The following is a 144,179-nucleotide window of genomic DNA, read 5'->3' as shown; positions in this document are numbered from 1 at the left end:
CCCCGCCCCTCCTCCCCCGCCAGGCCTCTACCCTGACCCACTCCCACCCACAGCGGGTAGGGGGATGCCTGCTGTAGGATGGCCGCTGGGGTGGGGGCCCAGACTCCCCCCTCCAGGTGTCCCCCTCCCTGCCCCCTGCCCCCAGTACCTACAGAGCCTGTGGATCCCACGTGGGGGGGGGAGGGGGGCGTCTCATCCTGAGAACCTGCTACCTGCCCCCCTCCACGCCCACCCGCTGCCTGGTCCTCCCTCTGCTGTCGCCACGGAGACCGCTGTCTCCAGGGCAACAGAGGCTGTGGCAGGCGGGTGCTGCAGAAGCAGCAGGGTGAACCTTCCAGAAGGCCACTGGGGAGGGGGAGGGGCTGCCAGGAGGAGGGAGGAGGCGGGAGGGGGCTGCCAGGAGCTCCAGGGAGCCCCAACCCACGGCAGCCACCCCCTGGCTGATGTTAGTTTCTGGAGCCGCCTAGGAGAGGCGGCCGCTCTCCGGCTCCTCCCATGGGCTGGGCCATTACCAAAGATGGGGACACAGAGGCCAGAGGCAGAGCCCTGCCCTGGGGGGGCACAGGCAGGAAGTGGGCACCCGCAGCCCCTGACTCTGACGCAGATGCAGGCAGCCGCCCAGGCCCACTCGGGATTCACTGTTCAGCCTGTTGTCTGACACAATGCATATCTGTTTCCAGCCTTAAGGGGGCGTAATGCACACAGCACAGAATTCCCTTTGACGGTTTTTAGGGAATTTATGGTTTTTAGGGAGTTTATGGAGTGCAGCCCCCGTCCCCGGGCTCTGGGTTGCACTGATTGGTTGTAACGGCCCCTCCCACCCAGGGCACCCTGGCTGGCGGTTGCATCTGTGGCCCTGCTGTGCCATGATGGTGGCGCCTGGGCCTGGCCCCTGCAGATGAATGAGGGCCCGACCCCCACACTCATCTGTGACCCAACCTGCACGGGGCCTGGGGGCGGGAAGAGCAGGTGTCATCAGCCCCATTTTACAGATGAGAAAACTAAGGCTCAGAGAGTGTGGATAACCTGTCCACGGTCAGTGATGGAGCTGTGGTCTGGTCCCGGCAACCATGTCTGACCCACTCGGCCATGCAGGGTCCCCTGCACCGGCCTCCTCTGGGGGCTGACCCTCTGTTGGAGTGACCCCCTTGCTCCAGCCTCTTCCGCAGGGACACTGCCAGATCCCCTGAATCCATCTGTCTGAGCAACTGGGGAGAGGCCGAGACCACGGGACTCCATCCCACTGCCCACAGGGAAGGACGGGATTGTGAGGAGGATAAATAGCAAACACCTGAACACATACACGAGTCTCAGGCGGTCATTATGTCCTGAGCAGTAATAACTGCTCTATTCGATTCTAACAGCCAACAGTTATCCAGCACTACCCAATGATGCCCACGTCATTCGTGCCCACGTCCCTCAGGCACTGAGAGGCTGGGGTGGTCCCTGCTGGAGGGTGCCTGGCACAAAGCAGGTGCTCACAGGCAACTGAGGGTTAACCTTATGAAGTGGGTGTTCTTATTACTCCCAGTTTACAGATGAGAACACGGAGGCACAGGGAGTTAGGACATCTATCCTCAGCCCAGGCTGTTGGCTTCCGGGTCTCCGACTGTGACCACTGTGCTGTGTGGGGGTAAGGGACGGGCTGGAGGGCTGATGAAATGCGTGCTCGGGGAACATCCCGGGGGACACGGAAGGAGCTGTCCAGATCCTCTCCAGCCTTCCCCCTTCCCATCCCCCCAGATCCTCTCCAGCCTTCCCCCTTCCCATCCCCGCCAGATCCTCTCCAGCCTTCCCCATTCTCGTCCCCCCCCCAGATCCTCTCCAGTCTTCCCCATTCCCGTCCCCCCAGATCCTCTCCAGCTTTCCCCTTCCCGTCCCCCCCAGATCCTCTCCAGCCTTCCCCCTTCCCGTCCCCCCCAGATCCTCTCCAGCCTTCCCCATTCTCGTCCCCCCAGATCCTCTCCAGCTTTCCCCTTCCCGTCCCCCCCAGATCCTCTCCAGCCTTCCCCTTCCCGTGCCCGCCAGATCCTCTCCAGCCTTTCCCCTTCCTGTCCCTGAACTATCGGAAGCACCTCCGCTGATAGCGCGGCAGCCTATCCTCACTGGCCCCATTGTGCAGACAGGGAGACTGAGGCCCGGCAGTTAGTGGGGTCGCAAAGCCCACGTCCAAGGGAAACAACATCCCCGGAGCCATGAAGACGGCTGTCAGAAGGGGACTGCGGAGCAAGAGACACTCAGACGTCTCTCACGGCAAAATCAGGCCATGGTCCAACCATCCTGCCCGTCTTGGTTTTGGCTGGGGGTGCTCGCCTGAAGCTCTGGGAGCGGCTGCAGGGTGAGAGGGGACACCCTGGCCCCAGCCAGGGCGATGACAAGGTCCTGAGGGCCAGGAACCCAGAGGCCACCGGCAGAAGCCAGGACATGGAGGGCGGCTGCCACCTGGCACCATCTGGCCCAGCATCCCACAACCTCAGCAATACCCCCACCCCGCTCCACCCCGCCCCACCCCGCTCCACCCCGCCCCACCCCACCCCACCCCACCCCACCTCGTGCAGAAGATCAAGGGAGCTGCCACTGTGCCGTGGGCGCGGCGATGACAGCCACAGGCTGTGCTGCCGAGAGGAGAAATGGAGCAGAAACTTTAGAGCAGTTTGTCAAAATCTGCCACCACACAACTGCCACCCAGGACCCAGATCCCTAGACACTCTCGCCGCGAGTCCAGGAAGTTCCGGCCAGAAGCAGGCTGCAGGCCGTGCCTGGCTAAACCAGGTGAATAGACGGGCGGCTCCGGCACAGACACTCCAGATAGCGTGCGAAGCTGCGATCGCACGGCCCACGGTGCCACCGTGCAAAAATAAGGCACCGGGAGCCGCGTCCCGTCCGTGCCCAGGAGCCAGGGGCGGGAGGGAGGCGTCCGCCTGTGGAGACCCTGGGCTGCTCGCTGTTTGTCGTACTCAAAACACAGGAAGACAAAAAACTCAGGCCCACAAGGACAAGCAGCCCCGCCGAGGACCCCCGGGGGGACAGTGCGCTGTTTTGTCTCCGCCGAGGGCTGAAAGCCCGGCTCCGCAGCCCAGCAGCCTGAATCCCGGCCTTGTTCACGTGCTAATGGGGGGCGCCCCGGGGCGGGCCCTCCCCTCCAGCCCCGGCTCCAGCCCTGCTGGGTGCAGCTCTGTCTGCAGCTCTGAGACAAAGGAGCCCTTCTCGTCTCTGGCTCCCAGACCTGAGTATCAGTGCGCTCCGGGAGCGCCTCTGGAGAGCGGGCGGTGGAGGAGTCCCCGCTCCCGCCCAGATCCCGGCCTCCTCGTCCCTCCCCGCGGGGAAGCCGCCCGCCCCTGGGCCTGAGCTCGGCCCGCGGTTCCCCCGAGGGCCAGCAGAGGACGCCCCGCACCGCCAGTGTGAGCAGGAAGCCGCGGCAGGACGGAGGCTCCACGCCAGGCCGGGCCGGACCGGACCCGGAGGGGGCTCCAGGCAGGGGACCGCCCGCAGCGTCCTCCCTCTCCGGCTGGACACCGGGGCCCCACTCACTGCCCCCGGCCAGGCTGGGGAGCCACATCCTCCGCTCGGTGCTGTCGCAGGGCGCGGGGCGGGTGACCCCCGGGGTGCCAGGAGAGACCGAGGCGCAGGTACCAGCTGAGAGGAGGGCGCCTGACCCACTCTCTCCAGGCAGGCGGGCGGCGAGAAACTTCCAAATCGCACTGGGTCTGATCAGCCAACATGGCTCGGCCGGGGGTCCATCCTCCTGAGTGTGGGGGCCCCACCTTGAGTCCTCCCCTGGCATTGCCCCGGCCCCTTCTGCGGCACCCTCGGACCTGGAAGGCGGGCCTGGGTTCACCTCCCTCCAGAGCTGGAGACACCAGGCCCCCAGGGCGTGATTCTCAGTGGGGGATCCGGGAGATCCTCAGCTACAAAGGGGTCTTGAGGACGTGGAGGGGGGGCACCCCAAGTTCACAGGCAGCCTGGCTGGAAGAAAGCCACTGTGGGGACCTGCAGGCACCTGGATGCGGGCAGCAGGGACAGTGGCCAGCACCCTCCCAGATGGCTTCGGGGCCTGGGGCAAACGGTGGCCACATCGGCTTCCCATCCAGACCCCCTGGCCAAGTCCTGCCAACCACAGGGGCTGCGGGTGCCACCCAAGTGGCCCCTCCATATGCCTCGACTGCCTGAAATCCACCTGCGCTGACTTGCTTGGACCCCAAGGTTTTGGAGCTCCTGAATGTCCACTGCGCTGGGCGAGGGGCCCTGACAGGACCCCACTGGGAGACTGTCCGCGGACGAGGGCCAGGCCGAGTACTTGTGAGGGGCGAGGAGGCCTCGGCCCCTGGCCGGACTCCCTGGGTAGGAGTCCATTGAAGGCAGCGGTGAGGCAGGAGCCTCAGAAGGAACCGCCGAACCCAGCCCGAGTCCACCCGGCCGCCCCAGCGGGGGGGCGCTGACCCCACGACGTGTGCTCTAAATCTTCCGGGTCCACAGGAGACGCGAGTCCCGGCTGCGGAACAGGGGAGGGGGCTGTGGGAAGAGGCCACGTCGCTGCCCCCAGGCAGGGTTTCTAAGCTGAGCTGGGTACAGCTACGGGGTGTGGGGTGAGGAAGGCTCTCCCCGCGCCCCCGGCTCAGCACTTTACCAGGGCAAGGCAGGGAGAGCCTGGCCGACCTGGGGTGGAGGGGAAGGAGGCTGGGGGCCAGGTCCCTGCCCAGTGGGGAGCTGGGGCCGGCATCCCTGTGCCCCCAACACCCTCAACCGAGCAAACTCGGGGGCTCAAGGCTTTCCGGTGCTCCCACTCCGTAGCCCCTGCCCTTCCTCGCTTCGTGGGTTCGTGCTCCTGCTCCCGCCACTCCCACCCGGAACGCACGCAGCGCGCAGGGCTCGGGGCGGCCGCGATACCTGCTCTCGCCCACCCCGGCTGCTCTGGGGCTGCTGCAAGCCGGCGACCCGGGCTCCGGGTGGGCGACCCCCTCACAACTCCACGGGCTCCTGCGTCTGCGGCGCGCTCCCAGCGCACGGAGCCGGGACGGCAGCCGGCGCCTCCCCAGGACTCGCGTGCGCTCGCCCGGCCGCTCAGCCCGCGTCCCTGCCTCAGTCTCCCCACCCAGGAAATGGGTCCAGGGCGCCAGGGCTCCCGCGCGACGCCGACGCGCACTGCTGGGGTCTTCCCGGTCCCCGCCACCCAGCCCGCGGAGACCCCCGGCTCCGGCCCAGGAGCTCCGCGCCCGTCCCGGCCCCGCTTCCTCGGCCGCGCGCTCACCACTCCCAGGCTGAGGTCCTCCGCGCGCGGCGCGGGTGCGGGCGCGGCGCAGCCCCCGCGGGTCCCTAGCGCCAGCAGCAGCAGCAGCAGCAGCGGCAGCGGCGGGAGTCCGGACCCTGGGGGCGGCGGGCCGGGTCCCCGGGCTGCGCGGCGCCGCATGGCGCTCACATGGGCCCGCGGGAGGCGTGCAGAGTCCCGCGCCCTCCGCTCCGCGCTCCGCAGCCCGGCGCCCTCCTCTCTCCTCTCTCCGCTGCGCCCCCGCCGGACTGAGCTCCGCGCGGCAGCCTCAAGCGGCGGGGCGGGGCCATGCAAATATATGCTAACGAGGCCGGCCGCCTTAAAGAGCCCGCGCCGCCCCGGACGCTGCGACCCCCGGCCCGCCCCGCGTGTCCGCGAGGAGACTGGGTCCGCGGCATCACCGGGAAGGCGTTTCCCCGAGTGTCTCGGGACGCTCCTGGGGCGGCGGGGACGCGCGGGGTGGGCGCCGGGGCGGGGGTCCGGGGCGCCTGCGGGGAGCTGACCCTGACTCCCCTCTCCGGTCGCGCTCCGGGGCCAACCCCCCACGGCGCCGAGGCCTAGGTTTAGACCCGGGTTCAGGCCCCGGAGTCGCGGTCGCAGCGCAGCAGGTGGGCGCTTGGTGGAGCCCGCGGACCGCGGGAGAGGGAGGGTGGGGCTTGGGGGGCGCTGGGGACTGGAAGGCGAGGGCGAGTGTTGGGGGGCGCTGGGGTCCTCGGCGGAGGCTCTGCAGTCCCTGCGGGCCTGGGAGGGAGAATGTTAACTTATAACCTTTGTTGGAGTGCAGCGTGTGCCTGGCACATACCCAGGAGTTACATGAATAATTTCATTTACTCACAACCTTTATGAGATGAAAACTATGATTTCCATTTCGCAGACAAAGAAACTGAGGCCCAAAGAAATGAAGTAACATATGGGAGGTCCTGGAGCGGGCAAGTGGCAGAGCCAGGGTCAGAGCCCGAGCAGGCGCTGGTGTGGACCGAACTCGTGCAAGCTACGTACAGGCTGCCCCGCGAGTGGGAGATCTTGGGAGAGGGCAGGGGGTGAGGTTCAAGGGTAACCCTTGCCTTTATTCAGCTTCTCCTGGTGCTGGACAGCATGGCTTCCCCTGCTTCCCAGGCCCTCCTGCTCCACCACCCCAAATCCCAGCTGGTACTGTCAGGACTGAGGTCTCATTCTATGGACAGGGAAACTGAGGCTCGGTCCCTTTTACCAGAACCGGTCTCAGGGAAGTGGTGCCCCTCCCCTCCTGTGAGGGCCGACCCCACCCCCCTCCCTGGCTCCTTCCCTGGGTACTCTGGCCCATCCTGTCCCTGCTGCCCTCAGAGCCTCCCTGGCGCAGTCTGAACAGGGAGATTCCACACCTGCTTCAGATGACCTTGGTTCAGACTGATGGGATCACCTGCAGGAGGAGCCCTGGAGTGCGAGGACTTTCACAGCACATTCCGGATTGTTTTTTCTTTTCTTTTTTGCTCTGTTGCCCCGGCTGGAGTGCAGTGGCACTTTCTCGGCTCACTGTAACCTCCGCCTCCTAAATTCAAATGATTCTCCTGTCTCAGCCTCCTGAGTAGATGGGATTTCAAGCGTGCACAACCGTGCCCAGCTAATTTTTGTATTTTTAGTAGAGATGGGCTTTCACCATGTTGGCCACGCTGGTCTTGAACTCCTGACTTCAGGTGATCCGCCCGCCTTGGCCTCCCAAAGTGCTGGGATTACAGGCGTGAGCCACTGCGCCTGGCCTCATGCGGGATTTTGACCAAGTGCACCAGGACAACTTGGTTTCCAGAGCAGAGACCCAGCCAAAGCGGCTGTAAGTCAAGGAAAGGAAGCGTATGGGTATGGGCTCAGGAAACGGTGGCGTCCCAGCGTGTGCCAAAGTCAGGCAGGGCTGGACCAAGTCTCACAGCAACAGCGTCAGAACGCGGTTTCTCTCACTCCATCTCTGTGTGGGGCAAAGACGGCCCAGGGCAGCTCCCGTGCATCCTTCCCGCTCAGCAGGCCCAGCCAGAGACAGACTACTTCTCAACCAGCGGTCCCAGCGCCACCTCTCTCTGGATTCTGGGTCAGGAACTGATCGTGGGGCCAGGGGCAGGGAAGTGAGCTGAAGCCCTGGGCTGGAAGGGATTCTCTACAGGAAATCAGAGGTGCTGAAGTCAGAGGAAGGGAGGGAGGATGGCAGGCAAAGCTGGGTCGAGGGCTCAGAAGAGGCAATGCGGCCAGTGTCCCCACTGCGTCACGGGGCTCATACACATCTGAGACCTGGAACAGGACACTGTCCAGGGGCTGTAGCTCGGTGCTGGCAAGAGGCTTCACCGCGGGGCTTGCCGGCAGTGAAGGGAGACACCTTGTTTATGGAGCCTGGGCAACAGTGGCTTGGGGTGTACAGACGTGAGAAGGGCCTTACAGGCAGGCCACGGTTCTCCCCAGAAAGGCCTGGTGGCAGCTGGTGAACTGGAGATGCTTGGTTAGACATTGGGAATTTGGCCTTCCTCAAAGCAGCTGCGTGGCACCATGGCTGCTGTGTTCTCTTCAAGCCTGCCACCCCATTCGGACGTCTGAAAGCGGCTGAGATCCAAGCCCCGCAAGAAATCACCCTTCTCCCATCAGCTTTGCAACGCTGAAAATCATGACGGCATGGTGGCTCACACCTGTAATCCCAGCACTTTGGGAGGCCGAGGCAGGCGGATCGCTTGAGCTCAGGAGTTTGAGACCAGCCTGACGAATATGGTGAAACCCATGTTTGTACTAAAAATATAAAAAATAGCTGTGCATGGTGGTGTGTGCCTGCGGTCCCAGCTACTTGGGAGGCTGAGGTGGAAGGATCACTGAAGCACAAGAATTCCAGCGAGACAGAGGGAGACCCTGCCAAGAAAAAAGAAAGAAAGAGAGAGAGAGGGAAAGAGAGAGAGAGAGGGAAAGAGAGAGAGAGAAAGAAAAAGAGAAAGAGAAAGAAAGATGAGGGAGGGAAGAAGGAAGGAAGGAAGGAAGGAAGGAAGGAAGAAAGGAAAAAGAAAAATCACGTATTATGTGTGGAGGAGGGTGTGGGGAGTGGGCACTCGGGTTCCTGGTACAGTCCCTCAGGAGGGCCACCAGGTAGCAGCTATTACGATTCAAGAAGCACTTGTTCTGCGGACAGAATTCTTGGTGTCTGCTCTAGAGGAACACTCCCCTCTGCACGGGAAGGCTAATGTAAGCATGGTGTTGCAGCGTGATTTGTAATAGGAAAGAATTCAGAAACTGCCCACGTGCCCACCCATGGCCGACTGGCTGATCCAGGGCCATGTGTCCTAGGACATGGGTAGGGGCTGGAGTCCCACCTGCACCCTGTTTATGGATCCATGGCCTCACAGTGGGGCCATAGCCCATGAGGAATCAGGCACCTTTCCAAGACGCACAAAGCTGCTGTGTAAGCTGGTGGCTGCCCTGGGCTGACCACACTGGGATATGTCCCAAAGACAGAACACTGCCTTGAAGCCAGGAAGAAGGGATTTGATCCAAGTGTATCAGCAGGGCCACTCAGACATATTGTTGGATTTTTTTCTTTTTTGAGATGGAGTTTTGCTCTGTCACCCAGGCTGGAGTGCAGTGGTGCGATCTCGGCTCACTGCAATCTCCGCCTCCCAGATTCAAGCGATTCTTCTGCCTTGGCCTTCCAAGTAGCTGGGATTACAGGCACCTGCCACCACGCCCAGCTACTTTTTGTATTTTTAGTAGAGATGGGGTTTCACCTTGTTGGCCAGGCTGGTCTCAAATGCCACACCTGACTTCAGGGGATCCACCCACCTTGGCCTCCCAAAGTGCTGAGATTACAGGTGTGAGCCACCGTGCCCGGCCTCAGACATATTGTTGAGCAAATTAATTTATGAGAAACAAGAAAAGCAGAAAGCAGAAAAGACCCACAATAACCATATGCTGTATTTATGTTTACCACGTGCACATACACACGTTGCATTACATCGTCTGAGCCCCTTGATCCAGCCTTGCCTGCTATCCATCTCCCTTACCCTGCAATTTCCTTTAGAAAAGCCACCTTTGTCCCTGTCAGCCCAGGGTTTAGTGACACTGCCCCATGCCTGGAGCATTAAACCCAGGCTGGGCCCATCAGCTCATTTCCAGCCCCTGGCTGGAGACTCAGGTAGTGTTGTCTGTGGACCATGAAGATGGGCAAATGACAGACGGGCACTATTGTTGGAGCTCTGTGGGGCACACACTTGGGGCTCCTAGCTGACATGAGGGTTCTAAGAAAGCCAGAGGTGCCCAGCCCTGGTTTGTAGCCATCCGGGTGCAGATACTGATGGGCAGCTTTCAGGTGGCCCTGCGCACGGTTGCTCCTGTGGGAACCCAGGACCCTTGCGTCAGGCCGTGAGGAGGGGGTGCTGTGCCCCTGGTTGTATCGCTCAGGGTGAATTGCATTCAAGGCTCTTTGCGTGTAAGTGACAGGAAGCCCAGTGCAGGCAGGCACAAAGCACAGTGTTTGGCTTATGTCACCCATGTCAGAGATGGGCCCTCCCTGGACCCTACACCAGCCCCAGCCTGGTTGTTCTCCTCAGCCCAGCGTCTTCGAAGTCCTGGTTCCACGTCCTCATGCACTGGTACCTGGCTTCCCTGCTGCCACGAACACCACCAGTGGAGGTCCTTAGCCCCTTGTTGTTGACTTTTAAATGTTAATTAATTAATTAATTAATTATTTTTGAGATGGAGTCTCGCTCTGTCGCCCAGGCTGGAGTGCAGTGGTGCGATCTCTGCTTACTGCAGCCTCCACCTCCTAGGTTCAAGCGATTCTCCTGCCTCAGCCTCCTGAGTAGCTGGGATTACAGGCACCTGCCACCACACCTGGCTAATTTTTGTATTTTTAGTAGAGACGGGGTTTCGCCATGTTGGCCAGGCTGGTCTCCAACTCCTTATCTCAAGTGATCTGCCCACCTCAGCCTCCCACAGTGCCGGGCTCACAGGTATGAGCCACTGTGCTTGGCCCACATTCTGTGCATTCCCCTGTGGCGGGCGCCTGGGCTGCCTTCGCGCTTCCATGGTGAACATGCCACACCCCCTTCCTGGCTGTGCCCCCTTCCTGGCTGCACCCCCTTCCTGGTAAACAATGCTCTTCCCTTTCTCAGCACCTCTTCGGCAGCATTTCAGCCCTGTATGAGTCCGTTCTCACACTGCTGCAAAGAACTACCTGAGACCGAGTAATTTATAAAGAGGTTTAACTGACTCACAGTTCCACAGGCTGTACTGGAAGCGTGGCTGGGGAGACCTCAGGAAACTCTCAAGGCGGAAGGTGAAGGGGACGCAGGTATGTCTCACGTGGCCAGAGCGGGAGAGAGTGAGCGAAGAGGGAAGTGCTACACACTTTTATACAACCAGATCTCGTGAGAACTCAACTACCACGAGAGCAGCAAGGGGGAAATCTGCCCCCATGAGCCAATCGCCTCCCACTAGGCTCTCCTCCAACACACCGGGCTTACATTTCAACATGAGATTTGGGCGGGGACACAGAACCAAACCACATCGACCCCACGCCCTGTAGCCCCGCATGGGTGGGTTCTGGGCCCCCTGCTCTCAGCGTCCCCGAAGCTGATCTCCAGCACTAGAGCTGTACTCACCAGCTCCTCGTTGCTGTCCGAGCGCTGCCTAGGTTTGTCCCCTCCAGCCCAGCGCAGGTGCCCAGGCAGCCCAGGCGCAGGCCGGGCACTCACACCAGAGTCCAAGCCCAGCCACCTCTCCGCGTGCTCTCCACCTAGAAGCCTGGGTGCCTTATGTATGTATTTATTTATTTCAGGACAGCTGAAAATGCCTTTATCCCAGAAGTGCTCATTCTGAACAATAACGAGAAAACAAAATTAATCTCTTCATCTTGACTTTATTAAAGTTAACAAATATTGCCTTTGTAATTCCTTTCAAATTCCTTAATTTCAGCTATTTGTTGCAGGGAAAATAATCTACTGTCACTTCGTACGGCATTTGGGGAAATTAGCTTTGAAGCCCCATCCTGGGAAACCCTGCGGCAGAGGGACCATGGGAGGCAGTGCCCACCCGGGGCTCTGCAGATGACGCTGCATGCCCTGTCACCCACCTGTGTGCAACTGAGGTCGGCTTCTGAGGCCTCACTGCACCTGAGGTGCTTTCCCACTGGACCCATGGGCTGTGGTGTGCGAGCAGGTTGGGCAGGTGGGTGGAGCCTTAGGCAGCTCGGCCACACCCCGGCAGGCTGGGGGCAGTTGTCCTTGCAGCAGATGCAGGCAGAACAGAACACAGGTGTTCCCAGTTGACAGCCATCTTTTTTTTTTTGAGACGGAGTCTCACTGTCACCCAGGCTGGAGTGCAGTGGTGCGATCTCGGCTCAATGCAATCTCTGCCTCCCAGGTTCAAGCGATTCTCTTGCCTCAGCCTCCTGAGTAGCACGTGCCATCACACCCGGCTAATTTTTGTATTTTTAGTAGAGATGGGGTTTCACTATGTTGTCCAGGCTGGTCTTGAACCCCTGACCTCAGGTGATCCACCCACCTCGGCCCCACAAAGTGTTGGGATTACAGGCGTGAGCCAACGCACCCAGCCCCTAGATGACATCTTTTGAGGCACGGTTTTTTTGTGTGTGTTATTGTTTATTTTTTATTTCTATTTATAATATGAAAATACAGAACACTTCACAAATTTTTGTGTCGTCCTTGAGCAGAGGCCGTGCTAATCTCTGTGTGGTTCCAATTTTAGTATAGGTGCTGCTGAAGTGAGCACTCTGTTGTTTTTTAAAAATAAAGTTCTAAATTTTTAGAAGTTAAACTTACAGAAAATCTATAAAGAAAGGACAGTTCTCACGTATCTTTTTATTTTTTATTTTATTTTTTATTTTTGAGACAGAGTTTTGCTCTTGTTGCCCAGGCTGGAGTGCAATGGCATGATCTCGGCTCACCACAACCTCCACCTCCTGGGTTCAAGCAATTCTCCTGCCTCAGCCTCCCGAGTAACTGGGATTACAGGCATGCGCCACCACGCCCAGCTAATTTTGTATTTTTAGTAGAGACGGGGTTTCTCCATGTTGGTCAGGCTGGTCTCAAACTCCCGACCTCAAGTGATCCACCAGCCTTGGCCTCCCAAAGTGTTGGGATTACAGGCGTGAGCCACTGCGCCCCGCCCCACGTATCTTTTTAAAAGATAAATGTTATTGTGTGCATTTAAGGTGTACATTGTGATGTTGTAGGGTACGTATATGCAGTAAATTGGTGACCACAGCGGAACGCGTGAGTTTCGCATCATCTCACAAGCACCCGTCTTCCGCCCGCAGCCAGAGCAGCCGTGATCCACATATTAGCAAACGCCTGGAGCATAATTATTCTCTGCAGCCCTCAGGTGCACACAAGCCCTTTTGAAGGGGCTCACCCTGTCACCCACTGTTTTAATCTCTGTCTTTATATATTTGATCCCCACCTTTTTATTTATTTAGTTTTTTGAAACAGGTTCTTGCTCTCTTGCCCAGGCTGGAGTGCAGTGGTACGATCACGGCTCACTGCAGCCTCAACCTCCTGGGCTCAAGCAATCCTCCCGCCTTAGCTTCTCAGATAGCTGGGACCACAGGTGCACACCACCACACTGAGCTAATTTAAAAAAATTTTTGTAGAGATGATGTTTTGCTATGTTACCCAGGCTGGTCTCAAACTCCTGAGCTCAAGTGATCCTCCCACCTTGACCTCCCAAAATGCTGAGATTACAGGTGTGAGCCACCGCACCCAATACCCCCGCCTGCCTTTATTTATTTATTTTTAAGATTCTGCATATTACTGAGATCCTGTGACGTTTCTTTCTGTGTCTGGCTTGTCTTCCCGGCATCGTGACCCCCAGTCCATCCATGTGGCAAATGCAGGATCTCCTCTGTTTTTAAGGCCAAACAATAGTCCATCATCTCGCTCCACGTGATCGTATACACCACAGCCTTCGTATCCGTCCGGCCACTGATGGATGCCCAGGTAGTTCCCCACTTTGGCCGCTGTGGGTAGTGCTGCGGTGGACGTGTGAGTGTGGATGCCTGGATGGGTGGTGAGCTTGATTCCTTTGGGTACAGGCCCAGGGGAAGGACTGCCAGGCCCTGTGGCAGTTCTATTTTTAATTTCCATAATGGCTGAAGTGCCCATACACCTTACACCCACTCTCCTCTGTAATTAACATTTTATCTTATCATGGTACATTGGTCACAGTGAATGAACCGTAATGATACATTGTCATTAAGCATAATCCGAACGTTATTCAGGTTCCCTGAGTTTTTCTCTAATGTCCTTTTTTCTGTGCCAGGGCCCCGTCTGGATCTCATGTAACATTTATTTATTTATAAAACGTATTGTTATTATTTTGATACAGAGTCTCACTCTTGTTGCCCAGGCTGGAGTGCAATGGCATGATCTCGGCTCATGCAACCTCTGCCTCCCGGGTTCAAGCGATTCTCCTGCCTCAGCCTCCCGAGTAGCTGGGATTACAGGGACCTGCCACCACGCCCAGCTAATTTTTTGTATTTTTAGTAGAGATGGGGTTTCACCATGTTGGCCAGGCTGGTCTTGAACTCCTGACCTCAGGTGATCCGCCCGCCTCAGCCTCCCACAGTGCTGGGATGACAGGCGTGAGCCCCCGCACCCGGCCCTCAACTGGGGTTTTGTGTTGAGCACGTTCTTACTTTCTGCAACTATAAAGTTGTGTGTTTCCTGCCCCAGTCCTTGTTTTGTGTTTTTTTGTTTGGTTGGTTGGTTTTTGAGGCATGGGCTCGTTTTGTTGCTCAGGCTAGAGTGCAGCGGCGTGATCATAGCTCACTGCAGCCTCGACCTCCTGGGTTCAAGCAGTCCTCCCACCTCGGCCTCCTGAGTAGCTGGGACCACAGGTGCACGCCACCACGCCTGGGTAATTTTTTATTTTTAGTAGGGACAAGGTTGCCCAGGCTGGTCTCAAACTCTTGGGCTCAAGTGGTCCTCCCGTCTTGGCCTCCCAAAGTGCTGGGATTACAGGCGTAAGCCACCATGCCTGGCCCTGGGTTCCTTGTATTGGAGAATGGAATTAGCACCACCCAATCTATGAAACGGAAAGAGGCTCTCTAGAGGATATGTATATTTATTTGGGAGGGAATGTGTGTGCCATATTAAACTATGCTTATATTAAGGGGGTAAAGGAAGAAAAAGGGTTTTAAAGGAAAATAAGGATGACATAATTGTTTTGAAATGACTACCCTTCGCTACGAGGATGAATGACAAGATGATGCCAGTCCGGGGTTGGACAGGCAGTTGCTGGGCAGATTTCCTGGCAGAAGTATTTTCTGGGCAAAGTTGTGTTTTTTGCAGTCTTTCGTGGTAGTTTTTATCAGGCATACAAGGCTGAGAATCCTCCCTTCATAATCTTCCCTGGCTGTATTTGTCAGGTGATTTTTTTTTACACTAATAACTCCATTTTGATTCTGAAAACTTTCCTATTTCCCCTTTTTAAAAATATTAAAAAAAATTTTTTTTGAGATGGTGTTTGGCTCTGTTGCCCAGGCTGGAGTGCAGTGGCATGATCTAGGCTCACTGCAACCTCCGCCTCCTGGGTTCAAGCAATCCTCCTGCCACAGCCTCCTGAGTAGCTGGGATTACAGGTGTGCCATCACACCCAGCTAATTTTTGTATTTTCAGTAGAAATGGGGTTTCACCATATTGTTCAGGCTGGTCTCAAACTCCTGACCTTGTGATCTGCCCACCTCAGCCTCCCAAAGTGCTGGGATTACAGGCGTGAGCCACCATGCCCAGCCTCTTAACTTTTTAAAAAATAAATAAAGATGGAGTCTCCCTATGTTCCCCAGGCTGGTCTTAAACTCCTGGGCTCAAGGGATCCTCCTGCCTTGGCCTCCCAAAATGTTGGGATTACAGGTGTGAGTCACTGCACCCAGGCACTTTTTTTTTTTTTTTTTTTTTTTGATACAGGGGACTCTGTTGTCCAGGCTGGAGTGCAGTGGCATAATCATAGCTCACTGCGGCCTCCACCTCCCAGGCTCAAGCAATCCTCCCACCTCCATCTCACAAGTAGCTAGGACCCCAGGTGTGCACCCCCAGACCCAGCTAATTTTTAAGGTTTTTTTGCAGAGGCAGGGGTCTCGCTATGTTGCTCAGCCTGGTCATCAACTCCTGGCCTCAAAAGATCGTCTTGCCTCAGCCTTCCGCTGCGCTGGGATTACACGTGTGAGAAACTGTTCTTGGCTATATTTCCCCCTTTGATCAACATCTTTCTCAGGCAGCCAGATGTGGTGGTTCACACCTGTCATCTCAGCACTTTGGGAAGCCAAGGTGAGTGGATCTCGAGTCAGGAGTTTGAGACCAGCCTGGCCAACATGGTGAAACCTCATCTCTACTAAAACTACAAAAATTGGCCAGGCATGGTGGTGGGCGCCTGTGGTCCGAGCTACTCGGGAGGCTGAGGCAGGAGAATCGCTTGAATCTGGGAGGTAGAGGCTGCAGTGAGTTGAGATTGCGCCACTGCACTCCAGCCTGGGTGACAGAGCGAGACTCTGTCTCAAAAAAAAGAAAAGCCAGGCGAGATGGCTCATGCCTGTAATCGCAGCACTTTGGGAGGCTGAGGCAAGCAGATCACCTGAGGTCAGGAGTTTGAGACCAGCCTGGCCAAAATGGTGAAACTCTGTCTCTACCGAAAATACAAAAATTAGCTGAGCTTGGTGGTACACACCTGCAGTCCCAGCTCCTTGGGAGTCTGAGGCAGGAGAATCGCTTGAACCCAGGAGGTGGAGCAGAGGTTGCAGTGAGCCAAGATCGCACCATTGCATTCCAGCCTGGGCAACAAAGTGAGACTTTATTAAAAAAAAAAAAAAAATCTTTCTCAGGCATCACTGATCAATCTTCCTGTACTTAGCTTTTTTGTTTTTGTTGTTTTTTTGAGACGGAGTCTCACTCTGTCACCTAGGCTGGAGTGCAGTGGCAGAATCTTGGCTCACTACAACCTCTGATCCGCCTCCTGGGTTCAAGCGATTCTCCTACCTCAGCCTTCTGAGTAGGTGGGATTACAGACACCTGCCATCATACCCGGCTAAGTTTTGTATTTTCAGTAGAGATGGGGTTTCACCATGTTGGTCAGGCTGGTCTCAAACTCCTGACCTCAGGTGATCTGCCCGCCTCAGCCTCCCACAGTGCTGGGATTACAGGCATGAGCCACCGTGCCCGGCCCCGTACTTAGGTTTTGATGTCCCAGGGATGTCCTGGTTGCTGGTCTTGCCCCACACCGGGTGGGGTCACAGTGGGTGGTGACTAGGAGTCAATGTCAAAACCCTTTTAGCCACAGTTGAGCAATAAGGGAGGTGTGGAGGGCGCGGCTCCTGGGCTAAGTCTCCCTGGGGCCCGTTACTGAGTTCAGTTTTGTCTGCCTTGGAGTCTCTTGCTGTCATCTCGACGTGCTGGGCCAGCATGATTCTGCTAGGAGCTGTACTTCGAAATTTAACAAGCAACAAACACAAAGCTTAAAAAGGGGAAATACAAGGTAAAATTAATAGTAATGTGGCAATGTCGGTTTGCATAATGGCTTTGTCACGAACCCAGGCGTAAAGGCAACCAAGGGAATAAATCAGATGACCTCATGGTGGGTGAGAGCGGCTGCGACCCTGTGGCCTGTTTTCTTATTTTGTGCATGTGGGTCTCAGCTTTCCCGGAGGAGTTTCTCCAGGTGCAGCACGTGGCGTTAGCAGCAGCACACACATTTCCCGACTTAACCCGCAGAGACTAAGGGATCTCCTGGGTCAGATTCTGTGGAGTTCCAGCAGAAGCCGTGGATCGTGGAAGTTCAGCGACACCACTGTCCTGCCCTGTGGGAGAGGTGGGCACTGAGATGGGTAAGAGCGTCGTTGTGACAGGAGTCCTGTTCTGTCATCTGGGGAAAGCCGTCTACGGCATGAAACGTCCTATTCGCGACCTGGTTTGCAGTTTGAATGTCTCTGACTATGGCACTGGGGACTACAGTGAACTTTCTGTGTGACCCACACATCGGATGCAAGGTTCCTTTTGGAGAATTCATCTAGTTTTAGCTGATAGGACTTCAGGAACAGAGAAGTTTCCATTTTTAGTAATTCTATGGAAGAAAGTTAGATTAGATGAATCTAGAAGAATGTAGGTGTTACGCGCGTCCGTATAAGAGGCCACCTGAGCAGGCTAAGTGTGAGCAACAAGCCTGTTTATTCACTTGGGTGCAAGGGGGCTGAGTCTGAGAAAGGAGTCAGCAGAGGGTGGTGGGCTTATCATTGGTTCTTATAGGTTTGGGATAGGATAGGCGGTGGAGTCAGCAGCAAGTTTTTTGGGCAGGGGATGGATGTTACAAAGTACCTTCATAAGGGCGGGGAGGGTGTATTGTCATAGGGGCGGGGAGGAATGTTACAAAGTACACTCACAAGGGCAGGGAGGGTGTATTGTCACAGGGGCGGGGAGGAATGTTACAAAGTACATTCACAAGGACGGGGAATATCACAAAGTACATTATCACAAGGGTGGGGGAATGTCACGATGGCTTGACCATGGTGTGCCCAGCTCAGAGGACCTTACAGTAGGGTTTAGTGTAGTCTACAGGTAGATAATAAGAACTTGAAAATGATGTATAGGACTGCAATCTCTAGCAGCAGGTATGTAATAGCAATTCTTCAGAAATAGAACTTTTTTTCCCTTCATTGGTCATATAGGAACCTCAGATTTAAAAACCTCCAGGGACTAGGAAGCCAAGACAGATTTTATTCACAGTATTAAGGCTTTGGGCCTGCCGGGATGTGACTGTTTTCACTTACTCACATAAGGCTGGAATCCTGGATGCCAGGCATGCTATGTACATTTTCTTTTCTTTTCTTTTCTTTTTTTTTTTTCTGAGACATAAACTCGCTCATCACCCAGGCTGGAGTGCAGTGGCGTGATCTCAGCTCACTGCAACCTCTGCCTCCCAGGCTCAAGGGATTCTCCTGCTTCAGCCTCCTGAGTAGCTGGGATTACAGGCATGCGCCACCACACCCGGCTAATTTTTGTATTTTTAGTAGAGATGGGGGTTTCACCACGTTGGCCAGGCTGGTCTCAAACTCCTGACCTCAGGAGATCTGCCTGCCTCAGCCTCCCATAGTGCTGGGATTATAGGCGTGAGCCACCGCTCCTGGCCCTGTGTACATTTTCAAATATCACATTTTAGTCAATGCCTTGACCATGTGGGGCCAGGTGCGGTGGCTCATGCCTGTAATCCCAGCACTTTGGGAGGACAAGGTGGGTGGATTACCTGAGGTCAGGAGTTCAAGACCAGTCTGGCCAAGATGGTGAAACCCCATCTCTACTAAAAACTAAAAAAATTAGCTGAGTGCGGTGGCAGGCGCCTGTAACCCCAGCTACTCAGGAGGCTGAGGCAGGAGAATCGCTTGAACCCGGGAGGCAGAGGTTGCAGTGAGCTGAGATCGTGCCACTGCACTCCAGCCTGGGTGACAGAGTGAGACTCCATCTAAAAAAAAAAAAGGCCAGGCACCATGGCTCACGCCTGTAATCCCAGCACTTTGGGAGACCAAGGCGGGCAGATCACGAGGTCAGGAGATCGAGACCATCCTGGCTAACATGGCAAAACCCCATCCCTACTAAAAATACAAAAATTAGCCGGGTGTGGTGGTAGGCGCCTGTAGTCCCAGCCACTCGGGAGGCTGAGGCAGGAGAACAGCGTGAACCTGGGAGGTGGAGCTTGCAGTGAGCCGAGATGGCACCATTGCACTCCAGCCTGGGCAATAAGAGCGAAACTCCACCTCAAAAAAAAAAAAAAAACCAAAAAACAACTGTCTTTTTTTTTTTTTTTTTTGACAGAGTCTTTCTCTGTTGCCTGGGCTGGAGGGCAGTGGCGCCATCTTGGCTCACTGCACAACCTCTGCCTCCCGGATTCACGGATTCACGCCATTCTCCTGCCTCAGCCTCCTGAGTAGCTGGGATTACAGGTGCCCACCACCACGCCCGGCTACTTTTTTTTCTGTATTTTTTTTTAGTAGAGACGGGGTTTCACCATATTGGCCAGGCTGGTTTCGAACTCCTGACCTCACGTGATCCACCTGCCTTGGCCTCCCAAAGTGCTGGGATTATAGGCATGAGCCACCACACCCGGCCAAAAAAAATCCTGTCTTATACGTTGTTAGATTCCTTTGGGGGTTCAGTGCTATTTTGACCTAATATAGGTCTGTAGCAATGCCAATGTTAAACCCCATCCTGGGTGGCATGGGATCACTCTTCATGGTTCATTCACATCTTTGTAAAAACCATCAGTCATCATCTTTTTGTAGGTTTGACAAACGCTCTTTCAAATCCAGAAAAGTCAAGCACAGAAGGAAAGTAAGGGGCCACTTACTGTGCCTCGAATCACAAGACTGCGGTGGACCGGCCTCATTAAGACCTGTGGATGTCTTCAGCAAGAAACTTGCAGAAGCCCCTAAAGATGTCGCCAGGGAGAAAACAAAGAAAGCTTCAGGCCCTCCTTCCTAAGCTGTCACGACTACTCTTTTAAATGGCCCCATGCTTGGATTTCTGTCACCACGACTGGGGGAGCCTGGGTGAGTGTGATTTACCTCACTGCACCTCCTGTCGGAGCCCAGGCTGCTGCGCCGTCCTTAGACTGCTGGGATGATGAGCGGAGGGTGAACTTCCACCACCTGTGCCTGTGAAGGGAGCTCTGGCTGGGGGGGCTCTGCTGGCTTCGGGCCGGGGGCTGCCGTAGTTCTGTGTTGAGGAGATCGTGTGGACTGCAGCAGAGCCCCACGCCAGGATGAGTGGAGTACCTGGAAAGCTTTCTGATTTCCGGCCTGGCGTGTCTTCCTTCCATTACACCGAAAGTTTTACCCAACAGCTCGTTTAAGTTTTTTTTTTTTCTTTTTGAGGTGAGGTCTTGCTCTGTCACCCAGGCGATCCTCCCACCTCAGCCTCCCAAGGAGCTGGGACTACAGGCGCACACCACCACTTCCTGCTCTTTTTTTTTTTTAATTTTATAGAGATGGAGTTTTGCCACGTTGCCCAGGCTGGTCTCAAACTCCTGGGTTCAAGCGATCCACCTACCTCAGCCTCACAAAATGCTAGGATGACTTGTGTGAGCCATCATGCCTGGCCAAGTTTTGTTTTGTTTTGTTTTTTTAAACTTTAAATTTACTTTTATTTTTAGAGTTGGGATCTTGCTCTGTGGCCCAGGCTGGTCTCGAATTCTTAGCTTTGAGCCATCCTCCCACCTGGACCTTCCTAAGCAGTGGAATTGCAGTTGTGAGCCACGGTGCCTGATCTCGCTGAGGTTTTTATCACAGAATGATAACAAAAGCGCCGTGCCTTTAGTTTTGTAGGTAGTGAGTGCTGTTGCTAGGACATGCCCCTGGTCAGATACTGTATTTTTCCATGTTTCTACATTGAGCCTGGCCTTGTGTGACTTCTGCGAAATATCCACTTCTCCACCCTCTTTGTTCTCTGCCAGTTGTAATTTCTTGAGTCATTTCATTTTTGTTGCAGGAAATCGGTTGTTTTTTTTTTTTTTTATGGAGTCTTGCTCTGTCGCCCAGGCTGGAGTTCAGTGGCGCGATCTCGGCTCACTGCAATCTCCCTCTCCCGGGTTCAAGCGATTCTCCTGCCTCAGCCTCCCGAGTAGCTGGGATTATAGGCATGTGCCACCACACCTGGCTAATTTTTGTATTTTTAGTAGAGACGGGGTTTCACTATGTTGGCCAGCTGGCCTCGAACTCCTGACCTCAGGTGATTCACCTGCCTTGGCCTCCCAAAATGCTGGGATTACAGGCGTGAGCCACGGGGCCCGGCCGCACAATTTTTCAAGAGCTGGCAGGACCTGCTGTACTCGAAAAGAAACCTGGGTTATTTCCAGGTTAGTAGGGGCATCAGCTGGCCTTGTTTCCATGGTCCTCTCGCAACCCACGGCAGAATCCGTCCAAGGGGAAGACAGAGGTGGCTCGGCTCTGCAGAGTTTGAGATCCGAATCAACGGAAAAGCGTCTGCAGTGCTTTCTCAAACTCTTTTTCAACATTTGACTTTCGTGTTTCCCTAAGCTGCCCCCGCTGAATAGCTAATGAACTTGTAATTAAAGCAACTTTTCACATGGTGAAAAGCCGCATTCCACCACCCGCTCGGGCTCTCAGCCCGGCGCAGCAGGTGTGCAATCCCTGACCCTCGTGTTTATGGAGGGGGAAGAACGGCTGCCCCTCCAGGACACCGCCCCTGTGCACCTTCTTGTGGGAACACCTTCTTGGGGGCTGACCTGGTCCCACGAGGGACACCAGGGTGCTGGCTGCTTTCAGCCAGGGGAAGGGTGGCCGTATTGTGCTCAGTGAAAGCCCAATTCCCTGCAATTTGGATTCTGAAAGGAGTTGAAAAAAGGCGGAGGCAGCCTGGGCCTCGTGCTGCACCGCTGCTGGGATGGTCGTCGATGCGTCCCTCCTGCTCTGGGACCCTCTGGGGCGGCCGGGGCCCCAGCCCTCCCCGCCCTCCAGGGAACCGCCCGCTGCCCGGCGGTGATTCCCGTGGTTAGGGCGGGAGAGCTGGCTTCTGCTGCTCACGGGAAAGGAGCCTGACGCAGCGTTTAGATCTGCAGTCAAAACGGAGCAGCGGCGAGGCTCTGCCCCAACAACGCAGGAGGCGACAGCGATTGGGGGGCGCATGGATCTCCAGGCAGCTCCCTGCAGCCGAGGAAACTGAGGCGGAAGCGGCCCCGGCGGGAGCGGCAGCTCGGGGAGGGTGGTCCCCTGCCTGCCTCACTCCACCCACACGGCCTTCTGTCCCTGGTTTGCAGGTCCCAGCGGGGTGCATGCTTTACCCGGAGAGGGCTCCGTCTGGGTTGAGTAACGTTTCTACGACGCCAGCTCTTTTTTTTTTTTCTTTTTTGATACAGGGTCTCACTCTCACCCAGGAGTACAGTGGTGCGATCTCGGCTCACTGCAACCTCCACACCTCCCGGGTTCAAGTGATTCTCCCACCTCAGCCTGGGATTACAGGCACCCGCCATCACGCCCAGCTAATTTTTTGTATTTTTAGTAGAGACGGGGTTTCACCATGTTGGCCGAGCTGGTCTTGAACTCCTGACCTCAGGCGATCCACCTGCCTCGGCTTTCCAAAGTTCTGGGATTACAGGCATGAGCCACCACTCCCAGCCACAAATGTATCTTTAAAAAGTTTATTTAGGGCCGGGCGCGGTGGCTCACGCCTGTAATCCCAGCACTCCGGGAGGCCGAGGTGAGCGGATTACTTCAGGTCAGGAGTTTGAGACCAGCTTGTTTAACATGGTGAAACCGCGTCTCTCCTAAAAATACAAAAAAAAAAAAAAAAAAAAAAAAAAAAAAAAATTAGCTGGGCATGGGGCACGTGCCTGTAATCCCATCTTCTCTGTCCTGAGGCTGAGGTGGGAGAATTGCTGGAACCCGGGAGCCAAGATCGCACCACTGCACTCCAGTCTGGGCGACAGAGTGAGACTCCATCTCAAAGAAAAAAAAAGTTCAGGTCGAGTTTGGTGGCTCACGCCTGTAATCCCATCGCTTTGAGAGTACGAGTTGAGTGGATCATTTGAGGCCAGGAGTTCGAGACCAGACTGGCCAACACAGTGAAACTCCCATCTCTACCAAAAAATACAAAAATTAGTGGGGCGTGGTGTTGCATGTCTGTAGTCCCAGCTACTCAGGAGGTTGAGGCAGAATTGCTTGGACCTGGGAGGTGGAGGTTGCAGTGACCCAAGATCGCACCACTGCACTCCAGCCTGGGCGACATAGAACTTGTCTCAAAAAAAAAAAAAAAAAAAAATTAACAACAGCTTTATTGATATAATCTACATACCATACAATTCAACCATTTAAAATGTACAACCAAATGTTTTTCAGGGGCCTGGCGTGGTGGCTCACATCTGTAATCCCAGCACTTTGGGAGGCTAAGGTGGGCAGATCACCTGAGGTCAGGAGTTTCAGACCAGCCTGGCCAACAAGGTGAAACCCCGTCTCTACTAAAAATACAAAAATTAGGCCGGGCGAGGTGGCTCCCGCCTGTAATCCCGGCACTTTGGAAGGCCGAGGCAGACGGATCATGCAGTCAGGAGTTCGAGACCAGCCTGACCAACATGACGAAACCCTGTCTCTACTAAAAATACAAAAATTAGCCAGGGGTGGCACGTGCCTGTAATCCCAGCTACTCAGGAGGCTGAGGCAGGAGAATCGCTTGAACCCAGGAGGTGGAGGTTGCAGTGAGTCGAGATTGTGCCACTGCACTCCAGCCTGGGCGACAGATGGAGACTCCATCTCAAAAAAACAAAAAAAGCAAAAAACAAAAATTAGCTGGGCGTGGTGGCGGGCACCTATAATCCCAGCTACTCAGGGGGCTGAGGCCAGAGAACTGCTCGAACCCGGGAGGTGGAGGTTGCAGTGAGCCAAGATCACGTCATTGCACTGAAGCCTGGGTGACAAGAGGGAAACTCTGTCTCAAAAAAAAAAGGTTTTCAGTGTATTCACAGAATTGTGCAACCATCACCAGCCTGTTTTAGAATATTTTTAGCACTTCAAAAAGAACCTTGCAGCCATCAGTAGTCACTCATTATTTCTCCCCAATCCCCCCAGCCCTAGGCAACCACTAGTGCTTATGAATGTACCTATTCTGGACATTTCACATAAACGGGATCTTAGGTAGATGCCGAGGAGTAGGATTGCCAGGTTGCATGTTCAGCCTTTTGAGGAAGAGCCGGACTGTTTTCCAAAGCGCTGTACCATTTTACATCCCACCTGCAGTGTATGAGCGTTCCAATTTCTCCAGCATCCCCGACTCTTGCCAACACCTGTACCATCTTCTTGATTACAGCCATCCTAATGGGTGTGTGGTGGCGCCTCCTTGCAGTCTGCTTGATTACAGCCGTCCTAACGGGTGGGCGGTGGCGCCTCACTGTGGTTTGTGTTGCCTTTCCCTGAGGGCTAATGGTGTTGAGCCTCTTTTTCTGTGCTGATTGGCATCTGTATATGTTATGTGGAGGAATGTCTATTCAGATCTTTTGACCATTTTTTAATTGGGTTATTTTCTTTTTATTATTGAATTGTAAGAGTTCCTTACATATGCTATATACAAATCCCTTACCAGATACGTGATTTGCAGTTTTCCTTCCATTCTGTGAGCTTTTCACTTTGATGGTGTCCTTTGACGCACGAAAGTTGTACGTTTTGATGAAGTCTAATCTGTCATTTTTTCTCTCGTTGCTCGTGCTTCTGTGGTCCTGTTGAAGACACCACGGCCACCATGGTCGCAAAGGTTTAGCTTCTAAAGGTGGTCCGCAGCTTCCACTCTTACATGTCGGCCTCTGAGCCAGTCTGAGTTCACTTTTGCACATGATATGAGGGAAGGGTCCAGCTTTGTTCTTTGCACGTGGCCACATGCCTTCCCCAGCACCGCTTGTCGGAATCGGCACTTTTTTCTCCCCTGAATTGCCTGGGCTTTCAGTTCTGCCCCATCGGTCAGTTCTGCTCGGTCCGGGTCCCTGCGCTGTCCAGTAAGTTTTCCAACTGTGAATTGTGAGTCTTCCAACTTTGTTCTTTTTCATGAGTGTTTTGGCTATTCTGGGTACAAATGCTTTTTTTTTTTTTGAGACGGAGTCTCGCTCTGTCACCCAGGCTGGAGTGCAATGGTGTGATCTCGGCTTACTGTAACCACTGCCTCCTGTGTTGAAACGATTCTCCTGCATCAGCCTCCCGAGTAGCTGGGATTACAGGCACATGCCACCACGCCCAGCTCATTTTTATATTTTTAGTAGAGATGGGGTTTCACCATGTTGGCCATGCTGGTCTCGAACTCCTGACCTCAGGTGATCCACCTGCCTTGGCCTCTCAAAGTGCTGGGATTACAGGAGTGAGCTACTGCACCTGGCCAAGTTATACACTTTTAATTTTGAAACAAATTTATTTAAAAAAGTTGTGAGAAAAGAATATTTTGTGATATGTAAAAATTCTATGAAATTCAGATCTCAGGGTTCACACATAAAATTGTATTGGAACACAGCCACACCCACTCATTTACATATAGTCTCTGGCTGCTTTTATGCAACAGCAGAGTTGAATAACAGAAACTGGATGCTCTGCAAATACTAAGATGTTTACCATCTGGCCTTTGCTGAATGTTTGCTTATGCTAAATATGTTTGTGCAGATATGAGAAATGGCTTAGGTACAAGGTTTTTAGAGTAGTGTTATTTTTAACAGTAGGATCAGAAACAACCCAAATGTGCCCCAGAAGAGGACTGGTGAATCAGCAATGCGTCATTTATAAAATGGAATATTACACAGCTATGAAAAGAATGAAGAACTTCCCCAGCCCAGAGGCGCCCAGGGAGATAGGACTCGATACAAGGTGGGAACCTGGATGGGATCCTGGGACAAAACAAGGACATTAGGGAAACAAAGGGAATCTGAAGTACAGACTTTCAATAATAATAATGTATCAATATTGATTAATTGATTATAACAAATGTACCATCCTAATGTAAGGTGCTGCTGGGCGTGGTGGCTCACGTCTGTAATCCCAGCACTTTGGGAGGCTGAGGCGAACGGATCACAAGGTCAGGAGTTCAAGACCAGCCAGGCTAACATAGTGAAACCCCGTCTCTACAAAAATATAAAAATTAGCCGAGCGTGGTGGCGCGTGCCTGTAGTCCCAGCTACTCAGGAGGCTAAGGCAAGAGAATTGCTTGAACCCAGGAGGCAGAGATTGCAGTGAGCCGAGATCACACCATTGCATTCCAGCCTGGGCGACAGAGTGAGACTCCATCTCAAAAAAAAAAAAAAAAAAAAGCTTATTATTAAAAAAATAGGGAAGCTCTTTATGTTCAGATAAGGAAATGACTCCAAGACATACAGTAACCGCAAAAGCAAGATGAAGCTGGCACAGAATGGAAATGATACACACTTTCTGTGTATAAAGATGTGTACTGGGGCTGGAGGGGGAGAATACATTTGCATATTTGCTTGTATTTATACAAAGGAACTTGGAAGGATTCACAAGAAATTCCTATGTAGCCACGTGAGTGAATCACTTATTCAAGACAAATAAAACCCCAAATGTTGGCCCTGAGGTGGAAGTTTTCAGCATTCTTAGCGACTCCTCCCACTCAATGGCCTGCCCAGCCTCCTCAGTGCCCTGTTCCCAAGCCCTTTCCCTGCCTAGTCCCCTTCTTATTCACAGCCCCCAGTGCCTGTCTGGCTCCGGGAATCTGGTGGAGCCACCCAGCCCTCTCAGCTTGCATTAGGGCTCAGATAGCTGAACGATCCAGACACGGGTCACACCCAGGGACACACGGGGCAGTGATCCAAGCCACGCACCAGCAAACATCAAAGCAAACGGCTTCTGACAAAAGCCAGCCCTACTGAACACAGGTGAAGGGAGACAATCTTTGGAGAACAATTTTATTAGCACAGTTTAAGAGCCTTAGAAATGATATAGTAAAACTACTGTAAATCTGTCCTAAAGAAGGAGAGAATATTTGTTGTTGTTGCTGCTGAGACAGTCTCACTCTATTGCCCAGGCTGGACTGCAATGGCGCCATCTCCGCTCACTGCAACCTCTCCCTCCTGATTCAAGCAATTCTCCTGCCTCCTGAATAGCTGGGATTACAGGTGTGCACCACCTTGCCCAGCTAATTTTTGTGTTTTTTGGTAGAGACGGGGTTTCACTATGTTACCCATGCTGGTCTGGAACTCCTGGCCTCAAGTGATCCACCCACCTTGGCCTTCCAAAGTGCTGGGATTACAGGCCAGAGCCACCATGCCCGACCCCAGAAGGAATCTTTTTAAAGGGGAAAAACTCTAGTTTCACAGCGGCATCCTTGCTGACAGTGAAAGGCAGGAAGCTGTCTAGATGTCCAATGGCAGGAGAGTTAGGCCCAGGGAGGGTGGGGTTGCATCTCACATGGGTGAGGGGTCCGGTCAAAGTCACCCCTGGAAATTTCTTCAATTACCCATAAAGTAAGACATTTGGGGTTTAACGTAATAGTCCTTAGCCGTGGTAAGACTTTTTTTTTTGAGACTGGAGTTTCATTCTGTCGCACAGGCTGGAGTGCAATGGCGTGATCTCGGCTCACTGCAACTTCTGCCTCCTGGGTTCAAGCAAGCCTCCTGCCTCAGCCTCCCGAGTAGCTGGGACTACAGGTGCCCACCATCATGCCCGGCTAATTTTTGTAATTTTAGTAGAGACAGAGTTTCACCATGCTGCCCAGGCTGGTCTTGAACTCCTGGCTTCAAGTGATCCTCCTGCCTTGGCCTCCCAAAGTGCCGGGATTATAGGTGTGAGCCACTGTGTACCTGGCTGCTGGTAAGGAATTACTACTGTGTCATACACACAGTAATGTGTCTTTTTTTTTTTTTTTTTTTTTTTTTTGAGACAGAGTCTCGCTCTGTCGCCCAGGCTGGAGTGCAGTGGTGCAATCTCGGCTCACTGCAAGCTCTGCCTCCCGGGGTCCACGCCATTCTCCTGCCTCAGCCTCTCCGAGTAGCTGGGACTACAGGCGCCCGCCACCACGCCTGGCTAATTTTTTGTATTTTTAGTAGAGACGGGGTTTCACCGTGGTCTCGATCTCCTGACCTCATGATCCGCCTGCCTCGGCCTCCCAAAGCGCTGGGATTACAAGCGTGAGCCACCGCGCCCGGCCAGTAATGTGTCTTGTATACACTATGCAAAGTCTAATTTTACAGTTTTTTTCTTTTTTTTGAGACAGGGTCTCACTTTGTTGTCCAGTCTGGAGTGCAGTGGCTCATTCATGGCTCACTGCAGCCTTGACCTCCCAGGCTGAAGCTGTCCTCCCACCTCAGCCTCCTGAGTAGGTGGGACTACAGGTGTCACCACGTCTGGCTAACTTTTGTATTTTTTGTAGAGATGGAGTCTTGCTCTGTTGCCCAGGCTGGTCTTGAACTCCTGGCCTCATGTGATCCTCCTGCCTTGGCCTCCCAAGGTGCTGGGATTGAATCACTGTGCTTGACCCAGTATTTTGTTTTTAAAGATAGGGTCAGCTGTAGTCTCAGCTACTCAGGAGGCCGAGGCAAGAGAATCTCTTGAACCCGGGAGGCAGAGGTTGTAGTGAGCTGAGATCATGCTACTGCACTCCAGCCTGGGTGACAGAGTGAGAATCCATCTCCAAAAAAAAAAAAAAAAAAAAAAAAAAAAAAAAAAGATGTCACCTCTGTCACCCAAGCGGCAGCACAATGGCGTCATCGCAGCTCACTGCAGTCTCGACCTGCTGGGCTGAAGTGATCCTCCTGCCTCTGTCTCTCAAGTGGCTGGGACCTCAAATGCGTGCACCACACCTGGCTCCAACATTTAGAGTGCACGTGTGCTGTTGAGTTTACCGGGGTGTCTATGCAGAGTGTGACACCACTGTACTTATTTCCGGGGGACACTGGCCATCATGAATGGCAACTCTGGAGGCGAGTGGTTGGAGGGCCGGGTGGGTAGTCTTCCTTGCTCCAGGCACTGACGCCTGCTCCCATCTACCAGGGAAGCGCCCCAGCCCTTCCAGCACCAACGCACCAAACAAAAACATCACTATATCAGAACGTGGGAGGTCCCTCAGGATTCCCTGAGGTTCCAGACGCTGGCCAAGTCCGTATTGCCCTCTCCGATGATCCTAGCTGCCGCCGGCATAAACATCCACTTGACGGTGCACGGGTAAAACCATGGTCCTGCTGACGTCTGGTCCCACGTAACGATCTCTCTGCATCAAGACGCCGATTTCTGGCTCATGATTCCTGACCCTTTACAGTGGAAAGTGACCCAGCAAAACAAGCAGGGTGTGTGTAAAACTTGGAGGCGCAAACCCGAGGCAAAGCAAGGTCACCTCTGCACACATAGAGCCCACCTCAGGAGCAGCGCCCAGAAGCCACGGCAAACACGAACAGCCACGACAAACACGAATAGCCACGCCTGAACGTGCCGGTTGCATCTGATTGCGGAGGCTAAGCAGGGTTGGGCCTGGTTAGTACTTGGATGGGAGACCAACTGGGAGTATCAGGTGCTGGAGGCTTTTGGCAAAAAAAAAAAAAAAAAAAAAGACTACATACAAAAATTTTTCCATGTAAAAAAACCTTAAAAAAAGTCAAAACAGCGATGACAAATTGGGGCAAACATTTACAAAATAAATAATACCAGAAGGCTAAGTCCCTTAATATGTAGAGAGTGGTTATGATTGAAAAAGAACTCCATAGCAACACACAGGAATGGACATGGTTGAGTTCACAAAGCAATGTAAACGCATTTTTAAACAGAAGAGAAACTGTGCCATTTGACTCATCACTGAAGAAATGCAATCAAAACCAAGAACTTTCCATCTGATTTAGCAAAGATAAAAATGTTTGCAGACGCTGCACCAGCAGGATGTGGGCAACATCTGCCTGAGGACGGTCACCACAGCACTGACCCGGCAGCAAAGGCCACCTGTGGCCCGGAGCAGCCACTGGGGAGCCCTGAACTGAACTCCAGCGTGCCGCAGTGGCAGGACGCCAGCGTCTTCCCGGAGACGGCTTCACGTCCAGGTGCAGAGGGGTCGATGAGCATTTGTGGGATGGATGGCTACTGCAAACCGTGGGCGGGGGGGCCCTGAGTGATGTCATCTCAGAAACCAACGCATCGGGAGATGCACAGAGTGCTACATAAAGTTGGCCACCGGTTGTGAGAGGAACCAGGTATACGGTACTGTGGGGGTGGGGGTGGCGGAGGAGCCTGGCTCTGCAGGGTGCAGGCCACATGACGTTGCCCTCTGCCTCGTTCAGGGCCTGTAGCATTTCTGAGTGGTTGTGGGCAGCTGTGGGGCCTGTGCCTGTGTGTGTGCCTGGCCCCACCCACCCACCTGCCCCAGCTTGCCTACCTGCCTCACCCACACTGGCCTTCGCGGGCAGGCAGTGTCTGGACCCCAAGCGCCGTAAGGAGGAAAAAGCGTCATTCAATTTCTGGGTTTTGGTAAACTGGCAGAACTGAAAATGGAACTTGACCTCGGCACAGCAGGGGTTTAAGTGAACGCCAGGGAGTTTCCTTCCCGTGGGGACAAAAGTGTCACTGTGACCTGCCTACAGCAGACAAGCAGCAAATCCTCATTTCTGGTGTAAGGACCTTATGAGCCCCAACTCCAGGTGGCCGGACCCTCAGCTACACAGAGATTGTGTTTCCACTGGGGGGCCGAAGCCTGCAGTGGAGTCCTGGGCATCTGCACGTCAGGAAAGGCGCCAGGAGCAAGCAGCCGGCGCTGAAGGCAACACGTGGTGCTCAGCATGGTGAGGCGGGGCTGGGCTGCTCTCCTGCTGTGTGCCACTGCCGCAGGGAGGGCCTGTCCAGCAGCTGCAGCATGGGTGCTGGCAGGGACACATGCCCACGGGGAGCTGACGGCCTGGGAAGGGGTGCGTGGTGACCACAGGAGGCGTGGAGAGGGGGAAGGTGAGTCCAGTGGCTGCTGTCGGAGGGCTGGGGGCCCAGGACAGGGAGGCCCAGTGCTGCCCACCTGTCCTAGCCACACCTCCATGACTACACATATAACAGACGACAAAACGGTCAAACAGACCCAGAAGCCAACCCAGGAGAGAAGGAAGAAACACGCCAGGGTCTAGCTAGAAAAGGTGTTTCCTCCCATTTTATTTCATAATACATTTTCACAGAAACATGATATATTTACAAATATACAGGTAAGAGACTGCTGGTCAGAAATCTTAAAACTTAAAATGTCATCAAAAATTAATTTACAAAAGCCACCAAGGGTCCACGGAGGCGGCCAGGTGGATGGTGTGGCCAGCGTCCGCGTGAGCCTGCCCAGAAGCCCACGCAGCCTCCCGGCTCTGCCTCCGCTGGCCCCGTCTCAGGAGGCGCTGGTTTGCAGGTTTTTGGAAGCTGCAAGCATCGCTCTGACTTTGGCCATGAGATCCTGTGCAGGGCGAGACACAGAGGAGAACCTGTGAAGACCTGGCCAGACAACCCACGCGGTGAAGAAATTCATCAACGAGTTGGTGGTCAAGACCAAAGACGGTGCTAGCACCATGGGGGCGGCGGAGGAGCCTGGCTGTGCAGGGTGCGGGCCACACGGCTTTGCCCTCGTCCTCACCCAGGGCCTGTGGCATTTTGCCCGAGATCCCTGTCCCATGCCGGTGTCGATGACAGGAGGGGCAGGGAATGAAAATTAGCAAAAGAGAAACCACGAGGCCCCTTGATGAAAGGCTGGGAGCGGGAGGGGGGCGTGCCCACTGACCTGAGTGATTTTGCTCTGCACGGAAGAAACGATTGCTGAAGAGATCTGCGCTTCTTTTTCCTGAGAGACTCCCCTAGTGCAGAGAGAGAGAGAGCAGAGCTGACAACCGTGTGAAGACGTTGAGCCAGGACCAGCGAACAGCATCCCCACCTCCGAACCCCAGCTCCAGAACTGAGAAGCGCCCACTGCATCTGCTTCCAGTATCCTTTTTTTTTTTTTTTTTTTCTTCCAGACAAGAGTTTCACTCTGTCACCCAGGCTGGAGTGCAATGGCACGTTCTCAGCTCACTGCAACTTCTGCCTCCCAGATTCAAACAATTCTCCTGCCTCAGCCTCCTGAGTAGCTGGGATTGCAGGCGTATGCCACCATGCCCGGCTAATTTTTGTATTTTTGGTAGAGACGGGGTTTCACCATATTGGTCAGGGTGGTCTCGAACTCCTGATCTCAGGTGATCCACCCGCCTCGGCCTCCCAAAGTGCTGGGATTATAGGTGTGAGCCGCTGCGCCCAGCCCTCCAGTATCCTTCAATAAAAATTGGCATCATAAACATGCTGTGTTATACTCATCTGAAACGTTTACAAATTGCAAATCTAACTCAAAAAGATTTTCATATAAAATTACCTTAAACACAAAGGAAAAAAGAAACAAAGAAAGGAAAGATGCAGAACAGTGCAGCCCTCCCAGAACCACGGCCTTGGCTGTGGGTGCCCTCGGCCCGTGCAGGAGGCGTCTGCGTGCTGGAGCCAACACCCCCTCCCTGCAGCGATGCTCAGCCTCCTGCACTGATGTACATTTTATCATTATTACATTTTCAGAGACAGGGTCTCTCTCTGTCACCCAGGCTGATGTGCAGTGGTGCCGTCATGGCTCACAGCAGCCTCTACCTCCTGGGCTCAAGCAATCCTCTCGCCTTAGCCTCCTGAGTAGCTGGGATTACAGACACGTGCCACCTATTTTTAGTAGAGACAAGGTCCTGCCATGTTGTCCAGACTGGTCTCAAATTCCTGCCCTGGCCTCCCAAAGTGCTGGGATTACAGGCATGAGCCACGGCACCCAGCCTGATTTACATTTTAACTCTAAAGGTGCCACCTCTTAGATTCTAATCCATTTCAAATGAGCCGAGGCCTCTGCCACTAGAATGGAACAGTTGCATGTCACTCCCATGATTGACATTTATGGAAGCAATCAGTTTAAAGGGAGCAGCTGTTCCCAGATGCCGCCCTCTCTGGTCCCTTCAGGGTGTGGGTGCCTGGGCAGTGGAGGGTGTCTGACTTGAAGTCATTATCAACTAGCCCGGGACTGGGATGCCCACGTCTGTGCTGCTGCCCAGGTGTGATGCCTGCTGACAGGTTGGCGTCATTTGGCCCCGGCCGTTGCAGCTTGGGGACCTGCTGACAGTTCCGGGTCTACTGGTCATTGCAGAGTCCAGTGTGCCTGGTGGGCATCAGGCACGTGTGTGACACCTGGGCTGCTTAAAGTGGACTGCTCCACTCCTGGGCTCTGCAGGAGGGTCTCCCCACTACAGGACCTGCTCCTCTGAGTGCTCATGGATTGTGAGAAGCCACATCTAGGGCCACTTCCTTGCTAGAGGGGGTGCGGTTTGGCTTCGTGGCTGGTGCCCCCGGACACAGACAAGGACTGACATAGGCAAGGACTCCGGGAGGAGGGAGAGTCCTGCTGGCCGCCCCTTGCCTTTCCCCGGAGAGCTGCTCGAGGGCAGGGGTTACCTGGAGCGCTCCTGGCTGGAGCCCCGACTCTCCACAGGGGAGACGCTGGCCGAGTGGGCCGAGGGGGCCGCGGGCCGGGGAGCTGCCTGCTTGCTGGGTGACACCGACTGAGACCTGGCCTTGGACTTGGTCCGCGACCGGGACCGCCTCTTCTTCTTCTTCTCGTGGGGACTTCTGAAAGGCAAGTGTTTCTGTGAGAGATGTGCCTTTGGTTTAAAGGCAGAGCACAAAGGGAGAAGCTCGGATCTGAGCCAGTTTTTGGCTAAGAGTTCATCAAGGCACAATTCAGGGACGGAACCACTCCAAACCCATTAATTTCTCTTAGAGCTACTTATTTCATTTAACCAGTAACTGACGACATGGGGAATCGATCCATGGGTTTAACAAAAACCGCCCAGGACACCGAAGACGGCATGGTCTCCCCTGGAAGCAGTTTCGTCCCGTTTAGGATCTCAAGTAAAATACTTGTGGTATTTAAGATGCAACCAGCATTTTATTTACATGTAAAATACCTAAGATAAGCAACCACAGGCAGGTCATAGTGCTTTGCCACTTATGTTTCATCAATAAAAATTTCCAAAAAGATACAGGAAATTTATTAAAGTATCAATACATCAAAGTTTAGCGTTTTTTTTTTTTTTTTTAAAAGACAGGGTCTTGCGCTGCTGTCCAGGCTGGAGTGCAGTGGTGCCATCACAGCTCACTGCAGCCTTCACCTCCTGACCTCAAGCAACCTCCTGCCTCAGCCTCCCAGACAGTTGAGACTAGAGGACGCAGCTTCTAGTGCTGCTTCTTCCTTTTTCTTAAGAGACGGGGTCTCACTCTGTTGTCCAGGCTGGAGTGGTGCTTCTTCCTGACCTGCCAGTTGTCCGCCGCTTGGTGATACCGCTTAGCCTCTGGGCAGTGGAGCCTGCTCTGTGGGCAGCAGCTCAGCTCTGACTGCTGTCCCCTGTCCCCTTGCTTCCCAGAGTCCACGTCACCAAACTGACAATCCCGCACCAGAAATGCTTTCCAGACATTCCGGCCTGCACCTGCCCTTAGACCATCCTTCTCTCCTGCCTGGAGAGGCTGACCCTTCGGCTTCCGCCTGGTCTAGCTCCATTCCACACCTGAGCCATGTGGCTGTCCTGGCCACTCCCCTACAAACACCTAAGAGAGTGAACATGTACTTGGTAAAAGCAGACAGGCCTGAGCCCTTCCCGTGAGGCCCTCCAGGCCTTGAGGTGCCCTACCTGGCATCTTCTTTCAGAATTCATCTGTAACAGACGCTGCAGCCTGTGCTTCTAGCCCTAAGTACAGTGTTTCTTGGAGAGTCTTTGCATGGGTCATTTGCATCACTAATTTCCTTCCTTCCTCCCTTCCTTCCTTCCTTCCTTCCTTCCTTCCTTCCTTCCTTCCCTCCCCTCCCCCTCTCCTCTCCCTCCCCTCCCTCCCCTCCCTTCCTTCCTTCCCTCCCGTCCAGCTTGCTGGTACCTGGACAGGACAGATCCTAGGAGTAGGGCTGCAGGCTCCTCTGCTGCAGAAGCTGCCCTCCCTGGCTCAGCCTCACCCCCGCTATCCAGGTGGACCCAAACTGCTCAATGTGCCAACCTGAAGGGGGAACTGTGGTTCCCTGCTGGTGTCTGACTCTCCTGGGGTTGCTATCTGCACAGCTTGCAAGCGTCTGGCCTCCCTTATGATTCTGCGTGCCACGAAGCCCCTTCCCGGCCTGGCCTCCTCTGCCTTCCAGGAAGACCCCCAGGGCCTGTGCACAGGCCCAGTTACCCCAAGCCTTGCCCCTCATCAGGGCCTCCCAACTTCATGCATTTCTTGTGCCACCCCCCGACATCTGGAACATTCTTGCTTAATGGCTGGGGCTGTGCCCTCTACCCATCTCTAGGACCCCACTAGTGTCTGGCCCTGCAGAACTTAGAGCTGCGGCAGCCAGGGATCACAGCATGCCCTGGTAGGGACAGCCCCAATATGCAGAGGGGCACTGAGCGTTTCTGTCCGGGCTCCCTTGTGTGGTTCTGGGCGTGAGCAGACTGTGTTGGTGCCAATGAAGTGACCTAAAGCAGCGGCGCCAGGCCTGGGGCCCTCCCACCCAGCTCCATTCAAACAAGGTGGGACCTGCCAGAGGCGGTGCTCGCTGGCAGCTTAAATCCAGCTGCCGGAGGGGCTGTCCCTGGTGAGCTGGGCCTGGACAGACGAGCTGGCATCTTCTGGAAGCCTGCCCGACATGCCCAGTGAGGAGAAAATGCTGTAAATGGAGATGCTGCTCTTAGTGTTCAATACACGCACGTGGGGCCTGCACGCAAGAGCCAGTTTTCTAAACTGCAAAATGTTTTGTGAAATTGTTGTCTGTAAACACGTGCCAGGATTTCAAAGGAAGCAGCAAATAAATAAAATATATACCAGCATGTGACATGTGTCCAAAGTGACTTACTCCCCAAATCCAGCTGAGTTTATGTGGCTGCACAATGAACAAAAGGCAGGTTACTAATCCTTAACTGCAAACTGGTTCAATTCTGCTACAATCTGATCTAAGCCCTTGCTGAAGGAACGGAGCAACTCATTCATTTTTTTTGAAGCACCGAGGTGCCACCATCCATTGGGTGAAACGCTGTCCTCGGTGCTGCCGCCGAGCTTGGCAAGTGCGCACACCCTGACACCTGGGCCCTATCCACACAGGGGCGTCCCTTCATTCCAGAAGGTTCCTCAATGCCACTTTGTCTATACCCCTTCTCCACCCTCAGTGTTCCCCACTGCTCTGGTTTCTAGGGCACAGCTTAAAGCTCTATGTAGACGAACCCCACACTATGTCTGTGTCTGTCTGTTGGTTTGGCTTCTTGGTTTTCTGTTGTTTGTTTCTGAGACAGTTTCCCTCTGTTGCCCAAACTGGAGTGCAGGGGCATAATCCCTGCCCACTGTAGCCTTGACCTCCCAGGCTCCAGTGATCCTCTTGCCTCAGCCTCCCAAGTAGCTGGGACGACAAAAGGCAGACACCACCACAAATGGCTTTTTTTTTTTTTTTTTTTAAGTAGAGATGGGGGTCTCTACTACTAAAAAAAAAAAAAAAAAAAGCCTGGAAATCCTGGGCTCAAGCAATCCTCCTGCCTTGGCCTCCCAAAGTGCTGGGATCACAGGTGTGAGCCGCTGTGCCTGGCCTGTGTCTGGCTGCTTTTGCTCAGCAAAGCATGTCTGAGACTCCTCCATGACACGGGGGGATCCTCAATTTGTTCTTTTTACCGATGAATAGTATTACATGACAGGATGCTACCATCATCTGTTGGTTCATTCTCCTGTTAATAGAGATTTGGTTGTTTCCAGTTTTCGGTAATTATGAATCAAAGTGTTTTTGGTTAAATGTTGACTTTATACAGGAGTTCACAGCTAGGAACAGGACAGCTGGTCAGGGAGTAGGTGTATACTTAACTTCACAAGAAACCACAAACGTTTCCAAACCCAGTGTCTGAAAGCGTAGCCGCTGGGCCCGTGCCCTCTCTCCCCAGAGCCCGTCCTGGTTTTCAGGGACGGGCGACCCCCGTCCAGTCCTGTCTCGGTGGTTTCATCAGCATGTCCCTGACTGGTGACTCATGCCATTCCACATCTTTCCATGTGCTTACCCGCTATTTAAGAGATCCTTCTGTGAAATCGGCTGGCGTCATCTGCCCCCTTCTAATTGGGTCCTTTGTCTTTTCGGTACTGACACAGGCTTTTGTCAGAGACACATGCAGCAAAGCCTGCGGCCTGCCTATTCATCTTCTTAACTGTGCCTTTTGAGAGAAGTTTTTAAACTTCAATGAAGTCTAATTGGTTTTTTCCTCTTATCAGAGGGTTTTCTACATCTTAAGGAATCTTTGCCACCCTCAAATTCATGAACATATTCTGTGTTTTCTTCAAAAAGCTTAATGGTTCTAGTTTTTGTTTAGATCTCTGATCCACCCTGAATTAAATTTTGCATATAGTGTGCAGTGCACTTTTTCCCCATTCCGATATTCAGCTGTTCATGCAAGTTTTGTTGGAAAGACTTTCCTGGCTGGGTGCTGTGGCTCACGCCTGCAGTCACAGCATTTTGGGAGGCCAAGGTAGGAGGGCTGCTTGAGCCTAGGAGTTAAACATCAGCCTGGGCAACATAGCGAGACCCCGTCTCTACAAATAATAAAAAAAAATTGGCCGGGCATGGTGGCATGTGCCTGCAGTCCCAGCTGAGGCGGGAGGATTCCTTGAGCCCAGGAGGCTGCAGTCAGCCGGGCTGAGCCGAGATCACACCACTGCTGCACTCCAGCGTGGGCCACGGAGTGAGACCCTGTCTCTTAAAAAAAAAAAAAAAAAAAAAAAGACTTTCCTTTCTCTTTTTCCTCACTGAATCGCTGTGGCGGTGGTGCTCGCCCCCTGCCCTTTGGGTATGGAATTTTTTTTCTGTACTTTCTATTCCATCCCACTGCTCTATTGTATCCTCATGCTAACACCACACTGCCTTGGTTACTGTAGCTTTCTGGTAAGTCTTGAAATCCTGCCCTCTGTCAAGGAGGTTGTTTTGGCTCTCCCAGGTCATCTGCATTTCCACACATGCTTCGGAGTTTGTGTGCCAATTTCTAGAAAAGCCGTGGGAGCTCTGAGTGGGACTGCACTGCATCTTTGCATCAACTTGTGGAGAACAGGAGTCTCAGTAATGCTTAGTTGGCTAATATTTTGTGAAGTATTTTTGCATCTATGTTCTTGAGAGTCCTGGTCTGTGAACATATACACGTGCACACACAGCACTGGTCTGTGAACACACATGCATGCGCACCAGTACTGATCTGTGAACACACATGCACAACAGTACTGATCTGTGAACACATGTGCACACACAGCACCGATCTGTGCACACGTGTGCACACACAGCACTGGTCTGTGAACACACACGTGCACACACAGTACTGATCTGTGAACACATATGTGCGCACACACAGTAATGATCTGTGAACACACACATATGCACACACAGTATCTGTGAACACACACAGGCGCACACACAGTACTGGTCTGTGAACACACAGGGGCGCACACACAGTACTGGTCTGTGAACACACACATGGGCGCACACAGTACTGGTCTGTAAACACACACGGGCGCACACAGTAATGATCTGTGAACACACACATATGCACACACAGTATCTGTGAACACACACGGGCGCACACACAGTACTGGTCTGTGAACACACATGGGTGCACACACAGTACCGGTCTGTGAACACACACATATGCACACACAGTACCGGTCTGTGAACACACACGGGTGCACACAGTACTGGTCTGTGAACACACACGGGCGCACACACAGTACCGGTCTGTAAACACACACGGGCGCACACAGTACTGGTCTGTGAACACACACATACGCACACACAGTACTGATCTGTGAACACACACGGGCGCACACACAGTACTGGTCTGTAAACACACACGGCGGGCGCACACACAGTACCGGTCTGTGAACACACGGGCGCACACAGTACTGGTCTGTGAACACACACGGGCGCACACACAGTACCGGTCTGTGAACACACGGGCGCACACAGTACTGGTCTGTGAACACACGGGCGCACACAGTACTGGTCTGTGAACACACACGGGTGCACACACAGTACCGGTCTGTGAACACACGGGCGCACACAGTACTGGTCTGTGAACACACACGGGCGCACACACAGTACCGGTCTGTGAACACACACGGGCGCATACACAGTACTGATCTGTGAACAGACAAGGGTGCATGTGCACACCCCTTCCCCCAAACACAGAATCCTTATCTGGCTTAGGTATGAGAGTTATGATAGACTCAAGAGATGAGATGGGAAGTGTTCCTTCATCTATTTTTTTTAAAAGAGTATCCCTTCTCTCTTTTTGTTTTTTGAGACGGAGTCTTGCACTGTCGCGGGCTGGGGCGCAATCTCGACTCACTGCAACCTCCGCCTCCCAAGTTCAAGTGATTCTCTTGCCTCAGCCTCCCAAGTAGCTGGGATTACAGACGCACACTACCACACCCGGTTAATTTTTTGTACTTTTAGTAGAGACAGAGTTTCACTATGTTGGCCAGACTGGTCTCGAACTCCTGACCTCGTGATCCACCCACCTCAGCCTCCCGAAGTGCTGGGATTATAGATGTGAACCATCGTGCCCGGCCCCTCCTTTCTTGAATGTTAGAATTCACTGGTGAAGCCATCTGGGCCTGGAGTTTGGTGGAAAAGTTTTGTTTATTTATTTATTTTTGAGATAGAGTCTCACTTTGTCACCCAGGCTGGAATGCAGTGGCGTGATCTTGGCTCACTGCAGCCTCTGCCTCCCAGGTTCAAGCAATTCTCCTGCCTCAGCCTCCCGAGTAGCTGGGATTACGTGACACCACACCTGACTAATTTTTATATTTTTAGTAGAGACGGGGTTTCACCTTGTTGGCCAGGCTGGTCTTGAACTCCTGACCCCAGGTAATCCGCTTGCCTCGGCCTCCCAAAGTGCTGGATTACAGGTATAAGCCACCGCGCCAGGCCAGGTCTTGCTCTTTAATCCACTCTGCAATCACTGCCTTTTAACTAGTCTTTAGTCTTCTTACATTTAATTATTTTACAGATGGTTTACAATCTTGCTTTTTATTTGTCCCATTTGTTCTTTCCCCCACCTGCCCTTTTGTGTTGTTTCATGAATTTAAGAAAGCGTCTAGAATCCTACTTTATATCTTCTGTTGGCTTTTTAGCTACATTTTTGTTTTTAGTGGTTGCTCTAGGGAATTAGGTTACGCATCCTTCAGTTAGCAAAGTCTACCTTGAATTAACATTTCATGTATAAAGAAAGATCTTTACTGCAGCAGTAAACTCCCATTCACTCGCTCAACAAATAGTTGTCCATGTGCCTCGTGCAGTGTTAAGTACTAGAAACTCAATGGGAAAAACTTGTAACTAATTATTCATTGTATTTGCTACACTAAGATAACCGGGACATCTTGTTGAAGTGTGCTACCAGAAGATTTGGTCAACCTTCTTGTGAAAAGCCCTGGATGTGAACTCCTAGGCTCAGGAGATCCACTCAGCCCTTCAAGTAGCTGCGGATGTAGGTGCCTGCCATTGTGCCTGGCTGAAAAACACTTTTATGACATACTCAAAATAACTTTGATGAATGTTGTTTTATATATTTCCACACTGTACCAAATTTTACTCCTAAAAATTCCTCATACATCCACATCTGGATTTTCAAATATTCACTAAAAGGAACCAGAGGTCCTTGAAGAAATGGCAGATTCCAGGGCTGGAGAAGGGAAAACACCCGGCAAACGTGGAACATCTTGTACCAAAAGCAACAACGCAAAGAACTATGGGAGGTGTCAAAAGAACAGAACTGACTTGAAAGGGTTGCCACTGGCCAAACTGGAGACAATGTCACCATCTAATAGAATAATAATAGCAATGGATTACCACACAACAAATCAAACATCAAAACCAAAAATGCTCCTGAGTCCACGGTGAGATTTAAACAAAGGGGCAGGGTCTTCAGCATAAACACAGAAGGAAGAAGACAGGGGGAAAGTCACTATTTTGCAGTCAGCAGTGTAAGAACTGATTCAGGCAGGGGTCACCCAGGGATGCTGAGACAAATGAGAAGACAGCTGCTGGGAGCAGGAGAGCTGCGCTGCTTCAGTGTCACCTCCTGGATTCCTCGCCGGTGGGGAGACGAAGGGGCAGATGCAGCCTTAATCAAGTGGTCAAACTCAGCATCATGAATGACGGGACAAATGGACACTTCTGTCTCCTGATCTGTGATGCAATGGGAAGCTACGCAATGTCGCCTATGCAGCCAAAACATCCGCCCTGAACCCAGCCACGGGGACATAGCAAGACGAAGCCCGACTGTGGGACCATTTATAGTGCAGCTGGCCGGGAATTCTCAACAATGCCAAGGTCATGAAATACACATACGAACGGAGGAGGGAGGGAGGGGAGTGGATGGGATGGGCGGGATGGGAAGGGGTGAGAGAGAGCAATGTGGCAAAATGTCAGCTCTTGTGGAACTGAGCTACAGATTTTATGCATATGGGTGTTTATTGTACACTTCTTTTTGAAAGAGAGGGTTTCACTCTGTTGCCCAGGTAGGGGGTGCAGTGGCTATTCACAGGCACGATCACAGCCCACACTACAGCCGCCGACTCCTGAGCTCAAGTGATCCTCCTATCTTGGCCTCCAAGTGCTGGGATTATAGGTGTGAGCTACTGAGCCTGGCCCCATTGCACTATTTTAAAAACTTTCCTGTAAGTTAAAAAAATTCCAAAGTAAGAAGTCAGTGAAAGAATCAGGCAATAATTAGTTTACAGAAATGACCCTTCAGGGCCAGACACGATGGTTTACGCCAGCACTTTGGGAGGCTGAGGTAGGCAGATTGCTTGAGCTCAGAATTTTGAGACCATCCTGGGCAACATGGCAAAACCCTGTCTCTATTAAAAATACAAAAAATTTAGCTGGGCATGGTTCCATGTGCCTGTGGTCTCAGCTACACCGGAGGCTGAGGTGGGAGATCAGTTGAACCCAGAAGGTTGAGGCTGCAGTGAGCTGAGATCGTGCCACTGCACTCCAGCCTGGGCAATGGGAGTCAGACCCTATCTCAAATAAAAATAAAAAAGAAAAAGAAAAAACAGTCAAATCTGGGTAGTGGGCATTTCCCTGGGTTTGGTCTGGTGCTGTCACAGCATTAAAGTGACAGCAATGTGGTAGCTGAATTACGTGCACTGCGCCGCAGCAAGGAAGTGGACGCCCACTCTGAGACAGGGACACAGCCTGGCTGTAGGATTAATATAATGATTGCTAATAAAACATATTCTGTACCAGGCACGGTACCTCATGCCTGCAATCCCAGTACTTTTGGAGGTTGAGGCAGGTCGATCACTTGAGGCCAGGAGCTTGAGAGCAGCCAGCCAGGCACGGTGGTGAGAGCCTGTGGCCCCAGCAACTCAGGAGGCTGAGGTGGGAGGATGGCTTGAGCCCAGGAGGTAGAAGCTGCAGTGAGCTGTGATTACGCCACTGCACTCCAGCCTGGGAAACAGGGTGAGACCCTGTCTCAAAAAAAACACCCCCCAAAGAAAACAAAACCAAACCCATATTCTGGATTTACAGACTAACTGGGGGCTTGTAATTAAGACTACAGAGTTGACCAGTAATTACACACGTATTCACCTCTATTGAGTTCCTAGTGAATCACAGTTTAACACTCTGCAGAGTTAGGTTTGCAGGTTTAATTCCGTCTGTCTGGGCAGGGCAGCTCAGGGCTCAGCACTGCACTGAGTCTAACCCTTTGCTTCTCTTGTGTGACCTGTTAGCGCTCGGTGAGAATGTCAGCAGGTCACGCGAGTGTGGCGTCTGAGTGTGCTGGCTGCCGTCGGGACGCTGCTACTTCCAGATACAATCACTACCTGCTCCCACGAGGTCTCTCTTAAAGCAAAGGTTAATGTGAAGGCAAAGGAAGGCCTTTTCTGTTGAGACAGAAGGAATTAATTTCCAACCATGCCCTTCACATATACCAAAGGTGATGGTGAATTTCTGATGCGAAATTACTTAAGGGATGGATTCTAACATTGTAATTTTCATCAGATTGTATGAGAGTAGACATGAATGCTCAGTGTAGGATTACTAAGCACAATGTAATTTACAAACAGAGCCAGTTGTACATGAAACATTTGCTGGTATCTATCTGCTTTACGGTTCCTTTGCTAATTTTTCTGTTTTAAGAAAAAATCACATCTTGTCAACGGAGGGAACTGTGGTACTAGGCCAACCGCAGCACGGTCTTCTTGCCCAGGACCTGCTGCGGCTCTCTGCCTAGTGTGTGCCTTGTGGCTAGGCAGTGTGGGTGATGGCTGGGGCCATCTGTTCCAGGAGAAGGAGGGTCCCAGTGTGTTGGTGACCCTGGCAATGTAAGGCTCGTCCTCTGGAAGGCTCTGGGACCCTGAGTGTCCTGACCCCCATGCACTTAGCAGCACCGTGTTAAGAAACTCAAGGCTACGATGTGCAGCGCTCCATCCTTCTCTATGTGACTCCAGACGCAGACACGGTCCACCCACACAGCCAGGAGGCTGCATGAACTCCACGTGGGACACAAAACAAGCTCCCTGTGCTTGGAAAGAGTGGAAATGCACGGCTGCCCCACGCAAGGCACTGGGTGGTGACATCAGTGGGTGAGAACCAGAGGAGGCGCTCGTGAGATGGCACTCCCACAGCCAAGAGGGTAGTGCTCACTGGCAGCACCAATGGAGGTGGCCGTCCACAGCTACTGGAGGCCGGGGCGAGAGGACAGATGGTGGACGTATTTCCTGAAGTGAAAGGTGGAACCTCTACTGAGTGCCAGGCACTGAGTGAGGGGTGAGCCTGTGGCACCCTGGGCGGTCAGAGGCCCTGCCAGGCACCACGGCTGGGGCTTCTACTTGATGAACATGAACGCCAACCTCCCTCCATCTCCTGCTCCAACCAAGACAGGGTCTCCTTAGTGGTCAAGAGGTAAGGGATGGATGCTCCATGCCCTCTAGGCCCCAGCAGGACTCCACGGCCTCTCCTGGGAGCTCCAGCCTGGGCTGTGGTCACAGTCACACAGCACCCAGGCAACCACAGTGACTGTCCTTGAGACCAGGAGGCTTTAGGACCGGAAGCTTGCATTTTCCTTCTGTTTGTGCCTTCCTGTCCTCTCCACCAGCAGGTAGAGGGGCAGCAGCTGCATGTGGACCCAGCCGAGGTACCAGCACAGTGGAAAGCTGGATGCGAAGCCAGGCCGTGCAGAGCCCCGGTGGGTGAGTGACACCTGCCCACCAGACACAGGAGCTCAGTGTGATCAAGTGTCAACAGTGATGGCCACGCCACGGTGGTGGGGACTCAGCACCTCCCTCTGGTCATCCACAGCTCTGCTCACAGATACTCGACCTTCAGATGCCCTTTCCACCCAGGGAAACCTGGCCCGCATCTGGCACCTGCGTGCACACCCAGTGGCCTACCTGGAGCGGGTCCGCTTCCTGCTGGCCCCGGGGCTGCTGCTCACGCGGTAGGCAGTGGGCACACTCCTCTCTTCCCTCCGTCTCTCAGGGGAGTGGGCTCTCCTCCGAGGGGACCGGGAGCGGGACCTGGACAGAGCAGGAGGCAGCGTTCAGCTCTGTGGCCTGGCTGGCGGGACGTGTCACGCTTCCTACTGCCCTGGCAGAGATCAGGCCCCATCTGCAGAGGCTGCTCCTCAGGGTGCCTGTGTAGACCCTGAGGCTTCAGAGAATCCCTGCCAAACTTCACTACTCTGCAGACAACGAACTGAAACCCGAATCCCATCTCAGAGGCAGAGATGGCCTCTCTCCCGTTCCACACACTTATCACACCAAGGATAAACTTTTAACCAATATACAACTGGCGTGGAGGCTGGAGCTGCTTCACATGGTCAATGGCAACCAATTCCCCATGAGCCACGGTCTGAGTATGCAATTCATGACCACCTAAGGCTGGCGCTGCCTCTTCCTTCCTCCTGCGTTTGCCCACTTTATCTCGCTACACATTTCAGCTCACTGATGTTTCCACCAACATGAGGGAAGAAAAGGCGATCAAACTCCAGCGAGTCATGGCTACCTGTCTGAACACCGGCAGTAAGAAACCCAATGGTAATGAAGTGAGAGGCCTACCTGCAAACTTCTCCTGTTCACACTAATCTTACAGCCTCTCAGCACAGATACTCAGAACAGGCTGTGGTGCGCTGGCGTGAAGCCTGAAGCCTTCAATCCAATTCGGAAACGCCAGTCTCAACGACAGCTTCGGCTAACTTAAGTTTATGAGATTACACAGATGCAAAGCCACCCATTAACACTGATTCCTCCTCCTCATGTGCCCGGAAAGGACTCGTTCCTCTCCTGTGGTGCCATAATTCATACGCGGCCACGAGGACCCTGAGACCCGCGCCCCTCTGGGGGTGATGCTCTTTAGTGGAGGCCCCTTAGCGATGAGTTTGGGACCTTCATTTTAGTTCTTTGTTCATTCAGTAAAGCTACTATTTTGGGAAGACCTGCAATGAGCACAAATCTGGAAAAAAAACACCATTTATTTCCATTTTGTTTCCATGACAACTCATTCAAAAACAATATAAAGAGCGGTTTGATTTTGCCATTTGAAAAAGTTCTACATTGAATCATTTTCATGACAATAAACCGCAAATGCCACAGGCTGTGCTTCTGCAGATCAGCTCGGGATCACTCAGCCCTTGGCATCCTGGAGAGCCAGGAGTGGCTGCCCTTTAACTGACAGAATAGTTTTGATTTTTTTTCCAGACCTTTCCTAAGATTTACAGAACAGATGATAAAGGCGAGGTCAGTTAGACACCTTGACGTTTTACCAGGTTTTCCCTCAAAAGAGCTCGCGGAGTCAAATCTGGTGGTGGTCGAGGCTGCCTGATAACTTCCTGGCTCGGCTGCCGCTGTCACTGACGTGCTGCTCTGACAGGGCTCCGCGCGCAGCGTCCCTGGGGAGGCTGTGGCTCTGTGACACGGAGGCACACACTTCACATTCAGAATAAAAGGTGCTGGGCTGGGCGCTACCAGAACTCTGAAAAAAGCTCTGCTTATTCAAAGCTATAGCGGCTAGGGAATGCTTACATGTAGAATTCTACAATAAACTCAATAATCAGGAAAAATAAGTTAGTTTTTAAGGCCTGCAAATTCGTAACTTTGAAATACAATACCATTTTGTCGTGGCTATTAGTAATAGACTTCTTTAAAGGGGAAGTGGCTGTTACCAGTAGATTTTCAAGTTATCTGGGGAAAACGCCCGTCTCAGAACGAGGGGCTACATACCATTAGACAATTCTCTAAGTTTGACTTTAGCTAAAGAAGCTTTAATGCTTTTTATTCTGTTAATTAGGCTTCTCATATTGATACCACAACATAGTGCAAGAAATAGGAATTCCATTTAATAAGCCAATCATCCGCATAATGTGACCAGAGGCCTTCTTAAAGATGAAATGGTCTGAATTAAATACTTTCAAGCATAACGTGACTCGTGGTTTTTTTTTTTTCCTGAAAAAAGCATAATGGTTTGCTTTCAAATAGAAACATAATGAGACTTTTTTCAATGATAAAACTCCAGAAATTTTATCTAAATGACAGTGGTCATATTCATAAATAGCCTCTTTTCTCCAACATTTAACCATTTCATCTACTCCACTTCCTCCATTCACGTCCCTACCCACGGCCTTTCAGTCACGGAATTATCTGTGCAGATGACTCAGCAGCAAGGTCTGGCTCTACCACAGCTGGAACTACCAGCAACTCCCGGGATAATCCCTGCAGATGACTCAGCAGCAAGGTCTGGGCTCTACCAGCAGCTCCTGGGGCTTAATTTTCCTCAAGTTGAAATTGGATCTGATTTCACCTGCAATTCCTCCTTGTGTCCCCAGCCCGGTGACAGCCGCTGCAGCTCCCCTCCTTCCTGGACTGCTCAGTGCAGACACCCTCCGGTCTTATCTGTGTTTGGCTATGATTCACTTTGATTCACTTTGCAAGGGATGGAATGACGGTCCTCACCTTGGCATGATCAAAGGCCGGGCGCGGTGGCTCACGCCTGTAATCCCAGCACTTTGGGAGGCCGAGGCGGGCGGATCACGAGGTCAGGAGATCGAGACCATCCTGGCTAACACAGTGAAACCCCATCTCTACTAGAAATACAAAAAATTAGCCGGGCGAGGTGGTGGGCGCCTGTAGTCCCAGCTACTCCGGAGGCTGAGGTAGGAGAATGGCGTGAACCCCAGGGGGCGGAGCCTGCAGTGAGCCGAGATCGCGCCATTGCACTCCAGCCTGGGCGACTCTGTCTCAAAACAAAAAACAAAAAACAAAAAAACACTACCACTCCGGGAACTGCAAGCATCTGGTTTCCCCCTTTAAGGAGCAGGATTAGGAGATGAGTCATTGCTTTGACTGATTTGCTATGCAGTTTATCGTGGGTAAAAAGGGCAGTGAGGAGCCACAACTTTCAACCTAAAATAGAAACCCAATGTGGCCTGAGTCCCTTCTGAATGCTAAACAAGTCTCCTAAGAAAAGTCTTCCAAATCCCCGGTCTTCACCAACCCCAAGTATTTAGGGAGCTAATTTCTACAAAGAATTATATACATATATACATAAATTTTTTTTTTTTTTGAGATGGAGTCTCGCTCTGTAGCCCAGGCTGGAGTGCAGTGGCGCGATCTCGGCTCACTGCAAGCTCCACCTCCCGGGTTCACGCCATTCTCCTGCCTCAGCCTCCCGAGTAGCTGGGACTACAGGCGCCCGCCACAATGCCTGGCTAATTTTTTGTATTTTTAGTAGAGATGGAGTTTCACCGTGTTAGCCAGATGGTCTCAATCTCCTGACCTCGTGATCTGCCCGCCACGGCCTCCCAAAGTGCTGGGATTACAGGCGTGAGCCACCGCGCCTGGCCAGAAATATATTTTTATCACATAGATCTCTACACTGGAAGATATCTTAAAATGATAACATTCAAAGATCTATCTAGAACTCCCAGAAGCCCAGGCTAACTCTGAAGATGCATTTAGATAACTAAATGAACACAAGAGACTATCTTAGCAAAAGTTTTAAAAATAAACTTAGTTTCAAGCTGATACTTATTAAAATTTAATTTCAGGTTGTAAATGAACTGCATGAGTACTTCTTCATTCCATTAAGATAGAGAACCAGATACGATATCAAAATACAAATGAAAACAGAAAACAAGACAATAAAAGTATTTTACTTTAATCTTTTTTTTTTTTAGACGGAGTCTTGCTCTGTTGCCCAGGCTGGAGTGCCGTGACACGATCTTGGCTCACTGCAACCTCCACCTCCCGGGTTCAAGCAATTCTCCTGCCTCAGCCTCCCGAGTAGCTGGGATTACAGGCACACACCAACACCCCTGGCTAATTTTTGTATTTTTAGTGGAGTTTAAGGCCAGGCTGGCCTTAAACTCCTGACCTCAGGTGATCTACCTGCATCAGCCTCCCAAAAAGCTGGGATTATAGGCGTGAGCCACCACGCCAGCCTCAATGTTGATATAAAAGATACTAAATACTACCTTGCCGTAACTAGTATACTTTTTGAGAAGCAACATAGTGATTTTCCAAAAGTAAAGATTTTTCCATGACTAATTTGCCTTTGGAGATCCAGAGTCACCTATAACTTAGACATACTAAATAAATGGGACTTCAACCACAGGAACAGTATAGCCATTAAATAAATATTCATTGTGCTGTACGAAGGCTTTCTAATCTTAACTTTCTGTATTTTACATAGAATTTTAGTAATATATAAAACAAAATCCATTCCATATAGCATCCTACCACAATTAGAAATATTAACAACTGCGGTATTCTGCTGTGGGCTGGCAGCAGTCATTAAAAATGACCAATTAGGTCTGTTCAGGCCCAGGTGACAAGTCTGATTCATTCTGAGTGGAGGCTGCATTTGTAACAGTTTATTCTATCTGATAACAACAGCATTAACACTTTCAATATTTTGGTTAAAATTTAGTTATCTTTTATACTCCAATAATTCATATTACTGAGGAGATCACCACCCCTCCCATTTCTAACTTGTGTTTTAAAGCCACTTGGATCCCTGGAAATGATTAGTGCTGGCAGAGCTTGGATGGAGGAGGCAGGTTTGCAGCCAGTTTAGAAAAATGCAAAATCCTACTCAATAAAACACGCACTCCCTGTTCCCAGAAGAGCTGAGGCAGAATTCCACGAGAAAAGGTTATGGTGAGAAACCACCAGCTTCTTCTTCTTTTGTTATAAGACTATGTTGATCAGGCTAGATTTGATCTCCTGGGCTGAAGGAATCCTCCTGCTTCTGCCTCCCAAGCATCTGGGGCTTGACTAGCTTGTTTAACTTATGTCCTCGGACTCCAGAGCCCGAGGCGCCACTGGTCTCTGCACCCAGCTATGCCCTTGCAGCACCCACAGTAGAACTTGCTAGACAATCCAACACCTGGAAGGTTTTGTTTTATAATATTCTTATTTTCATTTTATAATAAACTTGCACTTTGCCTTCACGTTTTGTCTTAGTTGCAAAATCAAATGCTTTTTAATCAGTTATTTAACTACAATTAACTAAAAGTATGTAGATACTAGCTCCTCAGCCATGGAGATTAATGAAAAATCGGAGTGTTCTGAAAACACTTTGCTCTGCTGACACTGTAGAGTATTTTAAATGTAGGCCGGACTAAAATTGGTAGCCTGCCATCACGGTAGAAACCATACTCAGATAATTCTCACCTTAATTTTTTCTTTTAACTGAAAGTTACAAACAAATGAGTAGGATTCTGCTTCTTGGACTTGTCAGCAGTGAATATACAAAAATAATATAAAGATATATTTATATATAAAGGAATATGTAACTAAAGCTATTCTAAAGTAAATTATTCAAAAATATGTAACTCTAAATCTATTCTAAAATAAATATTCAAATAATATGTAAAATGATCTTTTCTACTATAGACTAGTCAACAAAAAGGATGTACAACTTAGAAACCTGAAATTCCGAGTGTTAGGTGAAGCCTTTCAGCTCTGAATATACCAATGTGGGAAAAGCTGGGGGCCACGGCATCACCTGTCCTTAGAAGTGAATGGTGGGATACCCGGAAATATCAGACATCACATCCGCTGTGTTTGCAAAAACTCCCCAAATGAAAGCTGAGCTAATTTCTTACGCTAAAGAAACACCGTGAACAGCTCTTACAATGATCGGTCCCTAAGGCTTGGGATTTAGGAAGGAATTACGCTTTCTTTTGAGCCTGTAGAAAAGGAAAATTGGGAAGAATTTTACTGAATGTGGTTACTAGGAGGGCTTGTTTCTGTCTATCTTCAGCTATGGTAATGTCGTAAGAAACATTTTCAAGTGGGAAATTTTTTATTTTAATCTTCATTTAATTGCATTTAGAGGCAGGGTCTCGCTCTGTCACCCCGGCTGGAGTGCAGTGGCGTGATCATAGCTCACTGCAGCCTCAAACTCCTGAGCTCAGCGCAAGCAATCCTTCCACCTCAGACTCTACGCTTGAGCTCAGGAGTTCAAAGCATGCACTGCCACGCCTGGCTAATTTAAAAAAAAATTTTGTAGAGATAGGTTTTCACTATGTTGCCAAAGCTAGTCTTGAACTCCAGGCCTCAAAGTAATCCTCTCATCTTGGCTTCCCAAAGCACTGGAATTTCAGGTGTGAGCCATTGTGCCTGGCCTCAAATGAGAAATTTTTAAAAAGCTTCGATATACAATACAAGTTCCTGGGAGCCTTCAAAAATTGAAGATACGTTAGCAAAACTGTTCATTTGATTAGAAAATAGCAAGGTTTCTTTTTTGCATGTATAAGGGTATGAAGTGATGAAACATTTAAAACACTCGCAAAAATGTAGAGTGAAAGATCAAATTGATTTATCATGGAGTCAAATCCAATTTTACTGCAGAGGAGTGTAAATGCTTGTCAAACTTTAAGTGTTGGCCAGGGTAAAAATAAGGAAAGCAGGCTGGGCACGGTGGCTCACGCCTGTAACCTCAGTACTGTGGGAGGCTGAGGTGGGTGGATCACCTGAGGTCAGGAGTTCGAGGCCAGCCTGGCCAACATGGTGAAACCCCATCTCTACTAAAAAAACAAAATTAGCTGGGCGTGGTGGTGCATGCCTGTAATCTCACCTACTTGGGAGGCTGAGGCAGAAGAATCGCTTGAACCCAGGAGGCAGAGGTTGCAGTGAGCCAAGATTGCGCCATTGCACTCCCGCCTGGGAAACAAGAGCAAAAACTCCGTCTCTAAATAAATAAACGAATAAATAAGTAAAGAAAGCAAGCATATTGTTTTTAGGATATATTCGGAGAAGCAAATGTGTAAAATTATACTTAAAAAGCCCGTAAAGCTCCCAAGGCATCTGTATTTTTCCCACGGAAACATAAGAGCTAACACCAATTCCAGAAGAAAAACTAGATGAGCACAGTCAGTGAGGAGTCAGAGAAACCGAGGAGAGTCAGCCAGTGTTCAGCAGCGAGCCCGAGGTGTAACGGGGTCCTGAAAACAGGGCAAACTGTGCCAACTTCCTGTAGGCCAGCCACTGTTCTGTTTTTAAAAAATGGTTTTCACCAAGATGTAAATTCTGTGACTCTTAAATGTTTTTACATTTTTAATTTCTGTTGCCAGAAATGTTAACCTGCTTTCTGAAAAACTGGCTCCTCATCAAGAACAGCTTTGGTTTAATAGTGACTCCTGGAGGGAGGGTGGAGAGGAAACATGCTCTCCCGCCCTCTTCACACACGCCCACCCGCACCCTCTTCACACACACCCACCCGCGCCGCCCTCTTCACACACGCCCACCAGCACCCTCTTCACACACACCCATCCGCGCCGCCCTCTTCACACACGCCCACCCGCACCCTCTTCACACACACCCACCCGCGCCGCCCTCTTCACACACGCCCACCAGCACCCTCTTCGCACACACTCACCTGCACCACCCTCTTCACACACGCCCACCCGCACCCTCTTCACACACACTCACCTGCGCCACCCTTTTCACACACGCCCACCAGCACCCTCTTCGCACACTCACCTGCACCACCCTCTTCACACACGCCCACCCGCACCCTCTTCACACACACTCACCTGCGCCACCCTTTTCACACACGCCCACCAGCACCCTCTTCGCACACTCACCTGCACCACCCTCTTCACACACGCCCACCAGCACCCTCTTCACACACACTCACCTGCACCACCCTCTTCACACACGCCCACCAGCACCCTCTTCGCACACTTACCTGCACCACCCTCTTCACACACGCCCACCAGCACCCTCTTCGCACACTTACCTGCACCACCCTCTTCACACACGCCCACCAGCACCCTCTTCACACACACTCACCTGCGCCACCCTTTTCACACACGCCCACCAGCACCCTCTTCGCACACACTCACCTGCACCACCCTCTTCACACACGCCCACCCGCGCCCTCTTCACACACACTCACCTGCGCCACCCTCTTCACACACGCCCACCCGCGCCCTCTTCACACACACTCACCTGCACCACCCTCTTCACACACGCCCACCCGCGCCACCCTCTTCACACACGCCCACCCGCACCCTCTTCACACACACTCACCTGCGCTGCCCTCTTCACACACGCCCACCTGTGCCACCCTCTTCACACACGCCCACCCGCGCCACCCTCTTCACACATGCTCACCCGCACCCTCTTCACACACACTCACCTGCGCTGCCCTCTTCACACACGCCCACCTGTGCCACCCTCTTCACACACGCCCACCCGCGCCGCCCTCTTCACACACACCCACCAGCACCCTCTTCACACATGCTCACCTGTGCCACCCTCTTCACACACACCCACCCGCGCCACCCTCTTCACACATGCTCACCCGCACCCTCTTCACACACACTCACCTGCGCTGCCCTCTTCACACACGCCCACCTGTGCCACCCTCTTCACACACGCCCACCTGCGCCGCCCTCTTCACACACACCCACCAGCACCCTCTTCACACATGCTCACCTGTGCCACCCTCTTCACACACGCCCACCCGCACCCTCTTCACACACGCTCACCTGTGCTGTCCTCTTCACACACACTCATCTGCGCCACCCTCTTCACACACACTCACCGGTGCTGCATCTCTGCACACACGCTCACCGGTGCTGCATCTCTGCACACACGCTCACCGGTGCCACATGAAGTGTGTGCAGAATGCAGCACCGGTGAGTGTATGTGCAGAGTGTGGCGCCGGTGAGTGCCTGTGCAGTGTGGTGCAGAGTGCGGCACCAGTGAGTGCATGTGCAGAGCAGAGAATCCAAACCCAGGACCAGTGCTAAAGAGTTCTCCTGTCTTGCAACTTTACACATTTGAGAGAAATTAGCATGGGAAACTTTACTTATACAAATAAAACAGAAGACCCCCCAGCACACCACCCTGTGAATCTTTCACACAATCAGCAAATGTGGTAGGCTCGCTTCCAGGACCCATTAGAATTTAAACAAACCAATTCTTAAAAACCCGGCAGTAGTTTACGAGCTTTGAAAAGTTAAAGCAAAGGTATTTTGTCACATTTAGGAACACACAGCAATTGGAAGGAGGTAAAAGAAACCACGGTCTAGGGTAAGGTCTGTTTTGGTAAAGCTATAAAAATGTATATATACACAGAAAATATCAAACTAAGCAGAGTTATTAACTTCATTGATGATAAAATATACTTCAATATTCCACATAAACTGCTTGTTATTTTAAGAGGATCAAACTTGTACTCCAGAATTGGTACTAATTTTATTAACAAGCTATGTTTCTCTGCTAAAATCACCTTACATCTAGTTTCTGATAAAATTAGCACATATTTAAAGATAGTGCAACAATTTAAGTCCAATGGAGCAGAATTTAAGCTCTGCACAAAGTATAATAAAAGGAAAAAACATAATAAGAAGGCCAAAACAGACAGGAGTATGTAGTAACTTTTTAGGGGTTTGAATGACCTCACTATTCATCCAGCTGGAGATATTTTGGAACCTTGTTAATGGATTGGAATATTTCTGGCACATATTCTGACAACAATAAAAGTTGAATTGAATGCAAAAAAAAAAAAAAAAAAGAAAAGTTAGGTAGAGGCCTGCGCGGTGGCTCAGGCCCGTAATCCCAGCACTCTGGGAGGCCGAGGTGGGTGGATTGCCTGAGGTCAGGAGTTTAAGACCAGCCTGGCCAACACGGTGAAACCCCGTCTCTACTAAAAACACAAAAATTAGCCTGGCATGGTGGTGGGTGCCTGTAATTCCAGCTACTCAGGAGGCTGAGGCAAGAAAATCACTTGAACCTGGGAGGTGGAGGTTGCAGTGAGCCAAGATCACACCACTGCACTCTAGCCTGGGCAACAACAACAAAACTTTGTCTCAAAAAAAAAAAAAAAAAAAAAGTTAAGTATAAAACAAATATCTGAAAAAGATCTTACTTGGACTTGCAAGGCACACATTCACATGCATACACGCATCTGCTTAATGAAAGCGGCACTGATTTTAAACGTTCTACCTAGCTCTACTGGGTGTCCTGTGAAGGACACAGAAGTCATGAGGGCACCAGAGGTGCTGCCCCTTTCACACCCACCTCGACCGCCGCACTGTCCGATAGGCACTGGGAAGAGAATGCTTTGCTTTTGAGTGTGATCTAGACCTGGACTTGGATGACGAATGGTACTTGGGAGAACGCGATCTTGTTCGAGATCTCTTTTTGTGCTTTTTCTTTTTCTTTTCTTTCTCTTCTTCTCTTGGTGGATCTTTGCTTTTGCTCGAAGGCCTATCGGGTGGTTTAACTTCTAAAGTAGGCAGAGGTCTGCCTCCAGTCAGTAGAGGGCAGGGCGTAGTGCTGGATTCCTAAGAATAAAAGGAAAATCTGGGTGTTAACAGGGAAAACAGAACATTGAAGATGTATATTTATAAAATTTCAACTTTGGGCCCCTCATACCAACAAACACAGCAACCATCTCTTAGAAAGTCTCCTTCTGTGGCTATCCAGAGTGACCTCGTCACCTCCCAGATGCAAAAGGAGAAAGTGAACCCTCTGGTTCCCGAGCCTTTCCACAGGCAGCACTCCCTTCCCAGCCCCCAGGCTGTGGACAGCCGGAGCCAACAAGAGGAGCACAGTATTCGAGTATTAGAGATGCTATGCTGGAAAAAAATACATTCCTTTTTAGTTCAACCATTGTGGAAGTCAGTGTGGCGATTCCTCAGGGATCTAGAACTAGAAATACCATTTGACCCAGCCATCCCATTACTGGGTATATATACCCAAAGGATTATAAATCATGCTGCTATAAAGACACATGCACATGTATGTTTATTGTGGCACTATTCACAATAGCAAAGACTTGGAACCAACCCAAATGTCCAACAATGATAGACTGGATTAAGAAAATGTGGCACATATACACCATGGAATACTATACAGCCATAAAAAATGATGAGTTCATGTCCTTTGTAGGGACATGGATGAAGCTGGATACCATCATTCTCAGCAAACTATCTCAAGGACAAAAAACCAAACACCGCATCTTCTCACTCATAGGTGGGAATTGAACAATGAGAACACATGGACACAGGAAGGGGAACATCAGACACCGGGGACTGTTGTGGGTTGGGGGGAGGGATAGCATTAGGAGATATACCTAATGTTAAATGACGAGTTAATGGGTGCAGCACACCAACATGGCACATGGATACATATGTAACTAACTTGCACGTTGTGCACATGTACCCTAAAACTTAAAGTATAATTAAAAAAAAATAGTTCTTAAGGAAAAAAAATAGTTTTAACTACCAGAGGAGAGATTCCTCAAACCTCCAATATTAGGTTTTTAAATGAACATCTGCACTACTCTGACAATAATTTTTAAAGAAGGTCTAGGTTCCCCTTTGATGTTTTAAAACCTCTCTGTCTGAGTGTCACATACATACAGAAGAGCATATGAATCTTCAATGCATCCTGACACATTTCCACCACAGCTCATCGGAACCAGATCAGGAGACAGCACCCTTCAACAGCATAGGCCTGCAGGCTGCCCCCCTTTCCCCAGAAAGCTCACTCTCTCCTCACTTTAAGTGAATTTTAAACTACAGCCATTAAACATTTCACACCTTTAGACACAGTGAAAAATCTGCAATTTATCCTTTGTGCCTTGAAGAAATTCAGGTTAGGTGCTGGGGTGGGGGACCCAGTCTCCCAGGCTGCCCCCAGCTGCTCCCCGGGGAGAGAGCTCCAGCCCAGCCCGTGGCACAGCGTGTGCAGGACGGCATCTGTGAAGGGCAAAGTGCTAAGGGGGCTTCCCTCCCTCCTTTCCTCTCCTTAGGTCCGCTGTGGCAAGGCCAGCTGGCTGCGGGAAAACACTGCAGAAATGATTCCTCTACAGTTATGCTTCTTACTTTGGCTTTGAGATCAAAAGCAATTCAGCAGAGCCCTGGTGGGGCAGGCCCCAATTTAAGATGAGATTCCACTTGGGCTGGCTGCTTTATGATGGCACCGTGATTTCATAGCCCTCTGTTCAGCCTCCTTGCTGTTTCCGTTTACACCGTGCTCTCTAACGCCCCTCCCTGGTTGTGGGCGTGCTGCGGGCAGGAGGGCAGGGATGAATTCCTCCTCGGGATCTGATGGCCGCTACCAAGTTCATCTTTAAGGCTCTGCCTAAATTATCTCCAGGGATATTTTGGCAAAAAAATCCATTTTACTGTGGGACAGTTCTTATCAAAAAGGTCTTTCTCATTTAAAATTCTGTAAGTCTAACAATATTTTTCAGGTCAAACTTTTAAATATTTTTTTGTTCTTTTTGTTTGTTTGTTTGTTTTGAGGCAGTCTTGCTCTGTCGCGGGGTGGAGCGCAGTGGCGTGATCTCAGCTCACCACAACCTCTGCCTCCTGGCCTCAAGTGATTCTTGTGCCTCAGCCTCCAGAGTAGCTGGGATTACAGGCATGTGCCATCATGCCCAGCCAATTTTTTTTTTTTTTTTTTTTTGTATTTTTAGTAGAGAAAGGGTTTTGCTATTTTGGCCAGGCTGGTCTCAAACTCCTGGCCTCAAGTGATCTGCACGCCTCAGCCTCCCCAAGTGCTGAAATTACAGGCGTGAACTACCGCGCCCAGCTAAAATATTTTATTGCTTACATAATTCTAACACACAAACGTCCAATGACAAACCAAGCTCTATATCTAAGAATACCTCCACTCTGGCATTAGTCAGGATTTGCCCACAAGCAATGCTAAATGATCCTTTAAATTAAAAATACAATAAATAAAAAGGTAGTAAGCTTTACAACTTCAGAGGCTCAACATCCTAGCTATGGCCTCTCCCATATACACCGAAAGGGAGAGGGCTTCCATTCTGCAAAGAGCAAAGAACACAGGTTTGTGAGCTGAGGACATCCTCTGAGGCGAGCCCTGGGTGGACACCAGATAAATCAGCTGATGCACTAAAAAAATCCCAATATCCACGGCCTCTACATCAGGAGTACACGCTGCGCAGAAAGCAAGCTGGCCCCGGGGATGAAACAAAAAATCCCAATATCCATGGCCTCTAAATTAGGAGTACACGCTGTGCAGAAAGCAAGCCAGCCCCCCAATATCCATGGCCTCTACATCAGGAGCACACGCTACACAGAAAGCAAGCCGGCCCTGGGGATGAAAGACGCCACTGGGAACCTCAGCACAGGTGCCTGTGAGTGTTCGGGGAAGTCAGAGCTGCTGCAGGTCCTTTCAACAAGGCCCGGGATTTCCCCAGGAAAACAAAGAGAAAGCTGAAGAGAAGGAGAGCCGAGACACATACTCCACCCTCGAGTAAGGAGTTTGTTCTGTGACGAGAAGGAAGAGAAACATGTCTTTGCTGTCTTTTTCTGGTGAAGAACTCTCCTCATTTACTCTCTCCACGCTCACAAAATCACTGCACTAATTTGGTGTGTGATTGATAACGCGCTGCGTTAAAACAGAGGGGAGATGGAAAAACATGGTCCCTGGCAAACGTCTGTGAAAGACAAAACCAAACGGGCGCGAGACGCCATCTGAGGCACAGTCAAGACAAACAGGAGTGCGAGGAGTCAACTCTCCAGCTGGGTTTCTATTCATATTTCTAAAGCCAACTTAATGATTTGAGCCTCTTAACTTTTCTTTTTGCCTTTACCCTAACGCCTGTCATTAATAATACTTACCTCACCACTGCGGTTCAAGACCAGGGCTCCATCCTGAAGCGACGGGACAGTCTGAATCAACACTTTCAAATGTCACTTGTAATCAAGTCCAGTCTATTTATTCCAACAACATGATCATCCTTCACCATGAAGGTGAAAACTGGAGCTGCTGTGACCTCTGCCAGGCTGAATTAAGATGGTTCATTATGTTGACATTACTGCTTTCTTCAGCTTCAAGTGCTAAAAGTGCACAAGGACTGATGCCAAACACAGCTTCCCAGAAACCACAGCTGCCTTTGAGATGAATTTTAATATTCCAGCAAAAATGATCAAAACTGAAGTCACGTTTGGGTGTAGGGGGCAGACATACATTGGTTTAGGTAGAATCTGGGACAAAGCAAGTAACTTCTGAAAAACGGTCATTTATGAGCACTAAAAGCTTACTGCCTGCCACTTCTGTAACACTGGAAAATAACACTGATTAGTCCCCCTTTATCACAATGAAGTATTTGGCAACAAAATTAGCACACGAACTAGCAACTATTATTTCCTACTGTGCCAAAACAAATTGCTCAAAAGCAGACCGACTTTGTATCTGATTGTATTTGAAAATAAAAGAAATCTTATTTGTGAAGGGCACTACATTAACTATGAAATGGGCCAATCCCACGGATGGATGACCAACACTGCAGCGTCGCTCTCCACCCTTCACCCAGCCCCACTGCCCTACCACGTCCTGCCCAGGTGCGTCCTCCCACCCCTGCCCCCAGCCCCACAGCCCCCCAGCCACACTGTTTCAGTGGAAATGCGGCTCTCATCCTGTCGGTCTCTCGTGCTCACTTATTCTGGCATCCCAGGCTCTCCACAACTGGCCTCCCATTGTCATTCCCGTTCTGCCTGAGAACGCATCTTCCCGAGTGGGGCCACCTGTCCTTTATCACTTGTGGGTCTTTGGCCCTCATGGGCCCTCACTATTGTGGTAAGCTCCTCAAGGCCTCGCCTGAGCCCCAGGTCCCGGCGCCGCCACTCTCCTCCTGGCTGTGCTGTCCTGATGGAAATGCCCATGTGTGAACAGCAACAGCTTAAATGCAGTCACGGTCACTGGTTAACAAGCAAGCTTCTAATGCATATCCCAAAGCACCTCACCACCTAGCACGCAGCAGAGATTCAGCAAACACAGGCGGGTTTCGGTTCCTAGTTCCTTTTCAAACTCTTACTGGAATCGTAAACTTGGCAGGATCAGTAACTTGAAAACATTTGTGGGCTGGGTGCAGCGGCTCATGCCTGTCATCCTAGCATCTTGAGAGGCCAAGGCGGGAGAACTGCTTGAGGCCGGGAGTTCAAGACCAGTCTGGGCAATATAGCAAAATCCCGTCTCTACCAAAAATACAAAAAAATTTAGCTGGGCATGGTGGCAAGTGCATGTAAGTCCTAGCTACTCTGGAGGCTGAGGTAGGAGGACTGCTTCAGGCTGGGAGGTCAAGGCTGCAGTGAGCTGTGATGGTACCACTGCATTCCAGCTTGGGCGACAGAGTGAGACTCTCTCAAAAAAGAAAAAGAAAAAAATTTGTGGAATCTAAGAAATCACCCTGCAGTCTGTTGCTACTATGTAAATGACTGCATGAAAAAAGGGGTTCAATGAAGACTTCTGCCTTCTCTTCATCCTGGATTAAGAACACACACTAGGAATGAAGAGAGAATGTATGTGATACGGGCAGGAGGCAGGGAAATACTGGCGAGGGCTTCACACTCAAGCCTGGACCCGTTGCCCAAAGTGACAACTATCCCTGTTTTCCCACCTGAATGTTGCCTTTTGGCCTGCTCTGCCCCCTATCCTGTGCCCGTAAGAACCCCAGACTCCAGACTCAGGGGACACACACAGAAGAGCAAGCATCTGAGCGAAGAGAGGAGAGGACGCAGCTGGATGTTGGAGAGGAATTTGGCTGAGGGATGGCCACACTCCAGGGGAAAATTATCTTACTGCTGTACCCCCTTTTCAGCTTCCCTTTCTGCTGAGAGCCACTTCCACAGCTCAATAAAGTCCTCCACATTCACCACCCTTTAATTCGTTCGTGTGACCTGATTCTTGCTGGATGCTGGACAAGAACTCAGGTACCAAGAGGGCAGGGTGTAATGGCTGTCACCCTGACCCTCCACTGAGCTGATTAACACTCAACACTGATTGTAACAGGCTTTCTGGGGCTCCAGGGGTCACAGACACCCGCTCCCAGATGGCAGAGCTAAAAGAGCATTGTGATATGCTTGGAGGCTGCCGTGAGGCCAGCGCAGAGCCTGCTCCCACCAGAGAGGAGCGTTCCTTTGCTCCGGTTCCCGCACCTGTCCGTTCATGTGGTCCCTCCCGTAAGGGATTGAGTGGCGGCGAGTAAACAAGCCACCCCCTTTGCCAGTCCTGAGAAGGGGTCAAGGAACTCTCCAGTCTCATATGCAGGTTTATATGCACGATTTTTGCATATGCTTTTATATATTTTATACGCCACTTGAAAAATTTAGAGTACTGCCAATATCTTTCCATGCCAATAGGCACACTTTAGGACATCATTTACAACTGTACTTGAATATGTAAAATCACCTCTCCTAACCGTCAACGGGACTGAACAGGAACATGGACGCAGAAAGATCGAGTACAAATGGGAATTCAGCACGTTGTAAAGAAGGCTGTGGGTCACTGGGGAAAAGATGTATGACTTAGTTAATGTGTTGCATCTATAGCGACATGCTCCTCAAACTGAAATAAATTCCAAGTGTGCAGGTCAGAAGCGTACCAGGGGAAAAAACGTTTGTGACACTGATGACAAACAGCTAACATGATGCAGCATAAGACGAAAGGGCCCTTCCCGGGCCCAGAAGAAACACGGGCCCAGGCTAAGGGAAAGCCAGTTCAAAAGGCAGCAGACAATGCCAAGAAACATTAGCAAAGTGGCCGGGCACAGTGGCTCAGGCTTGTAATCCCAGCACTTTGAGATGCTGAGGCGGGCGGATCATGAGGTCAAGAGATCGAGACCATGCTGGCCAACATGGTGAAACCCTGTCTCTACTACAAATATAAAAATTAGCTGGGCGTGGTGGCGCCCACCTATAGTCCCAGCTACTTGGGAGGCTGAGGCAGGAGAATCACTTGAACCCGGGAGGCGGAGGTTGCAGTGAGCCGATTGAGCCGAGTAGCACCACTGCATTCCAGCCTGGAGACAGAGCGAGACTCCGTCTCAAAAAAAAGAAACATTAGCAAAGCGACTCAGTATTACTTATCATTAAATACGTAAGTTAAAGCAGATGCTGCTTTCCCACCGAAAGGCTGATGGTAACCAATGCCGAGAGGGGCATGAAGAAATAGTTCTCACACCCTACGGGGGCAAATAAAACTGCCACGATCCCTTCAGAGGTCAGCTGAGCAGTATCTCAAATTAAAAAAGGAATTCCATGGTGAGGATTTCCGCCATGGGTGCACTCACTGGAGTACACAAGATACAGGACACAGATTGGGTGAAAGCGGCATCATTCACAGACAGACCCGAGACACAGCTCACATTTCCTACAGCAGGGGAGGGGCACACACAGAGGGGGTGATTTACAGGTAAACTACTTACAGTCATTCAGTCAATAAATATCTATCGAGTGCCTGTAACACACCAAACACTACTGTAAGCACTGATAACAGAAGGATCTCTACTGTAAGTGAAAAAAGATGTCAGAAAAATATGTAGGGTATGATCCCCTGTGAGGTTTTACATCTCTACATACATGAATTGAATTGAGTTTTTCCCCTCAAGGATGCACAGGAAACAAACGGGGTAGATGCACACGACCGAGCATCATTCAACCGTAAAAAGGAAGGGGGTCCAATGCGGCTGCCGCATGGCTGGACCCGGAGGACACCACGCTAGGCGAAGTCAGCAGGGCACAGAAGCACAGATACCACAGAATCCCACTCACACGCGGTCCCCAGGAGTCCCGTTCACAGAGGCTGCAAGCAGGTGGGTGCCAGGGCTGGGGGAGGGGAGAGCGGGGAGTTACTATTTAATGGCTATAGAGTTTTGGTTTTAGAAGACGGACATTCTGGGAATGGTTGGGTGGTAATGGTTGCACAGTGTGAATATACTTAATGCCAGCATAAACTGCAGTTAAAAAAGGTAAAATGGTAACCTTTATGTTAAAAACTCAAACTCTACAGAAGGGAGAGAATTGAGAGGAATTTTAAAAAGTGCCATTTCCACAGGAATTAAAAAAAATACATAAGAAGGAAAGGACCTTTCCTCTGTTTTATACCTTTCTCTAGCATTTGAACTTTAAAAATCATATGTATACATCAGTTTTATAAAAAGTAAAGACAGAGAAGTGACCGTCCTTCAGGCACATAAGATGCACTGTGGCTGTTTTCAGTTAACTTTAAGGTGACAGTAAAATTCCTGCCATGTTACGCCAGGCCTTGTATAAGGGAGTGTCCTCATGCCACCCTGCAGAGCAGGCCGGAGCTAGCCATGGCCCCGACAGACCTGGGGGTGCCAAGAGCCTCCTGGTGCCGACGCGCCCTCAGCCACGCAGGCTTCCTCACCCAGGGCGTGTGGTGGTCAAACGTGGTCTTGTCTCAAGTCCTCCTGGATTCCGAGAATTTTACAACTACATAGCTGGGTCAAATGTCTCAACATCAGTGAGTAAAGTAGGTGCTAGAATACTTAGCAAAGTCAAGGGTAACCTGTCCCAGAAGTTGTTTTAGGCTAAAAATATTTTCGAGTTTGAATTTTATTTATGGCAATTGCCAATTTAATTACAAGTATTTTTGTTTCAGAAGCAATTAAAGACATTTATCATCATCTGCTACAACCATTACATTTTTGTTGAAATGGCTTGGTAGCTGTAATCTGCATATACACACAGACATATACGCAGGGAGAGCATCCTAGTGATTTAAACACTCATTTCTATGTTCTACAGATTCAAAAACCAATGCTTGCAAACAGGAGAGGTAAGAGAAGGTACATATAAAAATAAATAGGACAGATTGAGACCATCTTGGCTAACATGATGAAACCCCGTCTCTACTAAAAATACAAAAAAAATTAGCCGGGTGTGGTGGCGGGAGCCTGTAGTCCCAGCTACTCGGAAGGCTGAGGCAGGAGAATGGCGTGAACCCAGGAGGTGGAGGTTGCAGTGTGCCAAGACTGCGCCACTGCACTCCAGCCTGGGCGGCAGAGTGAGATTCCATCTCAAAAAACAAATAAATAAATAAATAAAATCAAAAAAATAAATAGGACAAAGGCCTAAGCTGTAACATATCTTGTGTTTATAAGGAAATAATTCTGGTTGCTGCGATGCAGAATTACAGCAGATTGGGAAAAACTGGGCTAGTGATAAATTATACTTGTGACTGAGTTTCACTGGAAATTTTATTACAACATACACATACAGTCATGTAATATAACTGGTTAAAGTATTCTTGTGAATGTCTTTCAATTAACCCCTTTACCCACTGCACAAATGATATCAAAACATGATAACCTGTACGCCACTGTAACAAGTCCCTTACTTTCTTAAATTCCCTTCCCTCCTTGCTACATGCATATTTTCATGGCTGTAACCACAGAAGTGGATATATTTTATACTGTGCTTCTCCTGCTTATTACATCAGAAGCATTTTCTGTGTGGCTACAAGCGTCCTCATGATCATTTTTGTTGTTGTGTATTTCATCCCCTTATTGCTGCAGAGTATCCTTTTTTTTTTGAGGAGTCTCGCTCTGTCGCCCAGGCTGGAGTACAGTGGCGCAGTCTTGGCTCACTGCAACCTCTGCCTGCCAGGTTCAAGAGATTCTCCTGCCTCAGCCTCCTGAGTAGCTGGGATTACAGGCATGCGCCACCACGCTCGGCTAATTTTTTGTATTTTTAGTAGAGACGAGGTTTCACCATGTTGGCCAGACTGATCTCGAACTCCTGGCCTCAACTGATCCACCCGCCTTGGCCTCCCAAAGTGTTCGGATTATAGGCATGAGCCACCACGCCCAGCCAAGAAATCCTATTAAAGCTAAGGAATGACCACAGATCCTTCTGCCATAACTGGCTGAAGTGAGGAGCCAGGAGGCAGTCCTGACTCTTGAGAGCTGTGGAAAGGCTGTGAAATGGTGTCCTGGGGGGCTGCTGGGGGTTCCCACCTTCCCTGAAAATGTTCATTTCTGGGACTGGCATGTCAAATGGCTCAGAGGACTGGGCACCACCGACCCGTGGAGCTGAGGCTACAGCGGGTGGCCGGGGCACTCAGGAATCAGGGCAGGAGCCCATCCTGTGGCACTGAGGGACTCGACAGGGTCTCACACAAACTCATCTCCTCTGCTCTTCTTATCTAATTCTCCCCTCCTTGCTCATCAGGTATTATTTCTGAGGCCTCCTGCCAGATGTGAGAGGATTTCAGACTGGATTTCAGACTGACTCCCAAAACAAGAAAGCTGATTCAGCCTTCAGCATCATTTGAAAAGTCTGAGCTTAGAATGTTGTTTTCCACAGAAAAATAAGCGAAGTGACTTCAAGCAGAAAATCGGTTTTGAATAATGGCCCTGGACTCTTAGAAATGTCAATATAATTAAAGTGAAGGGCTCATTCTATACTACGGGAAAAAAAGAACTACAAAAGACATGTGGGGCCACTTGGAGCAATGTGGCTGCAGCCTGCAGAGGAAGTGATGTACCATCAGTGGACAATCTGCATGCAGCGCTGTGTTTCCTAGGAGAAGGCCCTTCATGGGAAATGCAGCTGCAGTATTCATGGCAGAGCGGTCACCACATCTGCAACGACTCTGAGAGGGCGAGCACGCGTGGGTCAATGTGCGCACATACAGATGAGTGAGCACGCGCATGCAATCGCCTGGGGTGCTGGGGGCATCTTACCATTCTTTCCAATTTTTTGAAGGTTTGAAACTTTTCAAAAAGTAAAATTCCCGGAGTTACCACCTTTTTTACTCTTTCCAACTTTTATTTATTTCATCGCCCAGCAGTGAGCATAGTAGCTAATAGGGAGGTTTTTGATCTTCACCCTCCTCCCTCCCTCCCTCTACCCTCAATGAAGCCCTCGTGTCTGCTGTTCTCTTCTCTGTGTCCATGTGCACTCAATGTTTAGCTCCCACTTATAAGCGAGAACATGTGGTGTCTGATTTTCTGTTCCTGTGTTCATTCATTCTTTTAGAGAGAGATTAGGTTGAGAAAGATTTTATAAAATGATTTTTAAGTGCTCTTGAAATAACATAAAACCACAACTTTTTAGCTATTGTCTAATTGTAGATGTAAACCCATTCTAATATTATAGTTCAAATGTTAAGTCAGCTTTTAATTCACCTACAATTATAGGACTAGCTACTAAAATGCCCAGTTTTGCCATAGTTTATTGCTACAAATACAATCTTCCTTTAATCCTCAAAGGATGTGTCCTACTCTATTATTTTTCTTACTTTAAAAGAGTTATGGCTCCAAAATGCACCTAAACTCTCCAAAGAATTTCTGGATATTCTTGTAGTTTAAATACAAAATAAAATTCAGAGACAGAACTACTATAAAGAATCTAAAATTAAACTTAAAAGATTCTAAATTGATGTGACAAAAAAAAAAAGCCGAGTTTTTGCTGAATATGATTAATTGCTGTACTGTTGCTGCTGAAGGCATCAGTATTTCCTGAAGGCCTCTGGTCTTGGACGTCGATGTGAGCAATCCCCTTGGCACAGGAGCCTGTGTCTACTGAAGGCCTCTGGTCTCGGATGCCCACGTGAGCAATCCCCTTGGCACAGGAGCCTGTGTCTACTGAAGGCCTCTGGTCTCGGATGCCCACGTGAGCACTCCCCTTGGCACAGGAGCCCGTGTCTACTGAAGGCCTCTGGTCTCGGATGCCCATGTGAGCAATCCCCTTGGCACAGGAGCCCGTGTCTACTGAAGGCCTCTGGTCTCGGATGCCCACGTGAGCAATCCCCTTGGCACAGGAGCCTGTGTCTGCTGAAGGCCTCTGGTCTCGGATGCCCATGTGAGCAATCCCCTTGGCACAGGAGCCCGTGTCTACTGAAGGCCTCTGGTCCGAGGCACTGTTCTGAGCACCCCCACTTGGCAAGGAGACTTGTAAGGCAGCCACGTGATGACTCCCATGTAAGGGCATATTCCTGCTCACACCACTGAGGAAGGAGCCACATACTCGCGGAGTCTGTTCTCTTAACTCCCTCTTCCTTTTTCTCTTTAATTCAAGTGCTGACATTGATACAGACCGTGGCAAAAGGATTTCTGCCCTACGTGTGAGCGCAATACTGGTGCTGCTGTGGAGGGGGGGGCTACAGTGAAGCGCGTCCACCACATTTCCCCAGCAGGACCCATGGGAGGCATTCCCTAAGCCCTCCTGCCAGCCCCATAAGGGCAGCCGTGAAGCAGAGGCTCCCCTGAAATCGCAGGCAGTATTTGCTGTTGACATGCATGTGCACTTATGGGGGAAACTGTTGTCAAATTCTTAGATTCACAGCTATAAAGTAAAAGTCAGTCAACCCACGTAGGAAGGAAGAGCTGGGAGCTCATATCCCTCACTCACGCCAGAGACTAGGGCAGCTGGAGGGAGACACATCCTCCCTGCTTCTATGTACCATGCAGCCCCGCAAATACCAATGTGGGATTTTACTATACCTCGATGCTGAAAGGACTCTCCTCAATTTTCCCAGCTTCTGCTTCCGGCAGAGGATTTTTGAGGGTCTGTAAAAATAACGCCGCTTTCCTTTTACGTTCTGCTTGAAGCTGTTTCTCTTTTGACTCCTTAGACGCCTGGGCCAGCTTTTCCCGGGCAGCAGCCGCAAGGCGATCTTCCAGCTTTTGCTTTGCTTAAGGAATAAACAAAGAAAAAAGAGAAGTTTAGAGCAAACAGTATTTTATCTGACCTTAATTTTCACAGGTTGCAAAAGTGTCATATGATGCAGTTAAAGTTTCTGAATAGGTACATACATTGGACAAATCAAATTTTGAGAGAATTAGTTTATAACGTGCCCTTTTTTGGACATTTTGCTTTCAGAGTTAGAAGGTTGATGAGACTCTATACTAACGAAAGCTGGAATAATGAAAACCTCAGAATGGCTCTCAGCATATATCCAAAATATTCACACCAGGCAATGAATACTCTATGAGAAGTGTTTTATTCCAAATGATCCGACAGTTGGTTAGTTTACACACAGGAAGGACAGATTCAGACGTACAGGCATGAGTACAAGTTTGCTTAGGGAGAACACCACAGCACAATGGAAGTTCTTGATGGTGGATTGTGGTTGAAAATGGCCTCTTTTTTTTTTTTTTTGAGACGGAGTTTTGCTCTTCTTGCCCAGGCTGGAGTGCAATGGTGTGATCTCAGCTCATTGCAACCTCTGCCTCCCGGGTTCAAGCGATTCTCCTGCCTCAGCCTCCCAAGTAGCTGGGATTACAGGCGTGTGCCACCATGCCCGGCTAATTTTGTTTTTTCAGTAACGATGGGGTCTCACCATGTTGGCCAGGCTGGTTTCTAACTTCTGACCTCAGGTGATCCACCCACCTCAGCCTCCCAAAGTGCTGGGATTACAGGCATGAGCCACCGCGCCTGGTCTGAAAATTGGCCTCTTTTAAATGTTGCTTGATCTGAATGTGTGTATACAGGAAAAGCAATTTAAGAAAATCAGTTAGAATAGATAACAACCACAATGCAGCAACCATTATTTGACTGCTTTAATGCAGAATAGAATTTATTTTGAAGTCAGGATGGGAAGACTATATGCTGTCCCCATGCTGCCAGCAGTGTTGGGGTGGGTGTGGTGGCCACGCTGTGGCCCATGAAGATGAGCCGCAGCCGGAAAACCAGCTGGGTACACACCACCTTCAAGGGCCCAATGGTTCTGTGGGGAGGCAGCCTCACAAGAGGGCATCTCCTAGTTTGGTTCCTGAGCTGGGAAGACAGGCTGAGCCTTTTACCCTAGGGCTGCTGGCCAAGCGCAAAGTGAGCTTCCATTAATGCATTCCACCATGGCGCATTAGGGCTAAGATGGCCAACTCAGTTGCTTCGAAAACAAACTGCCAACGGCACTGAGTTTGAGGCTCAGTGAAGAGCAGAGCTCATTCCTCTAACAGAGAACGTTTCAAAACCTCAGACATGTTACACAACTCCCAAATGGGTCTGATTTCCAAAGACTTCAGATTCTAGTTGGCAGCCTCGAGATTTTTTGGCTTAGCAGATAAATCTTATATTTATGTATTTCCTTTCTTTCAAGAAGTTTAAAAGCTATCAACAAACCTTGCTTTGCTTCTAGCTCCTCCTGGGTAAGTTGAGGCTTCTTCTCCTCAACAACTACACAGGGTGGGGCAGCTGCTGGGTTAGTGTTTGCAGCACTACTAGAACTTTCTTGGCCTTCTTGGCTTTCTTCATCATCATCACTGTCATCATCTAGCTTAACACGATTTTTTTCCAGGGGAAGCAGATCATTTTCTTTGGCCTTGATTGCAAAGCTTATTGGAGCAAAGGAAGCTATTGAGGAAAGGTGAGAATTATGATACACGTTACAGAGTGGAAATCTTTGCAGGCCCTGCTACCCACCTGAGCATCGGCTGCTGGGAAGGGGATGACTAGCATGGAGCCACATCATATGCAGGGTCTACGGTGGGGGACGCCATGCCATCAGAGCAGACCTGTGCAGATGTGCACTGCATGGCGTGGGGCTGGGGCGAGCCCCTGAACCATGCTGTGAGAACCACACTGACTGGGGACTGCATGGCAAGGGCACACTCGCTAATGCCAGGGCAGTCACCTGCAATTTTAAATGGCCAATTCTTGTCATTTTTCTTTTTTCTTTTCTTGAGATGGAGTCTCGCTCTGTCACCCAGGCTGGAGTGCAGTGGCACGATCTCGGCTCACTGCAACCTCTGCCTCCCGGGTTCAAGCGATTCTCCTGCCTCAGCCTCCTGAGTAGCTGGGACTACAGGCGCCCGCCACCATGCCTGGCTAAATTTTTCTATTTTTAGTAGAGATGGGGTTTCACCATGTTAGCCAGGATGGTCTTGATCTCCTGACCTCGTGATCCGCCTGCCTTGGCCTCCCAAAGTGCTGGGATTATAGACGTGAGCCACTGTGCCCGGCCTCATGTTTCTTTAAAAAAAAAAAAAAAGTTCACGGCTCAGCATATATCTAGATTTGCTTCAGGTGGCATATGATGTGACTCCACTATAAACAGGTCTCTTTCAAAAATTCCCCATGATATAAAATAGCCTTTTCTTACAAAGCAAAAATTACAGAATCCATGCCTCTATTCAGCAAACATTTTTACCTACTTTATGACAGGCATTATGTTAGACCATTTTCCACACCTGTAAGAAAATGTCAAACCCAGCGTGACAAAAATTAGAAGCAATCCCTCCTCCTAGAATATCCAGAAGGCTTAAATTTAAGGGAAATAAGGAGGCCCTGAAGAAAAAATCATCTTTCCTGCCCACCACTCAATGAACAGAGTCCCTTTCTCTTTCAGATGCTGTGATAAATGGCTCTTGACAAGAACTAACTGGTTGCAATAAGATACAGTATTTTAAAAAATCATCAGTTGTTATTTATGAATATTCAAGTCACCCACAATGAAGGGGATGCTAAGTGCACCGCAAACCAGGTGACTGAGAGGGAAGTGGGTTCTGGGTAAATAAGGCGGGTTCTGGAAGGGCTGCAACTTATGTTTGTGACGCCACCTCTGCAGCACAGGGTGGGCTACCTGGCTGGCCCCTGGAGGAGGTCCTCCCGCTTTAGCATTTTACGGCTCCAAACCCACGTGTGATGTGAAGTAGACAGTTAAGCATGTGATAGGCCAGACCCTCTGAAATATAACCACTTTTCATTAACGACTGCCTCAAGGGACAGGGCACACACAAAGATACTGATACCGGGAGAGCAGTATTTCATAACATCAAAATAAAAAGGAGCAGGGCCGGCAGCTGAAGCCAGATGATGAGCATGCGTGTGGGGCGTGAGCGGTCATTATGTGATATTCTGTTTTCGTACATTTGGGATTTTCCATAAGAAAAAAAAATTGGCTGGGTGCAGCGGCTCATGCCTGTAATCCCAGTACTTTGGTAGGCCAAGGCGGGTGGACCGCAAGGTCAGGAGTTCGAGACCAGCAGGGCCAACATGGTGAAACCCTGTCTCTACTAAAAATATACAAATTAGCTGGATGTGGTGGCGGGTGCCTGTAATCCCAGCTACTTGGGAGGCTGAGACAGGAGAATCACTTGAACCCGGAAGGCAGAGGTTACAGCGGGCTGAGATCACACCACTGCACTACTCCAGCCTGGGCGACAGAGTGAGATTCTGTCTCAAAAAATAAAAAACAAAACAAAACAAACAAGGGGCTAGACTAAAATATATCACAAAATGATTTAATAACAATTATTTCCAAACCATCTCCCCAAATTAGAAAAATATGCAATCAACAAATAAGAGTATTAAGATGAAAGCTTCTGGAACACTTTCTAGCAATGCTAATTTCATTTTACATTTTATTTTCTGTATTTTTTTTGAGACAAGGTTTCACTGTGTTGCCCAGGCTGCAGTGCCGTGGTGCAATCACAGCTTATTGCACCCTTGACTTCCTGGCCTCAAGCAATCCTCCTGCCTGAGCCTCCTGAAGTGCTGGGATGACAAGCATGAGCCACCGTGCCCAGCCTCAAGTAGACCTTTTTTTTTTTTTTGAGACGGAGTCTCGCTCTGTCGCCCAGGCTGAAGTGCAAAGGCGCGATCTCGGCTCACTGCAACCTCTGCCTCCCAGGTTCAAGCGGTTCTCCTGCCTCAGCCTCTTGGGTAGCTGGGATTACAGTCGCTCGCCACCATGCCCAGCTAATTTTTTGTATTTTTAGTAGAGATGGGTTTCACCATGTTGGCCAGGCTGGTCTCGAACTCCTGACCTCAGGTGATCCACCTTGTCCAGCCTCTCAAGCAGACATTTTAAAGCTAGTATCTATGCACACCAAACACAAAGTCAAAACCACAGCTACTCACACTAAGAGTTGCCTATGGCAAACAGCCCACAGGCCTCCCTTACTCAGCCTTTACAGCTCCACAGGATGGACACTGACAGGCTTCCCATTTTACAGATGGAAAAACCGAGTCTGAAAAGATTAAGTTTTTCAAGGTACCTCAGGTCAGTGCAGGGAATCAGGAATTACTTCTTTATGTGGAATTTTTCAATCACAAAATTGTTGCTTCTGCCTAGAATCTTCCTTGCAGATCACGTCATAGCACATGGAAAGCATGTCCTACAGCTTCAGTGAGTGGTCTCACGCTGCATTCAGAATAAACCAGTTCCTTCCCAAGGCTGCCACATCCCTGCGTGACCGGGGCCACTGCTCCACGTTTGCACTGCCCCTCACCTCTGCCTGAGAGCTGCCTGCTCTTCTCCTGTCCCTTTCACATTCTTCAAGGATCGGCCCCCACGATGCCTCCTCAGACAGGCCCTGCCCAACCTCTTTCCTGCACACCATTCACTATGATTTGCATTCAGGCACTGATGGTCCACTATCTCCTAGGCGGTGGAGGACGGGACCATGCGGGGACAGATGCACGGCCGACATGGCATCGGGCACCCCTGAGTGAACCCGCCATCTTCCATAGCAAATAGGTTTCTGTTTTTTAGCTAGCAACTCTTATTGCTAACTTCTAACTTTAAAAGTAATATATATATTCTCTGTGGGAAATTTCGAAAACACATGAGCAAAAAGATCAACTGCAATTCCAATATGGAAAAAAATCATCTGAACATAATCAGTGGATTCCCAGGCAGAAGTGTACAATGGCACACGTGTGTAAAATGGGGGCACAGCTCCTTGTTTCATAACCTGCTATTTTCACTTTGAGACGGAGTTTCGCTCTTTCGCCCAGGCTGGAGTGCAGTGGCGCGATCTAGGCTCACTGCAACCTCCACCTTCCAGTTTCAAGCGATTCTCCTGCCTCAGCCTCCCGATTAGCTGGGATTACAGGTGCCCGCCATCACATCTGGCTGATTTTTGTATTTTTAGTAGAGACAGGGTTTCACCATGTTGACCAGGCTGCTCTCGAAATCCTGACTTCATGATCTGCCTCCCTCGGCCTCCCAAAGTCCTGGGATTACAGGCGTCAACCACTGCGTCTGGCCCCAGCAACTCCTTTCTTTACTGTGTAGACAGGTTTCCGTGTCAACACAGACACTTAAACAGACAGCAATAAGTAGTATGGACATGCCAATTCACAATTTCCCATAACTGTTTCAAATTTTTTTTTTTTTAATTGAAAAAAACAAACATGCCCTACAACGAACATCCATGTATAGACATCTTGGTAAAACACGTTTCTAGGAGTAGAAGGTCATTTTCATTTAAAACTCAGTCCATATTACTAGGTTCTATCAACTTACACTCAAAAACAGTATTCCCACTGCCCACAGCCTCTCTATCATTGTTACTTTTTTTAAACTTTATCAATTTGAGAGGCAAAAAATAAAAACTTGTTAATGAGGATACACTGAAAAAATATATTTACTGGCCATCGATTTTTCTTCTTTTTGGAACCATCTTTTCATGTCCTTTGTCTATTTCTCTAGGTCAGTGACTGTCTTTTCGTATTGATTTATAAAAGCTCTTTCTATAGTGAGGATGTTAACCTTTATTTTTATGTATTAGCAGTTACTGCCATTTCTGTATTTGTCTTTTAACTTTATTCAGGCCATGCCCCCATTAGACCTACTAATCTTTCCGTATGATTTACAGCTTCAGTTCTTAGACACTTCTTTCCAGCTCCAAGATTATTTTAAAAGGAAAATTACCTTTACATTTTTCTACTTTTCTAGTTTTATGTTTTACATTTAAATACTGGATTTATATGGAATTATGGTTGTCAAATATGTGATGCCTTATTATTTTTCAAAATGGAGAGCCTGTTTTTCCAACATCAATTACTGTTATACTAAAGAAGTTTCATCATAAACATCTGAGAGAATGTTGCTGCTTTCTCGGCATCTGAGAAAGCCACTCATCTGTTAATATGATAAACTATACTAGAAGATCTTCTCATTTTGTGACATACCGGGATTCCTGGAACAATCCTACTTGCTCATAATCTATTACTATTTTCATACATAGCTGAATTCAGTTTAATATTTTAACATCTATACTTGTAAGTGACTGTGGTCTACAGATTGCCAAGCTTTGAGAGCTTCATACTTTCTTAACGCTCTGGAGTGGCTTTAATGATGTAGGCATTCTATTTCTTGAGGGTGAATTAACTTGACCTTTAATTTGTCTTGGCTGACTGCCTGGGTTTAGAGGTATTTCAATAACCAATTATTTTCAAAATTTTTTCAGGTCTATAGATCTATGTTGGTTCCTTATTTCTTTATGAAATAATTTCAGCACTTACGTTTTCTTAGAAAACAATATTTTTCACTGATTTTCAAATTCATTCAAATTTAAAATAGATGTTCTTGTATACTTTATTTTCTAGTGTTAACTTCTAGTTGTTTCTTGTGTACTTTAAAAAGATACCTATAATTTTCTTCCTCTGTCACGCAGGCTAGAACGCAGTGGCGTGGTCTTGGCTCACTGCAACCTCCGTCCCCTGGTCTCAAAAGATCCTCCCACCTTAGCCTCGCATGCGGCTGGGAGCACAGATGGGTGCCACCATGCCTGGCTAATTTAATTTAATTTTTTGTAGAGACATGGTCTCACGATGTTGTCCAGGCTGGTTTCTATCTCCCAGGCTTAAGTGATCCTCCCACTTCACAGCCTCTGTGAGGAGCTGGTGCTACAGGCATGCGCCACCACGCCCGGCTACATTTTTGTATTTTTAGCAGAGACGGGGTTTTGTCGTGTTGCCCAGGCTGGTCTTGAATTCCTGGACTCACGTGATCTGCCTGCCCTGGCCTACCAATGTGCTGGGATTATGGGTGTGAGCCACCACACTCCACAGCAGTTTATTTCTAAGCAATCTTTTCCACGTCTGATTATCAGTAGCACTAGTTTTATAATATTTTCTATTTTGTAGAATACAAATTAGAGACTTAAAGATTTTTCTCCTGTTATGCAGGAGTCTGTTTCGGAGATGCCCATATGCCTGGAGGCTCAGCTGTGTCTCCCGAACTTCGGAATCTCTGTGGGCGCAATGACATTTCTGTCTCCGCATCTTTTCAAAGAGAGGCTGGCCTGTGCTTTTGAGAACTGAGAGTTAGCGTGGGTTTTGTCAGATATTGAGTAGATCTCTGTTCAAGTGTCTCAGGCTTGGGTGGATGTAGACGGGAAATTTCTCGGTGTGCTGTTTCATCTGCCAGGTTCTAGGACAATCAGGGAGGTGTGGAGAAGGCCATGCTGGTTGGCAGCAGCCTTGTGGGCAGGGCTGCTGCTCTGCGGGCCCCACAGCTGGCAGAGGTCAGGCGCCTTCCCTGGGCTCACAAACCCTGGGGCAGGAGGCAGGCTCGGGCTGTGGTTGCTTTCTGGGGTGTGAGAAGGGATGAGGTACTGCTGCCTCTGGGACGCTCCCAGCTTGTTCCAGTCTCCTGCCTGCCCCTCTGTGGCTGACAGTCGACTCCCCTGGAGTCACTGCCCTGAGTCTCAATGGCACTTCTCTGCAAGCTCCAGGTATGCTGCCTTACCCTGACCTATGGACAGTACCTTCCCCTGGTTTCTAAAGCAATAACCATTTTCATCCTCTACTTATTACATTCCTTTGGTTATCCCAGTGAGAGTCTGCAGGTGGCCGGGAAGGGTGAGAGATGGATCATTTGTGCTCAGGTAACCTCCTCGAATAAGAGGCCCAAAGACACACATAGTGAATTGCCTAGTTAGTGGTTCATCCACATGGATTTGGTTTCGCTGAATGATCACCATTCTCATACAACGCATCTTTATGCAAAGGACGGTCCTCTTACCACCCCAGCCTACTTCCTCAATCTCTTATCTCCACTCTGCCTTTCCTTCTGACCCAAGAGCTGTCACCTCACCCCACTGCCACACCTCACCCCACTGCCACACCTGTCACACTCCATTCCAGGCCACCAATGCCACTAGAAATCTCTGAAGTAGCTCCAGTGGCTTAACTGCATCACAAAGTCACCAGACTGGATAAAGTTATTCTGCTGACCTAAAACCTGTCAGATGGGCTGGCCCCTCCCCGACAGGGCGCGCCCTGGCAAGCTGGCCAAGGCTCCTTCACCAGCCAACCCCCAAGTCACTGCTGACCACCTACCGCATCTCAGCAGGGGGCCAGGCAGCTCGCACCACGGGGCTCCGGCCTCGGGCTGCGCCCCTGCCTCAGAGCCTCCCATTCCTCTCGCAACACCAGCTGAACGCCTCTCCTCCACAGAACCTCCCTCCCGCGGGGGGAGCCCACTGCTGCTCCATGAGGTTCCTGGCTAAGGGCCTGCTCTGGCCTTTGCTTCTGTCTGCTTTTTAATTACACTGGCTTTTTATTTTTACGTGCCTGTCTGTCTTGCGACATGAAAAGTCTCCCTCCAAGAACATAACAAAGTAACTGAAATCGAGTGAGTGAAGTATTGCCTGGTAGAGATTCTCAAGGAACCTGCTTTGACAAATTAATACATGAATTTCATTGGTACAACAGTTTGCATATAAATAGTTTCATAAGTCCCAGGGAGTACGATGGATTATTTGAAACTTTCTGTACAAATGTCCAGTACACTGAACAGACTGTTAAACAGACACATACCTAAGGGCTGCTCACACTCACATTACCTCCAATGCCACGCGAGGCAAGCATGACACAGCATGGAAGGTGGAGGTTTCACCACAGCAACCTCCAGCGGGCCGCCAACCCCACCCCAGCCTGCAGGTGAGGGCGCTGGGTCTGAGGTCACCGAGGATCCTACGCTTGCCGACTCACGGTGGAATGTGCAAGGCCAACATGCAAGTGGCAGCATACCTTTCACCAGCTTCCCGTCCGGGACGCTCTTACTGGACGATGCCTCCTTCTTCCCGCCTGAGCCTGCCCGTGCTCCCACCTCGGCTGCGTCTTCAGGCGCGCCATCCTCCCCAGCGTCACTTGGCTTCTCGGGAGCAGAGTCTGTGGCAGCCTCTTCTGGTGCAGACACAGCCTAGAGATTAAATGTCACTATAAACTGTCAGCAGGAAATTATACAGAAATTTTTAAAAAAGAGAGATGTATACAGTATGTATGTTTCACTGGACAACGGCAATTGTACATTACTGCCCAAGCAGCACTGGGAACAGACTTCCAAATCCAGATCTGCTATTTTTTCTTACAACGGAATGTATCAAAGAGGAATGGAAGATTTTCTCCTGTCTGAAAAAACACTATACTCTTTGAAGCCCTAATATTGCCTTGGGAACCAATTTTCAGTATCTTTTCTCTGGACACTGATTACTCACAATTGTTTAAAAATACCAAATCATCCCCGACACCTACAGAGGAGGCAGTTTCTTTCAGTGTGGGCCACTGGAGATAAGGGTCTGAAGAAATCTCCTGAGAAGCAAGGCCCATGTAATCTCTTCACCAAATCTGGCTTTACAAAAATGTCAGGGTGTCTATATAACTGAGAAGAGCAGAGCAAAGGCAGAAGAGGGGGCTGTGGGACAAAAAGCACTTCCAAGTGCGCCAGCACCATGCTGGGGACCTGGTGAGGGGGAAGGGCGTGCAGGCGCAGGCAGAGGCCGTGCTGCAGGACACCCCCAGCACCAGCTGGCCACACGTGAGGCACCCACTTATATTTTATATATTTCATGCATGTTAACACAACAGAAGCAGGGTACCCGGCTGTCATGAAATGTAGCTAAAAACTGTAGACGGCCAAAACATCAAACAGTTGAAGGAACAGGATTTTTTTTGTTTGTTTAGAACGTGCTGGACAAACAATCATCAACGCTGTGAATGTGGGCAGATGCTTTCAACAGATCAAGTTCCAGAGCTAAGGGGGACATGAAGGATGGAGTATGCCAGATACACATTAAAAAAAGGTGAAGAATCACCCAGCCCTTTTCACCTGTAGGAGAATAAACAGAAAGTGACTTCTGATCTGGAAGGCAGAGCCACCTGTAACAGCTTCACAGCCTCCCTGCGTTCAGACACGTACCTGCGTGCTATCGCCCCCTTCTTTCTGGAGGAAGAACTGCTTCTTAAACTCATAATAGGCATTATACTGGTGCCACGGCTGCAGGAACTCAAATCTGAGCAGAAAAAGAAAGAAAATGGGTCATTTACTAAGACAAGCTCACTGAAGTAACAACAGGCCCTGTTCTCCTAGCTCTTTACTGATCTCAACAACCCCCAAGGTGGTTACTGTTATAGCTACTCATAAACGAGGGAGACTGCACACAGGGGGTCGAAATAGCTTGCCCGGGGTTACACAGGTCACGCTGCAAATGTGACAACATATTTTTATGCTTTACTAGTACTGAGGCGTGGGACATTACTTGGTTTTTAAAAACAAGGGTTTGTGTCTAGATTTTTAAGGCAGATTCTTGAAAACCATGAATTATAGGCTTTTATTTTAGGTAGCTTCAAAATTCTTACTTAAAAAATGAAACAAACAAAAAACAGGTAACATAATTTAAAAACACCACCCAAGTCTAAGCAATTTAACAAGCCAATTAAAAAATGTATTTATCTAAAGACATTGGTTGGGCGTGGTGGCTCATGCCTGTAATCCTAGCACTTTGGGAGGCCAAGGCAAGTGGATCACTTGAGGTCAGGAGTTTGAGACCAGCCTGGCCAACACAGTGAAACCCTGTCTCTACTAAAATACAAAAATTAACCAGGCGTGGTGGTGCGCGCCTGTAGTCCCAGCTACTCAGGAGGCTGAGACAGGAGAATTGCTTGAGCCCAGGAGGTAGAGGTTGCAGTGAATCAAGATCACGCCACTGCACTCCAGCCTGGATGACAGACCGAGACTCCATATCAAAAAAAAAAAAAAAAAAAAAAAAAGACATTTGAGCCAAGAAAAGGATTAAAAATACATAAAAAAATTAATTCCGTACCTACATTTTTTAAAAAAGGCTAAACGAAACCCCCAAATGCCATATACCTAACATATAAAATTCTTCTTCTGACCTTTGATCATTCTTGGCACGAACACTGGTCTCGAACTTCAGGCCGTTCCTGGCGACATACTCGGCCAGCTTGTCAATCACGGGCTGGACGTCGGGGGGCGGGGGGATGATGGCGGCCACGGGGGCAAGTGCACTGCGGGAGAAGAGTCTGTGAGACCCCTGGGCCTCAGGGTCTCGCCACGCTCAGTCCTGGCTGCTCAGGGGTCCTCACCGCCTCAGATGCCCAGAGAGACAGGTGAGTTACAGTGTATTACGCGAGGCTCTTGTTGAAGGTGATGCATATGACAGAAACTAAAGTCAACTAGACAGGATTGTTGTCAAGAGTGAAAATGGGGATTTTAGTGATAAAAGGTGCATTTTTCCTACTAATTAACATTTCCCCCCAATCACAAGCTAATTCTTAGAAATAACCAAGAATAAGTAGTTTTTTTTTTTGTTGTTGTTATATTTAAAAAAAAGTCAGCAAGCATGATTCAACCTCCTTCATTTCCTGTTTGACTTGCTCAGCATGACCAGAAAGAGTCGTTTTCACAGAAACTCCCATGTTTCATTACATTTCCCAAGAGCCTCCTTTCAAGGCGGGGCATTCCAGGCCCTCTGGTAAAGCGCCTGTCTCCCACTCATCCCCCAAACACTGGGGGCCCTCGCTGTTGGAGAAGCTAGGGCTCTGCCGATGGCTTCACAGGTTAACTAAAGTAGCTGCCAGGGTCCCCCAGTGGCCAACAGCTTGGGAGAGACTCATGAAGCACCCCAACATCACCTGCGTCAACTTTATGAACCTGCATGTTTTGCAAACAACGGCAGTTTCACTGCATACTGATTTTACCTAGCACAGCTCAACTGAGACTCTGACACAAAGCGCAAGAACAGATGCTGGGGATCTGGGGCCAGCGTGCGACGTGAAATGAATTCAACTTTATAAGAGGTTTAACTTCAATGCTAAAAAGTTTGTGCTACAACCATTTCTGTTTTCCTGTCAACTCTGTAACTTGGGGATTTGGAATAATAACTACTCAGATAATGGGGACCCCATATGTGATCTAGATTACAAGCCCCCCATGGAGACACAGACGGCCCCAGTGACTGCAGTGCTGAGTGACTCACACAGCAAGTGGCGGTGGACGCTGCGCCTACCTTGTGGTGGTGGTTGTGGAGGTGGCCCCGCTGCTTGTCTCTGCTGTGGTTGGGGGTGGCGGTGGTGTGGTCCCAGGAGGTGGTGGGGCGGTGGTCGTCACTCCGGGGGAGTTAGACACGGTCACGCCAGCAGGAAGGGTGCTGTAGTAAGTGGCCACGTCGATTCCGGGAGGGGGCGGCGCCAGGCAGTAAGTGCCGTCCGGTAGCATGTAGTAGCTATAATACATGGCTGCCACAGTCGCTGTGGAGACACATTGCCCCGGAGTGAGCATTGCCGGCCACAGGCTGGTCCACGAGTCCACTATGCACCCACAAGAGCCCTTCCCCCGGCAAGATGCAGCCTTGCCTCTGCTCACTTCCAACCATGCCGTTTTCTAGATTTTTCTGATACAAAAAGGTTGTCTGCGCAATATGCAATTTAAAAGAACCAGGCAAAGCCACAACACACATCCAAACACAGATGGAAAGTGAATGGCATGAGGACATTCAAAGGCACCAGACGTGAATATTCTCTAGACAAATTAATATTCTCCTTAACTTCAAAATGCACCGGTTGGGAACAGTCTCCTCTCTAGCGGCAACCAGTCATCCCTTTGCTCACACGGCCCACCAAGGCCACCTACGCTCCTAAATGCACATGTGAGGAAATGCCTTTGCCTAGCTCCCCGCGCTGACACCAGCTTTCATTCTCCAGGCACACTGCTCCCTCCGTTCACACGTTAATCTGGAAACCATCCCCTCGGTAAGGCAGCTGCTCCTGGCAACCCTGGCGTCAGCCCCTGGCCCCAGCAACACATGCTGTGCAGGAATTTATTCAGTAAATAAAAGTTCCCAGGGGCACTGAGGCTGTGTCTGGACCTTTCCATCACAGACAGTGACGTACGCCGTCTTGCCACCTACTCTGTGCACACATGCAGGTATCTGTAGGGTAGTGGCACGCTGTCTTAACAATTAAAAATCCTGCACATTTATCCTTTTTGGGGTTAAATGTTCAGAACCACGAATCACAGAAGATTCAATGATTAATTACGAAATTTAATTTCCAGTCCTGTTGTAGATAAGCAAGTAGTTCTGACTACATCGAGATTTAATTTCCTCTTTATTAGGAGATGGCAAAAATATTTTTCGAATTAAGAACTTTTATCTTCACTTTCAATTAATTCACCTTAAAACAATAACACTGGGCCGGGCGCGGTGGCTCACGCCTGTAATCCCAGCACTTTGGGAGGCCGAGGCGGGCGGATCACGAGGTCAGGAGATCGAGACCATCCCGGCTAACACGGTGAAACCCTGTCTCTACTAAAAATACAAAAAATTGGCCGGGCGTGGTGGCAGGCGCCTGTCGTCCCAGCTACTTGGGAAGCTGAGGCAGGAGAATGGCGTGAACCACGGGGGGCGGAGCCTGCAGTGAGCAGAGATCACGCCACTGCACTCCAGCATGGGCGACAGCGAGACTCTGTCTCAAAAAAAAAAAAAAAAAAAAAACAGTAACACTGAAAAAACAGTGAAAGCTTAACCATGGCTTCCAGTAATGTATGCTATGCAGAGAAAATTTTCAGAAGTACAACTTAGACTATCTTGACCTTTCCATCTTAGATTGGCAAAGGCAGCGTAATTCCTATGTAGGCATATTCCCCAGCTGCTAACGACTTATTTAAATTAATTATACACGATGAACTCCTAAACCGTTGTTCTCTAGCTCCATGTTACACACCAACCACCATGACACAGAAACAGCAATACTCCAAATTTTCAAAATAAGATAAGTGGGTTCAATGTACTCCACATTATCGTCAACATAGAAATATCTGAGCAACATCTCTGAGAAAAGGCCGGGGGCAGGGATGGGACCCTTGGATGTCAATGGGAGGCTGACAGCAGGGCAAGCACCGTCTCTGAGGCTCCTGCAGTGGCAGGTCCTGTCTTCACTGTCTCTGCAGCCTCTGCGTTGAGCACAGAGTATGTGCTGGACCGACGAACTGACCTGATGGTCCAACATAGCCTTTCCTATCAAAATCAGGAATCCGAATATAAGCACGTGCTTCTGTAAGAGACAACGTCATCCCTGGAAGGGGGGAGCTGCTGCTTCCACCCACTCCCTGCTGGAGCCATCAGGCTACTATGCATGGATGCTTCCTCTCAGCCAGGGCGAAGCCAGCACTCCAGGGGAGAGATTGCAGCCCAGTGTGCGCTTGGCTCTGGGGAGGGCCAGGCGGAACCGACCCCACTACCGACTGGCTACTGTCAGGTCTCAAGCCTCCCCCATCAGCAGGAAGGACGGAAACCCCATGTCCTGCTCTGGACAGTCAGTCTCATCCCTAAAAAGCAGCCCAAATATGTTTTAAACTGGGGCCACAAAGGAAGGGATCTGAATTCATAAAAACAAACAAAACCCTCCCTCCCTCCCTCCCCCCCCCCTCCGTCCCTCTCTTTCTTTTCTTTCTTTCTCTCTCTCTCTCTCTCTTTCTTTTCTTCCCTCTGTGGCCCAGGCTGACTACACTCGGCTCGTTGCAGACTCTCTGCGTCCGGCTCCCGTGATTCTCCTGCCCTGGCCTGCGGGCTGCCTGGGATTGCCAGTGTGCTCCACCACCCCTCCCTGGTTTTTCTCCTTTGGCTGGAGGCGTGGTTTCGCCATGTCGGCCAGGCTGGTCTCCAGCTCCTGACCTCCAGTGGTCTGCCCGCCTCCGCCTCCCGTGGTGCTGGGACTGCAGACGGAGGCTCGCTCACTCGGTGCGGCCCGGGCTGGAGTGCGGTGGCGTGGTCTTGGCTCGCTGCAGCCTCCGCCTCCCAGCCGCCTGCCTTGGCCTCCCAGGCTGCTGGGATTGCAGCCTCTGCCCGGCCGCCACCCCGTCTGGGAGGTGGGGAGCGTCTCTGCCTGGCCGCCCATCGTCTGGGTTATGAGGAGCTCCTCTGCCCGGCCGCCCCGTCTGGGATGTGAGGAGCGCCTCTGCCCAGCCGCCACCCTGTCTAGGAAGTGAGGAACGTCTCTGCCCGGCCGCCCATCATCTGGGATGTGAGGAGCGCCTCTGCCCGGCCGCCACCCCGTCTGGGAAGTGAGGAGCGTCTCTGCCTGGCCGCCCATCATCTGGGAAGTGAGGAGCACCTCTGCCCGGCTGCCACCCCGTCTAGGAAGTGAGGAGCGTCTCTGCCCGGCTGCCCCGTCTGGGAAGTGAGGAGCACCTCTGCCTGGCCGCCCTGTCTGGGAGGTCTACCACAGAGGCCAGAAGCAATGTGGGGGCTGGACGTGGTGGCTCACGCCTGTAGTCCCAGTACTCTGGGAGGCCGAGGTGGGTTGATCACTTGAGGCTAGGAGTTCGAGACCAGCCTGGCCAACATGGCGAAACATATGAAAAATACAACAGACAAACCAACCAACCAACCCAGCGACAACAAAACAGGTCTACCCTGGAGTCATACTCTATTTTTTCTATTTTCCTCCCTTTCTGATCCTTTATCCCACTTTCTTTTTCTTCCTCTTCTTTCTCCTTCTTCTTTGTCAAACAGAGGATTGAGTTATTATCATTGAACCATACAAAGTCCCTCTCTCGTTTATTTTCTTTAATTCCCACCCCCCATTTCTATTTCCCGTCTTCCCATGTGCAACCTTCCTAATATGTTTGATATGCATCTTTTTGTTTGTATGTATTTTTAGAAAATGTTTATTGTTTTGTGTGCAAAAAAAATTTAAAAAAAAACACAAAGTTTATAATTATTTCAACTAGTCGTACACGTTATGCAGCTCCAACCTGATACCTGCATTCTTTATGTAATTGTGTAAAGTGCAATCACACTGGAACACAACAGAGATGAAGAAGCTGTTTTCAAAGCTGAGCGCCATTCCTTTGAAAGAACACGCAGACTGTTAAGTCTATATGACCTTCCTGAGCCTTCCATCTTGTTAAATAAAAACGAAGTGTTAAAAAAAATAGCAGTGCCGGCAAAATGGCAGACTACTCAGAGACTCATCCACTACAAATGTCAAAAATGTCAGCTAAAATATAATGAAAAATTTAGGCTGGGTGCCGTGGGTAACACCTATAATCCCAGCACTTTGGGAGGCTGAGGCGGGAGGATGCTTCAGGCCTGGGCAATATCATCAGACCCCATCTCCAAAAAATAAAATAAAATTAACTAGCTGCGCGTGGTCCACATCTGTAGTCCCAGCTACTTGGGAGGCTGTGGCAGGAAGATGGCTTGAGCCCAGGAGTTTGGGGCTGCAGTGAGGTGTGATGGCACCATTGCGCTCTAGCTTGGGTGATGGAGTGAGGCCCTGAGCTGAGCTCACAAAAAGAAAAAAAGGCTGTCTCTAGGTGTAAAAATGAAACAAATCCCCAAATCTGAAAACACCTCCAGGGATATCCTAGCCTAGGTCCACAACTTGCTTCAGAAGTTCCACGCTAAAAACCACCCAGGCTGACAATGCTCTGGGCACACCCTTGACCCAGACCCAGGAGATTCTCACAGAGGAGAGCTGTGAAGCCGAGATACGCACAGCCTCTGTGAGGCGGTCTGCTGCTAGCCACTGCTGCTGTCACCTATTGCCCCCACACACCTGTGATTCTCTCCAAGGTTTTAATCAAATTTGAAAATCATCCTGCCTCTCAAAAGGACTCCAAGAGAAATAAAGTATGTGTTGTTTGATGAGATGAAAACACTTCTCTGTTGGCAGACAGTGGGAATGTGGGACGTGTCCTGTGGCACTGCCATGCTCGGAGGCAGCCCGGGAACCAACACCACAGTGGTTCATGAATTCCGCTACACTGTTCCTGGGTTGCTTCTCCCAGATTCTCAATTCGTAGGATGTCAGGGATGTGAAGATCTGAGGGAGGATGTCAGATCCATCCTTCCCCAGACGCTGTGGCCCTGGTGGGAGGCAGGACGGGCACAAGGCATCTGGAGCAGCCCAGGGCCAGCCTCCCGAAGGGCTTCTGCCGCTTGCCCGGCCCACCCCTTGCCCTGACTTCTGTTCCCCAGGTCTCTGTCCTTTGCACGACCTCACAGGGTCTCTGCCTGCCATGAGGCCCCTATTCAGCTTATCTCCAGTGCCACCTCTTTCCGGAAGCCTCTGCCTCCTTGGCAGACTCAGGAGGCCTTTGCTCTGGGCTCACGTGGGGACCCTGTAAACAACGCCCTATGGCGACTCCTGCGCCACTAGGACTGGTGTGCAGCTATGTCCCCAAGGACTCCATATCTCCAAACAGCGACCACAAAATTAGCAGCTCGCACAGCTCCTGGCATGAGCAGGCCCTCAGTAAGTGTTTAATGAGTGAGTTCATGCCAGCTGGTGGCACAGCCTGGACTGCTTCTAAAATGCCTCAGTGCTAAAATATCCTGCAGTGACCATGGAGCTGCTTGACACGTGCCCCCACACAATGGTGGCACCATACAGCTCAAAGAACCATTTAACTGGACTGAAGCCCTTTAAACTGACTACCAACTACAGGACACAGGGATTTTGTATACAGCCCCTTGTATGTTGTATACAGCAATTCTCGTGAACGCTAAATTTTAAGAATTTCTGGACTAGAACAGGGTGAGAACAGAAACAAAATCTGCAAGCTGGGCTGTAGTCTACAAACTGAAGTCTGGGCTGGCAAAAGCCACATCAGCTTTACAATAACTGTGCCATTACTAGTCATGGATGGGGGAGGGCACAGTGTGCCAAGGGGCTCCTGCTGTCCTCAGGCTGCCACGACATGCAGGGATTCTCCTGGGCTTATAGTGAGGCTACTTCCCAACAACCCCACCATACACTGACAACACCGTGAAGTGGAAAATGCACTGAATCCACCTATAACCTACCGAACACCATGGCACAGCCTCACCTGCCTTAAATGTGCTCAGGGCACCTACAGTAGCTGATGGCTGGATGAAATCATCTAACACAAAGCCTATTTTATAACAAAGTTTTTAGTATCTCAAGTATTTTACTGATGTTCTACTGAACGCAAATTGCATTTGCACCATCATCGAGTTGAACCCTCAGTAAGCTGGGACCTTATATATCTTGTTAGGTTTGTTGCTGTTCTCAGGATTTTATATTGAATTTCCCAAAGGGGACTAGGTTTTAAACGAAGTTAAATGCTGATGTAATGTTACTCTAATAAACACTAGGAGTACTACGAAAGCCTACTCCAAATAAATCCAAGAAAGAAATTCCAACAGGTACCTACACAGTCCCTAAAGGCAAGTGTAGTTGTATGACAAGAACCAAGCTGCTTAAAAGCAGGAAGCACATTTGTAAGTCCTCCTCCAATACTGCCTCCTCTGAAACATGCAGAGCTACTTAACACAGGTCAGAGAAATCTGCCTAATTATCTCCCAAGGCCCTCTATTCAACTGGCTTCTTGCAAAAATCAGAGCCAGTTCCCTCGTATCTCCGCATGATCTTAATCTTGTGTAAATTTAACACACAGAACAGAACTCCTGTGCTGAGAAGGTTCTTAGGAGGAGACTGGTGAGCAACCATCTTTCTGGAAGAGCTAAGTCAGGGAAGATGAACAATGTGTATATTAAGAATGAAAATAGCCGAGCACGGCGGCTCACACCTGTGATCCCAGCACTTTGGGAGGCCGAGGCGGGCGGATCACGAGGTCAGGAGATGGAGACCATCCTGGCTAACACGGTGAAACCCCGTCTCTACTAAAAATACAAAAAATTAGCCGGACGAGGTGGTGGGCGCCTGTAGTACCAGCTACTCGGGAGGCTGAGGCAGGAGAATGGCGTGAACCACGGGGGGCGGAGCCTGCAGTGAGCCGAGATCGTGCCACTGCACTCCAACCTGTGCTATAGTGAGACTCTGTCTCAAAAAAAAAAAAAAAAAAAAAAGAATGAAAATAGGCTGGCCAGGGTGGCTCACGCCTGTCATCCCAGCACTTTGGGAGGCCAAGATGGGGGGATCACTCGAGGCCAGGAGTTCCAGACCAGCCTGGCCAACATGGTGAAACCCCATCTCTACTAAAAAATGCAAAAAAAATTAGCTACTTGGGAGGCTGTGGCAGGAGAATCACTTGAATCCGGGAGGTGGAGGCTGCAGCGAGCTGAGATCAGAGCCAGACTGTCTCAAAAAAAAAAAAAAAAAAAAGATTTAAAATAGTTAAGCGTTCTATGGAGATAAGTATAGATATTCTGAAAACACATACCTATTTTAATAAGAAATGTTAAAGAGATGGCCCCTGTGTTTTAGCCAGGCAAATGTCACTAGCTGAGCACATCTGAGAGGCAGCAACAAGCCAGCCTTCCTGTCTCCCCGCTCTCCAGGCATCCAGAGCCAGATGGTGGCCTCGCTGCTCCCACAGCCCCAGGCTCTTCCTCGGCAGCAGCCATGCCTCTTGGTCTCCTTTCCTGGATCTAAATCCTGTTGACAGGGACTCTTCTAAGTTCAATGGCTTTGAATTCTATTTATACTTGATGGCTGCAGAATTCACATCGCCAGCCCTGAGGTGAACCTGAACTTGTGCATTAACCACCTACTCAACATTCCCACTGGGATGTCTCGTACATATTTCAAGCCAAATGTGTCCAGAACAGAGCCCCTGATTTCTCCCCATGCCTCTCCTCTGTAGTCCCCCAATGCAGGAGGTGGCCACAACCCTCATCCATCCAGTTCATCTGGCAGACCCCATGGCTGACGCCCAACGATTCAGCTCTGAGTCCCGCCCTCCACGTGCACAGCCTCTTGGCTGCTGCCTGCCCTGGGTTTTCTGCTCTTGCCTCCACAGTTTCTGCCTGAATCCCTCCCACGGCGACTTCTCTCAACCAGGGTCAAGCTAAGTCCCTTGTCTGGGAAGCCCTCCTGCAAACCCACCTGCCTGCTTTTCCTACCTCATGTCCCATCGCTGTCCCATCCCCCATCCTGCACATGGTAATTACTGGGCTCACCTGCACTTCCTCTGATCTCTGGTCACAGGAGACCTCCCTGCCCCCATGATGCCAGCGCTGCTGGCCTCCCAAAACCCTGGCCCCCTTGTCATGGCCACTTTCTCCATTGCTCTTAGTCACGTGTCCACTGTCACTGTCTGGCTCTGCCCTCCAGAACATAAGCTCTATGGCAGAAGGAGCTTTGTCCACTGTGTTCCTGGCATGGCAGAGCAGGATGCAAATTGCTCAACGCCTGTATAAGTTACACAGGAGACAATGGGAACGAGCATGTCATGAGCTTTTTTTTTTTTTTTTTGAGACGGAGTCTCGCTCTGTTGCCCAGGCTGGAGTGCAGTGGCGCAATCTCGGCTCACTGCAAGCTCCACCTCCCGGGTTCATGCCATTCTCCTGCTTCAGCCTCCTGAGTAGCTGGGACTACAGGCGCCCGCCACCACACCTGGCTAATTTTTTGTATTTTTAGTAGAGATGGGGTTTCACCGTGTTAGCCAGGATGGTCTCGATCTCCTGACCTCGTGATCTGCCCGCCTCACCCTCCCAAAGTGCTGGGATTATAGGCGTGAGCCACCGTGCCCAGCTGGCATGAGCTTCTCCATGGCAGCAAAGCCTCCTGCAGATGGCGGCATCCAGCACCCACATTCTTAGGGAAAGTCATACCCACCCCGCAATTTTAGGTGCTTCCAAACTACCTGCCAAACGGGAGGGCAAAATTAAGGCATTTTCAGATAGCCAAGAATTTAAAAAACTTTGTGTTCCTATGTACCCTTTCTTGGGAAACTACTGGAGGATGTGCTCCAGCAAAATACAGAAGTAAACATACAAACAATAACAGGAATGAACACAGGAAAGAAAGAGAAGTCACAGAAAAGCACTGGCTACAGGCTCAGAACACTGATGTTCCAGGCGGCGGCGGGGGACAGAGAAACCCAGCTGTCAATTTCAACAAATGCACACTGCAAACAAATGACCTACATGCCAGAGAAGCTCGCTCTGCCTGGGTCTAGCAGCAGCAAATGAGGCATCAAAAGTCAAGACTTGCTTAAAAGATGGCACCGTTACATGAGTCTACACTGCAACAGCGCTGTAGGTCCTCAGCTAGGAAGTCAGCACATCTCTGAGAACCACCTCTCAAGGGTGATCTTAACTTGCCTGCATTCCCTTCCATTCTTTCTCCACATGCACACTGACTTCTCAGAGATACAAGGTGGGCTGCACTGCGAAGATGATGTGCACGTTCCCAATACTCGCCTGAGATCTCCTCTCCAATTCAGGCTAATGGTTCACCGATATATGCAGTCATCTAATACTACGCATGTACATGTATTAGTGTGTCATACAGAACATGCAATGTGTAGCAAATTTCCCAGACCATAACCGATGTTCGTTTATTTCCATTTAATTTTCAAGCTGGATTCTAGGAGGAAGCCGCTGAGAGCAGATTTGCCCTAGCAGGGCTGGTGAGCTCTGAAGCCCACAGCCTGACCCGCTGCCAAGAGCCGCCGTTCCCTGTAGGCTTATTCGGCTGCTGGATCAATGTCAGAATAAGTTGTTTTCATGGCAATTCCACTATTTAATGTAAAATTCTACAATACTACATTTTTTTTGCCAAAAAAAAAAAAAAAAAAAAAAAGCCTTACTAAAAGTTTTATTGCCATCTGAAGATGCAGATCCCTGAAACAGGTATTTTTAGGTCCTTCAGACTGTGGCAGCCTGCCTGATTTGAGACTCTTACTCTGCCTACAGTTAGTGCTGCCTTATTCACAGTGAAGACCTGCACCCCAGGAGAGGTCCAAATTCTATGCATGTAAATGTCAGGCATTGACAACACAATTCAAGAATAATTGTTTTTATTACTGAATTCTGCATTCTCAAGAGTAAGGAAAGTGCCTAACACACCCAGGGGATGTTAGAAACCTTCAAGGTCCTCCAGAAGTGAATGAGAGAAAACAGGGTGGAGAAACTCTTTCTCCTTCTGCAAGTTTCTCTTTTCCACTCAATTATCTCCATTCTCAAGACTTCTGACTTCATCTCCTGAACTCAGATAATTTTCAAGAATTCCTAAAAGATCCCTTCTGGCAATTGTTTTAGGCAGGGTGGTTATCTACTAGCTCTCTATAACATAAATCTCATACTGCAAGAATAAAAATGGCAAAACAAACCAAAAACTCCTTAAGATGTAAGCCCACAGTTTTTAAGAAAATATGATCTTCCTTCCCATCCTCCCAAATACTTAAAAGCATTTATTATTTGGCTCATCATACATTGTGTCCAAGTATTTTCCAACTGAGATAAAACTCATATGGTTTGGCTGTGCCCCCATCCAAATCTCATCTTGATTAGTAACTAGCACAATTCCCATGATTGTGGGAGGAGCCTGGTGGGAGGTGACAGAATTATGGGGGTGGGTCTTTCCTGCGCTGTTCTCATGTTAATGAATGAGTCCCACAAGATCTGATAGTTTCAAAAACAGGAGCTTCTCTGTACAGGCTCTCTTCGCCTGCTGCCATCCATGTAAGACATGACTTTGCTCCTCCTTGCGTTCCACCATGATTGTGAGGCCTCCCCAGCCATGTGGAACTGTTAACTCCATTAAACCTCTTTTTCTCTCCAGTCTCCGGTATGTCTTTATCAGCAGTGTGAAAATGGACTAATACAGTAATTTGGTACCAGAATTGGGGTACTGCTGAAAAAGATAACCCCAAAATGTGGAAGTGACTTTGGAATTGGGTAACAGGCAGAGGTTAGAACAGTCTGGAGGGCTCACAAGAAGACAGGAAAATTTGGGAAAGTTTGGAACTTCCCAGAGATTTGTTGAATGGCTTTGCCCAAAATGCTGATAGTGACAGGAACAATAAGGTCCAGGCTGAGGTGATCTTAGATGGAGATGAGGAACTTGTTGGGAACTGGGGCAAAGGTGACTCATTATGTTTTGGCAAAGACACTGGTGGCATTTTGCCCCTGCCCTAGAGATTTGTGGAACTTTAAACTTGAGAGAGATGACTTAGGGTATCTGGTGAAAGAAACTTCTAAGCAGCAAAGCATTCGAGAGGTGACTTGGGTGCTGTTAAAGGCATTCAGTTTTATAAGGAAACAGAGCATAAAGGTCTGGAAAATTTGCAGTCTGACGATAGAAAAGAAAATTCCATTTTCTGAGAAGAAATTCAGGCTGGCTGCAGAAATTTGCATAAGTAACCAGGAGCTGAATGTGAATCCCCAAGACCTACAAGAAAATCACTTCACACGCAGTCCATCACAACCACACTGTATTTTGTCGTAACCTCCAGACAACCTAGTATCTTAAAAAAAAAAAAAAAAAGTCCCCCAACAAGAGAAGACTTGTTCTGACATCACCAAATTGGATTAGGGAAACCTGAATGACTTCTGTAGTGATTCAAGATTACTCATTCGTCAAACTGGGAAACTACCAAAATGAATCCGTTTTGGGCATTTAACCAGCTATTTGGAATTCTAGCCCACTGTGCGTAAAAGTCACCTCTTTCTGGCAAATAAAACTTTCCTCTAGAAAAAAAAAAGCTTATCTCTAAACATAACTTACCATTTTCATCAGTGACCCTCAAAGTAAAAAGTTTTCAATTTTTAATGCTGTATTGAGGTTTTGAAGACTTCTTACATAAAAATAGGTTCCAGAGAGTTGTGGGTAAAGAGAGAAAGTGGCTGAAGTGAGACCTGGGCCCCACCATGGAGAGAAGCAGGTGGAAATGCCATTGACCTGCAGTGGGGATCCTGACAGTGAGGAGAATGGGGCTTGTGGACCTGGGGCCCTGCCTGACAGATATGCTGTGATACTCAAGAATGTCTCTCCCTGTGGGTCCCTCACTGGGGGAAGGAAATCCACTCTAGGACATTTTTAGAATCTCAAAAAAGACAGCAGAGGATAGGTCTTCCCAAGAAGGCTGTTGGAAGGGAAGAAAAAGGAGCTAAGAGAAGGTGAGAGAGCATCAAGGAGAATCTACCCACACCAAGAACACACAGGCTTGCACACCAGGGAAGGAGGAGCGCCAGACGGCATGAGACCCTGCACATGCCCCCAGGAAAAGCAGCGGAGGGAAGCAGCATGGCATGTGAATGGCAACTCAGGCTGGAGGAGCATGTGACCCGAGGAACCTTTGAGCTCTCTGAGCCACAGATGAATCTGGGACGACAGGAATTCAACAAAGCACAAAAATAAGGTAACACAACCAAATGCAATAGAGGGGGAGGCTGTGAGGCAGGGTCCAGCAGGTGCTCTTCCTGTTCTTGTACAGCCATCAGCAGAATGGTGTTTACTGGCTTTTTTTTTTTTTGAGACAGAGTCTCGCTCTGTTGCCCAGGCTGGAGCACAGTGGCACAACCATTGCTCCCTGCAGCCTGGAACTCCTCGATGCCCTCCCCTCTGCCAACCCCCACACCTCACTCTCCCCAGCAGCTGGGACCACAGGTGTGCGCCATTATGGTCACCTAATTTTCTTAATTTTTTTTGTAGAGACAGTCTCACTATGTTGCCCAGCCTGGTCTTGACCTCCTGAGCTCAAGAGATCCACCCACTTTGGCCTCCCAAAGTGCTGGGACTATAGGTGTGAGCCACCATGGCTGGCCTGGTTTTTACACTTTTAAATGGTTGAAAAAATACAAACAAAATAATAATATTTTATGACATCAAAATTGTATGAAATTAAAACCCTAGGCTGGGCGCGGTGGCTCACGCCTGTAATCCCACACTTTGAGGGGCCGAGGCAGGTGGATCACAAAGTCAGGAGTTCCCAGCCTGGCCAAGATGGTGAAACCCTGTCTCTAATAAAAATACAAAAACTAGCCAAGTGTGGTGTCGGACGCCTGTAATACCAGCTACTCGAGAGGCCGAGGCAGAGAACTGCTTGAACCCAGGAGGTGGAGGTTGCAGTGAGCTGAGATCGTGCCACTGCACTCCAGCTTGGGCAACAGAGTGAGACTCCATCTCAAAAAAAAAAAAAAAAAAAAAAAGAAATGAAAACCCTCGTATCCATCAATTAAGCTTTAGTGAAGCCCTGCCACACTCACGGGTCTACGACCATCTGCAGCTGCCTCCACACCCCCAGGGACAGAGCAGAGGCTGCATAGAGGCTGGGCAGCTGCAGGGCTTAAGACATGCACCTTTATATAGAAAGGCTGTGGGGCCCTGCTGTAAAGCTTAGAAAACCAGCCGAGGATCCAAACCATACCACTGCAGAACCAATGGAATTTAAACTACGAGGAATAAATGGACATGGCTGAAAAAAGTCGCTGACAGGGAAGATGGACACAGTCCTGCTGAGTGCCAAAGAGAAACACAGGGAGCACAGGCTCGAAGAAGAAAGGTGACCCGAACCAAGAGACTGTGTCCTTCAAGCAGAGGCACCAATGTGTGGGACAGGAAAGGTGCTCGAGGCACAAGAGAAAAGAACTTCCCGGAATTGAGAACTGAATCTTTGACTGAAAGGTATACAATATAGTTCATGAAAAATGGGAAATTAAGTTAATAAAAGTTAAGGGCAAAGCAAGACTTCCTCAGATGTTGGGTCAGAAAGAGCATCCACCTCCCAGGGCAGGGTAGGGAAGGCAGGGCTGGCCTTGCCCTTTCTACAGCAACGTTCAATTCCACTTCTGAATCCTAGGCAAGCGACTTGGTCATCGTTCCCTGCAAATTGCTATTTATGTTAAACGGCAGCTGAGAAAGATTTTCAAGCATGAAAAAACTCAGAGAGCAGCATAGGAGCAATGAATGCAAACCAACCAATGAACAAACCCAGACAGGTAGTCATGACCCATCCAGCTACCCCAGGCCACCCTGCGGTGGAAAGGACAGCATCAGATTCTAGTTCTCAGAGATCTGAGAGGCCCACGGCATTAACCAACAGTTTTATACCCAGACAAGCCATCCTGTTCACATAAAGGTCAAATGCAGGCATTTTTCAACAGACAGAATTCATGAACTACAGCCCTTGTAAAAATGTACTTGTTTATGAAATTCAAATGATCAAGAAAAGATGAATCGAATAAATAACTCAAAAGGAGAAGCTGTAGGGAAAAAACAAATCCAGTCAACCATAAAACTAAAAGTAAGCAACTGGGGGCTGGACGCAGTGGCTCACGCCTGTAATCCCAGCACTTTGGGAGGCTGAGGCAGGCGAATCACGAGGTCAGGAGATCGAGACCATCCTGGCTAGCACAGTGAAACTCTGTCTCTACTAAAAATACAAAAAATTAACCAGGCGTGGTGGCGGGCGCCTGTAGTCCCAGCTACTCGGAGAGGCTGAGGCAGGAGAATGGCGTGAACCCGGGAGGCAGAGCTTGCAGTGAGCCGAGATTGTGCCACTGCACTTCAGCCTGGGCGACAGAGAGAGACTCCGTCTCAAAAAAAAAAAAATTAAGCAACTGGGGAATAACAGAACGCAAATACTATTTATACTATTTATAAACTCTCATAATATAAAAATAGTATTTCTATAAAGGAACCAAAGTCAAAGTCATATATATAGTATATTGACTGTCCTACTCACTCTTAAATAAATATATTTCTATATCAGCATATTCAAATCAATCTTACATTTTAAATGGTTACAAAACTAAGAAGCACTCATATCCCAACGGTGGCAATGCATATTGACACAATGTTTCAGAAAGCAACTGCTCAGTCACTGGTAATACTTTAAACAAATGCATATACTCTTTGACCTAGCTGTTTATTTTCTAAGATTTTTATCTTGCATATAGAATTATAATGTATTAGTGCTTAAAAGTAACAAATAATTGGCAGGGCACAGTGGCTCATGCCTATAATCCCAGCACTTTGGGAAGCCAAGGTGGGTGGATCACTTGAGCCCAGGAGTTTAAGATCAGCCTGGGGAACATAGCAAGACCCTCTAAAAATTTATCTAAAAAATCAGCCAGGTGTGGCGGCACATGCCTGTGGTCCCAGCTGGTCAGGAGGCTGAGGTGGGAGGATACCTTGAGCCTGGGAGGTTAAGGTTGCAGTGAGCCAAGATCACGCTACTGCACTCCAGCCTAGGTGATGGAGCGAGACCGTGTCTCAAAAAAAAAAAAAAAAAAAAAAAAAGAATAATGTTCATTACAGCACTGGAAAAGTAGAAATAATTGGAAATCATAAATAATCAAATTATCAATTAATGGAGGGCTGTTTCATAATAAATCTATACAGCAGGATACTAGGCAGTTGCTACAGCTAGGAGAGAGAGATATACATGCACTGTTAATACAAAGATGTTCGACATATATTAAATGCAAAGAAAAAGTTGAAAAATTCTAACAAAAATCAGGAAAAATATATAGCTTTAAAAAATATCTACAATGACAACCTCTCAATGTTCTCCTAACCTTTTTTCAGAACTGAATTCTTTAGGCATAAAAGAAACTTTCATCCGAAGTTCGACAGTTACTTTACTTTTAGGTTGCAGGCTCTTCTGTTTAAGTAAAATTAAGTTTATTTCCACTTTAACGTAAGTATTTCTAGAGACACATCCAACATTTTAATTGATATCCGTGCATAAAGATGATCTTTGTGTTCCACAGATAACAAGCTTCTTTCTTTCCTTTTTATTTAGCACGATTACCTCAGTGTTTTCCACTTTGCTAATGATGTTCACTAATGGCTATTTCTGGATGGTGGAATCTTGGGTAATATTTTTGCTTTCTTCCTTTCTCTCTTGACATACAATAAAACCATTTTTAAAAATGGGTTTGGAAAGTAAGTAAATAACTTCAAAGTCATGATTTGCAGGAAAAATATACCATAAACAGCAAAGGCACATTTAAAAAACCAGGATAGAAGCAAGAAAATGTCTATAGTAGCCACGTGCAATGGTTTAATTTCACTTCAGATAATTATAGAATAAATATTAAGAAAAACTGAGCTGGCATTTTATTAAAAAAAAAACCATAGGCCATCACAGTGGGCAGCATTTCACTATTACTGCCTCCTGCATAATTAATTTTATTTATTTATACTCTTCTGTAAGGATTTATAGCTAAATAGCAGAAGACAAGTAATGAAAAATAAAGAGCATGAAAAGTAGTTCATTGTCAGGCTAATTAATAAATGAAATAAATTGTTAGTTTTACACATCTATATTTAATGAGCTTCTAGAAAAATTATTTTATATACATATATATATGTGTATATATATATATATATACACATATATATATAATTCTGCTGGACTTTAAGGAAAAAAATAGATGCTTTTCTTTCCAGGCTGCCAAAATGTAGGAAAATCTCTATCAGTAGGAAGTAAATAAGAAAGAATGACTGAGTATATCCTAAGGTTATTATTAAATACCAAGCCACATGAAAGCCAGAAAAGCTTAGTGACCCAACAGCCTCCCACGAGACATAGCAGTACTGGGCATGCAAGTCTTTACAGGGGAAAAAGATGTTACGGGGGCCACTTCCGCCTAAACAAAATACACTGAGCTGATGAAACACCTCAAAATTATAAAAGCACCTATTATTAAAATACAGAATTGTATGGAATTAATTCAGGATACCAGTTTAGTCTCAAAATAAGCACCACCGTCAATCTGCATGTTTTGAGAAGGTGACGAGTCACGCTGAAAAAATGCAGGGAGGTGCAGGGAGCACGCTGGCCAGTAAGACAGTCCCAGCCTTTGCCTCACGGAGCTCCGGGTCCACAGGGCATTCAAACATGCACAAGCCCACACATGACTGTGTAACTCAAAACCGTAACAGGCTCTAAAACAGAAGTGCAGTAACACAACAACGGGGCCCCGGCTTACAAGCAGGGAGTGTGTGGGGTGGGGCGGCTGCCTCTCTGACCTCCTAGTCGCTCTCTTTTTCATCATAAGTCCTCTTCTCATTTCCCCTGCACATTCATTTTAAAGTCCTCTTGGGTAAGATCATGGTTAGCCAAGACATTCATTCTTGTCTTCGTAAGAACCCAAAGTCTGTAACTTTGCTATTCTAAGTCGTGGGGAAAAACATGAATCCAGTGTGTGGGCCCTGTCCTATGTACGAGCCACACCCAGCCCAACGTCAGCCAAGTCCCCGAGGGCGGCAGGAGCCAGCAATGAACACGCTCTTTGGTGCCAGGGGCCACCTGGCGTCCACCACAGCAGAGGCTCTGATGCTTCGCCAGCCTCCGCTGCTGGTGTCACTGTCACCTGAGCTGTTGGGTCTCAGTGCCATAGGGTGGGCACTCACCTAGGACAGGAGCAAAGCTCCCGAATGATGGTGGCAAGCCACACTCAGGGCGCTGACCTGCTCCCATGTGTCACCCTGCCCCAGGGTGGGCTCAGGGCTCCCATGTGTGTGTTTGGGGTCTTGTTTGTATCTAGGAGGTAAGTCATCTGGAGGCCATGCCCTGGAGGATGAAGCTGCATGGGGAGTGGAGGGGCAGGTGCCAGGACCCAGGCCTGGGAGGGCTGCTGCGCTGCGGCGGGAAGACAAGCCTGAACACACACTCTGCACGCCTTGAGGCCCACCCCTGCCTGTCCCCCACCTCACCAAGCCTGTGACCCCAGGGCGGAGTCCTCTGTGCCTGTCCTGAGGGGACTGTATGGACTGCTGTTTCCTTCCGGGCTGTCACAGACGCTGTGACAGACTTCCTCCTCTCTCCAGGAATACGACTGCAGTCGGTGAGCCCCCAAGAAACACAGTGAAGAAATCCCCCGAGAACATGGAGCTGTGCCCACCTCCAGCCTTGGCTCCACTGCTCAGAGGCAAGGAGGAAGCCCTGCTCCTGTGGCCCTCTGAGCGCTGGGGCAGTGCAGGCAGCATCGCTGCCTGGCTCTCAGGATGCATGCCGTGCTTTATGATCATGAAATTTCCTCCTACAAATGACAAACTGCCGCTCCCTGCAAAGCTGGACTGCAAATCCTACGACCCTCAATGTGAAAGGTACCTTATAGACCTGCCAATCCACCCCTGGCTCCACAGGTCAGGAATGGGAGGAGGAGGAGATGGCAGAGACACACATAGGAAAGTTCTCACAGGGCAGGGTGAGGAGCTCTTGACGACACGCACCTTCCCAGTAAGTCCCAGGGAGACCGCGCCATCCCCCGCCCGCTCTCAGAGAGCTGATGTTTCAAGTCCATGACCAGATGTCCTTTGTCTTGTCTCTGGTGTCCATGGTTGGCAGTGGTCTGAAATGCGGGTCGCAGGGCTCTGCTTTCATTGTGGGGCATAATTCTCTGCATGCTTTAAATCAAGCCTCCTCCCTCACATGCAACTCCTCTGTCCTCGGGAAAAGTAACTGGGTGCTGTGGAAGCTGACGTGCTTGACAGACACTAGCCCCGCCCTTTTCCAGACCCCACGGGGCCCCAGGTTTGCCCCAACTAAGAGTCTCCCAAAATGTTATCAGTAATGTTAGTAATTTTCCAGACAGCTTTCTCTCCAGTATCCTACTAGAGTATTTCCCAAGTGCAAAGCCCACAATTTAAGCCCTCTTCTGAAAATTACTTCAATGCCTCTGACAGTTGTGCCTTCTCCGTAGAAAGCTGGCTGTTTAAGAAACAAAGCCATGCATGCCCAGAGATGGAAAGTCACACATTAGAGATACAGGAATAACAGGCTGTATATGAAACCCCAAGGGACAACACTTCTGTGAACACACTGGGTACATCAAGTGGAGATGAGGAGCAAGCTGAGACCAGCCAAGGGCAGCAGAACCTGCAGACCTGCTTCTCAAGCTCTCCTGAACAGGGCTGGGTGTGCCCAAGACAGAAACCTTCCTCTGTGCTGGCTGAAGCAGGAATTTCAAAATAGCCCACAAACCTCATACGCTACATTCACAAAGTCTCATCAGACACAGCCCATGAGTTAAGGTCTTTTCTTGAAGCAACTCAGCGATGTCCTCGCAACAGTCTGAGAAGGAACTTCGGGTGATCTGTACAGGCTTGGGCTTGCCACAAACTCAGGCCAAGCCACAGGCTGCTCTTGTCCTCACTGTCCGGCGTTTCAAACGTTACAGTTATTCTATGAACTTTGTATTTTACTTTGTTTCTTAAGTATAATAGCAACACGGCTGGGTGCGGTGGCTCAGCCTGTAATCCCAGCACTTTGGGAGGCTGAGGTGGGCAGATCACCTGAGGTCAGGAGTTTGAGACCAGCCTGGCCAACATGGTGAAACCCCGTCTCTACTAAAAATACAAAAATTAGCCAGGCGTGGTGACGACTGCCTGTGATCCCAGCTACTTGGGAGGCTGAGGCAGGAGACTCGCTTGAACCCAGGAGGTGGAGGTTGCAGTGAGCCGAGATTGCACCACTGCACTCCAGCCTGGGTAACAGAGAGAGACTCCATCTCAAAAAAAAAAAAAAAAAAAAAAAAAAAAAAAGTAAAATAGCAATGCATACTCAAAAACATTACGAAAATGAAAAAAGTATGCAGAGAAAAAAGATCAACCAAATGCCAATTTGAGAGGTAGCTCTGAGCCTCACAGTATTTTTTGCACAGCTCTCTCCAGTTTATTATTTTAAGCATAGTTGAGATCCCACTGCATTAATGCTTTTGGAAACTACATATAATGAACGTAAAAATATTATCTTGAACTTTCGCATGACAGAAGTCAACCCATAAACTATGACCAGTGTTCCCTCTATTTGACTGTATTTGTAAACAAATGCTGTTATCAATGACTGATTACAAACCAATAACCACATAGTAGTCAGTCCATGAATTACAGGCAGTTCCCTAATCATGACCAACGTGGGTGGAGCAATGACTGCTGTCTCCACCTGCAACTGCCAACAACCCACCACACAGGACCCCAAATTCCGCAACAACTTCACTGAAAACCCAGGAAGGTGAAGATGAGGTCATGAGGGACTTTCACCCACGAAACTTCAACAGCACACAGAAGCACGAGGCAGGCAGAACAAGATACTCAAAGGGTGGCAGAGGAAGACGGCAGGCAGGGAGGCGTGTGTGAGTCAGGCACCCTGGAACCTCTGCAGATTCTGCAATGGCTGCACTGCCGGGGCTTGCGTGGTGCTGCAGGACCCGACTACCGCCATGCCACAGCCACTCGTCCCATAAGGCTGAGCGCCTGAGTACAGGTTTATACTGATTTCTACTAGGTTTTACAGTTATTTAGAGCCAAAGTTCTAGCTCTTGGCTCTTCTTGGAAACTGGATGAGGACACCTCCTCCACCTTCTGACCCTCCAGATCCAAGACGGGTGGGACTGTGGTGGTGGCCCTGAGTGCTGTGCTCAGTGAGGAGGCTCATAGGAGGGCTCTAACCCCTATGGCTGGTGCAGCAGCGTGTGTCTAAAACCCACAGACCCTAACAGCAGACATGCACGCTTTCACCAGCCTCCAGGCACCCTTACTCTCACATGTGTGTATCCACTACTCTTGCTGTGTCGAGGGGAGACGATGAGTTTCAAAACAACGGCACCGTATTGAGGGGAGGAGACGGCACCCCCTACTAGAGCACTTGCAGTTGGGAGGATGGGGTGGGGTGCCGTCAGTGCCCAGGGTGGTGGTAGTCGGGGGCCTGAACAGAGTAAGCTTGGGGTTCCTGCAGAGGCTGTCACGGCTTATCAGTGGTCTTGGGAGCCACTAGCAGGTGGGGAGAAACCAAAGTGCGTGGGCTCTGGCCGCCCTGCAGTGAACCCTTGGGAATGTGCCCAGCCTTCTGACCCAGACAGCTCACAATGCCACCCCTGCATGCCTCAGTTCAGATCACATTCCCACCAGACCAGGGGATGCTGTGTGTCACAGAACGGCCACTACCAGCTGGCTCCACCATCCTGCCTGGTCCTGCGGGGTGTGCACATGGCTGTTCTTCCACCAGGAATTAGCACAGCAAATAATCGAGGTCAGCCCGCCCTGAATTTCTAGTCCTCTGCTTTGCAGCAGCTTCAGGGATCTGGTGGACGTGCATGGACAATGCATTTGGCTCAAGCAAACTCAACGACAGGCTTGGAAAAGGAAAGGAGGAAGCAGAGGGATGGTCCCTCAGTGGGCAGGCATCCTGGGCAGAGCACAGCGCCCCATGACGCCAGGGCGGGAGTTTCACAGGCTGCCAAGTGGGGCTCAGGACTTAAAGGTGTGCGGCCGTCTATCCAAAAATCCATGCAGTGAGGACTGGGCGTTAGGAGTGATCTACAGAGCACCTCAGACAGCTGGCTGCCTACACTGTTTAACATGCACCTCTGTAGCAGTAGAGCTGACCTCTGATTTGAACATTCAATGAAATTTGATATGACTTGATGTAATCATTTAAAGACATTCTCAGCTTTAAAAGGTTTTTGGGGGGACACATGCAGAAAGTTCACTCTAGTAACTAATTTTTAAAAGTCTAAAAATGTTTAGTATGTGCCAGTGCTAAAAGGGAAGCGCCAAGAACACAGCTGTGATGTTTACAAAAGCTTGTCCCAAATAAAGAGGAGCTGATGTTTTAACAATTCATCTCTGGCTGAACCGAAGGAGATAAACTTTACAAATGGAGTCAGGGTACCAGATCTGCCTGGGGAGCAGACTCAGCAGGTGGTTCCTCGGCTCTGCTAAAGCTTCCTCATTCCATATTTAACCTCTGAATAAAACAATTACAAAAAGACCTGACGCTGGAACCAAGGCCAAACACTTTCAAATGATCTCCTGCATGGCCCTTCAAGACTTCCCTTCAATTAATACCACAAAAGAATTGCAATCAGCAAGAAAAAGAAATGTCATTTCTCAGTGCATATAATATGTTATCTTATGCTGTAAGCCTCTTTTTTTTTTTCTTCTTTTTAAGACAGGGTACTGCTCTATCGCCCAGGCTGGAGTGTGGCAGTGCAATCACAGCTCACTGCAGCCTTAACCTCCTGGGGCTAAGCCATCCTCTCACCTCAGCCTCCCAAGTAGCTCAGACCACAGGCACACCACCATGCCCAGCTAATTTTTTTTAATTTTTTGTCGCGATGGGGTTTTAGTATGTTGTCCAGGCTGGTCTCAAACTCCTGTGCTTAAGTGACCCTCCCACCTCAGCCTCCCAAAGTGTTGGGATTATAGGCATTAGCCACCATGCCTGGCCTGCTGCGAACCTTTTTAAAGAAGGCAACTGTGTTAGACAATACTGTGTGTCTCCCATTCCCCCTGTTCTTAACAGTGTTTGACTCTGTTTAGGGCAGCAATGTGTTTAACGGAGGCCCCATTGCCCAGCCGCTGCTGAGTGGGGAGACCACGTGACACCACGCTAGCCACTGAGAGGTAAGGGAAGCCACTAGGTATGGGTTGGGTGGAGACATTTAAAGAAGGGCAGAGCCAGGGCCAGGAGCAGTGGCTCATACCTGTAATCCTAGCACTTTTGAAGGCCAAGGCGGGAGGATTGCTTAAGCCAGGAGCTCGAGACCAGCCTGGGCAACATAGTGAGACCCCATCCCTATCAAAAAATCAAAATAAGCCCAGTGTTATAGTGCTTGTAGTCCCACCTACTAGGGAGACCGAGACGGGAGGATCATTCGAGGCTGGGAGGTAAGGCTGCAGTGAACCATGCTTGCATCCCTGCACTCCAGCTTGGGTGACAGAGTGAAACCTCGTCTCAAAAAAAAAAAAAAGAAAGAAGGGCAGAGGCAGCCAGCTACCTTTGCCGGTCCTCCTCCTTCCTGGAATGCAGAGCTAATGCTGGAGTAGGGCAGCCATCTTGCCAACACCGGGCCAAGCAAAGGGCAGCCTCATGGCATTCTCCCTCGGGACCACACGCGGGCTCTGGGCCACCTGCTTCCATACTTGTTACACTTGGAGGACAGAACACTTGGGGTTTAGAGCCCTGTAGCTGGCTCTGTCACAGGCAGCTGAACACAGGTTAGGACACACACAGTGAGTACTCACAGTCTGCCGTGTACTCCACCTGGGAGGGCTGCACAGGCGCACCATCTGCGTTGTGTGGGGTGGGAGTGGAACTGTCAGCCTGTGCCTTACGAACAAGTGCTGCGAGGGGATGATCTGGGTCCACTACCTTCAAGGGCTGGAAACAGAGAAGACACAGCCTTAGCATTCAGTATACTGAACCATGCAGAACTCTTCTCCTCACCTCTAGGACACAGTGTACGTGCCTTAGAAAAAACACACACATGCACACACCCATGGAGGTCCTAACGAGTTGTGGCCAAATGCCCCAGCTGGCTGTCTCAGAGGAACTGAGTGGACACAGGGTTTCAATTTCCAAAATAACTACCAAGAAAAGGACAGACGAACAACTAAGACCATTTTGACACCAATTAAAGTGTGAATGTCTAACCCCATGCAAAATTTGAAACTGTCTTTCCTTATAGGAGTTTCTGATTTTTAATCACCAACAGCTTTTCCAGTCCAATCAATCAGCAATCATTCCCACAAAAGGTCACCTACACTGCACAACTGCTGAAAACCAGATGCTTAAATCTAGTAGACTCCTGTTTTTTATGTCGCAAATGGCAGAGTGGTGTGAATTAACCACAAGATACTGCTGAGTGGTTTCTTCACACAGATGAGGGGAGAATTAGAAGTGAAAATATTTATTTAAAAACAATCTATGATGGTAACATAGGACTTGAAGATGCATATATTCTGATCACCTATAAAATCCAATCCTATGATGAAAACACAACTAAACAATTTTTTTTTTTTTTTTTGAGACAGAGTCTCATTCCGTCTCTCAGGCTGGAGTGCAGTAGTGTGATCTTGGCTCACTGCAACCTCCACCTCCTAGGTTCAAGCAATTCTCGTGCCTCAGCCTCCCGAGTAGCTGGAATTACAGGTGTACCCACCACGCCTGGCTAATTTTTGTATTTTTGGTAGTGATGTTTCGCCACGCTGGCCAGGCTGGTCTTGAACTCCTGATGTCAGGTGATCCACCCGCCTCAGCCTCCCAAAGTGCTAGGATTACATGTGTAAGCCACCACACCCGGACAACAAAACAATTTTCAAGTCTTAACCAACACTCTACTTGGAATTCTAAATATCTCAAAGGAGTAAAATTTTAATAAAATGATAAAATTATCCTGAGCAAAAATGCTCATGAATTTTATAAGCTAGACAGGTAAGAAACCAAAGAAGCAGATGCTTTGTCACCCAGCTAAAAACAAAAATGCAAATACACCTCAATGATGATAAAATAAGATACAACTGTAACACACAAGAATGACATGCTTCAAATTTTCCAAAATTACATTAGCAGAAGTTTTGTGGTGGCATAAAAAATATAGTTCAACAATGAGATAAAAACCTTCATCAGCTCTTCAAGGCGGTTACACTTCTTGGAGGCAAAGAGAGAGGGATGCAGGTAATTCCCATCTTCTTCATCATCATCATCTTCATTGTCAGAGCTGACTCCTGATTCTGAAATCAAAATCACATTTCAAGATTTTGGTGTTTGATAAGAAAAAAAGTACAAATTAATTATGCAAAAACTTAGAAGCAGCCAAAGGTAGAGCTTCTTGGTTATCTGTTGAAAAAACACTTTTAGAAATTTTTCCATAGAGTCACCCAAGTTGTTCAGAAGGTGGCCAGAAAGGATTGCGATCTTTGGCCATTTGGTGACTCCTTGCCAGCATCGAGCACCAGCTGGTCTGGGGCTCTGTATTCTTTCTGTCTTCTTTTTCTTTTATTTAAAAAAGGGCAAAAATTGTACTGATTTATGAAAAGCAAAATAATAGCAACAGAAATAAACAACTACAACAAACCTGAAGATGAGATCTGCAATAAGATTTACACAACTGATTTGAAACTTTTTTTGGCTGAAGAGAACAAAATTCAGTGGAAGGGCCAGGCACGGTAGCTCACGGCTGTAATCCCAGCACTTTGGGAGGCCGAGGAGGGCGGATCACCTGAGGTCAGGAGTTTGAGACCAGCCTGGCCAACATGGTGAAACCCTGTCTCTACTAAACATACAAAAATTAGCCGGGCGTGGTGGCGCATGCCCATGATCCCAGCTACTTGGGAGGCTGAGGCATGAGAATTGCTTGAACCCGGGAGGCGGAGGCTGCAGTGAGCCAAGATTGTGCTCGCGCCATTGCACTCCAGCCTGGGCCACAGAGCGAGACTCTGTCTCCAATTAAAAAAAAAAAAAATTTAATGGAAGATATGTGTGTGTGTATATACATATACATCTATATAAATAGACTTGTCAAAATACCATCTTTATTCAAAATACAGCTAACTGGCTTTGGCAGTAAGAACTCCAAAATAGAGACACTGTTATAAAAATAATAGCTTAAAATAGATAATGCAAGTAAAATTTTCACTTTTGTGGCCATGAATAATTGAGCTATACAGCCCTGAACACTGTGGTACTTGAATAATCCAAGAGAGGATATATAACTCTTTTCTCTGTGAAACGTTACGTGGGCAAAATGAGGACAAAAATTTCCCACCCAGATGATTATGTTCTGATAGCATCAATATTTAATTATATTTCATTTATCTATAAAATATTAACCAAAGATTTAATAAAGGTGCACCAGCAGGGTTGTAATGATCATGCCTTAACTGCAGGATTTCAGACACATTCTAGAAATTTGAGTCTAGCTTTCAACCATGCATCTGTAAGAATGTGTATCTTCATACTTTTCCCAGAACCACCCCGCCTGCCGCCCCCACAACACAGGCCCAAAGTCTGGATGGAACAGACGCAGTGGGACCTACTTTTTTTCTCGTCACTTTTGTTTTCTGCCAGGACGGTGTAGCGTCCCTCTTTCATGGCTTTCTGGATGAACTTATAGTAGGGGTTGAGGTAGTGGTCGAAGCGCAGAAAGTCGAACTGGGAGTTCCGGGCCTGCTTGGCCTTCAGCATGATCTCAAACTGTGCTCCCTGCCTGCACACGAAGCTGGCCGTGCGCTCGATGATGGCGTGCATTTTAGCGGTTGGTGGCTATGGGAAAACACACATATTCACGTCACCCATTTGTCCTCTTGTCCACCGGCCACATGATTTCATTAAAACATAGAAATGACTCTGGTTTTACTGTCAATTTTAAGAGATATGAGACTTTAAGCTGGAAGAGCCCAGGCTGTTCGGACCCCTCATCTCCAAATCTTGTCAGGATTTTGCAGGGGAGAAAACTCGCCAGCTGAGGCAGGCCACTCCACCGTGGTACAGACCCACGGGAGGTGACTTCTTTGTGCACCAAGTCAACATTTTTCTCTATATTTAAGTTCGGTTCTATGATGGAATTCAGAGGGTTTGTGAATCCTCTGTGCATGCGAATTTTACATACAAGCATTTTTCTAGGGAGAGGGTATACATTCCATGGTTCTCAATAATCAGAATCACTGCTCTTTCCTTCTTCTTAGCCGGGGAATAGCTCTCACAGCTTGGAGGCTCCCTCTTACAAAACAGCCCTTCTGGACATCCAACAAAAGCCACAAGAGTATGCCATGTCTTTTCTTCTGCACCTGAGCCCTGCTCCTCAGCCCCTGCACAGTTCCTGGCTCACTGCCATTCCCACTTAAAAGCAGTATCCCAAGCTGAAGACCGCCTAGGTGTGGTCTGGCCAGAGCAGATGGGACACTGCAGGTGAGTTTCTTCCCAGCATCAAAGCCCCCCCATCCCTTCATGTGCTGCAAAGGCGTCACTTCCACGAACCTCATGCTCTTACCATTTCCTGCCCACAAATGGATCTTGTTAGACCAAAGGCTGAAAGCCACACATCTAAAATACCTTTCATATCAACAAAAGAGATTAACACTAGGAAATTACTTGTAAATAAATCTGGCAATTATTCTCATTAAAAATGGATGGTTAAGAATTCAGGGCTTCATCCTTCATAAAATATTAATGGCTTAATTCTCTAATTTAATTTTGGAACTAATAACATCCTTCACACTTAAAAAGGATAAATGTCTACAATTAAAGTTATTCATTAATCCCCAAATAATTTAAATTTCATGTTAAAGGCCCATTGTGCGCATATCCGTGACTTGGATTTTCAGTGGCTCTGGCTATTCATTGTTAAAACAGAATATTCCATAAACACATCAATAATTAATGATCACTTCATAATAACGACCCTTAAAGGAAAATATGATACTCCCAGTTTAGGCTTTCTTTATTGACCAAACCAACTTGTTGATCCAAAATTTCTTAAAAGTAGGCCTATCTGTTATATACTACTACTATTACCATGGTTAAAAAGCAATGTGTAGGTAATTTCACAAAAAAACAAAGCATCTTACGAACATATTTCAAGGTTGGCTACGAACCCTGAATAAGATTAAAAAGTATCTGGTTTGGAAAAAGGCATTCTTTACTTGCTTTATAAGGCAGACTTTAGGTAAATAATTTTCCATTTAAGAATATCATGATCATTCCTACTACACAATGAGATTTAAAAAATACAGTCAACATGTAAATATGCATATGTTATAACGGCCTGAGAAGAGGAAAACCGTTTTTCTAATTTAAATCCAGTGGGGAAGCCTTTTGTTTAAGGAAGCTGACGGAGCCCCAGAAGGGGGCTAACACCTCCTCTCCCCCTCCCTGGAAATTCCATTAATGTGAATTTAAGCTCCAGAGGAGGCATGGGAAACGGGAGAAAGGTATCTACAGGTCAGAAAACCCACACAAATGTACGGTTTCCTAAGAGCTTTGGAAAAGGCTTGAGCTCAGACGCATCGGGGGACCAGGAAGGAGGTGGCATGACATGAAGACAGGGAAATTAGCAAGGAACCCCAGGGGCAGTGGGGCCAGCCCTCTCCTCGCGGGATTAGGGGAGAAAAAAAATCAAATACCTGCTTTGCCCAGAGCCCTAAATAAGTATCAGATTGAGTCAAAATTCAAAGGCAAAAATACAAATACAGAAGTACTAGCAGTAAATATAGGAAAATATTTTCAAACTCTTGTGGGTGGGAAAAGTCTTCCAAAATACGCTTTAAAATTCTGAAGCCATAAGGAATAGAGGGACATAGATCACTCTATACACTCTACACTCTATACAATCACTTACAAGACAAAGTGCGGGGAGAAAATACCCACAAGACACGTTGGGGACCAAGAGTTAAGGCTCATTAGACATCAAGAGTCCTTACGAATCCAAACAAAAGGCCAGTGGGTCCACAGCAATTCAAGAATAAATCAACATTTTTCCCTCCCCACCCACCTTCCGTGACAATACAGTACCTAAATTATGATGAAATAATGCTCTAATCTGCACAAATTCGATAAAGCTTAACTTTAGTGGTTCAGAGCTCTAGAGTCAGTCCCTTGGCTGGAACCCCAGGCCTGACCCTCACACATCTAACTTAGGGCAGTTACTCTTAACTTTCTAAACCTTAACATCTGGCAACAACTGTATCTGCTTCGTAGAGTTATTTTTGTATTTTTATTTTTTTGAGACAGGACCTGGCTCTGTTGTCTAGGCTGGAGTGCAGCAGTACCGTTATCAGCTCACTACAACCTCCACCTCCAGGGCTCAAACCATCCTCCCACCTCGGCTTCCTGAGTAGCTGGGACTACAGGCATGTACCACCATGCCTGGCTAATTTTTTTCATTTTTTGTAGAGGCAGAGTTTCACCATGTTGCCCAGGCTGGTCTTGAACTCCTGGGCTCAAGCGATTCTCCCACTTCGGCCTCCCAAAGTGCTGGGATCACAGACATGAGCCACTGCACCTGGCCTGTAAAGTTATTTTGAGTATTAACTGAGAGATATGTCTAGTACAGTGTCTGGTACACAGTAAGTGCTTCATAAAGGCTGGTTCTATGTTATTATTCATTAACAGAGTAAGTGTTGCACATAACAGCAACACTTCCCCATATCCTTTCCATAAAACATGTTCAAGCGAGCACATTTCCCTTGGAACCACGCCCTAACAGGTCTGGGACTACAGGCACGCGCCACCACACTGGCCTATTATTTTTACTTGTTTATAGAGATAGGATCTATGTTGCCCAGGCTAGTCTCGAACTCCTGGCCTCAAGTGATCCTCCCACCTTAGCCTCCCAAAGGGCTGAGATTACAGGTGTGAGCCACTGTACCCAGCCTGGGGTGCTGTAATTTCTAACTACTTCTTACTCTTCATCCAAAAGCCTCAAAGATCCTGTCATCATTAGGTTCTAAACCAACATTTAGTTTAAAAACCAAGAACCTCCTGAAGTACCTGCTGTCTTTCCCAATCACTCCAACGTTCTCTCGTCAGTGAGTCAAACCATGCCCTGCCCCCTGGGGCAGCAATAGTCTACTTAACCACAATTCCACAGTTCTGAGGCCTAGTCACTAAAACAACTTATAATGCAGACACTTCTGTCTTCTACATTTTCTCCACTAACACGGACACCACAGTGTATAATTTACACAATGAATTACTGCCAAAAAAACATAATAATTATGAGAATGAAATACTAACAGTGCCATAAAATAAATGAAAGATGCAAATGAGAGACTCAATCAAGCACTCAGTTTCCACAGTCAAAATAACATTCAAGAGGCCTCCATAATATCTTAGAAGAAACTCTAATGATAAGAAAGCAAGTTGCTCCACCCTAAGACTTACTTTGCCCTCCAATGAGTGACAAGTATGTTCGATGTGGCAGACTATCAAGAGCTTAGTGATGCTTATTTTGGCTGAGAACACAAAGCCATGAAATATTTTAATAGGAATTAAGGCAACAAAATTCTATTGTACCTCTATATTTAAATTTGAATAAAAAATTTAAAAATCTTTAACACTAAAAACAAGTAAAATTCCATAGAGTCAACTTCACATACACTTTTTAGCATTAAATATAGATGGAGCACTTAGCATTTAATAAAAATGGGGCAACCGTGATTTTTTAAAGCTTCATGTTAATGTGTCTCTCATGCATAATAAACATATTTCAGAACAAGTAGGAATACAATATATATAATACATGGAAAATATATTAATACAAGTCTCAGGATATCAAATCTTTGGGTAATTTCAGCTTTAACTATAGCAAAATGATCAATACTAGAAATGGAGAAACAAACATATGTAGTAATATAGTTTGGATCTGTGTCCCCACCCATATCTCATGTCGAATTGTCATCGCCAGTGTTGGAGGCGGCGCCTGGTGGGAGGTGAATGGATCATGGGGTGGATCCTTCATGAGTAGTTTCGCATCATCTCCTCTGTGCTGCTCCCGTGATAGACAGTGAATGAGCTGTCATAAGATCTGGTCATTTGAAAGCGTGTAGCACCTCCCTGCCTTCCTCCTGCTCTGGACATGCTAAGACATGCCTGCTCCCTCCTCACCTTCCGCCATGACTGTAAGTTTCCTGAGGCCTCCCCAGAAGCAGATGCTGCCCAGCTTCCTGGACAGCCTGCAGAACTGTGAGCCAATTAAACCTCTTCTTTATAAATTACCCAGTCCCAGGTATTTTTTTATAGCTGTGTGAGAACAGACCAAAACAAGTAGTAATTATACCACGCAAAATCCAAAAAGTTATTTTACCCATATTTGCAAGAATAAAAGAGAGGGAGAGGATATGTAAATGAATAAGGGAAGAGAAGGAAAGCGTTGGAGGCAGGAATTAAAAGGGCTATTTTTATATTGCCCTTCATCACATTAATGAAGGGTAAGAACCATCAAATTCACGCTGAACTCAATTAGAGTGGCAGCGAGTGATCGCAGGGGGAGGTCAGAGATGCTCTCTCTGTGCGGAGCTTTCCCGGCATCTACCATGCAGCGAGTGATTCAGGACGTGGAACACAAACAAGAATCGAGAAGGCCTGCATCGATGCCACTTGCAATCCAGTTACAAAAATGTCCAAGAAAAAACTTCCTGCTAGGCACGAACACTTAAGCCTCCTTCCCAAGTATACACACGCAACAAAAAGATTTTCAACCTCCCTAGTAAACATATAAAAATCCCATAAAGCACGGTGACTGAAGATGGCATCATAGTTAAGACCACCGTTCCCAGTTGCCATTTATTAGCCAAATTCTTGACTTTCCTAAGTCTCAGTTTCTTCATTGGCGCAAGAGGGACAGTAAACGGTAGTTCGCTTATAGGGTTGTTAGCATTAAATAAGATAATATGTAAAAAACAGCTTAGCACAGTGACTGGAATGTGGAAATCCCTCAATGAATATTCAGAAAAAAAGGAAAAATACTGGTTTGGGCTTTAACACCTGTTATAACTTAATTTAATGTGATATAACTGAAATAGCAGGAAAGGTCAATGCTGAACAGACAGTAACCAGCTGTGAAGCCCTCAGATGAGGAAAACCAGGGTGGAATCCCCTTCATCAGTGGAAGGGCGGCCTGGGCCTGGAGATGCCACAGGGACCTAATCACAGCATAGAAAACTGCTAAGAAAATGTAACGTGAAGTGCCCCCCAAAATCACACTTTAAAAAGCCAGAACAAAGCAACGTTACCGAAATCAATGCTGTCTTGAGCAAGAGTGTTTTTACATCTATGTGTGGGGAATAGCCCACTCACCACTGACTCTGACTTAGTTTTTCCAAGCTAGTAAAATCTGGGGATTCAACTATATGGCCGCTGAAACACACCCAACTCCTGAAGTCCCTGATGCTCCAGTGTAGTTCTTTTGCTATAATTCTTCCCTTTTTCTTTGGGGAAAATAAGTAGGGTGTGATGTTTTTCTCCATTAACTCACAAACCATTTTAAAGCATTATATGCCTAAAAAGCAGCTATAATCATTATTGAGGTTTCCCACAAGCAGGACTGAATTATGATAAATAATAATGACGACAACTAGTGCTCATGCAGGACACATACCAGCTCCACGTCAGATGGGACGCTCAATCCTAAGGGGGCAACGAAGGGCTCTTCATTTTCCTCTAAATTTTCAGCCTCATTTTTTTCTGCATAAAAAGAAAATTTAAAAATTCAGAATGACGCAGGGAGGAAGGCACCTGCCAACAGCAGGCAGCAAGATGGAAGCATGTGACTGGCTGTCCCTGCTTCTTTACCTTCTGTTGTTACTTCTAGAAGCCATTTTCAGCTTTCTCTTCTACCCACAATGCAAGTGAAACTCACTTTACAAAATTCCAAATAGGCGGGGGGTGGGGGGTTGCGGCGGCAGGGAGGTGTGGTGCAGCAGCAGGAGTGTGTACAGGGTCAGACTGCACGGTATTCCCTTGGTATACGCAGGGGACTGGTTCTAGGACCCCTGCAGACACCAAAATCCACACGTGCTCGAATTCTGCATTTGCTCCATTTGAACCCGCATATATAAAGAAGCTGACCCTCCATATATGCGGGTCTCGCATCCCTCAATCTGATCCGCGTTTGGCTGAAAAAAATCCTCATACAAGCGGACCTACGCAATTCAAACCTGTGTTGTTCAAGAGTAACTGTAGCTAAACTCCTGCCCTGCCGCTTGTTAGCTCCGGGATTCTGCTGTTCTCTGTTTCCTCACTGGCTGTGAAATCATCGCATCTACTCCCAGGGCTGAGTGGGGCTTAGGTGAGACAACCCATGTGAACATCTCTATCATAACCCTCTGCACTTGGCAGGTGCTCAGTCCATGTTCCTTTCCCCTCCGCTTCTCTTTCAGGTATGTATGTAAGTGTTTAATTGGTATCGCTAAGATTTCTCTCCAACTATTTCTGTGGATTCCTGACAGCATGACACAACACGAAGTAGTCAATTCCTAGATAACTGATTTTCATCTTTGAATTGTAAACCACCTGGGCATAACTATCAAGATTCCTCCACCTAAGCAAATTACCTCTTTCACAAATAACCAATTATTTTTCCATTTCTATTTATTCATTAACCATTCACTTAACTATTTGTCTACTATATGGTAGACAACGTACTACACATTATCTTTCTGTATTCTAAGGTACCTAAGTACATCTCAATAACTCAGATGATTACCAATTTAAAAAGATACACTGAAATGTACAAAAATATCATAGCAAACTTTAAAAAGGTAACATTTTTAAGGATTTCAATGATCTATTGAGGTTCTTATTTCCAAACAGATGGCATTAAAGAAACAAACCTTAAATCTTCATCAAAATAAATGTTTCTATCATATACAGTAAAGGCTCTTGAAGCGATCAATAATTTGCACAGATCTCCTGTCAAACCTCATTCCGTGAAACCAAAGAGGAATTTTAAACAGGTTTCCTGGTATATAAAAACTTGGGTATTCCAGTCTGATCAGATACAAGTTGATTACAATCCCTATTAAGTTACAGTTATTTAACACTGTCCCATCCATTTCTGTTTGAGTCCCCTGTTCTTTCAAAAATCAGAGACAAAGCCGGGTGCAGCGGCTTACACCTGTAATCCCAGCGCTTTGGGAGGCCAAGCCAGGTGGATCACCTGAGGTCAGGAGTTTGAGACCAGGTTGGCCAACATGGTGAAACTCTGTCTCTACTAAAAATACAAAAAATTGGCCCAGCATGGTGGCACATGCCCGTAATCCCACCTACATGGGAGGCTGAGGCAGGAGAACTGCTTGAACCCAGGAGGCAGAGGTTGCAGTGAGCTAAGATTGCACCACTGCACTCCAGCCTGGCGCACAGAGCAAGACTCTGTCTCAAAAACAAATAAATAAATCAGAGATGAATGAGAGGGAGGAGATTTACTACTGCTTTTTAAAAAGCAATAACTCTTGTTGTTCAGCTTCAGTAACCAAATGACACAGTTAGATTAGAAAATATCAGAAACACTGGTTTGCAGAGATTTTCTATTGGCAAAATGCCAAGTAGCAGATATGCTTTCTCAAAATTTCTTTGGGAATGAGGCAGGGGTGTGTGTTTAAAAATACAACTTTTTATATTCCAACGTAGGCTGCCTTAAAAAAATTAAGTAAGGCTGGGCACGGTGGCTCATGCCTGTAATCCCAGCACTTTGGGAGGCCGAGGCAGGCGGATCACTTGAGGTCAGGAGTTTGAGACCAGTCTGGTCAACATGGTGAAACCCCGTCTCCACTAAAAATAGAAAAATTAGCCAGTTGTGGCGGCAGGCGCCTGTAATCCCAGCTATTCGGGAGGCTAAGGCACAAGAATTGCTTGAACCTGGGAGGCGGAGGTTGCAGTGAGCTGACATCACACCACTGCATTCCAGCCTGGGTGACAGAGCGAGACTCTGTCTCAAAAAAGTAAAACAAAGTAAATTTAAAAATACAACTTTTACTATATTTTCTTAAAATGAAAAAAATGATTAAAACATTGTCTAGGCAAATAGCCTTTCCTTAATGTTAAGTTATTCATAAAAATCAAGGCATTTTAATTGAAATAGCCTTTTGGGATGGATGGGTTAAATAGATTTGGTCTATTCTTATACATACCTTTATTTACAAAAAACCAGCTTTAGTAGCACAAAATAAAAACCAACCATTGCAATACAAACTCAGATTTAAATAAATCCAAATAATCTTTTGTTTAAAAAATGGATATATAGCAGTGAGGGCCTGTCCCACCCCATTATTCCCCTAAAAAAGAGAAAAAAATGGATATAGAATAATGATGAAAAATTATGAATATCTAAAAGATAGAAACTTGACTGAAAATAGTAAAGATCAGAGATGGAGGCACCATCAAAATGCTTTTGGCTAGTATCACAAGGCTTTAAAATACTAACAAACAATACAATAGAGTAATTTTGAAAATCAAGACATATGTAGACATATTGATGGCTCAGGAAAAAAAATTTTATTTTAACAGGACGTGACACTCAACGTGGCTGTTAGTGGTACTGAATTCTATTACAATATGCACGTGTGTGTTTGTGTGTGTGTGTTAGGTGTTTCACGTATATTAATTCAAGTTAAACATAAAATGTCAAGCTCTATGTGGGCCCAATTTCCATTAAGGAAATTAATCAGCATAGAAGGCAATGTTCTGAGAACATGATTACAGAAAGAAAAGAAGTAACATTGTAAAATACTAAAGAGAACTTTATCTTAAGGGGAAAGCAAACTAATACTCAGAAGATAAGCTAAGTCATGCTGAAGTTCTCAAAATTCAATTAATTATAACAAACCGAACATCATTTAGCCCAATAATTACGCTGAGACAATGGTCCACCATCTAGAATAGGGGCTGACAAACTCTATAAAATGCCAGACAGTATTAATAAATATTTTTGGTTTTGTGGGCCATATGGTCTGTTTCATTTCTTCAACTCCGTCGTTGAAGTGCGAAAGTGGCAACAGACAATATGTAAACAAATGAGCGTTGCTGTGTTCCAATAAAACTTTACTTGTTATTTTCTTTCCAAGATTTTAGATCTGTGGTTGGTTGAATCCACAGATGTGGACCCGATAAGCTGACTGTATTTCAACTCTTTATCTGTGAAGTGGCTATAGTATCTATTCCTTCCTTCTGATAAAAACACCACAGATAGAAAGCCGAACTCGTGTGTGGCTTAGAGATAAAACAACAAAATCAGAACTATCTAGAACCCAAGGAAGGAGGCTCATTCTGGATAAATAAATGAGTGTTGGCCGGGCGCAGTGGCTCAAGCCTGTAATCCCAGCACTTTGGGAGGCCGAGGCGGGCGGATCACGAGGTCAGGAGATCGAGACCATCCTGGCTAACACAGTGAAACCCCGTCTCTACTAAAAATACAAAAAAATTAGCCGGGTGTGTTGGCGGGCGCCTGTAGTCCCAGCTAGTCGGGAGGCTGAGGCAGGAGAATGGCATGAACCCGGGAGGCGGAGCTTGCAGTGAGCCGAGATCGCGCCACTGCACTCCAGCCTGGGGCACAGAGCAAGACTCCGTCTCAAAAAAAAATAAAAAATAAAAAAATAAATGAGTGTTTACGTTTTAGATCTGATAGAACACTTCCAGTGCATCGTAACTTCTGAGGGATGGGTAGGTTTGAAAGTCAATGCAAAAAGTCTTAAATACCTTAACTAGCCTTTAACTCAGTATAATTACAATTACACTTGAAAGTTTCTCTAAAAGTTCATAAAATAGAGCTGTGCAATGGTAATTCTTGTGCCCACAAAGTAATGAGCAGGACTAAAGGCAGGGCAAAAGGAAAGCCTGTGTGTGTGTGTTTGCCCCACATCCTATCATTCCATTAGGATCGCAGCCCTTGGAGAGTGCCAACGGGTAGAACCATAGTGCAGTCACAGGATGGAAGGGCAAACATCATTTTGCTTTAATACTAAAATGCTATAATTGCTTCATATTTGTTAAAAGATGTGTCACTTGGCTGGATGTCGTGGCTCATGCCTGTAATCCCAGTGCTTTGGGAGGCCAAGGCAGTAGGATCACTTGAGCTCAGGAGTTTGAGACTAGCTTGGGCGACACAGTGAGACCCCATCTGTTTTTTTAAATTATTGTGTATTTTATAATAAAAAAATTTAAAAAGATAAAACGTGTTACTTAAGGAGAAACCAATGAAGTTCAGAATAACAAATTAGCTCTACAATTAAATCTCCATTTGATGCAACGTAAACATTTGAATGTTTCTAAGTTAACGTTCTTCTTCTTTTTAAACAGAATGTCCTGAATATAGCGACCCGTCTTTAATGTGTCAGGTTCATGTTACCATTATTACTAATTAATGACTGACCATGATGCAGTGCTGTGGTAGTGGAGCTCTCAACGCTTACTGAAGTGATTGAGGATATTTGTGTCTATACTACACGAGCCCAGGTTTTTCAGCAGCACTATTTTTTTATATTCAAAGTTTCCCATGTTAATCCAGAAAAGCATAAATTCCAAATCTTTAATTTAAAATACTGTGGTAAGTATATGTCCTAGGTGGCATCAAAGCTACCAGGAAGCTGTGCTGTTTTCCAGGGAGCAGTAACTCCCTCACTGTGTCCTTCCACTGGGCATGTGTCACTGTCTCAGTTGTGGAGGGATATGGGGAAGCAGGTTAGTGAGAGGGCGGTGATGTTAACTTATCCCAGTTAACACCTATTCTTTCACTGCCTCAAGAATGAATCCCTGAGGATATTAATGAACATGTTACCAATCCAGAAACAAACAATCCGGAGTAATTCTGTTACCCGAATCAATGAGAAATAAACAATCCAACGCATTCACTTTCCACCTCCATTAATCATTCTAGTTTTTAACTTCGTTTTACCAAAAGAAGGAATACCACTCCCGTTTTCTCCTGTGGTCATAGTGGTGTTATCATGAGTGCCAGAGATGTGTTCTGCAGACTTGACCATGGTGCATGCAGCCTGTGTGTACACGTGTAGCCCTACACCAGCAGTCCAGGCAGCTCCCCACTCACCTCTCTGTTTGGAAGGCTCCTCCTCCTCCGTCGGCTCTGACGGGTCGTAATAGTCGCTACCGTAAGTGAACCCCACGGCATTGTAGCTCCCATCCTCTGCTAGGGCTTCACTCAATCGCTTGTATTCTTCCTCTTGAATAAAAATGAGAATTTTATCAACAAAAATAGAAAATTACTGAGAAAAACTTTATATATTTCTAAAGTTGTAGCTATCAGTAAAGCATACAACATACTTTTTTCAACCTACTTTTGAGGTAAAATATTTTTAAAAATTCACACTTTATATCTATCAATATGTACTTTTGTCAGTACATGTTTACCCACAGACAGCTGAATACACGTCTTTTGTGGAAAATTTCTTCCTGCTGAGAAAATTTTGGGATTAAGAACTGTATTAAAGACTGTTACGGCAAAGACAAGAACATCAATTTTATTTATACGATACTGTTAAAGAAGAACAGTTAAAGAGTTTGGTTTTTGTTTTTTTCAAATCCCAGTCTGCCCACAAAAGCTGGGAAAATTCTTTGTGGCTCTATATATAAACTATCCTGAGGTCCTCTCAGAACGCAAAGACTCCTGTTTTTCCAATCCACTGGGTACTGTCAAGATAATATCAGAAAGAGTGAGTATAAAAAAATGAATGGGAGTAAATTTTTAAATACTTAAAAATTTTAAAAAGTTTGTTGCTGAAGTAAGTTTGTCTTGAGCAGTACCTTGCCTTGCCTCCTCCTCAAGCAAGTCCGTATGCAAGGCTAAATACCTCTCTTCATCACACAGGGCCTCTATTCGCGCCTCCTCTTCAGACAGCTGATAATCTCTGTTCCACGTGGAATACTCAGCATCATACTCAGAAAGGTCATGCAGGTGACCACGTCCATCATATCTGTAATGTGAACAAGCTGGTCAATAAAAGGAAATTAACGTCTAGACTGGTGTGTGTGTGATGTTTTATATATGTATATATATATGTATATATACACACACATACTTACCGATTAAAATAAATAAAAATCTTAAAACAAGTATAAAAACTCTTCCCAGATTTATATTTAATTTGGATAGTCATAGCTCACCTACTTTTAAACTCAAGTTATCTTAACAAAGTCTAAATTCCTTTCCACAGTAAGATAATATTTATAACTAAAGGCAAACAATCCATTAATAGCAAAAATGGTATCCACTTCACTGGCAGTTCTTACCATTATGGTTTGGTCAACCATTCAATGCCACTTGCAAAAAATTATTATTTTTTTCTGAAAAGTTAAATATCATAGCTTACATTCACACAAACCAAATACATAAATACCTATCCGTAAGAACCAAACGGTCGAAATTTCCTCGCTTCTTTCTGCTAGTCCCGAACTCTCAGGAGAGATCTTCACCAAAGAAACTTGCGTCCATTGGAGGTAAAATCTTGGCTAGGCTCGCCCCCTAGCCACTTGGCTGAGGAAATAAGTGCTGGGTTACGTGATAGAGAGACACACATACATTGGAACAGTGACATATACATGCAGTTTAAGGAGGTTCACTGGGAACGAGCAAAACTATTAGAAGATATGGTATCAGTATTTCCTTCTGAACTTTATACCCTCAAGGAAATAACATACACGAAGACACTTCCATGTTTCTCTTGCATGGACCAAACAGTAGTTTGGCCAAATAAGTAATGGGAGCACTTTCTGCTATGCTTTTAACATAAAGGATTCAATGAGGATGCTGTCAACGTGTAACTGTCAGATAATAAATGAGTGAGTTAGTGAATTTTCCTTAAAACACTCAGGTTCAGGGTTTCAAAAACAAATGTAGAGAAACAAACAAAAGTCTGCTTTTTTTTTTAATGCTGACTTTTGTAATGGGAACCAAAAATATTAATGTAGACCAAAAAAGGCATTTACAGGAAAAAGGCCCAAAATTCCAGGGTAGTCAAGTTACTGCATTTCATTAAATTTCAAAATTAATTGGACTTTGATGTAAACCTCCTTAACTTACAAATGTAGATTATTATTAAAAATATTATACATGTACATGTGCGGCGTTTGCTCCCCACCAGTTTTGGAAGACCTAACTCAAATCATGTACAGAATGATAAGAAAACTGTACAAAGAGCTCAGACTTCATTGCTTACCAAACTTTAATGATAAATATCACAAGTGACACTTTGGAAAAGCAAGCCTGACAACTCAGGCGACACACTCAATATAAACCATGGTGTGAAGGCACAGCACGCTTGAGCACAGCACGGAGCCATCACATCCAGACATGATCTGATTCCGCGGCCCTCCCTTCACCAGTTCCTGTTTTCGAGCTCTAATTCCAAGAGGAAACGTCAGGGATGGAAAAAGGCCTATTTGGTCATTAATGTGTCCATTCTGGCCAGCTCAGAGGTCATCCCTACAGTCATGCTCCAGGGCTATGAAGAATCCAGTTTTAATGGTCTGAAACGATGGGCTTTCTTCATGTGGAGAGACTATTCCACAGCTCCATGGTTGGTCATGGTTAGCTTTTCAGTCCGGGCCCCAGAAGTAGCCGAACAGGCAAAAAAGAAAAAAACACCCCACAACAACCCCAAAACCCAGGGACGAGGGGAAGGGGGATTGAAAAAATGGGAAGAAAGAGGGGAGCAAACCACCTACATCATGTAATGTTATCCTTTTCAAATCAAACGCCTTTAGAAATTCCTAATCCCAGGCCCCCACTGCCCATAATCGCTAGACACCCTCGAGTGACGACCTAAAACAGGTTTGATTTGAAAAGAAACAACACATCTATATCCCAGCTCCACCCTTCAGTTTTAAGAGACAGTGAAACCAGCCCTAAGAACACTATCTCTTCCAAGAGCAAGGCCAGGGTCCGCACGAAGTCAAGTGGCCGCCAACTGATGGGCAACTTTGCTCACTACCTCAATCTGTCAAACTCGTCGGATTATTACCGGGAAGTCAAACGTCATGCTGGCAAAGTACGGGCGCTCCACTGAGGGCGCTGGGGGCATAACAGGTTAAGGCTAACTCACAGGGTCCAAGAGACACTTCTAGGCACTGTCTCAGTGAGCGGCGGTTCGGAAGAATAAAGGCACGCCTCCCAGGCTACCCTCCCAGTACACCGAGCAGTGAGAGCGCGGCGAGTAGAAAAGCAGCGCACGACCCCATGGCATCGCCGGGCGGCAGGCCCAGGTGCGCTCAGGAAGAGACCCTGGGCACTGGCTGCTTTCACCGCGCAGAAACGCCAACTGCAGCCCAGCGACAGGGTGAGGGGTCGAGAGGGGCTGCAGGACCAGAGACGATCCCTCCGGAGACGGACGCGGCACGCAATTCCAGCCAGTGCCTTAGGGCAGGTTTCACCGTCCCCCTCCCCACCAGAACACCAGGAGGAGGTGGGGACAGGGGAGGGGGTGTCCCCCAGATCCCCTCTGGCTCCAGAAAACCCTCTGCAGTCCTTGCAGTCAAGTCAACATGAGACGAGATCAAGCGGGTGAGGGAAGGGAAGGATCGACGGGTGGGGGAAGGAACCGACCTGTCGATGAGGATCTTGTGGTCCCCCATCCACGGGATGAGGTGCTGTCCCTGTTCCTGAGCCAGGGCCCGCTCGTCGTCCCGGAACAGCTTGCAGGCATAGCCGAAAACCAAGAGCTCCACTCGGCTGCCCCCAGCGCCGGCACCGCCTGGCCCGGCCTCCTCCTTCGCGCCGCTTTTCCTCTCGGGTTTGGCGCGGCCCCCGCCCGCGCCGTACATGACAGCGTCCCCCGCGTCCAGGCTGGTCCTCTTCTGTGCCACGCGACGTCCCTGATACCGCCACTTGACCTACCCCTTCAGTCAAAGGCCTCGCATCCCGGACCCAATCTCAACACCGCCGCCATAGCGGGCCACAAAATGGTGGAGGGGCAGCTTCCGGCAGGAGAGCCCGCATTTCCGGCGAGCGGACCGGTAGATTCGCCATGGATTGGAGCTCTTTTTGCCGCTAGGAAATATTTTGGCTTTAATTTTCGCATTCAGGTGTGCCGCCACAATAGGCGCTGCTGTATTCAGTGGAAAGTGCAATTTTAATGTCCGTTTTATCGGGCAGCCGTCAGGAACGTGGCGAAAGCGCAGCGTGGGATCGCGCGCCGGCTTCCGCTGCGGCCAGTCGGGCGGCGACGGAGTCGGAGGGAGGGGCCGGGCGCGCTCTGGGCCTTGGGCGAGTCCTCGTGGGTGGCGGGTTGCTGCAGTCTGCCACGCGTGTGGAGGCCTCGGGTCCACCCCGAGCCGCCGCGCCCCTCATCATGTCCGAGTCGCTGGGGCCGTGCGTGCTCTGCCCAGGGCGGCGATGTCCTTTTCCTTGGCCCCGTTTCCTTCTCCATCCCTAGGGGGACTTGTTCCCCGACTCGCCCACTTTTGAAGGTTTCCGAGGCAGCAGAGGCCCCTGCGCCGCAGATCACTCGCGGGTGGCGAGATTTCGGAGACCTGAGACCCCTGTCGCCGGGAGGTGGTCTGGCGGGGCAGGGAGACCCCAGTCTGGAGACTGGCCACCTGGATGCGGTGCGATTTTGCTAGGTGTGTTTCCTCCTGGGCCGCAGTTTTCCCATCGGTGGTTCCATTCGGATCTTTCGGTCCCTTTTAGCTCAGTAATTTCCGGTCAGACAAAGGGGCTGCAGTGCAAAATCTTAGGCTTTGGGAATGGGATGGGATATCCCCATGTTTGCCCTTGACTGGAAAACGATGACAGGTAGTCTCCTTTCTGGGCCTCAGATCCCCTCCATAAAAATGGCATCTTTCTACCAGTGATGCTGAAATGAGATAATGTATATGAACCTTTAACTGATTTTTGGAAATTAAGAAACAGGCAGTTGCCACCAAATGTCTTTCGTTGTGATTTCCCCTGACTGGGTCATGCTTCTGTCTTTTTCTTTGTCAGGCTCCTTATCCAAGTTTAACTCAGTCATCCATTTCTTCACCTGGCCTTATATGTCTACGTTGTCTGGAGTTTCCCCTCACTGGTGGCTAACTTGTGCCTTCTGATTTGTCTGTGTACCTCTCATCACCACCTTAGGTTACATCCTGTGTTCAGCATCCCGCTAGAATTAGCTTTAAGAGATCAGGGACATTGTTGGGGTCACCTTAGCATCCTCAGTGCCTAGAATGGTGCTTATCACACTGTGGGCCAAATACTGGTTAATCCCTGAAGAATGAGCTGGGCCAGCAGCTGAGCATGCATGGCCAGGCCGTCATCTTCCTATCTGACTCTACAAGACTGCTCTGCCACTGCTGAGGAAGATGTATGTGTCATGGTTACTTGGTAAAAACACTGTTTTGTCGCCAGGCATATACTAGTTTGTTGGGGTGCTGGGCTCTGTTCAAGCTTTCCCTTGGGTTCAGGTGTGGGGTGCTAAAGCAGATAAGGAGGCCATTGGCTTGAGATCAACTCTGTAACACCAGCTCCTATGCAAGCAAACCAAAACCCAATCAAGTAATTTCTCTGCTTCCGTGTTGGGTCTATAAAAGCTTGCTGCTCTTGCTGTTGAGTGGAACTCTCTGAACCTCTTCTGTTTCTACATGCTGCCTGATTCATGAGTTGTTTTTTTGCCCAAATAAACTTGAATTTGTTTTGTGTAAAGTTTTTCTTTTAACAGTTCTGGTGTCAGAAATGGGATCTGAAGGCCCCCCCCCATTCCCTCAATGATGACCTCTGGGAACAGTGACTAAACAGATGCAGGTGCTTCATTGTGCAGGACAGTTCTCTGGATAGCCTTGGGCCTACCCAGTTCTCCCTCCTTTTCCTTTGTAGTTTTCAAGAGTAACTGCATAACGAGCTGGGATGCAACATCCTGAGGTAGGGAGGGACTGGCTGAAGTAGCCCAGGCTCTGTTCCAGTTCTCCCCTGGAAATAGAAGGTCCTTCAACACTTTAGCCCAGTGATTCATGTGACATGTGGTATGTAATCTGGGTGGGCCACTCTTCGGGATCTCTTATCTGTGGTGTAAGTGAGGAATGTGCAATGGCGACTTCATCCACTTGGGCAACTTTCTGAGCTTTGGGGAGATTGGCTCACAGTGAGTCCTAGCCTTCGTCCCCTACCACCTGTCTATAGGTAATAAATGCACTGCATGTAAGTTGTTGCTTATGAGAATTCAGAACAGGTTGGTAACCAGTGCCCAGTGGGCCTGCTTCACACACTGAGCCATTTGTGCTCACGGCTTCTCATTGCACATTTGGAGGCCGCAACTTGTAGGCCCTACTTGGATACAAACTCTACAACTTGTGTCAAATTTTTAAAGTTTATTTGAGCATTTTTGACTTGAGCTGGGTCCAGAAGTTACGACAGAAACTGGGACTGGATCCAGTACAAAGCCTATGGGAACAGGACTGAGTCCAGTAGGAGGCTTATGGTAGGAAAGGGTATGAGAATATAGGGAATGATGCCTTCATTTGGATCCAAGGAGCCAAACTCCTCCACCTGGAACTCCAGCCAGTTTCATACATAAGAACCTGTGAACCCAGAGTCTGCACTTTTCCAGAGAAATGGGTGAACCTACCAAAGGTAATCTAAGAGTTAACAGTGGTCAAAGTGAGGAAGTTTTAACCTAGATAAAATTGTTCACTTGCAAGACATTAGAAAAGAAAGGATATTTGCAGGACTAGGTCTGAAAGGAATAAAATAAAATACTAAGAAAAGATAAAAAACACCTCAGAAACAGCAGGATGTATTTTGATTGACATGCAGAGGCTTCTAAAAGGTTAAATCAACCAAAAATTGCCTTTCTAAATGACTTCTTACGAAAAGCAAATGAAAAACTTAAGCAGCTAATTTACGAGAAAAAACTTAAGCAGCTAATTTATGAGAAAAAAATTGTATTTTGATGGATTGAACTCATTGTACATTCTCTTTCTATCCTCTGCCTACTCAGAATCTCCTGACTTCTTATCTCAGTTACCTTCCTACCCCAAAGACAGAAAGAAAGCTAAACAAATGCCTTATATAGTTAGGCCCTCAGATTAATAAGTCTGTTTCTTTAATTACTGTTATGGCTTGTTCAAAAATCTTTTGAGTTCAGAGCAACAGTGAAAGGTTTCAAAGGAAAGCCCCTAGAAATTTTCTCGGAGGTAAAAAATTCTCGTGGAGTATATGATCCATGATTCCTTGATCTTTCCCAATTTATTCATATGATACTGAGACTGGTGATACTTGTAAATGGATGGCTGAGGTCAAATGGGAGGTACTTGAGAAAGATATCAAAGATCTAACCATTCGGTCTTTCAGGGATGGACTAAAAAACGGCTAGGGAAATCTCATATGTCAAAGTAAAGATCACAAGATCTTAAATTTGGAAAGGAGAACTTTATTTCTGAGAAGGGTTGCAACCCACAGCCTGGGAAGCAGACCCTCTGGCTGAGACAGAAAGGAGGCACTTTGAAGGAAGAAGGGTGGGAGAGGAGTTTTATGCTAAACAGGTTGGCTAAACATACATATTTAATAGATTATAGGAGGAGCTATGAATATTCATGAAAGGGGCTTACTAGGATGTGTGGTAAGCAAACATTCATGTTACGTGGTCCCAAGTTCACTTCAGGGTGGAGACTACATTAAAATGTAATAAAATTAGTCTGTATAGGTCCAAAGTGAAACTTAGGATTGTTTGAGCCTGGAAGGTGAAGGCTGCAGTGAGCTGTGATTGTGCCACTGCACTATAGCCTGGGCGACAAAGCAAGACCCTGTCAAGACTTTGTCTCAAAAAAATAGGTAAATAAATAAAATAAGATTAAAGAACTGTAAAAACCTAAGAATAAACATGCAAATGTGTGTTTTGTAAAATTGTTTTAAATTGACGCATAATAATTGTACATATTTATGGGTACAGTGTGATATTTCCATTGCATGTATACAATGTGTAGTGATCAAATCAGGAAAATTAGCTTATCTATTGCCTCATTTATCGTTTATTTGTGCTGAGAACATTCAAAATCTGCTCGTTTAGCCATTTGAAATATACTATAAATTGTTAATTATAGTCACCCTGCAGTGTTACGGAACACTAGACTCATCCCTCCTAACTAGCTGTACTTTCGTATTTGTTTTTTATTTATTTTTATTTATTTATTTATTTTTTTGAGACAGAGTCTTGCTCTGTCGTCAGGCTGGAGTGCAGTGGCACCATCTCGGCTCACTGCAACCTCTGCCTCCCAGGTTCAAGCGATTCTCCTGCCTCAGCCTCCCAAGTAGCTGGGACTACAGGCGTGCGCCACCATGCCCGGCTAATTTTTGTATATTTTTGTATTTTTAGTAGAGATGGGTTTCACCATGTTGGCCAGGATGGTCTTGTTCTCCTGACCTCGTAATCTGCCCGCCTCGGCCTCCCAAAGTGCTGGGATTACAGGCGTGAGCCACTGTGCCCAGCCGACTACTTTTGTATTTTTTAATCAACCTTTCGCTATGCCCCCTTCTCCTGACACTTCCCAGCCACTTGTAACCACTATTTTACTCTCTACTTTTATAAGATCAACTTTTTAAGCCTCCACATATGAGTGAGAACATACAATATTTATCTTTCTGTGCCTGACTTATTTCTCTTAATAACCTCCAAGGTCGTCCATGTTGCTGGTATGACAGAACTTTATTCCTTTTTTTTTTTTTAAGACGGAGTTTCACTCTTGTTGCCCAGGCTGGAGTGCAATGACGCAATGTCGGCTCACGGCAACCTCCGCCTCCTGGCAACCTCCGCCTCCCAGGTTCAAGCAATTCTCTTGCCTCAGCCTCCTGAGTAGCTGAGATTACAGGCATGAGCCACCACGCCTGGCTAATTTTGTATTTTTGGTAGAGATGGGGTTTCTCCATGTTGGTCAGGCTGGTCTTGAACTCCTGACCTCAGGTGATCCACCCGCCTCAGCCTCCCAAAGTGCTGGGATTACAGGCGTGAGCCACTGTGCCTGGTCCAGAACTTTATTCCTTTTTTGTGACTAAATAGTATTCCATTGTGTATATATACACCACATGTTCTTTATCCATTCCTTGTTGATGGAGAATTTTATCCTGGAGAATGTTCCATGTACTGATGAAAAGAAAATGTAATCTTTAGCTGTTAGATGAAAGATTCTATAAATGTCCTGTTAGGTCCATTTGGTATAAAGCACGGTTTATACCTAATGTTTCTTTGTTATTTTCTGTCTAAATGACTTCTCCAATGCCATGAGTGGGGTGTTGAAGTCCCCAATTGTTGTTGTATTTGGAGTCCATCTCTCCCTTTAGATCTAATAATACTCGCTATTTATGCATCTGGATGCTTTGGTGTTGGGTGCATATATATATTTATTATATCCTCTTGCTGAATTGATCCTTTTATTATAACATAATGACCTTTTCTGTTTTTACAATTGTTGCTTTAGAGTCTGTTTTATCTGATGTAAATATAGCTAATCCTGCTTGCTTTTGGTTTTTGTTTGCATGGAATATCTTTTTCTATCCCTTCACTTTCAGTCTATATGTGTCTTTATGGGTGTAGTGAATTTCTTGTTGGTAGCATATAGTTTTGTCATTAAAAAAAAAATCCTTTCAGCCAGTCTATATCTTTTTAGTGGGAGAATTGAACCTGTTTTAATTCAATGTTATTATTAATATGTGAGGACTTATTCCAGCCATTTTGTTGACTGTTTTCTGGTTGTTTTATATATCTTTTGTGCCGTTCTTCCTTGCTTATTGTTTATTATTTTGGTTTGGTGTATTTCTATAGTAACAAGTTTTTATTCTTTCTTTTTTTTGAGACAGGGTCTCACTCTGTTGCCCAGGCTGAGTACAGTGGCATGCCCATGGCTCACTGCAGCCTCAATTTCCCAGGCTCAAGCGAATCTCCTGCCTCACCCCCCTGGGTAGCTGGGACCACAGGCATGCACCACCATGCCTGGCTAATTTGGTATTTTTTGTAGAGATGGGATTTCACCATGTTGCCCAGGCTGCTCTCAAACTACTGGGCTCAAGCAATTTGCCTTTCTTGGCCTTCCAAAGTGCTGGGATTACAGGTATGAACAACCCTGCCCAACCAAGTTTTTATTCTTTTGTCTTTCTCCTTTGTGTATCTGGTCTACTAGTGAGTTTTATACTTTTGCATGTTTTCACGATAGTGACGATTATCTTTTCACTTCCAAATGTAGGACTCCCTCAGTCATTTCTTATAAAGCTGTTCTAGTGGTAATGAATTTCTTCAGTTTTTGCCTGTCTGCAAAAGACTTTATTTCTGTCTCATTCCTGAAGGATAGCTTTGCTAGATATAGTATTGTTGGTTGACAAGTTTTTTTTTTTCTTTCAGCACTTTAAATATATCATCCTGTTCTCTGGATCTGGCCTGTAAGATTTCTGCAGAGAAATCTACTGTTAGTCTAGTGGTGATTCCCCTATACATGACTGATGCTTTTCTCTTGATGTTTTTATTTTTATTTATTTATTTATTCTTTTGAGACAGGGTTTCACTCTGTCACCCAGGCTGGAGTTTAGTGATGCGATCTCAGCTCACTGCAGCCTCAACCTCCCAGGCTCAGGTGATCCTTTGACCTCAGCCTCCTGAGTAGCTGGGATTACAGGCACATGCCATCATGCCCGGCTAATTTGTGTGTGTGTGTGTGTGTGTGTGTGTGTGTGTACATATATATATATATATATATATATATATATATATATATATTATTTTTTTTATTTTTTTGGTAGAGATGAGGATTCACCATGTTGCCCAGCCTGGTCTTGAACTTCTGGGCTCATGTGATCCACCTGCCTTGGCATCCCAAAGTGTTAGGATTACAGGCATGAGCCACCATGCCCACCCTCTTGATGTTTTTAGAATTCTCTCTGCCTTTAACTTTTGACATTTAGACTATAATTTGCCTTGGGGAAGACCTTTCTGGGTTGAATCTATTTGGGAAACTTCAAACTTCCTGGATCTGGATGTTTATATCTATTTCCAGATTTGGGAACTTCTCAGCTATTATTTCATTAAATAGGTTTTCTATGTCTTTTCTCTTCTCTTCTTTGGAATACCCATAATGCAAACTGTGTGTGTGTGTGTGTGTGTGTGTGTGCGTGCGCGCGCTTAATAGTGTCCCATGTCTTACAGGTTTTTAAATATTTTTCATTCTTCTTTTTTTTTCCTCTGACTAGGTAATTTCAAATGACCTATCTTCATATTCAGAAATTCTTTCTTCTGCTTGATCAGGTCTGCTGCTGAAGCTCTCTATTGTGTTTTTATTTTATTCACTGAATTCATCAGTTGCTGGATTTCTGTTCGGTTGTTTTTTTTTTTTCTATGATTTCTATCACTTTACTGAATTTCTTGTTCATATCCTGATTTGTTTTCCTGATTTTGGTCAATTGTCTATCTGGATTTTCTTGTATATTGTTGAGTTTCCTTCAGATCATTATTTTGAATTCCTTTTCTAGCAATTTGTTGATTTTCTTTTCATTTAGGTCTGCTACTAGAGGGTTATTAGATCCCTTTGGTTGTGTCATATTTCCTTGCTTTTTCATGTTTCTCATGCCCTTGCATTGATGTCTGTGCATCTGGTGGAAAAACCACTTCCTCCAAATTTTGAGAGTGCCTTGCATAGAGAAAGACTTTCACATGTAGTTGGGTTGGTTTTAATGTGCTGATTAAAAAGGATGTGATGACTCTGTTTCCAGATAAGTGCGGTGATATAGTTCCCACTCAGCTTCTTCAGCTGTGTTGAATATCAGCAGTAACTGTAGGTGCCTCAGTTGTCTAGGCTGTAGAAGTTTGTGGTAGCAGTGGTGCCAGCATAGATGGTTAATGTCCTTGGTATCAAAGGCTTTTTGGGTCCTCCTATTCCTGTTTCCCCCACAATAGGGGACTTAGGTCAGGGCATCTCTCTTGATGTCAGTCTGACATGGCCTATAAGCAGCTCTAGTGGTGCTGGGTTCCAGATGCAGGTGCTTGCAGCAGCTATGGATCCAGGGTCCTAGGCTCAGGGTCTCACAAGCCTATTATGGCACCTGGGTTTTGGGGTCTAGGTTCATTCTTTGTGGCAGGGTTGGATGTTGGTTGTCCATAGATCTATGACTCTGAGACACTCCCTAGCCGCTCAGGCCTGGGGGTCTGGGTTGTAGCTGTGATTCTACCCCTGGGGGACAGGGCACAGCACTGGCCCAACTCTGGGAAAGAAGGGTTGTCCTGGGGGTTTGGGCCTCAGGATGAGGGCATGACTGCAATTTGGTAACCTCAGCCAATAGGGCTCAGTGGCAACTTGGGTCCCAGGGGATGAGGCACCAGGTGGTAGTGACTCTAGACTCTGGGATGGTGAGGCTTGGCAGTACCCCAGACTCTGGGAGGCCAGGTGCAATGGTGGCAAGGACGCCAGAATGGTGGTATAAGGTTGTCATTTGGGCCCTTGGGGGTAGGGAATAACACAGCAATGCCTCCACTTCCCAGATAGAGGTCTGTGTCAGCTGCTGAGACTCTAGAGTGCTAGTCCAGCCTCCAGGGAAGCAGGTACTAAAGTTGTTTGGCCTGTAGGGTAGGTGTCTCTGCTCAGCCACTGCTGTTTCCCTGGAATGTGGGGTACCATCTCAGCTCAGCTCTGGGATGTGAAGCTGTTCAGCTTGGCCAGGGCACTGATTCCTCAGGAAGCAATGTGCTATTTCAGCTCAGGCCTGGGGAGCATGACTGCTCTAGGCAGCCCAGGCACTGTTTCCTGGGATGTAGGGCACTGCTTCAGCTCTGGCCCAAAGGGGTAGAGGGAGGGGTAGGCAGAGTGGCTTCACGTCCACCTGGCCACACCGGGAAGGCTATAACAGCTGCTCCAGTTCTGCTTGGGGATGTTGGGCCATTGGGCTGGGGTGGTTCCACAGGAGCCACCCTTATTGTTCCAGACGGGCCATGACGCACTCCAGCCATGCTTCCAGTTCCAAGAGGGCGGAGCACAGTAGCCACGTGGGCCACAGGGGTGGGCACTGTGTTGCTTCCTTCTCTGGGGGAGCACAGCCACGTAGACTCCAGGAAGCTCCCTCTGCTGAGCTTAGTGCCTGTGGGGACTACAGGGACCCTGGTGATGAGGGCTGCTGGGGTCCATGGTGGTGGTGAGGGCTGTGGGGTCCATGGTGGTGGTGAGGGCTGTGGGCGTCCATGGTGGTGGTGGGGGCTGTGGGCGTCCATGGTGGTGGTGAGGGCTGCTGGGGTCCATGGTGGTGGTGGGGGCTGTGGGCGTCCATGGTGGTGGTGAGGGCTGCTGGGGTCCATGGTGGTGGTGGGGTCTGTGGGCGTCCATGGTGGTGGTGGGGGCTGCTGGGGTCCATGGTGGTGATGGGGGCTGCTAGGGTCCTCTTACTTTCCTCCTCACCCCAGGGAGAAGCTCCTTGTGGGTCCCAGCTGCTCCCAGTTGGGGGATGGGGTGGTGGAGGCCCAGCATTTCCTTCCTGATGTGGCCATACTGAGTTTCTGTGCTCACCAGCGTTTCTGTGATTCCTCTGATGCACTTCACCGCTCTCTCAGTTACTTTTGTTCCAATGCTGTTGTGTGTTCATTGTTCTGGCTGTCTCCACGAGGGGCCGAGCATGAGGGGCTTCTAGTCAGCCATCTTGCTGACTCATGTATATGTGTTTTGTATGGTTAAAAGAAGGCCATGATCAAAGTGTGATTTCACAAATAACATGGTTTAGTTGCCATACAAAGAGACTCCTTTTTTCACAATGCTCAAAGATGGGGAGGATGATGAGAACAAATCTCTCAGGGAATACACTCAACAGATGAGGTACATTTTTTCTAGGGTTCAGTTATTAAAGTCCAGTTGCTCTAGGGTGGAAGCAGGCTGCTGGGGATGTAGAGTCTAACTGAAGTTTGAGGCATACCTTTCTATGAGAAGTTCTTGGAAGAGACAGTTTGACCAGCACGGCAGAGATCTGGGGAGACGCACCAGGTCCCTCAACACTAGCGAGTGGTGTTGCTTGTGGACGAGGCTTCAAAGAACAGATCAGAGGCTGACAGAGTAGCCCAGCCACAGCCTGAACTGTCAATGTGTCTGTTGAAATTACGGATGTATATGTGTTTTGGGGTCCAGTACTCACATATGTGGTCTGATAAGGTGTGATGTAAGATCTTCCTGGGGCTGGGGCTTATTCTCCATTTTTTCATCACAGCAAAGCATGCCCTCCATGGATGTCAAGCCCCACAGTAAACCCAAAAACCTATGTATTTGAGTTTTTTGGGATTATTGCTTTCATGATGACAAAATAAGCAGCACAATCTCCGGTTTTCCCATTTTCCTGGGCGATTTCATAGCTAATGCATTTCTTCACCTAGCCTTTCTTCTAAGTTTCTTTGAAATCCGGTGTTCAGAGTGAAAGCTTGTAAACAGTTATGATGAAGCCTTTTTGAAAACAGCTTTGTATTTCTTTCCCACCTGGGCCAAGGCTTGACTCAGATGTATAACTGGCAATTTTTACTCCTCATAACAGTACCCTGAGTAGATCAATCGATTGACCTTGATGTTTAACTCAGCCAGGTTGTACCGGAGGCTCTGTTCTCACTCCTTCCCTTACTGACTGCACAAGTTTGCCATTTAAAAATGCAGCTGTGTCTATTTCACTCCTCACCACATTGTCCCCAGTCATCATTTCTTTCACTAATTGGCGTTATATTCCTGTTTAACTCTGCAGCACCGTTCATGAACTATTTAATCTCAGTTGAGTTATGATGATACATTTGGGATCAGAAGCATTTGAGCCTGATGTGCTCTGTGGGACTAAGAAGAAGGAATGTGGTTCTATTTGTGCAATCCATCGGCAATTGATCATGGACCGTTTTTGTCTTCTACTGTCTTGAATTCTTGTTTCATCTTTCCTTGTTAGACTCGTTAGTGAACCAGAATACACACATTCACTCTGAATTCACTCAAAAGGGACCTCGCAGATGTGGCTGAGGGTCTTGAGATGGGGCGATGATTCTGGATTCTTCATGTGTGTCCAATATAATCACATGGGTGCTTATGAGAAGGAGGCAGGAGTGTCTGTGTCAGGAGAAAGTCACGTGAATATAGAAGCAGAGGTTGGAGTGATGCGGGATGGCCTCTGGGAGCTGGAAGAGGCAAGAAATGGACTCTCCTAGATCAGTGGTCCCAACCTTTTTGGCACCAGGAACTGGTTTTGTGCAAGACTATTCTTCCACGAGTGGGGTGGGGATGGTTTCGGGATGATTCAAGTGCATTACATTTATTGTGTACTTTATTTCTATTATTATATTGTCATATATAATGAAATAATTATACAAGTCACCACAATGCAGTGGGAGCCTTGAGCTTGTTTCCCTGCAGCTAGATGGTCCTATCTGGGAGTGATGGGAGCAGTGACAGATCACCAGGCATTAGGTTCTCATAAGGAGCTCACAACCTAGGTCCCTCTTGTGCACAGTTCACAGTAGGGTTCATGTTCCTGTGATCATCTTTTTTAAAATTTTTTTGACATGGAGTCTCGCTCTGTTGCCCAGGCTGGAGTGCAGTGGCGCTGTTTTGGCTCATTGCAACCTCCACCTTCTGGGGTTCCAGTGATTCTCCTGCCTCAGCCTCCCAAGTAGCTGGGATTACAGGCATGTGCCACCACGCCCGGCTAATTTTTGTTTTTTTAGTAGAGATGGGGTTTCACCACGTTGGCCAGGCTGGTCTTGAATTCCTGACCTCAGGTGATCCACCTGCCTTGGCCTCTCAAAGTGCTGGGATTACAGGCGTGAGCCACCGTGCCTGGCCTCCTGTGATGATCTAATGCCGCTGATCCGACAGGAGGCAGAGCTCAGACGGTAATGTGATTGACAGGGAGCGGCCGTAAATTCAGATGAAGCTTCACTTGCCCACCGCTCACCTACTGCTGCGCAGCCTGGTTCCTAACAGGCCTGGTACCGGCCTGTGGCCCGGGGGTTGGGGACCCCTGCCCTAGAGCTTCTAGACGGAACCAGCCCTGCCAGCCAGCACCTGGGTTTCAACTCCTCAAAGACTCACTGTGGACTTCTGACCTTCAGAATGGGAAGGAAGTAAAGCTGTGTCGTTTTCAACGGTTACAGCAGCAATACGAAATTAGTGTGTGTGGCAAGTCCATGCTGAGGCTTCTGAGGCACTGCCCAACTGTTTTCCAGGTGGCTGTGGCGTGTTACATGCCCACCACCACTTGGTGTGAGCAGTCCTTTTGTCTACGGCCATTCTAGTGGCTGTGTGTCTCACTGTGGTTTTAGTTTGTGTTTCTCTAATGACTGATGATGTCGAGCATCTTGTCCTATGGTCATTGGCCATCCAGATATAGTCTGTGGCGAAGTGTCTATTAAAATCTTTTACGCATTTAAAAGTTATGGACTTTCAGCTGGGAGAGGTGGCTCACACCTGTAATCCCAGCACTGTGGGAGGCTGAGGCGGGCAGATCACCTGAGATCAGAAGTTCGAGACCAGCCTGGGCAACATGGCAAAAGCTTGTCTCTACTAAAAATACAAAAAATTATCCGGGTGGCACATGCCTATAATCCCAGCTACTCAAGAGGCTGAGGCAGGAGAATTGCTTGAACCTGGGAGGTGGAGGTTGCAGTGAGCCAAAATCGTACCACTGCACTCCAGCCTGGGCGACAGAGTGAGACTCCATCTCCAAAACAAACAAACAACAACAAAAAAGTTATGGACTTTTCATATATCCTGAGATGCTGATTACCTGATATGCTGATTAATTTTTTTCTTAAAGGTAACTATTACCCTGACTTTTATCATGGTAAGTTGATTTTGCCTGTTTTTATGTTTTATGTAAATGGAATTATATAGTATGCAGGCTTCTAAATCTGTTGTCTTTTACTTACGTTTGTGAGATTTTCCCAAATCATGGTATATTATGAGAAAAGTAAAGAACTTTAGGCTGAGGAATGTTATGAGAAAAGTAAAGAACTTTAGGCTGAGGAATGTTATGAGAAAAGTAAAGAACTTTAGGCTGAGGGATGCAAGTCCTTTTAATGATCAGGCCCAGAGAGACTGTAGAATGAGGGGCAGCCACATGCTTCTCCCTGCTTCGAGCTGTGTACTTGTCTCTTCAAACTGTGGGCTGTCGCCACAAGTAGCTGTAAATTAAACTAGTAACGCCACACTGGACACTGACCCACACCCTACCTTGTAACAAGGTACAGCCAATCACTAATCAATGTTATTTCTATAGACTAGTGAGAATTCTTTTTTCCTTTTGTTTGAGATGGAGTCTTGCTCTGTCACCAGGCTGGAGTGCAGTGGTGTGATCTTGGCCCACTGCAACCTCCACCTCCCAGGTTCAAGCGATTCTCCTGCCTCAGCCTCCCGAGTAGCTGGGATTATAGGCGTGGGCAACCACGCCCAGCTAATTTTTTGTAGAGGCAGGATTTCGCCATGTTGCCCAGGCTTGTCTCGAACTCCTGAGCTCAGGTGATCCATCCGCCTCAGCCTCCCAAAGTGTTGGGATTACAGGCATGAGCCACCGCGCCCGGCCAGATAATTCTTGACATAACTTTTATCAGCCCACTCCTTGTTTCCTTTTGCCTTTAAAAATCCACTCGTAACGGTTGCTAATCAGAGTGTATATTCGGGAAACTTGAATGTGTGCTCCTGGGCCACAATCTTCATGTTTGGCCCAAATAAACTCTCTACTTGTATTAATTTTGCCTCAGTTTCTTCCTTTTGGGTCAACAGTTATTTCTAGTTTATTCATTCTCACTGCTGAATAATGGCTCATTATGATAGTACCATCATCTATTTAGTAGTCTGTGGGCATTTGAGTAATTTTACTTTGGGGCAATTGTAAATAGCGCTGCTGTGAGCATGTGGGTACATTTTTTTTTTTTAAGATGGAGTTTTGCTCTTGTTGCCCAGGCTGGAGTGCAGTGGCACGATCTTGGCTCATTTTAGCCTCCATCTCCTGGGTTCAAGCAAGTCTCCTGTCTGCCTCCCAAGTAGCTGGGATTACAGGCGCCTGCCACCATGCCTGGATAATTTTTTTGGTATTTTTTGTATTTTTGTATTTTTAGTAGAGACGGGGTTTCACCATGTTGGCCAGGCTGGTCTTGAACTCCTGACCTCAGGTGATTCGCCTGCCTTGGCCTCCCAAAGTGCTGGGATGACAGGTGTGGGCCACCGCGCCCGGCCATGTGTGTGTCTTTTGGTGCACGATTCACATGTTTTTGTACTGGTATATATCACAGGTGGGACTGATGGGTTGGAGGGTGGGCGTACGTCCTGCTTGAGGAGATACGGCCACGCTTTTCCATGGAGGTGCCGATTCAGGCCAGATTGTTTTGCCATTGGGCATTTTCACACGTGGGGGCCACACCCAGGGACCCTATTGCTGATCAGTGTGGCCAACGTCGTCGTCTTTAGGCTAGTGAAATGAGAAAGGATGGAGGAAGAGGTGAGTGTCAAGATTGGAAACCAGGACCAGGGAAGGGGAGAGGGCCAGGGAGGGACACCAGGGTTATGGAGTGGCGACCACGGGACAAGTGAGCCAATACGTTTAGCGCAGCTGTGTGGCCTACACCATTGCAAAAGCATTCGGCGTCTCTATTGGGGGGATTTAACTTAGGCACACGTGTGATCACTTACGTGTGTGTGGACACGCTGGTGACTTGTAGAATTGGTGTGAGGCCATGCAGTATTTCCTGCTGTTGCCAAGTTACATCTTTGTGGTGGGTTGAACAAACATGAAAGAACCATGTTGGAAAGGTGGCATCTAACTGCCCTCGCTACTCGGGGACATCCTTTCCCACACCCAAGATGCTTTTCCATGTCAGAGGCAGAAACGAAGTGGGAAAGGGTTTTCTTTCCCTAAGACATCAAGCCCGACTCTGTCATGATTTCCTTCCACAAGGAACGGGTGGTCTTGGCAACCAAGTTCCCGATTCACTGACCTGCTCTGCATTCAACCTCTGCGTTTCTGAACCTCAAAGTGTTTACATCTTCCTGAAGACAGCCCGATTCTTCAGGAGTCCCAGCGCAGTGTTTTCCCCACACCAGAAATGTTAAGCTCAGGTGCCGCCAGGGTCCAGGCCTGTATGTGAGGATGCTGCAGAGGTGGAGGTGGAGAGAGTCAGCGTGGGTGCGCTGGTTGCACCCCGCAGGAGCATGAGCTGGGGATGCCTGATGAGAAGCTCAGAGTATGGATTTTTATGTGAAATCCCCCATTAAGAAAAAAGTTGGAGTCTGGGCGTGGTGGCTCATGCCTGTAATCCCAGCACTTTGGGAGGCTGAGGCGGGCGGATCACGAGGTCAGGACATCAAGACCATCCTGGCTAACAGGGTGAAACACCGTTTCTACTAAAAATAGAAAAAATTAGCCGGGCGTGGTGGCGGGCGCCTGTAGTCCCAGCTACTTGGGAGGCTGAGGCAGGAGAATGGCGTGAACCTTGGAGGCGGAGCCTGCAGTGAGCCGAGATCGCGCCACTGCACTCCAGCCTGGGTGACAGAGTGAGACTCCATCTCAAAAAAAAAAAAAAAAAAAAAAGAAAACACACCTTCCTGCTATGCCACTACTTTGCAATCTCTGTTTTAAATATCTTAAAACGTGATTTGAACCAGCAGAATTGTGTTTAAAGCACCAGCTCTGGCAAGGAGACCACGGAGAGCTCAGCACTTAGACCAGGAACAGCCCCACAGCCCCCTCCGATGGTCCAGTCTGTGTGCAGGGAGCAGACGCTCTTTGTAGGAATGACTTCCATGGGGAAGGGACTATTCCACTCACCCTCACAGTGGAGGCTTCACTGGCTTTCCCCAGGCACAGGCAGCTGTGTGCAGCTTCTGTGTAAAGCCTCTGTATGCAGCCTCTGTGTGCAGTTTCTGTGCAGCTTCTGTGAGAAGTCTTTGTGTGCAGCTTTTGTGTGCAGCCTCTCTGTGCAGCTTCCATTGTACAGCCTCTCTCTGCAGCCCGTGTGCAGCCTCTCTCTGCAGCCCGTGTGCAGCCTCTGTGCCCAGGCTCCCTTGTGCAGGCTGTGGACTCTGTGCACGGCCTTTTTACAGGATCCTTTCTGCCCTGCTCTGCCCTGTTCTGCCTCACCTACTGTCATTGTCAAAGTGTTTCAGCAGGTGCCCTCTCCTCACTTCCCAGTCCTGGGATCAGAAGCCTCAAGGGGGTGTGTCTGCTGCAGGGCAGGCAGGTCAGTGGGCCCCTGGTCTCTTTCCTGGATGCAGGACCATAAGGTAGGCATGTGTGTTTTTGGGCTGTGGTGTCTCAGCTGGGGACTGTCCTCTGTGGCCTGTGACCCTGGGACATGGTCTCTGCAAACCCCTCTTGGACCCTGCCTTAGGGGTCATAGGGGGAGGCAGTGAGACTGGAGGACTGTGGGGGCCAAAGCAACTCATGAATCCACCATGTTGGCTTCTGATTAACCCCTGTTCTGAGAAGACCTCTAACATTTCCAGTTTATTGATTGTTTCTTGTGTAGGAGCAGGCACTTACTCTAAATCCTGCCACTGGATCAGTCTTAAGGTTACCATCTTTCAGTTGTCCCTTCTGAGCCACCCCTCCCTATGGTCCGTGGGCCCTGGGTCTGGGAGTGATGGGGCAGGGACCCTCCATCTCATCTCGCTGTCGTCTGAGACACAGACCTGGCTTCTGTTTGTAAGTCACTATTAGATGTTTCTTTTTAAGGAACTGAACGTGTCGGCCTCTTTCTTCAGCCTCTCAGCTTCCTCGGACTTTCGGGTAGACTTGCCCACACCTGCCCACTGTGGAACAACAGAGGACTGGTGGCCTCCAGTTTGCTTCCTGCTCCTCTGAGCGCCACCCCCTAGCAGCCACACTTCTACCAACAGCGCAGGTAGCTCCGGACTCCTGCCTGCTCAGCCCAGCCCACCCCTGGCCAGCCTCCCTGCATCATCCTCCTGTGCAGGGCCCTCAGTGTCTGGGTCTCAGCCCCATGGGGTCCCTCTTCCTGCTCCTGGGAGATTAGCCCCCGCTGGGACCCAGGAGATTCTCCAAGTGTGGAGGTGTGTGTGGTGGGGGGCGCGGTATTGCAGAGTGAGAGGCCCCTGGAAGACACATGAGGGGGGATGCGTTGGCTGCCTGGTGTAAGCCCTGCAGGAGGCAGGAGGGAGGGGATATCCCATGAGGCTCAAGGGGCATCAGAGCAGCGAGGACCTGGACTCACCCCTGGGGAGGGCCAGGGAGGGAGCGAGACCCGGAACGAGCTGGAGGCTGAGTGTGCAGGCAGAGAGGGCCTGGCTGAGCCCCCCAGGCTCAAGTGCGAGTCATTCTGTGCCCCAAGAGTGGCAGAGGGAGGCCAAGTGATCCTCCGGAGGGAAAGAGCCCCGGGGAGAGGGACAGAAGTGACCCCACAGAGCCCCTACCCCAACGGACGACGGAGGCTCGGTGGACGTGGGCAGGTGTGTAACAGCCAGCTCTTCAGGTAAACTAAAGAAAGCAGCCTGGATGTGTGGCATTTGCCAATTTCTGTGGTGTAAACACTGCCCGGGGCTGACCTCCCACTGCACTCTGACGCCACTGAGCGTGGAGCTGGGGGAGATGCTGGTGGTCCCTACCGCATGGCATTGCCACCACAGACTTAACAGCTAACTGCAACAGTAGTAAAACAACCGGGAGCTGAGGGCTTGTAACTATTACCGTTTCTTTAATAGAATTTACTTCATGGTAAGTTTATCTGATGCAATTCTGATAATGGCAGCACTGAATGCCCGGCTCATGCATTCCCGGAGCTCTAATGACCGGCTCTGCAAGCTCACCGGCGACTCCAGCACACCCCACGGAGGCCCCTTGCACGATGATGTCTTTTCCTGTCCTGGATGGGCAGGTGACGTCAGGGATCTGGTGGCCTCCTGTCCCCCTCCCCGCCTCCCCAGCACGTCATAGACCCTGGGATTCAGCCGCCCTGCCTGGGGGAGCTGAGATCCGGTGTGTGCCAAGGGGGCAGGCGGAGATGAAAGCCATTGGTGGAATCGTGAAGGCGGTGCTGCTTCCCACACACCTGAGCTGGAGGAGACTCACAAGGGCCTGAGCTGCGAGTCTTGGGTCCAACTCACCCCAGGCCGATCTTTAGTGATGCAAGTTGGTTTGCCCTCCTCAGCGGGGTCGGATGCGTCACTGCACCTCCCAGGCGTATGGGGACTCTCTTTAAAGAAGCCTCCGCGGACATTTCTTCCTTGACAACAGCCAAAGCTCTTGGAATTCTGGAGTCGGGCACCACCCTGAAAATCGAGGAAATGACCCCAAACGGGGCCCAGCTGGGCTGTGAGAGGACAACCAGGAGGGTCCCAGGCACCCGCCCTCCCTCCCCTCCCCGACCCCGGAGAGGCGGCTTGGTGCTCCCCTCTTTCGAAGGACTCCTCTCCTGCCCATTCTTGGGCGCCCACCCACCCCACCGTGCGAACAGCCCAGACTCAGCCCTCATAAAAGGGCTGGAAGCAACCTTAAAGTGAAAATGTTTTCACCCAGCACTTCCTTCTAGAAATTCATCCAAGAAAAGCAATCAGAGGTGTGTGTGAAGATTTGTATTGTAACAGCATTGTTTATAATGGTGGAAAACATTGGAGACAATCTAGACGTTTAAAATAGAGGATGCATTATATGAGTTATTGTACATCATTCTCATCGCATATCAAGCAGGCATTAAAAATAATGCTGTAATGTGCGCAAGGACGTCTGAACAAAGATATTCATTACCGTGTGATTTGTAATAAAAGACTAAGATAAATGTCTGTTGATAGCGAATCGCTTAAATAAATTACGAGGCCCCTATACAGTAGCACAGGCTGAAGCCATTAAAAATAATGAGGGTTCTGTAAGGTCCCAACTTGGAAGAATTGTGCTATATAAAAAAGTGTGCTACCATTTTTGTGTATGTGTGTGTGTGTGTGCATATATGTGCATATGCATGTCTGTATGTTTGCATGTGTGTGCACTTGTTCCTGTACAGACTATCTTTGAATTTTTTATTTTTTGAGACAGAGTCTAGCTCTGTCTCCCAGGCTGGAGTGTGGTGGTATGATCATGACTCACTGCAGCCTTGACCTCCTGGGCTCAAGCGATTCTCCTACCTTGGCCTTCCAAGACGCAGGGATTACAGGCACACGACACCATGCCCGGCAGAGACTATCTTTTAGAGCAGGTGACCACGGCTGCCTTTGAGGGCTAACACAGAGACATCGTGGCCAAAATAATAAAGAAGAAACTTCTTTTCCTCCCCACTGTGTATTTTATACTCTACACTTTTAAACCACAGACATGTCTTATTTTGGGGCCATAAAAGCAAAAAACTAAAACACCAAAAAGACCCTAGAGCCCAGTGCACACAGACGTTGTCCTGGGGTGAAAGCACTTTGGCCAGGGTGGGAAAATGCCAGCCCTACCAGCCCCAGTGTCCTCTTTTGTAAAACATCCAATTTCAGCTGGGAAATAAAGTTTTAGGGTTACAGCTCTTCGTCTCTGATTCTGCAACCGCAACACCCACCGTTTCCTATGTTTTAAAAGAAACTTTTCCTAGTTAGCATGGCTTTAGGTTTTCTGAGAAGGCGTGAAGACTGTGCAGAGTCCTCCCAGCTCCTGTCCCGTTTCCCTGTCGCTAACCTCTTTCATTACCACAGTACATTCATCACAGTTAATGAGTTCGCACGGATGCATCATTCTTAACCCAGGTCCACGCTTCAGTCACACTTTATTCATTTCCTCAATGTCCTTTTACTCTCCCAGGCTCCCATCCGGGATCCCAGGTGACATTCAGTCATCGTGTCTCCTCGGGCTGCTCTTGGCAGTGACCGTTTCTCAGACTTTCCTTGCTTTGATGACCTTGACAGTTGTGAGGAGGACTGGCCAGGTGTTCTGTGCGTGGTCGCTCCATTGGGATTTGTCCAGTGCTTTGCTCCTGATTAGCCTGGGGTGTACAGAGGTAAGGTGGCTGTCTCTCGCGGCATATTGAGGGCCCCTGTTATGGATTGGACATCACGGCTGACATTGACCTTGATTCCTGGCTGAGCCTGGTTGCCAGGTTTCTCCACTCTAAAGTGACTTCTCCTTTTTCCATTCTGCGCTCCTTGTGGAGTCGCCATGCAGAGCCTCGATCCCTGTCTCCAGTGAAGATGGCGAGAGTGATCCCTGCTGGCAGTGCTGCCCAGAGGGAATGGTGCTGTTGGCCATCCTGGCTCTGTCCTTCCCAACGGCTGCACAATCGAGTCACAAGCCTGTGTTTTTGGACGCCCCTGGCTATTCAGCTTGGTTCTTTATCTGTGACATTCACCGCATGTCCTGGGGATAGAGTTCCAGAAAGGATGGCCCATCCTTGTTTGTGTGTGAGGTGTGTTGAAGGAAAAATAAGGCCAAACATCATTATTTAGGCCTTTGGGGGAAATTTTTTGAGTCCTCTATATGCAAGAATCAAGATGTATAATTCAGCAGCTGAAATCTCAGTCTTACTTTCATGTCTGGAAATGAATTATAATATACATGCAAATTAAGGAAGGTGACTGTTTTATCCCTGTTCCGTTTCTCTACAGGATAATTTCTACCATGTTCAGCTGAGGGTGCAGAGTCACATCACATTTTTCCTTTCTCTGAAGTTCATATTTTATTTGAATTCTAATGGGCGTTTATGACCCCTCTCCATTTGGAATGACGCTGTCAGAACCCACTGTCTTTCTACATCTGCACCTCATTCCTTATTTATATGAGATTCTCCAAAGGCAGATGTTATGGAGCAGAAAATTGGTTTTGGAGCAGACTTTCTCCGTGCATTTTCAGGACAACTGCTGCATCAAATGTTAGTAGAAATGGAGTGTCTTAGGCTGTTCTCTGCTGCTATAACAGAATATCACAGATGGTAATTTATAAAGACGAGACATTTCTTCTGCTTATGTTTCTAGAGGCTGGGAACTCCACGCGCATGGCACTGGCCTCTGGTGTGGTCATCCTGTGGTGGAAGGGTGGAAAACAAGAGGGTGAGTGATTGCAGAGAGAAGAGACAGCACAAGGGGCTGTGCTCAATTCATAACAACCCACTCCCACCATAACTAACCCACTCCCACCATAACTAATCCACTCTCACCATAACTAATTCACTCCCACCATAACTAACCCACTATCACCATAACTCAACCACTCCTACCATAACTCACTCACTCCCATCATAACTCACCCAATCCCACCATAACTAACCCACTCCCACCATAACTCACCCAATCCTACCATAACTAACCCACTCCCACCATAACTCACCCAATCCCACCATAACTAACCCACTCCCACCATAACTCACCCAATCCCACCATAACTCACCCAATCCCACCATAACTAACCCACTCCCACCATAACTCACCCAATCCCACCATAACTAACTCACTCCCACCATAACTAACCCACTCTTACCATAACTAACCCACTCCCATTATACCTAACCCACTCCCATCATAACTCACCCACTCCTACCATAACTAACCCACTCCCATCATAACTAACTCACTCTCACCGTAACCTACCCACTATCACCATAACTAACCCATTCCCACCATAACGAACCCATTCCCACCATAACCAACCCACTCCCACCATACTAACCCACTCCCATAATAACTAACCCACTTCATCATAACTAACCCACTCCTATCATAAGCCATTGTCACCATAACTAATCCACTCTCACCATAACTAACCCACTCCCACCATAACTAACCCACTCCATCATAACTAACCCACTCCCACCATAACCCACTCTCACCATAACTAATCCACTCTCACCATAACTAACCCACTCCCACCATAACTAACTCACTGCCATCATAACTAACCCACTCCCACTATAACTAACTTACTCCATCATAACTAACCCACTCCATCATAACTAACCCACTCTCACCATAACTAACCCACTCTCATATCTAACCCACTTCCATCATAATTAACCCACTTCCACCATAACTAATCCACTGTCACTATAACTAATTCACCGCCATCATAACTAACTCACTGCCATCATAACTAACCCACTCTCACTATAACTAACTCACTCCCACCATAACCTGCTCCCACCATAACTAACCCGCTCCCACCATAACTAACCCACTCCCACCATAACTAATCCACTGTCACTATAACTAACTCACTGCCATCATAACTAACCCACTCCCACCGTAACTAACCCACTCCTAGCATAACTCACCCACTCCCATCATAACTAACTCACTCTCACCATAACTAACCCACTCCCACCATAACAAACTCACTCTCACCAGAACTAACCCACTCTCACCATAACAAACTCATTCCCACCATAACTAACCCACTCCCATAATAGCTAACCCGCTCTCATCATAATTAACCCACTCCTACCATAACTAACCCACTACCATCATAACTAACCCGCTCCCACCATAACTAACCTACTCCATCATAACTAACCCGCTCCCACCATAACTAACCTACTCCATCGTAACTAACCCGTTCCCACCATAACTAACCTACTCCATCATAACTAACCCGCTCCCACCATAACTAACCTACTCCATCATAACTAACCCGCTCCCACCATAATAACCTACTCCATCATAACTAACCCGCTCCCACCATAACTAACCCACTACCATCATAACTAACCCGCTCCCACCATAACTAACCTACTCCATCATAACTAACCCACTCCCACAAGAATGACATCAATTCCATTATGAGGGTGCAGCCCCAGGACCTAATCACCTCTTAAAGGCTCCACCTCTTAACACCGAGAGGATGGCAAGTACATTTTCACGTGAGTTTCAGAGGGGACAAACATTCAAACCGTAGCATGGAGATTTCCTGCGAGGAGATGTTTCCCTGCGCAGTCCAGGTGCTGAATCCCAGCCGGGCCCTCTCCGGGGGCAGTCAGGGGACACACCCCCGGTGTCAGCAGTGTTTCTGTGGTGCCTGTTCCCTCTTGAGGCCTGGGGCAATAGGACCATGAGAGGGGTCTGGGGCAACTGACACAGCTCCGTGGGGTCCCCCGGGTTGCTGGAGCCTTGAGGTCTGGGGTCCTTGTCCCTTGACCCTCCTGGACTCAGAGGCAGTGTCTGGTGCAGGTTGATGCATGGGCTTTAGAGTCTGGGAAACCTGGGATTGAGCCCTGGGTGTCCCTGGTGTCATGCAGATGCATCTGTGCTCCTGGAGGGTGAGTATGAAATGGGAAAAGGCAACAGGAGACCTATCCCAGTGGGGGGCACTTAATAGGCAAGAATACATGGCAGGTGTCCTCAGGAGAGATGCAGGGACTAGCACCAGGCCACCAGTGTGGGGCGTGGATGGACCCTCTGCTGCCACATGGCACACGCCAACTCCAACCCTCCTGGTGTCTGACCCAGACCCCTGACAGGGATGGAGGGTGGGCATGGCCTGGGCACTGCATAGGGGGAGGGTGGCAGCAGTCACAGGGCAGGAGGGGAGGCTGGGCAGGGCTGGAGCCCCAGGGCCCTAGCATCCAAGGGTAGGGGACGGGCAGCCTGGAGATGGGGCCGTGAGGAGGGGGAGTCAGAGAGCTGAGGCTCTGAGCTCCCAGGACGTGCTCCACTGGACTTCACTCACAAAGTTCAAATTTAAATATAAGATTATTGAGGATTTCAAGATCCTTGCAGCCCGACTGCAGGGCCTTTGGGCGTGCAGGGATCTGCTGACCATCAGATGCATCTGCGCCAGACTCCAGTGAGAAACACACCCAAGTCATGACGTTGCGATTCCCATTTTTCAGAGCAGGAAACGGACACGCGTGATTCCCATTCTACAGAGCAGGAAACAGACACGCGTGATTCCCATTCTACAGAGCAGGAAACAGACATGCGTGATTCCCATTCTACAGAGCAGGAAACCGGCCACCACGGCGTGATTCCCATTCTACAGAGCAGGAAACAGACACGCGTGATTCCCCCCCCCCCCATCTACAGAGCAGGAAACAGACACGCGTGATTCCCATTCTACAGAGCAGCAGGACATTCTACAGAGCAGACCAGACACGCGTGATTCCCATTCTACAGAGCAGGAAACAGATACACCATGATTCCCATTCTACAGAGCAGGAAACAGATACACTGTGATTCCCATTCTACAGAGCAGGAAACAGACACACGTGATTCCCATTCTACAGAGCAGGAAACGGCCACGCGTGATTCCCATTCTACAGAGCAGGAAACAGACACACCGTGATTCCCATTCTACAG

General features: G+C 48.5%; 2 protein-coding genes and 1 non-coding gene across 6 annotated transcripts in view; all 3 read right to left on the bottom strand.

Annotated features, from left to right (window-relative positions):
* The window catches only part of MMP17 (matrix metallopeptidase 17), a 36,471-nt gene extending 30,956 nt beyond the window's left edge, over positions 1-5,515 (bottom strand). Inside the window, exon 1 of the mRNA XM_030821794.1 lies at positions 5,249-5,515. Within this exon, the coding sequence (XP_030677654.1) occupies positions 5,249-5,407 (159 nt within the window). The 5' untranslated portion in view covers positions 5,408-5,515. The remainder of the gene's footprint in view (positions 1-5,248) is intronic.
* Positions 5,516-11,891: 6,376 nt separating this feature from the next.
* Positions 11,892-11,995, bottom strand: LOC115837205. The gene has a single exon (XR_004032221.1). It is a non-coding gene; the product is annotated as a U6 spliceosomal RNA (small nuclear RNA).
* Positions 11,996-30,839: 18,844 nt separating this feature from the next.
* Positions 30,840-119,933, bottom strand: SFSWAP (splicing factor SWAP). Of its 4 annotated transcripts, none has more exons than XM_030821692.1 (19): positions 119,575-119,933; positions 116,778-116,947; positions 116,065-116,196; positions 110,623-110,708; positions 104,564-104,789; positions 103,146-103,258; positions 101,771-101,906; positions 79,084-79,324; positions 77,951-78,082; positions 76,974-77,067; positions 75,806-75,977; positions 68,162-68,392; positions 66,541-66,731; positions 54,330-54,595; positions 45,547-45,702; positions 44,190-44,315; positions 33,204-33,377; positions 31,477-31,549; positions 30,840-31,155 (listed from the first exon to the last, which is right to left on the bottom strand). In XM_030821692.1, the coding sequence occupies exons 1-19, from the start codon at positions 119,790-119,792 to the stop codon at positions 31,090-31,092; spliced, it is 3,003 nt and encodes a 1,000-aa protein (XP_030677552.1). In that variant the 5' UTR covers positions 119,793-119,933; the 3' UTR covers positions 30,840-31,089. The 4 variants fall into 4 exon arrangements, with proteins under 4 accessions (XP_030677552.1, XP_030677555.1, XP_030677553.1 ...); XM_030821695.1 differs by having other exon boundaries at positions 116,825-116,947; positions 119,575-119,924; XM_030821693.1 differs by lacking the exon at positions 45,547-45,702.
* Positions 119,934-144,179: the final 24,246 nt, after the last annotated feature.

The sequence above is a fragment of the Nomascus leucogenys genome, chromosome 10, assembly GCF_006542625.1.
Source record: "Nomascus leucogenys isolate Asia chromosome 10, Asia_NLE_v1, whole genome shotgun sequence".
Classification (NCBI taxonomy): domain Eukaryota; kingdom Metazoa; phylum Chordata; class Mammalia; order Primates; family Hylobatidae; genus Nomascus; species Nomascus leucogenys.
The sequence above is the reverse complement of the archived record's forward strand: the minus strand, read 5'-3'. Positions and strand labels throughout refer to the sequence as shown.

What these genes read in the sequence shown, in the direction of transcription:
- SFSWAP (XM_030821692.1), bottom strand. Translation starts at nt 119,792, where the DNA reads ATGTACGGCGCGGGCGGGGGCCGCGCCAAACCCGAGAGGAAAAGCGGC. An exon ending in TGAGGAGGAGGCAAGGCAAG is followed by an intron (nt 116,197 to 116,777) that starts GTACTGCTCAAG and finishes TTTTTATTCAAG; the next exon opens with AGGAAGAATACAAGCGATTG. An exon ending in CGTGCCAAGAATGATCAAAG is followed by an intron (nt 77,068 to 77,950) that starts GTCAGAAGAAGA and finishes TTTTCTGCTCAG; the next exon opens with ATTTGAGTTCCTGCAGCCGT.